Genomic DNA, 141,770 nt, shown 5'->3' on the forward strand with positions numbered 1-141,770 from the left:
CCCCAAGCCCTCCAGCTGATCATGCAGTCCCAACTCCACCTTTGTGCCCTGATGCTTGTTGGACCCTCCTAAATTAACTAACTGAAACAAATGACTAACTGAACTAATTTGACAGAAAGCTATGTATTTTTCTGCCTGGTTATGTCTCTGCTGGGCTAATGAGTTGACTCAGTCATTGAGGACTGGGACAAAATCATCAAATACTGCACAAAATCAGGGACTGGAAGGCAGAATTGGAAATGAAGAGACTGTCTTTGCAGCAGCAAGCTGTGAAACTCAAGCACCACCTCCTCTGAAATCTCTTTCTCATTTGCAGGCTTTAGTCCATGCTCATATCCATTTGGTTCATAGGAAAAGACTTAGTTTGCATGGCTGTTTATCGATGTCTATGTTCTGCCAGATTACATCATGGTTATTATAAAGAACAGTATCTCTGCTTTTTACCATTTGATTGAATTGCCAGAGTGGATTCTGGATCTAAGCTTTTATACTAAATTTTCCAGGAAGCAATACCTCAGGACTGAAGGGTAATGACTCATAACAGCAACCAATAATGGCTGTTGATCAGTCTCCTCAGCCTTTTAAAACAACCTTCTATTACTTTACCACCGCTTGGTAAATGTCATTCTCATTGTTTATGTACATTTTTGTGTGTGTGTGTATATATGAAAGCGTACAAAATTTCTAACAGTCACCTCTTTGTGCCAGAACATGACAACTGACATCTTCCTTATTTAATTACAAATTATTGAACTTGAAGCCTTGGAATCTGCATTTGTAAAAACATATTTTAATCTTCTTCCTTTTTCGTAGTCCCACCTGAGGAAGAGAACAATCTTTTGCACAAGAACCTTCCATAACTCCAGCTATCTCAGTACGCTCATCTTCTCATTTTTCCCTCCAGGACTTCTTCTTCTGTCTCTGGTATTCCAGGGCACTCTTCCATTTTTATAAATCCACACTATGTTCTGGGATAACAGCATTAAATCTTACTTGGGACTTACAGCCATGAGTATTCTTCAGTGTTAACACAGGAGTATGAATAACAACTGCCAACAGCTTACAGCGGGAAACAGGTCTTTTATGCGATTCATACTGCCAACACCTTCTCCAACAACAGGCAGCCTAAGCAAAAATGTTCAGGGGAGGGAAATTGGTTGCATTATATTTCAGCCCAAGGCCCTTGAAGGCTTCTTGGTATATAGAGAACACTAGCAAAGCAAGGCATAAGCTCAGCCCTTCCCACAAAGCACGCATACATTCAGATGTAAATGCAGATGGGCCTAAAAAAGGTCACACATGATCAACACAGGTGAAACTTTCTTTTCAAGTAGCTTTTACTCAGCATTTTTAACCCTTTTTCTCTTCAGGTCATATTTCATGAAGATGGAAAAATATAACCCTGAAACTAAAGCAATTGACATGCCAAATTCAAAAGCTGTTTTTCCAGACTAGAGAGACGCTAGGGGCTGTTCCAGGGAAATGGTTGTTTATAATGGACAAAACCGTGTATTCTCCCCTAAAATTCATCCTTGTAGTTGGCTAGATTGTTGCAAATGGAACTTTCCAAAAACAAAGCAAACAAATCATACTACTAAACAAAACAACGAAAACAAGCTAAAATAAAACAGCTGGAAGCAGATACCCAGCAGGGGAAATTTTAGCTGAAACTGGCAGTTATGAACAACTGAAAACTAGAATAGAAAGTGCTTAGCAACACTACTGTTAGTTTTATTGCTATCTTTACTATACCTCACTGTTAGGACTGAGTGGTTTGATTTATCATGCTGCCAGCGAGGCAATTTAATGAAAAGTCCTCTCATTAAAAACCTCCCATAAAAGACTACCTGTGCTATAAAATAAAACAACCATTTCACATCAGACAATAGTTTAAGTAACAGCTTAGGGAAAGAAATACCAAATTCTTTTTTTAATTGAAAATTGAAGGGAACATAACAAGCAGCATATAATTACGCGAATTCAAGTTTAGCCCAGACTTCAGGGTTATCCAGTCTTCTTTAGAGAGGAGTATTATTGAATCACTAACCACAACTGGTTATTATCCCAGAGGTGCCAAAAGATACCGTATTTGTTTCACTTTGGAGTCCACTCATAGAATTCCATGGGTTTGCTCCATTTAATCCACTGTTTATTTTACTGTGCTTTTGAGAGCCACAAGTCTCAGAATACTGCATGAAGAAATCCAAGATTTCTGGATTTCAGCTTATAAATCTGCTTTTGGTTTGTATTTTGGAGTTTTCCTGCCCTCAAGTGTCCTATGTTTGTTTTCAAAAGTTGCTGCACCTTCAGTCTTCCTTCCCATACACACCGGTGAGATAAGGAGAGTGGTTCTGTTTTCCACCGACCAGACAGACTTGGACACAGCTGATATGGAGCGGGTTTGTGTCACAGCAGTTAAATGCCAACAGAAAAAAAAACAAATGGAACTTTAGGAGTGGAAATTAAATACATTAACACTAATGAGAATACTGATTTGCTTTCCAGCAAGCTCTTTGAGGCGGAAAACTCCCACACCTTTAAGCAAAGAAATCTAAAGGAAGCACAAGATTTTGGCAGCGATTTTCAAGTGACCCTTGAAGAAGGCAGGTATCCAAGTCCCATCACATGACATTGTGTGTCTCTCCCTGTTGTGGCCATATTTATGCTCAGTCTGTTCATGGAAACAATAGAAGCGTGAGGAATGTCACAGGCAGGCATCCCTCAACTGCTGCTGAAGGACACGTTCCGCACCAGTCAAGAATAGCTCACTTGAGAGAAAGCTGAAGAAACACTAAGGAGGGAAACAAAATAGAGATAAAAATAGGTTGTAGTGGATGAGCTCCAGCAAACTGGGCTAGCAGATGCAAGTTAACGTGCTAAAACAACCACATCAAGTAGATACATAAATTGGCTATGCGTGTAGTATCTATGAGTCTTGAGGTTTGGGCCTGCTTTGAGAAACAAATAACATCATGTTTATTTGTCTACGTGTCTGCTTGCCTGACTTCATGCAGGAAACACTCAAAGCGTCAAAGACAAAGGGGGAAACAAAGAGGAGAAGGAGAATAAACTGCCCCATGTGACAGGCAGTGGGCAGAGGGGAGAAGGAGAAGAAACCACCCTAGGTGATGGGCCGTGGGCAGAGGGGTGCTGGGCACAGCACCAAGCGCCTGTTGCTGGGTCACGGGATGCCTCTAGGGTGGGACAGGCAGGAGACTCTCACCCCAACCCCTGCCCAGATCTCTGCAGGTGACAAGCATCTCTGCAGACACCATGCCTCCTCAGGAATTCTTCCATCCCCAACATGGTGGGGCAGACATTTTCAGGCTTAAGGGGCTGCATCTGGGACACGGCAACCCTGGATATACAGACTCGGGGGGGAGAGCAGCCCTGTGGAAAGGGGTCTGGGGGTTCTGGTTGGTGGCAAGTTGAACATGAGCCAACAGCGTGCCCTGGCAGCCAAGATGGCAACAGTGTCCTGGGGGGCATCAAGCACAGCATTGCTGGCCAGTCAAGGGAGGTCGTTGTCCTGCTCTACTACGCACTGGTGTAGCCCCATCTTGAGCACTGTATGCAGTTTTGGGTGCTGCAGTATAAAAAGTTATCGAGGTACTGGAGAATGTCCAGAGGAGGCCACAAACTTGGTGAAGGGTTTAGAGGGGAAGCCATATGAGGAGCGGCCAAAGTCACTTGGTCTGTTCAGGCCAGAGGAGATAGAGGGCAGACCTATTGCAGTTTGCTGATTCCTCACAAGGGAAGGAGGAGGAGGAGCAGGCACTGATCTCTCCTCTCTGGTGACCAACGATAGGACCCGAGGGAATGGCAGGAAGATGTGCCGGGGGGAGGGTTAGGTTGAATATTAGGAAAAAGCTTTTCACCCAGAGGGTGGCGGAGCACTGGAACTGCTCCCCAGGGAAGCGGTAATTGTGCCGAGCCTGACAATGCTCCAGAAGCATTTGGACAATGCACTCAGACACATAATGTAAATGTTGGGGCTGTCTTATGCAGGGACAGGAGTTATCACACACAGTACAATGTTTTGGGTTGGAAGGGCCCTTCACGATCATCTAGTTCCAAACCCCCTGTCATGGGCAGGGATGCCATGAACAGTTCATGAACTGCAAAGGTCTTTCAGCACTTTTAAGACACTACCTAAAGGTTTAAATAAAGAAATCCTAATACTCATCCATCTCAGTGAGATCCCAACTAACAGTTCATACCACTACAGACACATTTATTCTTGCTTAGTGTAAACAGCAGTAAAGACCAGTTGGACTGATGATCGAGTTGGACTCGATGATCTTTGTGGATCCCTTCCAACTCAGGACATTCTATGATTCCATGTTAAGATAAAGCCACGTCTCATTCTGCTGCCATGGAATGTGGGCAGATGAACCACCCAAAGGCAGGACCAGGAGCCTCACGAGACACCAACACCAGAGCTGAGTGCTGATGCTGAGGGGCCCCAACAGACACAGTGTAAAGCCCTGCTGCCCCTATGGTGATCTGGACCTGGATCTCCCCATCACCCGATACAAACAGTTACTGTTACAAAAAGTAGGATATTTATTATTTAAGCTAAAATAAGAGTTCAGTTTCATCCAAAGAATTGTATTATTTTGAAAGCTAGACAGAATGTCCCTCTTATAGTATGGTTTTTCTTTCAAACACTTTTTTCAGATTTTTCAAACTTTTTTCCAGATGCAGTTCATTCTTTGGAGATGATGATGTCATGTATTCAGTGTGATCTGTGCTCAACGGATGTGTCTTCTTCTATAACCTCCTCTGTTTAAGGTCTTTCCCTATAAACACCTCTGTCTGCAGCCTTTCCCCATCTCAAATGGAAGGTCAGGCAGATCTGGCTCCAAAAACTCCAAATTAGCAAGTTTTGGCTGTTACAAAGTTTATAATAACACAGGATCACAGATTGCCCTGAGCTGGGAGGGACTCACAGGGGTAGAATCATAGAATCACAGAATAGTTTGGATTGGAAGGGACCTTACAGATCATCCAGTTGCAACTCCTTTGTGATAGGCAGGGAACAGATTCATAGAACAGTTTGTATTATTAGAGTATCATAGTATAGTTTGGGTTGGGAGGGACCTTAAAGACCATCCAGTTCCAACCCCCCTGCCATGAGCAGGGACATCCCACTGGATGAGGCTGCCCAAGGCCCATCCAACCTGGCCTTGAACACCTCCAGGGATGGGGCAGCCACAGCTTCTCTTGGCAACCCGTGCCAGTGTCTCACCACTCTCATGGTGAAGAAATTCTTCCTAATGTCCAGTCTAAATCTGCCCCTCTCCAGTTCATATCCATTCCTCCTGATCCTATCCCCACAAGCCTTTGGAAGCAGCCCCTCCTCAGCTTTCCAGTAGCCCCTTCAGGTACCGGAGGGTCGCTATAAGGTCTCCTCAGAGCCTTCTCTTCTTCAGGATGAATAACCCCAACTCTCTCAGCCTGTCCTCATAGGGAAGGTGCTCCACCTCTCGCATCATCTTTGTAGCGTCCTCTGGACCTGTTTCAACAGCTCTGATACCTTCATGCAGTTACTTCCTGGCTGCTCTAACAAGGTTCACCAGGACTTGTCTATCAAAACCATGTGGAAATTCTCAGACAGAACACCCCAGCTTTCCTGTAGGCCCTTCAGGTACTGAAGTGTTGGGTTCATCGAGCACAACTCCTGTCCCTGCACAGGAGAACCCCAACATCTACCCCGTGTGTCTGAGAGAACTGGCCAAACGCTTCAGGAATATTGTTAGGCTTGAATATTGCTAATGTATAACATTAAAATGAGTCCTTGGGAAGTAAAGGAATATGCATAAGATTTCTGGGAACATGAATCTATGTGGATGTGAGTGGGACACCTGTACTGTGCCAGCCCTGAGCTGCACAGGATGGATGCAGCCGCTGCCCCGCCCACAGCGCCGGCTCTAACCCCGCAGCGACAGCCCTGGGCCGCGCCCCCCCCTCCGCCCCGCCCAGCCTCGCTGGCTCCGCCCCGGCACAGGCGGGGCCGCCGGGTCGGAGGGCGCAGGGGCGGCGGGAGCAGGTACGGGGGGGAGGGGGAGAGGGGGAGCAGGAGGGGCTGGGGGTGGGGGACACAGGGACACCTGCCATCAGACCAGGCTGCCCAAAGCTCCATCCAACCTGGCCTTGAAAACGTCCAGGGATGGGGCAGCCATAGCTTCCCTGGGCAGCCTGGGCCAGTGTCTCACCACTCTCATAGTGAAGAATTTCTTTCTAATGTTTCGTCTAAATCTTTCCCCTTTCCAATTTAAAGCCATTCCCTCTCGTCCTATCACTCCAGGCCTTTGTAAACGGTTCCCCACCCCTCCCCCCGCTCCAGCTTTCTTATAGCCCCTATAAGAAAGGTCTACTCTGAGCCTTCTCTTCTCCAGGCTGAACAACCCCAACTCTCTCAGCCTCTCCTCATAGCAGAGGTGCTCCAGCCCTCGGATCATCCTTGTAGCCTCCTCTGGACCTCTTCCAACAGCTCCATATCCTTATTATGTTGAAGATTCCAGAACTGGACACAATACTCCAGATGAGGTCTCACAAGAGAGGAACAGAGGGGCAGAATCCCATCCCTCACCCTGCTGGTCACGCTGCTTTGGATGCAGCCCAGGACATGTTTGGCCTTCTGGGCACTGAGCGCACATTGCCGGCTCATGTCGAGCTTCTCATCGAGCAGCACCCCCAAGTCCTTCTCTGCAGGGCTGCTCTCAATCACATCATCCCACATCCTGTACTGAAATCGGGGATTGCTCCAATCCAGGTGTAGGGCCTTGTACTTGGCCTTGTTGAACCTCATGAGGGTTACACAGCCCCACTTCTCCAGCCTGTCCAGGTCCCTCTGGATGACATCCCGTGCTTCTGGTGTGGCAACTGCACCACCCAGCTTGCTGTCATCTGCAAACTTGCTGAGAGTGCACTCGATCTTACTGTCTACATCAGTGATGAAGATACATAACAGCACTGGTCCCAGTATGGACCCCTGAGGGACACCACTTGTCACAGATCTCAATCTACACGTCAAGCCATTGACAACTGCTCTCTGAGTGCAAACATCCAGACAATTCCTTATTCACTGAGCAGCCCACCCATCAAATCCATATCTCTTCACTTAACAGAAGAGGATGTTTTAGGGGACTGTGACAAAGTGATGAGTGTGTGCTTTCTCCTACCACCCCTTTAACACTGTGACCAAGGACACACCCACTGAGGTGAAGAGAAGGATGCATTTAATGAAGAATGCACTTAATGAAGTGTACACTTAGTCTGGAATGGAGGGACGCGAGCGCTGCTGAGGCTGTTGGGCTGCAGACCACAGCTACTCGTGCCTTTACAAAGCATAGTCAGGGAAGGGTATACTTTTTAAAATAAGAAAGGGTAGCTTTAAACTGGATATAAGGAAGACATCTTTTACAATTAGGGTGGTGAAAGACTGAAATGGGTTGCCAGGGAGGTGGTGGAGGCCCTGTCCCTGGAAATGTTTAAGGTCAGGTTGGATAGGGCTCTGAAAAGCCTGGTCTGGTTAAAGATATCCCTGTTGCTCCAGGGGTGTTGGACTAGATGACTGATCCAACTCAAAACAATTTATGATTCTAAGTAGGGCTTGGAATTCCAACAGTAACTTAGATGCTTTTGAGGGGATAGAAGCCTAACTTTGGAGAATGCGTCAAAATCAAAAGGTGAAACAAGAGAGGCATAAACAGAGATAGGATTAAGCTGAAGGATTAAGCTGAAAAGCTTCCTGAAGACAGCCTAGGCTTCTGTCTGGAAACGTCGAGTAGACTCTGAAAATTCCTATTTTTGGCTAGCGCTGCAGGGTATATGGCGTTCCACCTAAAGTACACCAGGTGCAGCCTGCTTGAAAGGGCATTAAGCTGTGTGCTCAGAAGAGCTGTGTGTACCAGTAATGTACGTCCAGATCAGCCATATGGGACGAGTGCAGCAAAACTGATGCTTTGGGTGGTGTCAAGCTTTTTGCTTGCATGCATATATTTTCTGCTGTTTTCCATGCCCCACACATCCAAAAAATGCCTGTTTTCCATAATGGAAATATGTTATACCTAGATACTGGCATGTAAAGAAGGGCAGCAGTTAGTGAAAACGTGGTATAATAGTGAATAGACATGCCTTCACCTTTTGAATGTTTTGACACAGTAGTCAAACACATCTTAAGAGAGTGTAGTGGTATCTAGAACACTAAGCAGTGATTATTTTTTACCAGGAGGAGGGGACTTGTTTGTCTTCAATTGCAATGTGTTTTCTTCTCCAGATCTGGAACCATGGCTATTGACTGGGTTGGTTTTGCGTATGCTGCAATGCTGGCTGTTGGAGGTGTTGTAGGATACACTCGTAAAGGTAAACGCTGGAACAGCAGGATTTGGAAGTGAAGCATTTGGGTTTCCTCTCTCTGCTGAGCTTTATCAAAAAAGAATTGATGCAAGACATGAAAACTTTGCTATAATGAACACAACTGCACCTTAAATGCATCCTACACGGCTATAAGTGAGCTGAGTCTCAAAGGATTTGATTGGGTCAACTTAAGCATTTAAAGTGGTAACTTCTTTCTGTTAATCTAACTGACGAGTTTGTTTTCAGGGCAGAAAGGGTCTGTCATGTTATATTTGACTTCAGTGTATTTGGGGCCTCTGGTTTCCTTTAATCGTTCCTGTGTTGAGCACAGTGGATGATCTTTGATTAAAGCTTAGTTTCTGTGGAGGAATCCTGGCTTAATTCTGAGAATTCCAGATGCACGCTGGAAAGAAAAGCCTTTTCTTGCATGTTTTGATCAGGTGCTTAATTATCTCATACTGTGAGAATTGTGCATTTTCAGTCTAAGATAATCACACAGGTTTTAGGCTATTGTGTTCAAGAGAGCTCATTTTCCCTATTTCACTCGTTTCGGAGTCCTTTCCAGCTACCGCAGCATCCCAGCAGAGGTCGCAGTGGTACAGAGGGTGGACAGCCGTTATCCATCGGGCTTTTTGTGATTCAGGATAATGACTTACCCTGCATGGCTTACACGTGCTTTACTCTTGGACGCATGGCTATACATCTAACTTTCTGAAATCACTTGCTGTATATTTTTTGTTTGCACAGAGCTGCACTCACTGACTGTCCCACTCGTTTGCTCTTTTTGCTGGTCAGTCTTTGTGGCAACTCTCGATTATTATTTTTTTTTCGTTGTTAAGTTCTGTTTTCTTGCAAATTCTTGATTAAAAATATTCAGTATAACAGGATTGTGAGCTAAATAACATCTGGGGATCGGGATTCTTCATTATAAATATTTTGGGATCAGCTTAATCCAAATAATGCCTGCTGCAGTGATTCTATGCTTTTATTATATGGCCAAATATAGCATATATTTGTATGGTATATGTGTATAAATGCCTATTCAGAAACCTAGGTATATTACTGAATCACTGGGCTTTATGAACCAGTTTTGTAATAGTGCTGAAAGGAGATAATAAGTTACTTTTAAAATCCATATTTTCATCTTCATTGTCATCTAATTAGAATCATAGAATAGTTTGAGTTGGAAGGGACCTTAAAGGTCATCTAGTTCCAACCCCCCTGCCATGGGAAGGGACGTCCCACTAGATCAGGCTGCCCAAAGCCCAAGGTTGGTGTAACCATTTTAAAATTCTTTATTAATATGATGTTAATGATACCATTTCTTTCTCCAGGACTGATGTTGGACTGAAAGGCTTATGTCTACAATTGTGTTGTCCAATTTACTGTTTATAGATATTGATACATTTCTATAATACCATTTTGAAGACTCCCAAGTGCTGTAAGATACAGTTAAAATCAGCAGATAATCCAGAGAAATTACAAAATTGTTTCTAAAGGTATGCATGGGAGTGAAAATACTTTAGGTCTGTGTTTCAAAAATCATTTTTCCCAAATTGCGAGTATTATTAGATCTTTATCACTTCCCTCGAATGTAGTCAGCTGTGACCCTAATGCCATGCAAGAGAGCAGCCCAGTTACAGAAATGTTACCTCTCTATTCACAGAGCGTGGGCTAGCTGCGCTGTGGAAAAATTGGTTATATTTCTAAAATATTTGGATGATACTGTGTAGAGGGAGAACTATTGTGTAAAGATCAAGCTGAAAAGCATTGTATTGAGAAATAACACTTGGGTGATTTCTTGCAGGTAGTAAAATCTCTTTAGCTGCTGGTCTCACCTTTGGTTCTGTGGCTGGTTATGGAGCTTACTGCGTAACACGTGATCCAAGAAATGTGAAGATATCATTATGTAAGTGTTTTAGTATAATAAACAGAAAAAATCCCCCAAAACCAACAACAAAACCAAGCACTTTCCAGAATTGCATTTAAAAGTCTCTCTTATATTAAAGTGTGTGCATTGCTTTGGTTTAAATATTTTGTAAATACTATTAGACAGTTCAACTTAGCTTGCAAAATTCAAGATATTAAATGCAGAACCATTGGCAAGATAAGGCAGATTGTTCATGCAAAGCCAGCAGGTGTGTGTTACTCATCTGGCAGTGTCTCCTGTTATTAAATGGTTACCTAACACTGCAAATATTGTGAAATCCAGCTGAGAAACATGGGAGACTGTTGGAATAAAATCATTAGAGCCACAGATTAGGATGTAATTTGAGAAGTAAAGCAGGTGTGGGATCCAGTCTTGCATAATGGCATGTATCCTTAGCTCCCAGTGAAACAAATAGTTTGTGCTTTTTCTTTGCTGCTGGGAAACACAGAATAGGAACTATGCAATAACTGTCATGTTAGCTAGTTTGCCATGAAACCCTCATTGAGGTAAGGAACTACAGTCCCTAAGTGGGATGTTGTCAACTCATTTGCTGTAGGAGCTGTTGGGAGCTTGTCTCACTCGTCGTTTTAGCAAAGGTGGCTTACATTGTGGGTTCACATGCAGAAATGCATTTAAAATACATTAAATCCAGATTGTGTGAGGACACGCTTTTTCTCAGCTTAGTTAGAATCCATGGTACGGTGTTCATGCTGGCTTTGTGCTTTACACCAGCCACAGCTGTAAAAACTTTAATTTCAAAAAAATGTGGAATAGCATTGTTAGCAAAGTGTGTTTGCACCAGCTGGGTTTTTTAGTTAAAGTGGTAATGGTATACCTATTGGTATGGCATACATATCTAGGAGGATACCTGGTCTCCTCCTAGATGGCCTAAAATTGGATATTCCAGCTTTGCTACAATGACCTTGCTTAGATTAAGTTAACCCCACTGGTAAAAAAACCCTCTTTTGGAATAAAGACACAGCCTTAAGTACGTGTAAGTTTGTAATCATTCAGCATGAGGTGCTTTTAAATAGCATATGGTATTGTACTTTATAGATCAATTAAATCACTAATTTGGATACAGAATTTGTGGAAGAAAAGACTAATTACAACTTAGTAAATGTTGTCTGCTTCCTAATTCACTGGTTTGAAAGGACTAACAAAATTTCCACTAATCTGCTTGTTGACATCAGCTGTACTAAAATATTGTAGGTGTTTTCATGTAGCTGTAGGCATGTGAGGGCTTTCTCTCAAATGGAGAAATATATATTACTAATTTAGTAGAAATTAACGCAATACAAACGAGGTATGGTTCACTACACCTACTTTAGAAAGTTCTGAATAGGTAGAGTAAAAAGTAAAAAGAGTAAACAGATAGGGTAAAAAGAGCAGTCTTATTTCAGAATGTTTACAAAGTGATGTTCTGATTGCTTAAATCCTAAACATGGATGTAACAGCTATGAGTGGGTGGCCTCTTCAATATCCACCTGTGCTCAATGAAACAAAGAAGGTGGTCTGAACTAACCACGGTATTTTTTGCCTGAGGTGAGTTAGAAAGTAGTCATGCAATATCCTCTGCCTGGGCCAACCGTTCAGGCTTGTTTGTAATCTCTTCCAGGCTGATGTATCTCAGTCTGGAAGAGGGTGTCTTCTGGCTTCTCTATACGTACACATCTCAAATAATAAAAAACTCAATAGGAAGACCAGAGGAGGGGAGAGTTAGACACACTCAGAAACATCTACAGGCCCACACCTTAAAAATCTTTGATGGCTGCTGTAGCTGCTACTTCCAGAATAATAAGAGCTGTCTGTAATAAATGTGTGTTGCTTTTGTAGAAAATCAGACTAGTTTCACTCATGCCGAAGCTCCCAACGTGCCAAGAGCAATTAGAGCACAAATGAAAGGAGGAAATAAAGTGACCTATCTGAACTTAGACCCTAGTAAATTGCAGTGTAACATGAAGCAAGTGCCAATCTTTTAAAAGATTAAGATTCATTAAAAAAATATACATATCCTCCTCCAAAGTCATAATTATATGCAATTGTCACGTGTGCAAGAATCTTCTACAATAATGTAGCTATTATTTTAGTACACGACCTTGATAGTAGGGCTCTTGTAACTTGTCCTACATACAAAAAATATGTAGCATACAGATAGGGCAGGCAAATTTCCTTAGTTGTTTTATAAATTTTTCTTTTGGGCATTTTCCCAGTCCCCCTGAAATTAACTCTGCACGTTCTGAATACTTTAATGCAATTTTATGCATCAGACTTCAGTATGCAACAGTTAGGGCTATCCAGAGTGCGAGTTGATGCACTTGATTTATTAAATTTCTCGTCTGAATCTGGTTTACTGAATTGAATTTGTCTTGATCTATTGGATTTCCTTGATTGATTTAAGGTGAAATAGTGAATATCTAGCATTCTTGAAAATCAGATAAAAAAGCTGAGTGTCTTAAAAACTCCCTGGCACATGTGAAAAGCCGGATATTATTAACTGGAGAAAAGAACACTGCAGAGTGAACATGCTTTGTAGCTTGTAATTAATCATAAATATACTCAGGGTTCTGGCAAGACGCATACTGTGGAATACTCCACTGTTCAGACATTCCTGAGAGGATCAAGGCTATGGGACCAGAAAATAAGAGTAATGGATAATGGAGCATAATACGTTTTTTGCAGGGTGTCTTTAATGAGTGCACATGCGTAGCTGGTAGAGTTTTGTAAGGTGCTTGTAACTGTCAGAGCTTGTTTTGTAATGCTAGAGTGAGTTTCAAGCTAATTCTTGATACCTCTGAGCACAAGACCGTCCACAGGAGTAGACAGAGGAGTTTGAAGAGAATTAGCCAGGTGGTTTAACTGCTTCATAAAAAAGGGAAGAGATTTGTGTAACTGCCATTACTTTGACTGCAAGAATGATAAAGTCCAGCTGTCCAGAAGAAGTTCTGCCTGTCTTCCTGCTTCTAGGAAACATTTTAGGTGACAGGACTTCAACAAAGCCAGCTATTTTTGCAGAGGTTTTTTTGTACACTCGGTAATCTTCTCATTTCTGTAGTGCTCTGCAGCTATAATTCATTATGAAATTTCCATGCCTGATCAGGTCAGTGCTGCCTGCATTTTTAGGTAAAACTGCTCCAGGAAAAAGATGCAGTTTCTTTCATGATGTTTGTTCTCTGCTTCTTGCACTGCAATTGAGCTTCCCACCTCTTGTCGCAGACAAGGATAGTTCCCTCGTAGTAAAACAAAGCTTGTGGTCACAGTGAAGGAGATGTTGATAACCATGTTCTGTAGCGAAAACTAGTGGCAATCGTTCCAATCTAGTTTTTAAGGCTCAGCAAATAAAAAGCTAGCATTCTAAAAAGAAAACATGTAAAGTTGGATGCTCTGGCTTCTTGAATAGTTAGAAAACAGCTGCCGTGGTCAACTGTGGTGGGATTTATGAGGCGCTTTTCCTGTAATTCAGCAAACACATCACCGTTATGATGAAGAATCTTCCTACTTTATTTGTATTCCCATGAAAGTAGATACGGGGAAGTAGAATTCACTCTGACAAACTTAGTATCTGTGGAACAAGATTCAATATTCTCCTGTACCTGGAAACTTAACTTGTAGCTGGAAGAAATCATGGCAGTGTATTTTGGAAAAGCACGAATGTTTTTATAGACCTTGTCTCTGATCTGATGTTTTATTAAATTGCAGTTCATAGCAAAACATAGCAATGACCTTTGATAACTCTCCATGTTCCTGAATGGTCCACTGGGAGAAGTGAGAACATAAATATATTGAATTGTCTTTTACAGTTTCAGCTTTTCTTTTGACCATTATAATGGGAATGAGGTTCAAGAGGTCCAAGAAATTAATGCCAGCCGGACTAGTAGCATGCCTGAGGTAAACACATATTGAGGATATTTGGGACACATTTTTTAGCAGGGCCTGTTGTGATAAGACAAGTGCTGATGTTTTTAAACTAAAAGATGGTAGATACAAGGAAGAAATTTTTTACAGTGAGGGTGGTGAAACGCTGGAACAGGTTACCCAGAGAGGTGGTCAATACCCCATTCCTGGAAACGAGTCAGGTTGGATGGAACTCTTAGCAATGTGTTCTGATTGAAGATGTCCCTGCTCACTGCATGTGGGGTTGGACTAGATGACCCTTAAAGACTTCTTACAACCCAAAGCGTTCTATGATTCTGTGATCTTAAGGTAAAGATTTCACTAATTTTCAACTAGTTTGCATTTGACATCAGATTCAAAGCAGTAGCAGTGGAAGTTACTACCATCCACTGATGACAAGGGGAGGCTCTGGGGAGGCCTTATAGCGGCCTTCCAGTACCTGAAGGGAGAGTACAAGAAAGCTGGGGAGGGACATTTTACGAGGGCATGGAGTGATAGGATGAAAGGGAATGGCTCTACATTGGAAGGGGAAAGATTTAGGTTAGACATTAGGAAGAAATTCTTCGATTAGGGTGGTGAGACACTGGCACAGGCTACCCAGGGAAGTTGTGGCTGCTCCATCCCTGGAGGTGTTCAAGGCCAGGTCGGATGGGGCCTTGGGCAGTCCAGTGGGAGGTGTCCCTGCACAGGACATGACAGGGTGGAACTGGATGGGCTTCAAGGTCCTTTCCAACCCAAACCATCCTTTATTTCTGTGATCCAGCAACTGTGCAATTTAAGTGCAACTAGTATGGAGGTCATAGTCCTGTTTACAGTGAACAGCTTTTTCATCTTGCTAGGCAGATAAATCTTATATAGATTGACATTTTTCAACAAAGAAAGGAGATAAATACAATTAAATATTAATGCGTATTGATAAGGCTCTTGAAAGAACCTGAGGTAGGCCTCAGTTTTTCACACGTGCACATAAAATTAGATTAGTCATCTAATTTTAGATAACACAGTCATCTTTAAAAAGATTAACATTTTGGTTTAGAAGTGCTGCATTCAATGCTGCTGTAATATCAGCACCTTTGAAAACTAGGACATTTTTGACCTGACCTAAGAACTTCAGTCAGTATTACTGCAAATTATGATGTTTCTAATCATTCTGACTGCTTTATTGCTGCTGTTTATTTTGGCACTCTGGTAAACATTATTTTCTGTACTTATTATTTTGAAATTAAATCATGGAGTAAGTCAAAACTTTATTTTACCAGTAAGTCTGTTACTCAAAAAATTTTTCAACTGTAAGTCAGAATCTCCGTCTTCTGAAGGGATAATAATTGCTGCTTTGTTTTTACCATATTTAACATAACACCAATAGCTGTTTTAATGCAATTCTATATAGGGAGGAGAAAATGGGATGCAGATTGTCAAGATGCAAAATTTAAGTATAAGGACTTAAACAGGAAAATGTTGTTTTCCATTGCGGATCACTTTTCAGACCTAAGTGGCCTGCGCGTTTTTCGGCAGACACTAGGCTGTAGATTTAGACACTTTGAAAGTTTTCCTACTGGAGGCTGTAGGGTCAGGTATTTGTGAAAGTGCTCTTAGGTAATGATGACTTTTACTGGGTTTGTTCAGGCACAGCAATATTTACGTTCCTTGTTCTGGGTTTTTTTTGCAGCCTTTTGATGATTTTGAGGCTTGTTTTTATGCTACTGTAGAAGATTTCAGCAGCTGAGGAACCAAAGTATGACTGCCCTGCCCACTGAACAAACAGGCAAGCTCTCCGTACTTGAAAGACAAGTTTGAACACAAGTCTTACATTGCATTTATCTTTTCTGTAGAAGATCTGTACCTGTAATTTGGTTATTGACATTTGCTGATATTTTTCAGTCTTTTGTAAAAAAACTATAACAAATGTTTTGTTGAGACGATAGTTTGATCTACTTCAGTTTAAGCAGTCTGCTAATTTGAGGGATCTTTCTTTGTAAGTCTGATCTCTCTCAGGGGTGCTGAGCACCCCAAGAAATTGAGTTAGTCTTGCACTGTATCTCTGAGACAAGAATATATATAAATATATGTTAATGCTGATAATGCTGTCAGGTACTAATTAATGAAGGTACGGGCCTGTACTGCATTGGACTAGAAAACCTACCTTTCTTTCAGACACACGTGTCTTGTTCTACTGTTCTAAATGTAAAAACTGTTATCAGTATTCAAATAAAATGGAAAATGTTGAAAGCTTCTCTCGTTTTTTTATGGAGACTGGTGAGCCATTTTGTCAATGGAAGAGTCTAGGGATCTGCTTTGTACTCACTACAGGTTCGAAACAGGTGCCATGCTGTAAATTCCCACTGACATGAACCACAGCTGAGGAAGGTTCACCATCTTCCACAAATAGGTTCTAAATTCTCAGTCTCAACAGGTTTACCGTTGTGGTCTTACACAAGTTTCCCTGCTGAAGTCCTCCTCAGAGCCTGTTCAGGGGTTGAGGTTGCTTTGGTTAGATATATAGATATAGATATAGATATAGATATAGATATAGATATAGATATAGATATAGATATAGATATAGATATAGATATAGATATAGATATAGATATAGATATAGATATAGATATATTCCCTGTGTCTCAAAGCGTGGCATCTTCTGGTGCACAGGAAAATGCAGCCACATCATCAGGAAATTGAATAGGGGTGAGTGCACTATTGAAAGCAAAGTGAAATTTTCCTTCATTATTCTCATGCAGAGCTTGCTTATAAAGGCTATCATATCTTAGATCTCAGTGCTGTGCAAATCCATCAGCAGAACACCAAGCTTATTATTCTTGGCAGGGACTTATGTGGTGAAGAGGTGGTGTGAGCAACTCAGATGTCTAAAGCATAATTGACAAAAAAAAAAACAAGCAAGGAGGGCAAAACAACCCCCCACCAACCCCAAACCACAGCCTCCAGCTCTGCAATCTTTTGCCAGCAAATGTTGGTATCGGTCACCTCCAGGTGTTGCCAAACTTATTTACAGGTAATTGAGCTAGTGTGTTATGTTACGTTATCATCAGATGGAGATGACAGCTGGACACAAAGTATGTGGTTCGTTTCATCCTGAAGTAGAACTTCAAGGTACATCAGAGGAATTGAACTTTCATGTACCATAGCAGGTTTCGGTGACCAATGCCAATCTGGGCATTTGCAGTGCAGACAAGGTGAATCCTGTCTTAGATTAAGCTCCAATTAAAACTTCAGGCAACCTAGTGCTGAAATGCACAAGCCATCCTACAGCTGCTGCTACCCCAGATCCTAAATGCAGTGAAGATTTTATACTTCTGAGCATGTCTAGAGTTGAACCTTCTCTGAATTATCCCATGGGGGAAGGGAACCTCCAAGCCCAGGTGTAATCCAGAAGCTTTTGCTGAAATTCCTGAGCAACCTGAACAAGTTGCATTCTCAGCAAATCCAACTTATCCCTATAGGACTGACACAGACTCACAGAATGCAAAGATTGTGTCCTGTGCCAGTCTCTGTGTTGGCTCAGCAATCATAGAACTTATAGAACCATAGAATCATAGAATCACTTGATTGGAAAAGACCTTTGAGATCATCTAGTCCAACCATACCTGTACACTACTAAGTCATATCCCTAAGTACTTAATCTATCTGTGTTTTAAATATCTCCAGAGATGGAGACTCCACCACCTCCCTGGGCAGCCTCTGCCAGTGCCCGAGAACCCTTTCAGTGAAGACATTTTTCCAAATGTCCAATATGAACCTTCCCTGGTGCAGCTTGAGGCCATTCCCTCTCATCCTATCACTTGGGAGAAGAGACCAACACCCACCTCTCTACAACCTCCTTTCAGGCAGTTGTAGACAGCAATAAGGTCTCCCCTCAGCCTCCTCTTCCCAAGGCTAAACAATCCCAGTTCCCTCAGCCGCTCGTCATAAGACTTGCTCTTCAGCCCCTTCAGTAGCTCTGTTGCCCTTCTCTGGACACACTCCAGCACCTCAATGTCTTTCTTCTAATGGGAGGCCCAAAACTGAACGCAGGATTCGATGTGTGGCCTCACCAGTGCAAAGTACAAGGGGACAATCACTTCCCTGGTCCTGCTGGCTGCACTGTTTCTGATACAAGCCAAGATGCTATTGGCCTTCTTGGCTACCTGGGCTGCTGCTGGCTCATGTTCAGCTGCTGTCAACCAACACTCCCAGGTCCTTCCCTGCCAGGCAGTTTTCCAGCCACTCTTCCCCAAGCCTGTAGCACTGCATGGCGTTGCTATGTCCAGGTGCAGGACTTGACACTTGGCCTTGTTAAATTTCATCCCATTGGTCTAAGCCCATGGATCCCAGCCTGTTCAGATCCCTCTGCAGAGCCTCCCTACTCTCAAGGAGATCAACACTTCTGCTCAGCTTTGTGTCATTCACAAACTTACTAAGGGTACACTCAATCCCTTCATCCAAATCATCGATAAAGATATTGAACGGAACTGGACCCAGCACTGAGTCCTGGGGACACCACTTGTTTGGCCTCCTTGTTTGGAACAGAAGTATAGCTCAATGAAATGGGAGTACTGCAGTGGGCCTTGCAAACCACTGCTTCCAGCTATCTACATCATTTTAATGTAAAACTCTTGGGAGCTCATCTGGGCAGTGCCTCGGTGATTGGGGCGTTTGTGATTTCTACCAAAGAGATACATCATGTGGTTCTTCTATGCATAAGTCGGGAAAGGAGTTAATTTTTCTGGGCAGCAGTTCTGTGTGTACACTAGTTGACTGTTTTCTCTGCATAATCAGTTCGAGTCCTGCTGAGAAAATAAACTAACTGCAAGGAAGAATAGTTCATGGCACTGGTCTTAAAGAGAACAGTGATGAAATTATTCTTTACCCTATGAAATTAGGGTAAAGAATCTAAAATAGTAGTGAATGCTTTAAGCGCTCCTGAGATAAAAACTCTTTTCCTGAAAAGGGAAGCAGCCAGAGCAGTTCTCTTTGTGCCTACTTGGTAAGTGATTGGAGAAGGGAAAAAGTCTGAGAAAAAGTCAATCAAATGGCATTCTCCTCACTGTGACCAAGCAAGCAAGATGAAGAGCAAGGGAATAGATTAGTTCAGTGGATGAAAACCATGTCTGACTAATTAAACATAGGTACTTTGATTTCTTAGTGAACAAAGTGTCTTGTAAGAGATTCATATGGGGATTAAACAAGTTTCCTACTTTTGCCCATAAACTTCTGACAGTCACGAGTTTCAATTTTTTACATGTTTTAAATAGCTACTTGTCTTTTAAACTGCAGCTCTGAAAGTACAGAGACAGCAGTGAAATACAACAGGAGGGCAGTGAACTTTGATCTAGCAAACCACTTAGAGAGCAAAACCAAAAGATTCTAAGCCTGATTTTAAATGACTTTTCCTTTTTTATGGAGAGGCTCTTCTCTCCTGCAGTTTGTAAGGGCAGGGGTGCTTTCTGCAGCACTCTGAAAGCTACAGTCGAAACATTTTTCCCTACTAGGCATGTACTGTAATTAAACAAACACAAAGTGTCAGCATATTTTATTTCATGTCATTGTTCCATGAAACTTTCTGGACTCAAATCAGCCTTTTATACTGATGTAAAAGTGTATTCTGTTTCAGTGATTACCACGTGACTGGCTATATGATCCAAGCTATAGAATACATCTATGCAGTTTACAGTGATAAGGCACAGCTCTTGGAATACTCTACAGCTGTGTCATCTTCAGAAGCCACATGATTAGAAATGATTAGAAATTGAATATTTTCCTCATCTCGGCAATATACTTCTCATCTGGTCGTGGCTTCCTCTTGCTGCCAGGCTGCAAGAATTTTTTGATTGTAGGAACGTTGCTTATTCTTCCTTTAAAAGCCTGTAAAAAGCAGCAGTAAAGCCAATGAGTCAGGAAATTATAATTCCACCCTTTATAGCTTAAAAATCAGGTGACTTGGACTGTTTCTTCTCAGAAATACTTATTAAACAGAGAAAGGTAGTTGCTTTGTATAGCCAGCTCAGCACTCAGCATTTTTCCATTAAATAAAAGGAAAAAAAACACATCTACAACATCTTAATCTTTTTAGAATATGCAGGTGTGAATATTCTGCCCTGGTGCTATAAAGTTTACCTTAGTTTCCCATATGGAGATGGGAGAAATTAGTATTGAAGAGTTAAGATTCATCTGGTAAGAGCTAGAAGAAAAAAGAAAAAGCAAAACCCACAGCCTGAATCCAAATTCTGCAGATTTATTTGGGGAAAAGAAAGAGGCAAGGACAGGAATACCTCAGTGCAAAGCACCATGGATGACAAGCCATAAGAAACTCAACAGCTCTTGTAATATGTTTTCTTCAAAATAAAATTTTGCTAGCAAGAGGAGGACAGAAACAGACACAACAAGCCACGGGCCTCCCCTCCTGATGCTCATTGCTGTCTTCAAAGACATGAGAGTAGCAGTTACAGGATCAAACTGGTAGCAGTAGAGAGTTCCTGCCAGTTGAGAATACCTGGGAAAAGCAGAGCTGGAGAAAGGTAAGCCCCCAGCAGCTGTGGGGGCAAGGCAGTGCGTGTGTGTTCAGGTTGTAGTCACCGGAAGTAGACCAGAGAACTGTCAGCAAGGTACAGTGGTTCAAAAGATTTAAGCATCAATTAGCTTCCAGAAGCTGGCAGGGAAATTCGTATGTTACATTCCCTATTGAGGTCAGGTGATTACTCACCTGTAGCTGAGGGAACGCAGACAGTATATCAGCCTTACATTCTTCTGCCATTAAAATCGCTTCCAGCAGTTGGATGTCTGCCCAGCTCAATTTGTTTCCAACAAGATAATCTTGCCCATGGGTTTTTAAGGCCTACAAAATATGAACAAATAATGATTAAAAAGAAGTCACATAGGGTGTAACAATTTTATCTGTATATATTTCATTACAGATAGATTTCTACAAAGATACACAGCAGAGTAAATCCATGCAAGAACCTATGAAGTTAGAATGTGATAGGTATTCTCAGGGCAAAAAATTAAATCAGAACTCCTGCTTCAGTACACGTGAACTGTCGCTCACTCTATTGCACCACGTAGCTGTAGCAAGTCCAGTCCCATAAGAAAGGTTTAAATCACAGAAAAGAACCAATACAAAAGTAATTGCAAGAGGCAGTCAGGAGAGTTTACCTGTAGTATACTTTGATTTTATATTTTTTTTTTTAAATCAGGTGAATTCACAGATGTTTCAGCAAGATTTGAGATTGCTGCTTATAGTTTGAAATAGAACAAGAATGAAGGAACGCAGCCCTTCCACCCTCCATCCTGTATGGAAGGTTTTTTTCATGGCAAACTGCTGGTGCAAGAATCACATCAGCTACCAGCACAGCAGCTACCAGCACAGCAGCTACCAGCTCTCCAGCCTCGCCTTTTCCTGAAGGCTACCACCCTCATAGCAGGAGAGAGAGAAGAAAATATGTCTGTAACGAAGCTACTCTAATGCTGCACTTAAACAACTAACAAATGTGCACTAAAACTAGGATGGGTATAAACTGGAGTGGGGCAGCTTTAGACTAGACATAAGGAAGAATTTCTTCACCATGAGAGTGGTGAGACACTGGCACAGGTTGCCCAGGAAAGTTGTGGCTGCCCCATCCCTGGAGGTGTCCAAGGCCAGGTTGGATGGGGCCTTGGGCAGCCTGATCTAGTGGGATATCCCTGCCCACGACAGGGGGGTTGGAACTGGATGGGCTTTAAGGTCCCTTCCAACCCTAACTATACTATGATTCTATGATTTTATGATTCTATGATACTATGATTCTATGATATCAGTCTATGACTTTGGAGGCCAATCCCTTCTTGAGTCCCATCTGCCAATTTTACTACAAAAGAGGTGGTAACCACTGACAAAGGAATCATAGAATCATAGAGTCATAGAATGCCTGCAGCGCTTTACGGCTCTAGCTGGCTGCTGAGTGTTTAAAGTAAACACTTACAGCCAAGGATATTTTCTGCCAGGATTGCATAATACATGGACTGCAAACCCTGCTAAGCTGAATCAATGGATAACTAAAGGAGCATAAGAAGAGTTATTAATCATTCTAACAAAATTAACTACGCTTAAAATCATTAAAAAGTTCAGCTGTGTCTACCGTAAGGAACAAAGGTTATGTTAGAGATATCCCTCCAGTGAGTGTACAGAATAAAAGCTATCATAACTGGTTTGTACCACCAAGGCACAAATTGGGAGGAGAGCATTGTCTAAATTTGCTTTTTTGTTATTTAATAACCTAAATACTGACTTTATCAGACTTCAAATATTTGACAGATCAACATGTGCAATCAATCTCTCTGAGCACTGCCTTATATTGGTGTGGCAGCGGATCAGTATGAACTCTGACTACAGGAGTGTTGGCTTATGCAATTTTTTTTTCACAGGGCAGCCTCTGTGTGTTTTCCTTGTACAATTTAAGGTGCTGATAAAGAGGCACATCAAATTACATCATGTATTTTTTTAATAGACTTCAGCTGCCTCTGAACCAAAGATTCAAGCTAGAAATCCGGCTCAGCTCTGAAACAACACGGCTTTGTACCCTTGGCACAGACTTCGAAGGAGAATGCTACACTGAAAAAGTGCTGTGAGAAAGTCTGTGTAGTCCAGCAATACAAGGGACAAAAGGTAAAGTTACAAATAGAAGTAGGATAGTGAGATGAGAATCACAGCTGGCTCAACTCAAACAGGAAAATGTTAACACCAAAAAAAAATTAGAATGTCCCAAAAGGAAAAACAAAACAACAGAACAAACAACAAGTTTGTAGAAAATGGCAACTCAGTAACATCCAGGCTATGTTCCAAGGAGTAGGAAAAACAACTGGTCCCCTCCTGACCAGCTCTTCTCCCAGCCAAGAAAGACTCTTCACATGCTCTGTTGGAGTGGCAAGCATAGCAATGCTTTACTTCGTAGCCCATTAGGGGATAATTCTTCAGTATGTGCTAGCCAGAAAATAATTGCTTTATGCCTTTAAGCTAGATATAATACATTCTGTATGGAGAGCTTCTATGTATATGCCTAAGGATGTCCAAATCCAAACAGTGATTCAGAAAAGACAGTAGTAGTCTGTAAGTATGGCACAGGTATATAAATGGTGCATTTATACAAAATGCTAGGAGCTATCAGCCGCCAAGCTAGGTTTAAAAAGTAGGATCTGCCCTTTAAAGATGATAGTAAAGCTACTCAATATTGAAACCAGCCCAATATTATTTTGTGGCCCTCCTTTCACACTGCTGAATGCTTGCTCCATCATACAGTTCCAGAGTTGTACTGTCACCTCCCTTCTGGAAAGTAGGTGTATGTACCCCACCTTATTGTCTGTGTAAATTACTGGTGATTTATCGCTTACCTTTTCATAAACAGGAAAGTACCTGGTTGTAGCTCTTTCAATGATTAAGGCAAGATGTTTATCTTTTGTTTCAGCAGCTTGCAAAGGGAGAGACATGATCATTCCCATCAGGTCTGTTGTCCCCTCCACATACATATCAATCCTGAAACAAACATTTTTATTTAACATTTATTATTTGAACATTCCATTTGGTTATTTTCATGAAATACAATGCTGAAGTGATCACTGAGTAAAATGGTAATTAAGTAAACGTAGCATTTATTTTCTTGTTCTTCCACATCGATTACAGATCAGTTTTTTTCAAAGCACAGATCTTCATGAACCAGTGCACAGTGTCTGCAACAAGCAAGGTATTAATAACTGTCTGCAACTAATGTATTTTAAGTGGAGTTCACATTGATAACCTATTCATCTATGCTGTGGGATAAAAGACCACATATGCAAACCACTCCAGAGTTAAAAAAAATAGTTTTGAGGTCTAATCATGAAAGAATCCAGGAAATAAACGGCTGCCAATTGCCAGTTCAGACATGCCAGTGAAGAGTAATCTCCACAGCCCCTCCATTATCACAGATTAAATGCTTTACAGTAAGTTGTAGTCAGGTTAAGAATTTAATTGAATTTGTGCATGACTTTAAAAAAAACAGAAAGAGTAAATAAGTATTTTTACTTTTGCATTGACAATGGAAAGTATCTACACTTTACACAATAAAGAAATAGCAGAAAAATAATGGTTAATCAATCAGTAGCATTAGCCTTATCATTGTATTGCAGTTGCTCAGGAACTTAATGCGTTTCTGGTCTCTGTAAAATCGCATGAGTCTGAAGGTGGCCATAACATTCTTATTGTGTTAACAGTCAACAATCATTTACCAATCATTAAGTTCATTCACCCAGTCCCTCGATCAGAGGAGACAAAGCATTGGCAGGTGTGTATGTACCACATTTACAGGCACATATTTCAAAGCAATATTCTTCTCATAAAAAAGCATAAATTAATGGAAAAGAGTACTATTAATGATATTAATGATGATATGTACTGTTACCATACCAGGCTCTCTCCTTCAGGTCCTTGCCGTAGAGGTTGTATTTCGCTGCGATGTAGCTGAGGATGGCTCTGGTCTGCACCATCTTCATCCCATCAATCTCCACCATGGGCACTTGCTGGAACAGCAGGGAACCATCTTGGGAAGAAAAGAATTATCAGACTGCTGCAGTACTACACTGAATCTGAGAAAGAGAGCTGGTAAATGTGGAGGGACTTTTTACAAGGGCATGTAGTGATAGGACGAGGCAATGCTCCATCCCTGGAGGTGTTCAAGGCCAGGGTGGATCGAGCTTTGAGCAACCTGATCTAGTGGAAGGTGTCCCTGCCCATGCCAGGGGAGGGGGGGTGGGGATAGAACTAGATGATCTTTAAGGTCCCTTCCAACCCAAACCACTGTATGAACACACCAAGGTGTTTCCAGTTCTGAGGGATGAAAGCATTCACAAGCAAGCAGGTCTCTCAAATCTTCTCTTTACATTTCACATCATATTGAAGGTCGTACAAAAATATCACCTGTTGTCCTTTTGTTATATTAGTGTGAATTTATGTTTAGGGTACAGTTTACAGACTCACCATTGCGTATTTTTTCCAGATCTTCCTTTTTTTCTATGAATTGTTCATCAAACTGAAAAGCAAAGATCAAAACAACACTGTGTCACTCCAGAGGCAATGGGGAAGTGGAAGGGAGTCTGGAAGTTAGATTCCACCTCTCCACGATACTCCCTATACCGCTCATGATTGTGCGGACCCTCTACTTCTATTCTTCATCTATGCTCCAGCGAATAACCCAGGACTATAGTGTCCCCAACCCCACAGTCATGTATAATGCTTTACACTTCAAAACCACTTCCTCACTAGAAGGGCCAGTCTTCACTTAAAACCAGCTGATGCCACATGAAATATTGAGAAATTTTTCATGAATTATGTCTCTGTTACACAGAGCATTTTCACCCTCTTCCCTTTGCCCTTTTTTTTCTTTTTTTTTTTTTTTAAATTAGGACATTTGAATGAGGCCAAGATCTTTGTTTCCTTGGCACTCGTGCTCTGCAGCTTCTCTGTGGGCAACACCCACAACTGAGTACCATTAAAAAAAGGCTATTATTTCCACTGCAGTATAAGTAGTTTCTAACAAAATAATTACAAAGCATCATTCAAGCAAAAATTGCATGTAGAAATTAAGATGCCTTAGGGTGGTTTTCACCTGATGTGAGTCTAGATAACTCCCCCCAATGCCTTCAGGGCAGATTTGCCGACTTATCCTACTTCGGTCCTGACCCAAAGCATGAAAAGTACTTTGTTTCCGGGTGACGTTTTTCATGTGGTGTGCGTGGCCTTTCCGTAGAGATTATGAGACACAGCGAAGTAATGAGCATTCAGAAAATGTCAGAGATGCACAGCTTTGGTCTGTAGCAACAATTTAAGATCTTCTCAGCTTAAAAGCACATTTCAAAAATGACACAGCAATTCTCTTTGTAGGTTAAAATCCTTTTACTGGGAAACCATTGCTCAAGGAACACAGCCAATAAATACAACATGAGAGACCTTATCACTGATTCTAAGTATTCTGCATCACAACATGTGATGTGCATATCTCTAAGCATAGATGTAACTGGGAAATCTTCCCAAAGAACACTTATTTTAATCACAGATTAATCTGATCACCGTATTTAAAAAAGAAGATACAAACCTCAACCCCGGCTGCTGCTAACAGCCATCGGATTGACTCCATCTTCCCCCTTCCCTTGGGGTAGTGCAGCTTGGGTTTCGCTGCCATGATTTCAGAGTTCTTGATTCCTGAAAAATTCAAGTATGTTTTAAATTAGCATTTAAAGTATTCCACTCCAAACTACTAAGTGCAGTTGGATGAATGTGAAAGTAGAAGGGCAAAAGGGACTTGGATACTTGGTCTTGATGCAACCATGTGTCCTGTAGGTTAGTGAAAAAAAGAAATAGTACACACTACCAGGAGAACATGCGACAATTAAAAAAACAATCATGACAGAATATATAAGCATCTACTAAATTATATACATATCTTTAAAAATATTGGAGCTCATGAGAGTTTTACAACCAAGCCAGAACTGTAGGGTGTTCCTGAATAAATACAATTTTAACCCAGTAGTGATGCAGTCTCTTCAGCAGGTCTTGGGTTTTGCGAGAGCATCCATGTCATACCAGGCTTGAAAATGTACTATGTCAAATGAGTTGCTTTTCAAGAAGACCAACGCAGAGACACCAGCATTATTTTTGCTTCTCTCATTATGACATTTCAGAGCCCTGTGCTGTTGTGCCTTTAGAAATATGAGCTTACAACAGCAATAGATATTCCAGCAGATAATTCACCAGGCCTGCTGACTTCCACATTTGCTAGTTCTGTTTTGATCATTGACCAAATCACAATATGACCACTATAGGAAATGCAGAGCGACTTCAAGACCCATTCCAGTTTTAAGAACAACAGTTAAACTGTTAACAGGGATTTATATCCTATTGGCTCTAAAAATTTAATTTTAAAATCAATACTAAACAAACGAGACCGTGACCTCTGCTGGGCAGATAAAGGCCCGGTCAGTGCCCCCAGCAGCAGGAGGTTGAAGTCAGCCCACACCAGATGATGGCACTGGGATGAAACACTTGGTCCTCTCAAATTGCACTAACACTGAGAGCAGTCACATGCCATTTTATGAGCCTGATAGCTGATATGAGCTTGCCTGGCACTGGAAACAAAGCCAACACTGTACTCTTACCACTAACGGGTCCCAGAAGAATGAAGCAGATTTAATAAGGTAACAAAGTCACAGACTAACAGAGTGCTTCATCATTAGGCCAGGGTTTTATCTGTTTACAAGCAGGCTTATTTGTTCTTGCACAGACGTCACAGTATGCAATCGAGCCAAAAAGTGAAAACTTTGGCCATAATCCCAAAGGAATCAATGCAGAGGCACAACCAACCAGTAAAAGAGTGAGAGGGGAGACCACATCCTTGGCCTTCTCTACTGCAGTCCTTTGTGTGGGGTGGTATCTTCAACAGGTCCTATTGCAAACAGCCATTGCTCTACTGGGGGCTGGACTCACAGGAGAAACCTGGTGCCCCAATCCAAAATACAGCAAAACCACTCCTCAGCTTCAACCTAGCCTTTGCATTGCCTACTTGCCCAGACACCTCAGTCTCTGGCAACAAAGTTCTCCTGATACATGAATACAAGGTCGGACACAAAAAAATGAAACTGTGTCTGTAACTCTCTTCGTTTAGTAAATTAAGAAAATCAACTGTGATCACCTTCAAAATTCTGAGTTGACACACAGATGCATACAATGCTGCAATGTTCAAAGCAATTGTGCAGATCATTTTCTGAAAGGCTGTTGAGGATCTCCCGTTGGTTTTGCTGTCAAACCTTCTACCGACAAAAAATCAACTTTGAGTTAATTTGGAACCCAACAAGTTTGAGTTCCTTTGAGCACTGACTTGATTGTTGGGAAGAGGGAGCCAAAACTGCTAAACAGGGTGGGTGCTGAAGCACAGTAATATTCTTAGCTAAAAACTGCTTCACAGACAGTGTGGTGGGCTGGCCCGTTGTCTTGATGTTAATTCCCTGTTCATTCTTGCACACTCACATTTTCTGACCACATGTAAGAAAACGTCTGTATTTGAACGTGTATGCACTCATACTGAGTGAAGTGATCAAGCTGAGCCCTGTCTCCCTGTGACAGTTTAGAACATGTTCTATAACTCTCTCTTTGTCTCTTCCCCTCCCACTTTTGGTTCCCAAGCTATAGGGTTAGTCTCAGGGTTTTTGTGCCTGACAATAAAGGCTTGATTACATCTCGATGGTTCAGAGATGGCATCTAGTCTAGAGCTGCTGGATGCCTGGCTAGTTTCCTAATACCTGAATAATGACTAGGCACAATAATAAGGTATTTAGAGAAGTGCCTTATCACAGCTACCTTACCAGGCCCTACAGATCATAGAATCATAGAATGGCTTGGATTGGAAGGGACCTTAAAGATCATCCAGTTCCAACCCCCCTGCCATGGGCAGGGACATCCCACTGGATCAGGCTGCCCAAGGCCCCATCCAACCTGGCCTTGAACACCTCCAGGGATGGGGCAGCCACAGCTTCCCTGGGCAACCCGTCCCAGTGTCTCACCACTCTCATGGGGAAGAAATTCTTTCTAATGTCCAGTCTATATCTGTCCCTCTCCAGTTTATACCCATTCCCCCTCGTCCTATCACCACAAGCCTTTATGAATAGCCCCTCTCCAGCTTTCCTGTAGCCCCTTCAGGTACTGGAAGGTCACTATAAGGTCTCCTCTGAGCCTTCTCTTCTCCAGGCTGAACAACCCCAACTCTCTCAGCCTGTCCTCCAGAAAGAGGACCATGACCCGCACTCCATTTCTAGGTTCCCGTAAGTGTGTGAGTTATCCTGTACCAAGCTCTTGACCCTCCAAACTTCAAAAATACTTTATTCCCTGGTGCTCAGGAAGTAGGCAACCATTTCAACTCCACTCCATCACAGAAGAAACTGCACTTGTCACAGACTGGACAAGCACTCTAACCTCCAGCATGTAGGATGAAGACTGGAAAATGCACTACAATGACAGGCTGCCATAGGCAGAAAGAGCAAACTCCCCTGACATCTCACAGAAGCAGAGTAGAGCTGATAAAAATAGCCCAACTAGAGCCCTGTTTGTTAGCACCAGCTCAGTGCTCCACTCCAAACATCTGGGAAAGCTGAAGAGCAGAGCAAGTGTCTGTGGAAAAAAGTCCAAGTATCAACATAACCTGCACTTGTTTCTCACAACTCCTTGTGGGGACTGGCCAAGGGATGAGTCTTTTTGTGCAGATAACAAAAACCTGACATTTTCCTGGAACTGTGCCCCTGAAGGACTAACTTTGGGATTTAGGCTTAAGGCTTACAGTGTTACAAAGTACTTTGGTGACTCTTACTGCTCTGCAATGAATGTCCCTTTGTAAAGCAGAGTCATGAAACAGTAGCAGAGCTGGTAAATTATCTCTCTTAAATAGCAATAACAAGCCTGAAAAGAAATCACAAACTTTCTTGATGTTCGGGTGCATCGGACCTTCCTTAGACAGCAGCCAGGCAGTTGTCAGAGTGACAGCTCCGACTGCAAGGATTGTATTTCAAAGTCAGTCTGTTTTGCCCAAAACAACTAAAAAACAAGTAAGTGAAATTAACAGCAAGCTCATAAGCGGCTGCAATATCTTAAATTTTCTTCCTAATTGGAAGAAGTAATTCCTGACAACACTTTGTTCCTCGAACGCAGCTCGCACATTCTGCTAAGCAGAATGACCTGAGAGCACAGGACCTGTACCATATTGAGCCCAGCTCAGTATCCAGACTATCTTAAGGCTGTAATTAGAATCATAGAATCACAGATTCGCTAGGTTGGAAAAGACCTTCGCGATCTTTAACTCCAAACAGTAATTCCCCTCCAGCTTCCCTGCTGACGCAACTCAGAGCCAGACGCAAACCCCATTCTTTGCACACTCACCTGCTGGACGCAGGTCCCTGCTGTAGGGAGGGAGCTGAGGGAAGCCCTGGACAGACACCTTTGGACAGACAACCTCAGGCAGATGCCCTGGACAGACACCCTGGACAGATGCCCTCAGACAGACACCTACAGACAGATGTCCATGGACAGCCTGCAGCCCTAGACAGAGTCCCTTGGACAGATGTTCTCAGGCAGATACCCACAGACAGACGCCCTGGGACAGATGTTCTCAGACAGATGCCCATGGACAGACAACCTCAGCCAAATGCCCACAGACAGACACCCAAGGACAGGTAGACTTGGACAGACACTGTGGACAGATGCCCACGGACAGATGCCCAGGACAGATGCCCTGGGGCAGCTCGCAGCTCCGGACAGACACCCATGGACAAATGCCTGTGGACAGATGGGCAGGTGCCCATGGATAGGTGCTCTCAGGCAGCTCGCAGCTCTGGACAGTCACCATAGACAAATGCCCATGGACAGATGCCCTCAGACAGATGCCATGGACAGACACCCACGGACAGATGCCCCGAGGCAGCCAGCAGCCCTGGGCAGACACCCTGGACATATGCCCAGGACAGACGCCCTCAGACAGACACCCACGAACAGACCCCTTTGGAGAGATGGCCACAGACAGACATCCACAGACAGATGCCCATGGACAGATGCCCTCACACAGGCGCCCATGGAAAGACAGCCAGGAGAGACACTCAGGACAGATGCCCTGAGGCAGCTTGCAGCCCAGGACAGACACTCTGGACAGACGCCCACGGACAGACACCCACGGACAGATTCTCTTGGGCAGCCTGCAACCCAGGACAGATGCCCTGGGGCAGCTGTCAGCTCCGGACAGACATCCATGGACAAATGCCCTTGGACAGATGCCCACGGGCAGGTGCCCATGGATAGGTGCTCTCAAGCAGCTCACGCTCTGGACAGTCGCCCTAGACAAATGCCCATGGACAGACGCCCTCAGACAGATGCCATGGACAGATGCCCCGAGGCAGCCAGCAGCCCTGGACAGACACCCTGGACAGATGCCCATGGACAGATGCCTATGGACAGATGCCCATGGTAAGACAGCCAGGACAGATGCCCTCAGACAGACATCCACAGACAGATGCCCATGGACAGACGCCCTCAGACAGACGCCCATGGAAAGACAGCCAGGAGAGACACTCAGGACAGCTGCCCTGAGGCAGCTTGCAGCCCAGGACAGACATCCATGAACAGACGCCCAGACAGATGCCCACAGACAGATGCCAGGACTGACACCCAGGACAGATACCCAGGAGAGATGCCCTGGGGCAGCTCGCAGTGCTTCACAGACGCCCTCAGACAGATGTCCATGGACAGACAACCGGACAGACGCCCCCAGACAGCTGCCAACCCCCCCGGCCCCGTACCTCGCTCGGCGCGCGCCGCCTTTCCTCGCCCGGAGCCGCTCGCGCCGCTTTAGTCCCCGCGGCCGAGCCCGGCCCCGCCCCGCCCCCGCCCCGGCCCCGCCCCGAGGGGACATCGGCCCCGGGCACAGGGGCAGGGCTGGGGGGGGCAAAGTGACAGAACCGCAGGGACTGACAATAACGGCATCGCAGAGGCACAGCCTCATAGAGTCACAAAGCCACAGAGAATAACAGAATCACAGAGTCACAGAATGGCCCAAGTTGGAAGGTACCCACAAGGATCATCATGTCCAACCCTTGTCCTTGCACCGGACAACTGCAACATTCACACCATATGTCTGAGTGCCTTGACCAAATGCTTCTGGAATATTCTCAAGCTTCGTGCCATGACAACTTCCCTGGGGATCTATTCCAGTGCTCCACCACCCTCTGAGTGAAGAACGTTTTCCTAACATCCAGCCTAACCCTCCCCCGGCACATCTTCCTGCCATTCAGGTCCTATCCTTGGTCACCAGAGAGAAGAGATCAGCGCCTGCTCCTCCTCCTCCTCCCCTTGTGAGGAAGCACCAAACTGTAATTATTTCCCCCCCCCATTATTCTCCTCTTGTCCAGGTTAAACAAACCAAGTGGCTTTGGCCGCTCCTCATATGGTTTCCCCTCTAAACCCTTCACCAAGTTTGTGGCCTCCTCTGGACACTCTCCAGTACCTCGATAACCTTTTTATACTGCAGCACCCAAAACTGCACACAGTGCTTGAGGTGGGGCCACACCTGTGCGTAGTAGAGCAGGACAACGACCTCCCCTGACTGGGACACTGTTGCCCTCTTGGCTGCCAGGGCACGCTGTTGGCCCATGTTCAACTTGTCATCAACCAGAACCCCCAGATCCCTTTCCGCAGGGCTGCTCTCCAGCCTCTCACCCCCAGTCTGTATGTCCAGGGTTGCTGTGTCCCAAGTGCAAAACCCGACACTTGCTCTTCTTAAACTTCATGTGTCTGGCGATTGCCCAGCTCTCCAATTTGTCTATGTCCCTCTGCAGGGCCTCTTTGCCCTCAAGAGTGTCAACAGCTCCCCCCAGTTTCATGTCATCAGCAAACTTGGTTAATAAACCTTGGAGTCCTGCCTCCAGGTCATTTATGAAGATATTAAAGAGTACTGGTCCTAAGACGCATCCCTGCAGAACCCCGCTAGTGACTGGTTACCAGCCTGATGTAACCCCATTCACCATGACCCTTTGAGCCCAACCCATCGCTCAGCTGTTCACCCACTGCATTATGTGTTTATCCAGCTGTACGCTGAACATTTTGTTTAGAAAGATACTGTGAGGGACACTGGGACCTGGCTTCCCACAGTTAGACCCCAAGCCCTACGAGCACAGCTGAGGGCAAAAGCCACCTTGGCATTGTCCCTCAAGGCTCTGAAGGGGCTTCTTCCACTGGGCTGGCTTTGAGGGTGGAAGGAAGCTGCAGTTACACTGCAAATGGATGAGACGGCAGGCTTTGAGGATACTGAGGCGTCTGTGGGGTCACAGCAAGGGGTGCTGAGCTGTCAGTGTGCCAGGGGCTCTGGCTCCACGTGGCTGAAGGCCGGGCATGCGTGCAGGCTCCTAAAATCACCAGGCTATGGAAGGGAGGGTGCACAGCAGAGAGTCAGCAGCCATGGCCAAGGTTGCCCAGCTGGGGTTTCTGACAGCGGTCAGCAGCTGCAGGTGCTGCCTAAATTCTCCCATGAGGCAGAAGGAAAACGGCTCTTGCCTATGAACAGCGACTCTAATTAGTACAGGCACTGCTGCTGGAAAATGTTTGGGTTTTTTCCTTTCTTGTTTCTATAAGCTTTGGCATTTCTTATAAAGAAGTCGGTGTTAGCAAGAGTTTTAGTGCCCCAAATTTGCCCAGTTTAAAACTGCCAGTGCCTAGACCATTAACTGCAAACGGCTGTTGCATTTTGCTATGTGGTTGATTTGGTGTTTAAATAATGTATACATTTATGCGTTCAACGTTCTTGCTGGTCTCTCCGTAGTCAAGCTTGGTTTAAGTGAAGATAACGTACAACTTATATAGCATTTATATTTAACTGAGTTTAATATAAAGTGAGTCAGCCAACATGAACTCCAACATTTCAAAGTCTCACTAGAACCTGATACGGGTCTGATTCCTCCTCCCTTAACAGTGAGTTTTACAACTTTGCAGTTGGTGGTAAGCATTTATCTCTCAGGTCAAGCCTGTGAAGTGCTTTTAGCTGCTACAATAGACCTTTTGTTAAAGGAAACACTGGTAAAGCTACCAGAGTTTAAATGTCTAGTGACAAAACAGAGGTGCGGTAGGACATCCGGTCCCAGCTTGTTCCAAGTTAAGTTCAGAGGAAAGCTGAATCCAAACCTGTCATCACCACCAAACCACAACCTGCAGGCTTTTCCCAAAACAGATATGTTGGGCTGAGCTCTCTTGTTTTTTCCAGCATCTGTTGGGAATGCTAGGAAGATGGAACCAGAAAGCCCTTAGGTATGTAAGTAGCAGTAAGAAGTCACTGAATAAACTGGGTTTGAGTGTCAGTAGTAAAACTTTATTTCAAGTATTCTCTTAAGTTATTTAAGACATCTTGTGTTGTCCAATGCACCGCCCAATTCAGAGAACAGTTTCATTTGCTGGTATGCTCATGTAGATCAACCTTGCAAGTGTTTGCAATAAGCTAAAACCAATCCTGCAGCTAAGGAAAGAGAGATCAAAACCTTTTCACTATCTATCTTCCTTAAGTTCGCTTGGCCACTACTAGAAAACACAAAGACAAGGAAGTAGAGTTTCTGTGTGTTCAGGTTGCTGCTCAGTGGAAAATTTTCATCACTTTCTCCACATCTTTTTCTTGCAGTGGTGGTTTCCTCTGGCTGCCAGGCTGCAGGAATTTCTTTATTGTGGGGATATTGCTTGTTCTTGCTTTAAAACTCTACAAAACAAAACCAAAACACCACTGTGGTTAAGAAACATGGTAAGTTCCAGACATTCAGATGTTTTCTGTGCTCTAAAAGTAATGTCATGGGTTGATACTGCAGAAGAACCTAAATGCTTTATCCTATTATGCTTTTGTGGCTAAAGTGGCAGAAGGCAGCAATAACCATCCGTGTTTGAGGCTGGCTAAAAAGATATTTGACTTTGATTTTGGTTTTCACTTCTTTCCTCGTCCTCCCACTCTCCCATTTTCTCGCCAATTTATATTAGTGGTCTTGCTTTGATTCACTGCCTATTAAAACTGACAGTTCAATTACCTGCAAGAGGGGAAATTTGGCAAGTATATCAGGCTTGAATTCTTCTGCCGTTAGAAGGGTCTCCAATAACTGCACATCGGCCCTGCTAAACTGGTTGCCAACAAGAAAATCTTGTCCGTGGTCTTTTAAAACCTAAAAACAGAGAACAAGAAACAGATGTGATTTTTTTTTTTTTTCTGGTATCTTCAAAGCAAGGCCATACATTGCATGGAGTTATCCTTGAAAGAAGGAAACACAGTAAGAACATCTATAGTAAAAACCAATGATGTGACCACAATGTCATCCTAGACATAATTTGTCGGTCTGTTCTCATCTCAATTTCTTTCTTGCAGCTCTGTTGTACCCCTCTTGCCTTCACTTCTGTAGCTCATGTAACCAGTGCTGCTGTGTTGAAGGCTAAGTTTTATGGGACACAACCATCACTGCAAATACCTGTAAAAAATTTACAAGAGGCTTAAGTTCAGCCCAACGCATAGTAAAAGTATCTTGGATTCTTTCAAATTATGGGCAGCTGCATTACTTCTTATTTGTTTCCTCTTCACATTGGGGAATATTGCATTGGGAGCTCTCCATATGTAACCTGTGCCTCATGGTGTTGACATCCAGCTAATCCATCCTCCCTTTTGTTATGGAAGGAGCTGTAATGCTTTACATAGTGTGTAGGGTACAGGGGGTTCTGCACTTCAGGAGAAAACTACATAAAAGTTGATGCTGTTGCGTCTTTTTTCTGAAACAACATACAGACTGAAACATGGACATTTGGGGAGCTTAGTGTGTCCTGGGGTTTTGCAGCTTTATATCTTTCCCACATTCTTAGTGCCTTCTGTCCTTTTTGCAGTGTCCTGTCACCATCTTTATTCCAGCCCCAAACAAAACCATAGCACTTATATTTAAGTGGTAATCTTCTTCTTTGTTTTCCTCAATAAAAATTGTTTGTGTATATACACGATGGCGTTTCAGGAAAATAATGTCAATTAAGCTACTACATCTTTGCAACATACCTTCTCAAAGACTGGGAAGTATCTGTTTGTGGCCTTGTCCACAAGAGTGGCAAAATGTTGCTCCTTTTTTTCGGCTGGTTGGAAAGTATGGACCATGAGTAACTCATTCAAATCTATCATTCCTTCCACATACATATCAATTCTGAAAGGAAAAGATGCAGTTGGTCAAGTCAAACACAGTAGATCTGAATAGCATGATAGCTACTGGCATAACCCTACTGAGATACTGGGAACTCTCTGCCCCTTCTATCCAATAATCATAGGTTGGAGCAGTTCCCCCCACAGTGCAGCAGCTTCAGGTGATGTGGGGATGGGGAAGCATGGATGAAAGATAAGTGCGAAGTGCCTCACCAAAATCTAACAGGCTGTACCCTTTCCATCTTTCACTAGGGCAGATATTTCTCTGTATTAAGCTTTTTTGAACTTGAGTAGAAAATTAGCGCATATGTCATCCAAACTAGTGTTAAAAAACCCAATCCGACATGGTAAGTTAAATTGTGGGTTTAATTCAATTCCTAATAAATATCTTGACGTGTGTTTACCAGTGCTAATTAACTTCAAGCATTTAAAAATACTGAAGGTCAAACCATATCTGTGCTCTGCCCTTCTGAATGCTTTCTTCTGATAACTCTATTGACCTTTGATCTTCATGAACTCCCTTGTACCCTGCTGGCTGTTTAATCTAGCTGGTTATTACTGTTGTAAACGTGACCTGCAGTCAGTCAGCACGTGTGACATAAAAAGCTGATGTATCACCCTGAATCTAACAACGAGCTGGGATATTCTTGTGTAATTCAGAGAGGTTGTATGAACTAAGTCTAACAAACAAGGGCGGTACTGTTACAGTACAGGGCTCTCTCCTTCAGGTCCTTCCCGTAGAGGTTGTATTTCCCTGCTATGTAGCTGAGGATGGCTTTGGTCTGCACCATCTTCATCCCATCGATCTCCACCATTGGCACTTGCTGAAACAGCAGGGATCCATCTAGGGAAAACCGGACAAGGCAAGAACACATTCAGTCTCTGAATGAGAATCGTTAATGGGTGTTTGGCAAAGTAACCACATGTATTATTTTTATTTAGTATCATAGAACCATAGAATAATTCAGTTTGGAAAAGATCCTTGAGATCATCATGTCCAACCGTAAACCTAACACTGCCAGTCCACCACTAAAACATGTCACTAAGCACCACATCTACACATCTTTTAAATACTTCATGGGATAGTGACTCAGCTACTTCCCTGGGCAGCCTGTTCCATTGCTTGGCAACCCTTTAGGTGGCAGTCTTCCTTATTCTCCTAACGTGGTGTGGAAAAAAAACATGAAACCAAAACCCATTTCTTAGTGACTTGTTAATAACTTAATAGTATAGCAATCATGTTCTTGAAATTTCTTCAAATCTGAGGAAGCACTCAAATGCAGAACTTTTAGCGGTCACACACTGAAAAAGACAAGTCCTTGCACTTCATGACCCTAAATCAGATGATTTTCATGGAGGTTAATATAGATGAGAAGGGCTGAAGGATCTGACCCATAATGAGCCAGTTTCTGCCATGCTTTGGTAAGTATTATTCAAACCTGGACTCTCTAAGTGCTTGTCAACATATAATGTGAATATAAGTGCATATTACATTATTTTTGTGACTACTGTATTGACTTTACACAATGGCATACATCTGTATGAGCACGAAGCAGGGAATAAGGAGTGGGTTTCATGAGATTCCTGCAAAAGCCAAGTATCGCTTAGTGTCAGACTATAGCCATGTAGATCCCTTACTAGTCTGTTGAAGCCTTATTCTATCAAAGAAGTCAAAATACCTTCAGGAACTGATCAGAGAAGCAAGTCAGAATATCGGCTTTATGCAATCATATTTCGTGACTCAAACAAGTGATCAGCTACATCTGTCCTTGTAACCCCTCTAAGGCAATCACGGAGAGAAACGGTCTGCTATTAAGGGTGCATTTTCATTTATGCATTTGTCTCAAGGTACGTTTTGAAACCTGTCATTGTTCAGAAAGGAGAAAAGGATTACAAATGCCAACCCTAGCTCAGACTTCTTTGAAAGCCCAAGTGAACTGGAAGAGCGCAGTCATGTAATTTAATTTGGATGAAATGTGAATATTCCCACAAAGATGGAAGCTAAAGGTAGCAAGGGGAGTAGTTGCCTTGGAAAATAGGAATGCATCAGAGGTAGAGGTTAAACTCAGAAATCTAGAACTCTGGTTTCGTACAGATTATAAAACAACAACTTTGTAGGCTACTTAAAATGCTAACGAAATTCAAGATGATCCGATGACAGAAACCTATATAGTGGCAGGACAGGAGGCAATCTGAACTTAAGGAAAGGCTTTTTTATGGTGAGAGTGACTGAACACTGGCACTGGTTGCCAAGAAAGGCTGTGGAGTCTCAAAACCCTGCTGGACACTGTCCTGAGCAACTGGCTGTAGGTGGCCTTGCTTGGAGGGGTGAGTTGGAGCAGATGGTCTTGAGACATGCCTTGTGATCTCAGCCCTTCTGTGATTCAGTAAAGACTGAAGCAGCTGTGTGAATGATACCACCTAACAAACTGCAGTGTGCTGCTGTGATACCTCATGTACAACCCTGTCTATATGGTTTTTAAAAGACATAAGATTTCTTAGGTGTTCTTAATATGGTGTTCTAAGACAAACAATTCTAATTAGTAGTATTGTTATCTAATTATTAAAAAGTGAAGGAAACTTACCCTTCTGTAACTTTACCAGATCATCCTTTGCTTCCAGAAAACATTCTTCAAACTGCAGGAAACAAAAGAAAATTTGTGTTGGTACTGCATGTTTCAGCTTCTGCTTCGCATGAGACAACGTGTGAACAAAGAGCTGCATTTTGAGTTTTATTTTTTTAAAAATAAATCAGATTTCTAAGTGGTATCTTTAAAATTTTATTTTGTCTCTGTCACATCCTCTGCTCTTCCCTCTCACAAGTGATACATATTTTGTTCGGGTAAGGTTTTGGCTAAAGCTGAGGGGAATGCAAGGCACAAAACCCCTGTCTGCTGTGCAAACAATGACCATGCTGCTTCTGTTGATAGTGCTGGCAAGAGGTGGTGCAGGGAGAAAGAAGGATAGGGAAATTCACACAGCAGAACTGTGGAATAGCTCCTTTGCCACAAGGTGGCAAAAGGAGGGATGAAGGGAAGGGAAGGAGAGAGGAGGGGCACATTTTACCATTAGAAGTAAAAACAATTACTTTGTGTTTTATAATATACAGTACATTCAGGAGTAAGCTACATTATAGTAGGCATAATAATCTTTTGGCTGTTTTAGACATCGGGATTTAACTGAAGGTCTTCAGAATTGAAAGTGCTTGACTCCTGTGATCAGAAGATAAGAAGACAGGTTCTGCTGCTATGGTTTTAAATGTTTTCTTTCACTAGCTACACGGCAGAGGCATTTGCAGTGCTGTCAGCAGGCCTGGTACATGGTGCTTGGGAGTGAAACGGGAACTTGCCCCCTGTTTAAGGGTAAGGTAGTGGTCATTGCTGGCTTAGTCAGCAATGCATTAAATGCAGAGCTTGAAACTGCTGGTCAGTCACATTTTGTATAAGGAACAGTAAAAATACATAGTTGTCACACGCTCTTAGTATAGAAAACAGAGGCAAACCTCAACGCCAGCTGCTGCTAGTAGCCACCGTATTGATTCCATTCGGCCTCGTCCATTGAAGTAGTGCAGCTTGGGTTTCCCAGACATGTTTCCACGTGCCTGATTTTCTACTATCTGGAATAAAGAAGTATTGCAAATTAAAGATTCAGAATGCTGGGTTTGAGTCTCTAACTGGTTCTTAAGCATTGTTCATTGTCTTGTTTGAAACCAACTTTTTATGGGCCGAGACTCTCATCAAATTAGTGGAGGAGGTGAAAGACTATATTGAGAGACTGCATTGTATATTTTGCCTGAAGATGCCTGTCATATGTGCAAGTCCGTTAAGCAGAACTCTGCACTGAAAGCAATTCACCCATGTTAAGCAAATCAAAACCCTTTAGCATCCCAAAATGTTCTGCTCTGACCTCAAAGTACCGTGTGCAGGATACACTGCTCTGTGTATTTTGGCATTATCTTAGGGTATAGTTTACTGATTAATCTGATACACAGTATAAACTCAGCAACTGCTGTGCTTTCTCTAGCAGCCGTATGTTCCCTTATAAAGTGACAAGTAGTATTTCCCCCCCATCCCCCACCCCGGTTGTAAGTATTCAATCTCATTTACAACATTCCCCACTCATTTCTTTAGGCAAGCACCCGAAGACATAGAATTTAATTTTGTCGCTAATAACATTAGATTTACCTTTACCACAGACAGGGCTGAAGTGCAATACCTGCTTAGTCTAATTCTATTTCTGATGGAATTTTAAATCAACAAGTTTCTAGACAGACTGTCACCCACCCCATTCAGAACCAGTGCATATACATCAGCAGTAAACATGTAGACAGTGCCCAGTTTATCCTAGCTTTATGGTTATTAACACCATGTCAACAATAAAGCTGAAGTGTTAAGAGCAGCAAAAAGAAAATAGCTAAAAAACAACATTTCCCCCTTTTAAATCCTATGTCATCCCCTCTACAACAGGAGCAAGGGCGTGAGAGGAAGAACTCCACACGTGAGATCTTCATTTTTCTTAAATCTGTACACCTAGAAAGCTGTTGGTTAATAATTTAACATTTGATGCACATGTTAGTAAAAAAAGTACATACTAGTATTTAATCCATAAAACCCATTCACCGAGTTCCAAGTACACTAATTCCCTGTGCCTGTCCAAAATCCGCAAGGCTTACCTTTTACACACTAAAACTCACTCTAAGCTCTCAGTAGCTTTGCCTTGAGATTATATAGGTCTGTAGCTCCTCCTACCAAGAGAACAGCAATCAGATCTCTTCCAATGGAAAACTGCCATTTCTTAAACAAATAAAACCATCTGGGCCTGTTTAGTCACTTCTCACCTACAGAACACAAACTCCTGACTAATGCTGACTGTGTACAAAGATTCATGACAAGTCACAATGACATGGAACATTTGTGCCAGCAGAAAATTTTGTGCTTCCTATTTTCACTGTTTGGCAACTCACTAGTTAAAAATAATCACAATGACTGAAAAACTCCTACAGTTTTGAAAAAAACTGTGATAGCAATCAAAATTTTGGTGTAGTATTTTATGGTTTTTTTTACTTTTAACAGATCACCTCTTTAACATAGGTCACATTAACTAATTAATCTTGAATCCTTCATAAGCTTCCTTCCCTTCCTGACTGATGGGTGGTATTCCTTCAGGACATTTTTTTCTGCTGAATTCATTCCTGGACATAGGTTTCTTTTTGTTTCTGTCAAGAACGTTTTCCTGAATTTGACCTGCTGAAAATGCACGCCGAAGACACGTGTAGGAAACGGTGAATGAAGAACTGCGTCAGAAGACAAAAGTGCCCTCTGCACTCCTGACCGCCTTCTTCTGATAACTCTATCGACTTCAGAGAGTAAAATACAGCATTTAAACTCCCATGCACCATCCTGCTTGTCTAATCTCTCTGGTTAATACTGTTGTAGACATCACCTGCAGGCAAGGTCAGTGCACTACATAAAGATTTGCTGAATCATCCTGAATGGAACTGTGAGCTGGAATATTCTCGTATTACACAGGGAGCCTATGTGAACTGCAGTCTATCAAACAAAAAAACAAGTTGTTACAGTATAGGGGGCTCTTTCCTTCAGGTCCTTCCTGTAAACTTACTTCGCTGCTTTGTAACTGAAAATTATCCTCATCCTATCAGTCTCCACCACTGGTGCCTGTTAGACCAATGTATTCCATGTTTGACAATTAAATAAGCGTAATTATTTATTTAGAACCACAGAAGGATAAGGCATCAAAACCTCACCCCTGCAGTATCATGTCTTTTCGGAGGTGTCCAGTCCCCATGTGGAACAAAGTACCCTATATAGCACATGAGGAGAGCCAGGCTTCACAGAAGGGGACTCCTCACTGACAGCACATCCTATAGCCTCCACCTTCTGGTTCTGGCTCTTTTCTTTCTTATTTCCCTCTGTTCCCTTCATACATTTTGGTTGGGTCTTCTCTCCAGCTTCTGAAGGCCAGAAGCAGGGCTTGGTCACCTATGCAGAGGTGTCTGGGATACTGGTGTTTCCGTTCCAGTGCATCCACTGGCCTGCAGCTGCTGGTCTAGGGAGCTCAAATCTGCAGCACGGGCTGTGACACGATGATCAGCCCTCCGGAGGGGTCATGGAGAGCCCCAAGCATCTGTGCTAAAGGCAGCAGAAGCCCACTCTTGGTATCACTGAAAAACAAGTTGCTCATATTTTGTTTTCTGTCAACATCCAGCTTGAAATAATGTTTGTATTTTATAATGAAACAGAACTCTGCATAAGAATGTTTTATTTGCTTGCTTGAAAAGTGACCACTTTCCTCTTTAGGCTTCTGGGAGTGCTGACTTCTGCTGTTAGCACCGGTTTTCTTAAAAGATTGAACTACACTGCTGGAAACTGTTCCTGGCACTGTGGGACAGACAAAACTTGTGGCCCAGAATCTAAGATGATGTGGGAGACTGAAGCTTCTGGTAGTGTTTCACAAATCCAAACTGACTCGGCTGGATTAATCGTTTGTAGGCCTGGTAATGATAAACTCTAGGAGGTATCCTGAGTCTAGTGACCACTGCCACAGGGGCATGACACCTACTGTGTCAAAGGACTGCGAGGTAAGAAAACATAAGTTCAAGCATGAAAGTTAATCATAATGTAGGCAACTTGAGAAAACACATCTCACCTAACTTTGTAGACTTCTATATCTAGTCTAGCTGCTTAGTCTCCTTTAAGTAAGTCTAAATACAGGAGGAATCCCTTACCTTTGCGATTGAGCTACGGCTGATTACCGGACTACTAGAAAGAATGCTGTCTCAGCTGAGGCAGTTCAAAGTTTAGATTAAGCCAATCCGTTCAGCCTTCCCTTCGGGGTAGGAGGGAGAAGTCTTCAGAGGCTGATTGATTCCAACTCTGATATTTTTTGCCCTGTCAGAGGTAGTCATCAGGATTTCAGGCAAGTCCACAGGCACTAGCCTAAGTAAAAGTGAAAAATACAATACAGTCCCTCTCCTTACTTAACACAACTTTTGGAAATGTCACCTCACAGAGCTTGTCAAGTAATGCTATAAAGACGTCATTTGTATCTTGCATGCCTGAAGTCATTTGATCTCTTAAGAATGTCTAGATTTAGGTTAACTATCAAGGAGATAGAGCTAGGGGAAATGTCAATGATACCCTTATAACTCTGGAGTGAATATTCATCCCAGCTGCTCCTGGTGCCCACCAGCTTGTTTCCATTTATTCTCTTCCTTTAAAACAAGAATAGTTGGGGTTTTTTTCAGACATGATATTGATTTCTTGACAAAACGTTGGAAAATATTTGGTGTCACCAGGCTTTGAGAACTTTCCTCTCCATATAAAACAGGTCAGAATTACGCTGGAGATGTTGGATCAGATTTTGGGTTCGAGCTGTGTTCAAAATTCTGAGCTAATATTTAAGAAGTTTTGCAAGAGAAATAGGTTCTCACAAAACTGTTGTGCTGTGTTGTGTTAGCAGAGAGAATAGAGACTGTAGAGAAGGAGCTTCTTCTGTGGCTAATGAGATCTATTGGGATATACCCAGCCCTTCCTTGCTGCAGAAACAAAGTGCAACTCTGCTGTTTCTTATTATTTAAAATGAAGGTCCCATTTGTTGTTGTTGTTGTTTTTCCAAACTGGCACTGCCTGAACAGTGCAGCTCACATATTATGTCCCATAAAACATTTATCCACACTGAATTCCACCCTCCTTACCCGGCAGAGCAACCGTGCAATAAACCATCTTATAAACCCAAGAACATGTTTACAAAAGATAGCCTTGCAGAGGGAAGAGAGAAATTAAAAGAAAGATGGTGGCTTTTTCCCCAGTGGTCCTCATGCTGATTTAACACTTGGCTTCAGGTGTGTGAAGGGCATTAGGTGTTTTCCCAAACGTTTTGAAGAGCAAGTGTGTTACTTAGCAGCTGGCAGGCTTTCTCAATGAATATTTTTACCACAATATATGGAATATTCTTACCACAATATATGCAAAATCAAAACCATGCTGTGATATTCCATGAAAATTAGTGACCATCTTTCTTTGGTGAACATCAGCAGCTTCTGCCACCTCCACGCAAGGCAGAGGAAGAGAAGCTTGTGAATGGGGTATGACCCTGCTAGCCTTTCTTTTAGAAACATATAACATTTATAGAAATTCAAAGGTTTCCTAGATCACTCCTAGTAATGGTTTCATGCTCCTCCTCTCTGAAACCAGGGCGAAAGGGATTAACTTCCTCAACAAATGTATCTCCAAGCCCACTCAAGAAATAACATGATACAAAGCACAGCCACTCCACTCTAAGGTCACTTACTGATGTGCAGGTGCATTGACCATTTCAACACGCGAGCCGCAGGCCCTTACAGTCCTGGAGTGAGACATGCCCACCACTTAACTCTGCTAGCTGTTCCTCCAGCGGCTGTTGGGAATTGAAGAGTGAAAAACTGATGGGAAATACAACTTCTGTTTTGAAACCCAAGGTGGGCATGGAAAGGAAGATGTGCACACCAAGTACCAGAAGTCCGTATTTATCTGCCTTCTCCTGACACTGATCTTCAGCTCTCCTGCTCCATGGAACCTGGAATGTGCCATATGGCTTGTTAAACTGCTTGTGCTCTCTGCTGCTACAGTTCAAGCCAATATATGTCCTATGGCAGTGGGAAATATAATTGTTTTTAACAGGTTTTTGTACCTCTTACAAGGTTAAGTTGCAAATAGATCATGCTAGCATTTTTCCAGCACCCTTATTTTGTGAAGATTTGCTCTCTTGTTTAGTTTGTCTGAAGGCTTGTCAACACTAAGGGACAGTTCTTTTTAAAGAAAAAATCCTGGGTACAAAAGTAATAAAATTTTACAGCAGGGCCCTACTTTATACACACTTGTGAATAGCCCATGTAAGGATATTTTCTACTTCAGTTCTATTTGTGCTTAGAGCACAAAGGTGTACCTGAGTACACAGTTGAGGAGCATTCACTATTCAAGTTGCAGCTGTACTTAAGCACACACTTGGCTTCAGATGAACAAAGATGAGTTTTGGTGTTTGCAGATCATAGCCAAAAAGCTACACAATTGTATCACATACAATAGTAAAAGATAGGTTGTCTCTGACAAAATACGGAGGATGTTCAGTTAAAGACTCCATTTCATTTCGTTGCACCCTAGCAGAAATAATGAATTGCCCATCTGCAGTCTACTGCAGGGGAGAGGCATCGGTGACAGGGGAGGAATCTGGAAGAGTGGACAATCCAAAAGGGAAATTCAGTCTTCTGTTTTTTCTCTACCAAGTTAATTTTTCATTTATTTAATCTAATTTTCTTTTTTCCTACACTTTTGTCATGGCAATATGAAGTATCATATTTGATTATCTGCTGGAACAGAGTTTCCTTCTATGCAGATGCTGCTGTGCTGCATCAGGCCCTTTCACAAAGCAGGTTTTGCCTGCTGTAGATGTAGATAAGCCTCAACGTTTCTGGTTTATAATCAGCAGAGGATGAACTTCTCTTGTTTTGTCCTACAGGTGTAGAAATAAGCAACTTCTGCGTGATCTGAGTCTGCAAAACAGATTGCGTGTTTCTTCCACTACGCTCCATTCCCAAGAGATATTTGTAACCTTCATGTGAAGTGCTGGCGAGATCACAGAGTCATGGAATCGCTAGGTTAGAAAAGACCTTTGAGAACATCGAGTGCAACCATACCCTTCCAGTACCAAATCATATCCCCAAGTACTTCATCTACCTGTCTTTTATATACCTCCAGAGATGGTGACTGAACCACCTCCCTGGGCAGCCTGTTCCAGGATGATACACAAGGTTTGAGATAATTGATTTATGAAGAAAGATAGTCAATTTTGTAAGGAAAAGTTTGCAGAGATCTTAAAAAAATCGAACAGCATTTGTTGAAAGGTGGTAACTTTGACTACATTGTGACCTTTTGCAAGTGTGTAAGCAAGAAGCAAGTGTTGTATCAACCAGCTTAGGGAAATCCACTTTCATTCACATCCAAAGCCCACCCTGTTGCTCAGTGTGGAGAGGCAGCAGCCACGTGGGTTGTGTGATGTACATCACTGCAGTAGCAGCTCCGAGGGATGTGGCACCCCTGAGCAGGCAGGTTTGCCGTGGCATTCTTCTCGGGACAGAGGTGCCTGGTGACACCAAGTGTCAGGATGCACCTCAGCGTCGCAGCCACACAAGCAGTTCACCTATGGCATTGCAAACTGTTAACAAATAAGCTCAGGTACTTTTTCTGTCAAATCTGTATTTGACCAGAAAAGCATCTTCTTCCAGCAACTGCATGAGACCTGCTGCTTTCACTTACTGGGGAACCTGAAGGAGACCAACAACGAGGGTGACACAGGAAACCTGGTGTCACAAAACTGAGCACTTGGGTGGCTTGGGAATCATGGCTCAGAGTCCCTGGAGAGGGTGAGGCAGGCCAGCAGAAATACTGTGTTCTGGCATGGCCACTAAGTCTGGAGTTATCTCCAGAGGACATCTTTCCAAGACCTCCTGTGACTCCCAGAGGGTTAGGTAGTCACCACCCAATAGGATAGACATTCCTGTGGGGTAAGATACCAATGCCAGCCACAACGGCTGCTGCTGCAGTGCCCAGTGCTTCAGTAGTTGGAGCAGAGATCCAGGGTGAAAGCAATGCAGGTCCACTCTTCCCTTCAGCCTGAGTTCACTCTGACATCAGACCTGGGGGTCTTTTGCATAACACATTCTTCATTGCTCACGTTGGACCAAAGCAACTTTCCAAGAAACCTTAGATAGGGTTTTTTTTAGGATATAGATAATGAGCATAACTCACTAAATGATTAGTGAACTCGCCTGCAGGAGGAAAGACTGGTAAGAGAAGTTTAGGCAACTTTATTACACATTTAATGCACCTGAGCTGTCCTAGCCCCAAAAGCAGCACTGCTGTGACCCTGCTCCTCCCTTCCTCCTGATATTCAGCCTGGATATCACGAAAAATTTTTCACGGAAAGGGTCATTGGGCACTGGCAGAGGCTGCCCAGGGAGGGGGTGGAGTCACCTTCCCTGGAGGTGTTTAAGGGACGAGTGGATTTGGTGCTGAGGGGCATGGGTTAGGGAGTGTTAGGAGTGGTTGGACTCGATGATCCAGTGGGTCCTTTCCAGCCTAGTGATTCTATGATTCCCCCTTGCCTCTGCCATCGCAAACAGGCTTCACTGGGAGGAACTGTGGCCACTTTGGCATCACTGGTCCCACCACATTGTCACAAGTGTGAGGTGTGCCCTACAGTGCCATCAAAGCAGCAGCACCCCTGAACTGCCCACATTTCACTCGTGCAAAGTGGCAGCTCAAGCTCAGATTCTGCTCTCTGGAGTTCTCCGAAGATTGCATCAGGCACAAGGCAGTACCAGGGCACAGACACTGGAAGATGCCATCTGTGTTCCCAAATTAACAGTGGCTCACTCAAAGGTCATTGTTCTGTGCCCACTGCTCTCGTACAGGTGGCTCCCAGCCACAACAGGACATTTGGATGTGGTTATACTTTGGGTGATAAGAGAGTTTAATAGTGTGTGTATGGCCTCAAAGCCAGGGAATGGAGCCTGGTGCTTCTTGTTCTGCGTTGACAGAAACACGCACAGAAAGAAACATGAACAAATACTGAACCTGAGCACTTGTCCATTTGGGAATGTGGTTCTGTCCTGCCCATCCTTTGGAGAGGTTCATCACGTGAATGATTTAGGGATCTGAACAGGCTGGACTGCTGGGCCGAGACCAATGGGATGAGGTTTAACAAGACCAAATGCCGGGTCCTGCACTTGGGGCACAACAACCCTATGCAGCGCTACAGACTGGGGGAAGAATGGCTGGAGAGCTGCACAGAAGAGAAGGACCTGGGGGTGCTGGTTGACAGCCGACTGAACATGAGCCAGCAGTGTGCCCAGGTGGCCAAGAAGGCCAATGGCATCTTGGCTTGTATCAGAAATGGGGTCACCAGCAGGTCCAGGGAGGTTATTCTCCCTCTGTACTCGGCACTGGTGAGACCGCACCTTGAGTACTGTGTTCAGTTCTGGGCCCCTCACCACAAGAAGGATGTTGAGGCTCTGGAGCGTGTCCAGAGAAGAGCAACGAAGCTGGTGAGGGGGCTGGAGAACAAGTCTTATGAGGAGCGGCTGAGAGAGCTGGGGTTGTTTAGCCTTGAGAAGAGGAGGCTGAGGGGAGACCTTATTACTCTCTACAACTACCTGAAAGGAGGTTGTGGAGAGGAGGGAGCTGGGCTCTTCTCCCAAGTGACAGGGGACAGGACTAGAGGGAATGGCCTGAAGCTCCGTCAGGGGAGGTTCAGGTTGGATATCAGAAAAAAATTCTTCACAGTAAGAGTCATTGGGTACTGGAACAGGCTGCCCAGGGAGGTGGTCAAGTCGCCTTCCCTGGAGGTGTTTAAGGAACGGGTGGATGAAGTACTTAGGGACATGGTTTAGGGAGTGTTAGGAACGGTTGGACTCGATGATCCAATGGGTCCTTTCCAACCTTGTGATTCTGTGATTCTGTGATTCTGTGAAGAGATGCACAGATGCTGGTGGGCTGTGGATAAGAAACTGGTTGGATGGTCGTATTCAAAGAGTAGTGGTCAATGGCTCAAAGTCCAGATGGAGATCTGTGATGAGTGGTGTCCCTCAGGGGTCCATATGGGACCAGTGCTGTTCAATATCTTTATCAATTACATTGACAGTGAGATTGAGTGCACCTTCAGCAAGTTTGCAGACAACACCAAGCTGAGTGGTGCAGTTGCCACACTGGAAGGACAGGATATCATCCAGAGGGACCTGGACGAAGTGGGGCTGTGAGAACATCATGAGGTTCAACAAGGCCAAGTGTAAGGTCCTACACTGGGTACACTGGGTCGGGGCAATCCCCGATTTCAGTACATGATGGGGGATGACGTGCTTGAGAGCAGCCCTGCAGAGAAGGACTCGGGAGTGCTGGTCGATGAGAAACTAAAGAGGAGCTGCCAGTGTGCACTCACAGCCCAGAAGGCCAACCGTGTCCCGGGCTGCAACAAAAGCAGCGTGGCCAGCAGGGCGAGGGAGGGGATTCTGCCCCTCTATTCCTCTCATGTGAGACCTCATCTGGAGTATTGTGTCCAGTTCTGGAATCCTCAACGTGAGAAGGAGCTGTTGGAACGAGTCCAGAGGAGGCTACAAAGATGATCGGAGGGCTGGAGCACCTTCCATATGAGGACAGACTGAGAGAGTTGGGGTTGTTCAGCCTGGAGAAGAGAAGGCTCAGAGGAGATCTTATAGCAACCTCCCAGTACCCAAAGGGGCTACAGGAAAGCTGGAGAGGGGCTGTTCATAAAGACTTGTGGTGACAGGACAAGGGGGAACAGGTACAAATCAGAGAGGGGTAGATTTGGACTGGACATTAGGAAGAATTTCTTCACCATGAGAGTGGTGAGACACTGGCACAGGTTGCCCAGGGAAGTTGTGGCTGCCCCATCCCTGGAGGTGTTCAAGGCCAGGTTGGATGGGGCTTCGGGCAGCCTGATCCAGTGGCAGGAGGGTTGGAACTGGATGTTCTTTAAGGTTCCTTCCAACCCAAAGTATTCTATGATTGGGAAGGATGAACTGAGGTGCCTGGAAGAATCATATTAAAAAGGCAGAAGAAGAAAATAATGGAACATTATCAGAGCTGGTTCCCAGGCAAGACCTGGGAACTGTGAGAAGCCAAAGAGATTTGGCTTTAGTAGCAACAGATGAAACTAATACCAAATTTGAAGTTTTACTCACACAGTGCTGTAAAAACAATGCAACATAAGTACTTCATCACCAAAACTGCTTTTGAAACAAGTCTACTTCTTTAAAGGATAAGTGATTCAGTAAGCTGTCTTCTCTTTCTTCTCTTATAGCTCTTCCTCTCATAGCTCTTCTGAAGCCTGTTTTCCATCAGAAAATACCTTCCTCAATAGGTTACATTCTGACAATATTAATACTGTATTGGTCTTTTTCCAAATGAAAAAATTCCTTACTCTACGAGTAGTTCTTTGCTTCCATACTGCTTATTTTTATGCTTTACCAAGCATTTGATATCAATAAAGACAAATATGCAGTCACCTTGTCGGACTAATCAGAATGCTTTATTTTGGTTTTGGTCTTTTTTTACCACTGGTTTTAACTACAGTGATACTAATTTACTGAGCTTCCTATTTCTTTTGGTTTGGGCAAATTTTTTTTTTCAGTATTTTGGGTCTCAAAGGTAGAAAGGCATTCACACCTTCAAAATCTTCTTCACAGTTTGTACATAATGCTCATCTGGTGGGGGTTTCCTTGGGCTGCCAGGCTGCAGGAACTTCTTAATTGTAGGCATATTGCTCATTCTTGTTTTAAAAGCCTAAAAAATAAAACCAACAGAGTAAGAGAGAAATTGCAGCTACATCAGTAGCTCACAGTGCTCCTTGCACAGAACAGCTGCTTCCCCCTGCTGCTAGAAGAGATCCTAACACTCGTTCAGATCTTGTGCCATTTACATCGTCTCCTTCTGGCCAACAGAAGAAGGACTCAGTTGCTGCAAAAAAAAGACTGTCAGGGCTGGAGCAGAGAATATTTAAATCTCTGCTGCATGAAAGAAACTAAAGGCAAAAATTCAATATCCAGGAGCACCAGCTGATAGCTTTGAAGGTACAGATACACAATCCAGCTGATAACCCTTTTTCTTTTCATTGCTGTTTCTGATGATGCTGGCTCCATGTGAGCAAACCATTTTATGTGTTAACAGGAATTCCATTTTTACTACACTATGCAAGTATCTGAGCTCTGTTTGTACCTTCCATGGCCACTGCTGTCCCACTGTCCCAGCATCTCTAGGATTGCACACGTGAAGGCAAAGTGGTTAGAGGTGTCCTCGACTCAACCCAGTTGTTCAGCAGAAGCTCCTTGTACTGTGTTGTAGCCTAGGGTAGGTAGGGCTGGCAGATATAACACAGCCTCTTGCCCTTCTACAGCAGGGACTGGAGGCCAGGGCTAGGATTAGGGAAGATTTGGGCACCTCACCAATTTTAGTAACTACCCATTTTAGAAAATTCCCTTTCTGGCAGTGAAGGAATCCCTCCATAATTCAAGGTTTGGTTTTAACGGAACTGCACGCATGCCTAGTGGCTAAGTCATCATGCTAGAAGATGGGAGCTAGAGGCAAGAATTACCAGAGACTGAAAAACTACATATGGGATAAAATCTGACACATGTGACTGCCTTCTTTGTGGCTGAAGTGCCTCATCCTGTTACCAGTCATACTAAATTCAAGCTTAAATTGTTGGGGTTGAGATCTAAAAATTAAAAGAATATTTAAAAACAAGAACAAAAAAAAATCTTAAGTCCTTTTTCTCATCAGTTCCAAGCAGAAAACCTATGCTGTCATAGTCTCATGCTGAACTGTTTCTTTTGTTAAGGTGAATAAAGCCAAAGTCTTTGAGTGCACCCCTCAAATTAATAGTTTATAAGCACAAGGAAACATGACCTCAAACCTTGCGACTTCAACCCAAATTTGCCCTACCTATACTGCTTTATTAACATGATTACAAGCACATTGGAGCACTACTGAACACTTTTCTTGTAACTAGTCAGTTACAGACTATTTGGATCCACTGTATCTCAGAATCACAGAATCACCAGGTTGGAAAGGACCCACTGGATCATCGAGTCCAACCATTCCTAACACTCCCTAAACCACCTAAACCTAAATCTCAACTCTTAGTGACTCCTGCAGGTCACGCCCCAGGTTTGCCCATGCACTGTGGTCTTCTATAGCACAGCTGCATGCCTGGAAGCTTCTGATTTCTGGTCAAGTCTCACAGCAGAAGTGCCCAACTTCTGCTTGGTTTCATGGCACAAAGGCAGAGGATTCATCCTTAGTTGTATTTGGGTTGATTATTGAAACAAAACTGTGCCTTAATGCTAAGGCTTGAGTTTCTAGTAATACTGTAGAAAGCAGAAGGGAAGTGAGGTTACTGGGATTCCAAAGTTGTAGCATCAGACACACTCTACCTTATTCTAACATGTCAACCTTTTTTTATTTGGTATTAGATAGCATCTACTGGCAGGAAGCAGGAAAGTGAAAAAAGGGCAGCTTAGATCAGTGGTTCCCTTGGCATGACATTAATGTATGTCTGTTGAGGAGGCGTATACCACTCAGAGGGATACGAACACCTGAACGGGGTTAATCAAGAGCAGAAACTTGCAACAAAATAAAGCAATTCCCTCTTGTGCTTGATGTTAAGCAAACCTGCAATAGTGACAGTTCCTTGAAAAGCCGGCATTCCCATTACACAGCATGGAGAAGGGATCACTTCAGGATTGCCCTCTACCTCCTGAATTACACACTTAATTACAAAATTACCTGCAACTGGGGAAATACTGACAGCACAGCAGGTATTTTCTCCTCCACTGCTAAAATGGCTTCAGTTAGCTGAACATCTGCCCAGCTGAATCTGTTGCCCACAAGAAAGTCTTGGCCGTGCTGTTTCAGAGCCTGCAGAATACAAGAGAATGTGGGTTTTAGGTGAGAATGGGACCTATAATGCTTGGCAGCTAAGCCTCACAGCACAGCTGTAGAGCTGAACAACAATTATATCTGAAATTTCTGGGTGGAGTTTTCAGCTGGAAGCTGTGAGCCTGAACCACTTCATTATTGCTGGGAAAAAATCTGAACTCTTGTAGTATGCAGTCTATAAACTTGGGTGATTCGGTAATGATGAATGATGACAGACACTGGGAACATGGACAAAACCACGCACTTAGACTAGTAACAGGCATCAAATTAGAAACAGGGATAATGGAGAAACTAGAGTAACTTGAAGAATTTAAATTAAATATCTAAATGGCAAATTTATAAAGTTATGTCCAATGTTGACCCCAGGAAGCAAACTTAGAAATGCAGAATTACAACAGCCAACCAAAGAAAATCCCTGCCTTTGGGAATAAGTTATAGTCATATTATATGACTGTATGACTATTATTATGACTATTATAGTCATAAGAACCTCTAAAATGCTTGACTTTTATTATTGTTTTTCATCAAAACTGGATGAACGTTAAAAAAAATGAGAAATGTTGCCAGATGACTGAGTCAGATGGGTTTGGTTTGTCGTTTTCAAAAGTGGGATGTGCAGAAATCTGACTGTTGTTTTACTAAAGTAGTCCTCTCTACTTGATTTTTTTTTTTTTGCAAGGGATTTTTGCATTCTTATAATGAAAATGTTTCAGCTGAAATTAAGTATAGCAGAGAGGAATGCTCTAAACAAATATAAGTGTGGAACTATCTCCTACAGGAGAAAAGAAATTATATGTGTTTGCTTTTACTTTAGCAAAGAGTTCTGCTGTATAGGTAGGACCGTATTACATTGTTTGCTTTGTAGATGTTCAAACACCACAGCCCTGACAACCTAAGCCAAGAAACTGAAAATTTGCCAATGTGTTTCCCCTTCTTTGAGAGAGTGAAAAAAAAAAAAACCTGAGAATTTGGAACTGATCTGCAGTACAAACGTTCTTATTTTGGAGAAACTTTTTGATCACTGTAAATACAAGTTTTATAGACACATCCTCATCGTCACTTACCTTTTCAAAGACTGGGAAGTACCTGTTAGTTGCCTTCTCCTTAATCAACTCAATATTTTTCTCCTTTGCCTCAGATGGCGAGAAAGGAAACACCAAAATCATATGCATCAAATCTGTTATTCCTTCCACATACATGTCAATCCTAATGGTTGGGGTAAGAGAGTAGAAAAGAGCACGGAAGTTATTTCGTGTTTGCCAATTAACTAAGGCAATTTATAGGAATTTTATATCACCACCACAGTGTCAATTTTCACAGCCAAAACTAAATAGCTAAATATTTTTTAAAAGGACTAAAAGCCCGGTTTTGTTCAGCAGCATTTCAGAAGCAGTGGTTAATACCTAAGCAAAGGCTAGAGTTGATGCTTTTTATTGTGTTAGCCTTCCTCATGCCTTTCTACTGGATTTAAAGGGTTTAATTTGTCATATATAATGCAGCTATCAAGTAAAAGATCACTCATGAAATGAAAGGAGGTGTTACAGTACAGGGCTCTCTCCTTCAGGTCTTTTCCATAGAGATTGTATCTCCCTGCTATGTAGCTGAGGATGGCTCTGGTCTGCACCAGCTTCAGCCCGTCGATCTCAACCAGAGGCACTTGCTGGAACATCAGTTCTCCATCTAGGGAGTAAAGTTGAGGGAAAGCTTGTTAGTTCCACCTACACTGCTAGTTTTACAGCAGAGCAAGAGACTGAGCGCGTTTCTTCTGCAGTATAAGAGATGATTCATGTCTTAACCTAACTGTAAACCTCCCTACAGTAAACCAACACTGAGGGAAAGATCAAATATTGACAAGTCTGCATCACGCTTTTGTAGCTGGGTCGTCACAACGGAATGGGGCCCCTTGCTTTACAGCACTGCCAAGCGGGAGCTGGCACCACCAGCTCCTTTGCACTTCTGGACCCTGCTTTATGCTGGCAGGAAAAGCCTGAACCAGCACTTTTTTCTCTTCTGATCCCTTAGGTTCAAAGATCTGTGTTAAATCTGAACTTAAAAAAAAAAAAATCAAATTATTTTGAATGCAGCTGAGTTCCCTGTTGGGAATGGGTACACGTGAGTAGAAAGAATGAGAAGGGTAGTACCACAGCGACATTGAGCTGCTGGGATAAAGGAACAGGTCAGGTCACTTTAAACATGATAAAGCTACAGAGGTAGAGGCAGGGACTGCGGCAGCGGTTGCCGTTTAAGTTTTACACAATTACTCCAGGGACAATAGTTTGAGTCCCCATAGTTTTTCATTACAGGCCTCTCCTCAGTGTCATTGTGCAACAATTTAAGCCTATTTAGATAGGTCTTTGTAGTCCCATTTTCTCCTGGTGCTGGTAGGAACGTTTGTCTGAGTCTTCAGTGGTGAGAGCCAGACTGGCACAGAGACTCAGCCTAGCAAAGTCAGTGTTTCCTAGACTAGTTTTCTGCTGGATTAATTCACTGTCTTTGGAGATAGTCATTTACACATTAAAGGCATCCAGAGAACTAGCCTCCTCTGCTAAAATCACAGCAAAATTCCAAATCCATCTAGGCAGCCGTCACTTTGCATTGCTCAAAGTTAATGATTTAATTGCTTGGTTTTAATCCATTCAGTGCAGCCTTCTTTCAGGTATAAGAATTGATTTTAACAGGCATATCTGTTTGCTTTTTCCTCCACAGAGTTAATAAAATACTTTGCTAGTCTAGAATTAATAAACGTTCTTCATTTATTCTAAATTATTAATTTACTGTTAATTCAAGGAGTCATTTTCTCTATAGTTGCCTGTGTTTGTTTCTTGTAACCATTCACAGAAAGATACTGTGTCTTCATGTCTTTCCAGAACACACCTCTGCAGTTTAAGGAAGAAATATGACTTGATATCTATCTATCCAGCAGAAACACGGTAGAATGGGAAAATTAACAGCTCTGTAACAATTATTTTTCAGCAGAAAGAAGTGAAGTGAAAACTAAAATCTGGCTTTCCAGCCCCTGACAAAGAGTGATGCAGCAAATGTGATCAAACTGAATACCCGGTTTGTTTCTTATCTACAGAAAAGACAGACTTCTTTCTTATGACTTGTAGCATCCTGCTCCTCCTTGCTTTGCAGCGAGAGCCACTTCACTGCTGCCGTAGAATACATATGCAGGTTTAAAAGCAGCTTGCCGGTCATTTTGCAGATTGGAGTGTGCTGTTGCAAGGTGGTCTGTGGAGCATGCATTAAAAACAACCATCTAGTTCTATTATTTGTGACCAACGAGCAAAGCTTGTTGATCCCCAGGTGGCAACCTGGGCAACCTGTGGCTGTGCAGCCTGAGACAAATCATTTCTCAGGCCAGCTGGCACACATCTGACCAGGCTGATGCTATTTAACTCTCTCAACTTCCAAAAGAGCTGTCTGCAAGCCTCCTGTTTTTAGAACAGCCCCTGGTCCAGGCTTCATCCTGGACCCCACTGGGGCATTGCTTAGAAGACCATCAGCTGGCACAGGCCAAAGTCATGCCTGGACTGTTCTAACAGTGTGATGACGTCTAAACACAGAATACCCTGGTAAAAAAAGTATGTTGGTAGGAAGAGAAAAAAAATAGAAGGATAGGTAATGTAGGATTATTCATGTTTAGTCCTGCCCTGAATGACTGGCAGCATTCCAGAGGTCCCTTTATTAGGATGACTAACTAATTTGTCTCTTCAAGCCTCCGAATTATACCCCACCTTTTTCTTTGCGTTCTCACCTTCTTAAGCTGAATATATATACATAAAAGTCCTTGATCTTCTTCATTAAAATTCCCTATCATTTTCATCAACCTTTAGATCTTCTCCTGTATATGAATAAGCTCAGATGCTATATTCAGGACTGTACCACTCTCTCTGGATTAATTAGTCCTGTGAAGCAGATTCAGATTCGGGCTTTCAGTACCTGAGCTATCATATTTAGAGCTATAGCTGATGTCTTTACACTGTGTTGCCATTTCAAGTTGTCAGATTCCAGCCAGCTGGACCCACAGATTTAATTCTGATCTTCTTGATACCACTTTTTTTTATTACTATTTTTGTTCATTTTAGTTTTCCTGTCAGAATTTCTTTAAACACAGCTTTTCCTTTCTGAGCAAGCAGCCAGAATGCAGCCGAGTCCCCTTCCAAGTCTCCCAATATGTCTTGGCAAGCTCAGCCTCCTGTGAGGTTTCTCATCTTGGAAACAGTCCTTGGCCTGGGACAACTCCCATTTGATGCCCAGGAATTGCCTCCGGGAATGTTATTTACCCTGGAACAAAAATATACCAGGAGCCACGCTAACACTTTGATATTGTAGACAATTAAGTTGCATTAAATTGGAAAGTTCGCCACTGCTACTTAATATACTACAATAACCAGTTACAGAAGCTGTGGCTTTTAGCTTATAGGGGTTGTTTGGCACTGGACAGAATAGATTACTCAAAACTACTATTTCAGCGTTCTGGATGTACACCTAGAAATTTGCACTGCTTTAAATAAACTAATTTTAAGTCACAACTGTAGCTAAACCGGAGCAATGTTTTTGGGGGACTAAGCCTCAAGTCTTATTTCTTACCTTTTATCAGCTTTTCATACTGTTCTCTTGTTTCCAGAAATTTTTCTTCAAACTGGAAAAGGGGAGAGAATAGCATCACGCTGCTGCATTTAAGCATCTTTCTTCTCTAAGTGACTGCACATAACCTTGCACAGAACAAATGAACCGAGCAAAAGGTCTTCAGCTGTGTTGTTGGGTCCCAGATGTCCTGAGGGTCCCCACACATCCTCACAGCTGCGGTGGAGCAGAAGCACTGATTCAGAAATAACCTAAGCGCAGGTAGAAACAAGCTACAGACTGGAGGAAGAGAAGCCACAGCTGGTGCCAAAGGAAGCACAAGGTAAATTAACAATTTCTAATCCCACCCCAGGGCACATAAACCAACAACACTCTTTTGTTTATACACCTTGTAACTGCAAACTAAATAAGACTGGGTTAATGTGGTTTTTGCACATTAAAACTCACATTAATGAAGGGTCGTTAAAAGAATCCCCACTTTGACCCATTATTTGTTACTTCTGATGCTACTATTAGTTGCTACTGATACTAGCTCTAATGAACTCCAAGCTCCACTGAGTTTGCATCCCAAATCCTAACCACCAAACAGGGTAGTTACAAATATGCAGTGTCACTTGAAAAGTTAACCTAGTCACTTTCTTGCAGCCATTTATCCTTCATGTGCATGTTTAATTGTTCCTTGCTGAGTCCAGTTGAAGACACCCATCTGGAACACTGTACCAAGTGTCAACAGACCTCCACACCAGCTGCTGCCAACAGCCATCGTACGGGCTCCATTCGCCCCCTTCCATCAAAGTAGGTAAGCCTGGGCTTCCCCGACATGCTTCCAAGTGCCTGGCTCCTGAAAAATATTCAATAGGAAACAGCATCTCATAAAATTGGTGTATGCATCATTATTTTGAGGGGAGAGAGAGTCTTTCAAGGTTAAACTTTATCTGGTATAAAATACAAAGTAGAAGACGGACCGGTGACACCACACAGCCTGTTCTGGAAAAGGAAAGCTGGGCCAATCTGTAAAGCCTTCCCCAGTGCTACTAGAGAGGTTTGTTATGATAAGGAAGAACAGACATGTTTCAACAAGTGTTGCAGGTCCTGAGATTCAGAGGGATCCTTACTGCATTTTAAGACAATTACACAAAGCCACTGAAAACCCTACCACATTCTCAGGGAAGTTACTCACCGTCACTGTCATCATCCTCATTGCAAACGTGGAAAGAGGGAAAGGAAAACATGCTTTACTGACAGGCTGAAATTTGTCTGGCTTTGTTTGCCACATGTTGGAGTGCATTTTGCTGCTTCTCTTGCCACCTACTTCTTCCCTCAAGTAGGGGAGAATGATTAATCTTCCCTTTATTCTATGAAACAGTTCCCTTCATTTCTGAGCTTCCTTGGTGGTCCTATTGAATGGCTACAGCCTGCTTCCTTGCTGCTTATGGCCTTGAGGTATCCCTGAAAACCAGACCTGGAACCTCCAAAAGTATCCTCCAAGGCAGCAGGGACCTACATGCCCAAAGGATTGGCACATTGGAGGCAGCTTGAATCTTGCTGCAACAGCCCCTCTCGCTGCACCATGAGCCATGGGGAGTGCAGCAGAGTCAGCACGTCTGTATTGAGCTGTTTCCTATGCAGGGACAACCAGCGGGACTGTCTGTGCTGACACAGATATAAGTGCTTGCAAATCCTGACCTTAATTTCTCTGTGCTTCGTTGCCCTAATTAGTAAGAAAACGAGATTTTCATTCCCCCTTCACAAAGATGTTATTATCATACATTAATGACTGGGAGAAATAAAGCTTAAAAATGGGCAACCGAATCGCTTCCTAAACCAGAGTAGCGTGCCTGCTCTAAAAAAATAATTTTACAGATGACCCGTTTTCTTTAGAGCTAAAAGCCAAAGCTACAACATTACATCTGTCACGTTTTGCATCCACGTGACATTTCCCATTCGAAGCACACTCATTCTGCTCCAGTGATATGTTTTCTTCCAGTCGCAGTGCTCTGTAAATGTTCTTAAAGTAGATTTGAAACATATTTTGCCAAAACTTGATTTTAAGGAATAATTAGAGTTTTCGCTTGAGCAACTCTGGTAAGAAACAAGTCACGTTACTACAATTAGTAGAGATATTTTGGGTAATTTAGATACTATAATCCAAATACACATAAAGAAAAAAAAACACCAATCACTTTAAAACTGAAAGTGCAAATAGCTACGGCTAATTACAATGTTTTGCCTCTAAGACAGTCTTTTTATTTCTGCATGTTGTGTGACTGCCTTTCACTATAAGGAAGCGCAGTTTATCTACATAGTTCACAACAGCTAACTGGTGCCTCTTCCATTATCATACTTCTCGCATTCATATCTTTTCAATACACGTTGCCTCAACTTGTAATGTGCAGAAACTTAGAGTGAACAAGACTTTTAACTAAAAAAAAGCCAAAGACTTCAATACCAAAAAGATGAAACTTAATCCTCTTGGAAAAATATATTGTTTCCAGAATAAAAGTAGAGAGAATAAGAACGCTTAGGTATCATTTTATCATTTCACCTGAACAAGAAATTCTATATGGCATTAAATAATGTGAGAAGAATAATAACAAATGGAGAATAAAACCCTGTCATTGGCTTCATTTTACTTTTAATTAAGAATTGCTCTGCCAGTTGTAGGGGGATTTTAATTGCCTTAAGATTCTAACAGAGAAGAAGCTTTTGTTTTTCAGTTAAGTCTCCTCAATCTCTAGATCCACAGAACATATCTCCATTGACCATGCAGGGACCAGACACACGTAACTCATGTACAGCTGCATTTTGGTGTCTAGTTCTGGCCCCAAGTCTTGCTCCGACGGCTCAGATTAGATGCAAAGGTGAGCTGGCCAAAAGACTAAATATTCATGCTGATTCTCAATATGCATCTGGAGTATGCCATGCTACTGGGCAGTTGTGGAAGCTGCATGGAGATTATAACTTCTCATGGAAGTAAAATATCAAACACTCCACAAATTACTGAACTGTTAAAAGCTATACAATTGCCAGAGAATCTTACTGTCATTCACCAGGCAGCCCATACCGGTGGAAGGCAAAGGAAGAGATAAGAAATACTCTAAAAGATATTGCCACTAAAGCCACTACACAACAGCTGCACGCGTGGTCTGACCTGCTGTTGCTCACTCCTAACAGATTTGTTTGGCCGTTCCTGCTGAAGAGATTGACTCTTGCAAAAGGTACAAGCGACCAAAGGCTCCCAGGGAATATGGAGAGCCGATATGGAAAGCCTTCCTATTTTACCTGAGCAATACCCAATTTCCATAGCAAAAATGCATCACCATCCAGGGCATTTGGGGATTGCTGAACCAGCCTACGCTGCTGGTAGAATTGTTTCATACCAGGAATTCATGCTTGCAGCCAAATAATTAACCGTCTTGCATGCACTACCTTTAGCCTTAGTTAATATTTAGCGAAGACCTCGACTCAATATTTGTCTATATATATATTCTATAAATGGTTGCACTGCTCTTGTCTCAGGTCCATATTTCCATCCTATTTCCTTGGACTTAATGACATGGTTGTCTTGTATTTCTGTGAGGATGCTTCTCAGTGATTCAAGAACCATTTAAGAGGGGATGGTCTTTCAGAAACAACGTTATATGGATTCAGCGTGCAGTGCCCTTTAGCCAAGGACTTGTAAGCAGAGTCCAGCAAACCAAATGGGCCGGCGTTCCTGATCAAACTCAGAAGAAACCATCACAGTGCTAAAGGCTTGCACTATGTTCTCCCATCCACCTTTGCCTTCATACATGTTGTCCTCTCAGCAGTTTCACCACTGCCTTGCTTGAGCTCAGAACTGCACCACAGGATTCATTTTCCGGTTGAAATAAATGGCTCTCTCTCTCCTGCAGCTTCCAGCTGCCAAGTAGCTATCAAGCCATGCTTAGTCTACCTGGCACACAAACTAAAGAGGACAGAGAATTTACGTTACCCCAGCAGGCGCCCTCGTAAATTTGGAAGTACCCTCACTAGAAATAGTTGCTCAAACTCTTCTAAAAAAAAAAATAGAATTTCCATGTAAGTCAGTACTTACCTTCTGAGCTGAACTCAGCCTCCACCTAGCACAGATAGGTTCCCTGGGGGTGTTTAAACTTTCAGGCTGGGAGGAGTTTCCAACTATACCCAATTAGAGAGAAAATCGTTGTGGCACCGCCCAACTTAAAGACATATATCTCTGAAACTTGCCATCCAATGCAAAGACTGGCTTTCAGCTTGCTGATTGAACAGTACCATGGGGGTAGCTTCATAGTTTCTGTGGTAGCCACCTATTCAACTGCTTTCTTGGAATTAATGGGATGTTTCACCAAAAGACAAAGGTGAGATACTTTAAAACACCAAAAAAATTACAGATTTTTCTGGGTCATATTTAGGGTAATAGTAACCCTTTAAGGACCAACCACTGAAGTTTCTAAGCCTGTTTCACTATTTAATAGAAATCCATGTTTTTATTTAAGGGCACAGAGAAGATACCCAAAGTATGGGGTAGCAATGCTCACGTACTTTGAAACACAGTTTGCCAGCATCAAACCTACTTATTGATAATTTGGTGTAAAAATGTGATGAACAGTTTGTCACAATTCATCCAGTGTCTTCAAGCAATAGCATTAATTTAGGAAATTGAGTGTACATAGCTATTACTCAGTTAGAGATGAAATAAACTATGATTTTTCTACCCTGTTCCCGTGGGAAGTAGCTGGTTCAGCTTTGCTGTCTACATTTCAGGTGAAACTACTAAACCTGAAAGTAGATGTGAACAGACACAATGATGACATAGCAGATGGGAAATGGGATTTGGATGTCAAAGATCAGGTTCTGTCCTCTAGCATAGACCCATATGGGATGTTGGGCATCACTTTATGCTCCTACAGCAGATGTCAGTACAGCTAAACTGAATATTTGTTAAAAGAACCCATGCTGTTATCAAAATTGTACTTACTACTCTAAAGCTATGACTGTAGTAGCACAGCACCTCAAGATAGAAAATATCAGGACAAAAAATCTCTATGTAACTACCTTGAGGAAATCCCTCCAAACCTGCCACTTTTTTTTTTCTTTGCAGTTGGAGTTTTGTTAAGGTTTCTCTGTCTCTCAGTTACTGGCAGTCCCTTCTAGAGGATGCATTCCCACTAGAGGCTTTTTACAAATTTGTAGTTTATGTGCTTCAAAGACTGACGGTGTCAGCAAAAAACAACAGTATAATGCATTCTTACACTTCTCCTGATTCAAGCTCTCTCTAGGTTCATCGTTTAGTGAATAAAATACAGCATTAAAGATCTGCTCTCTGTTGTTTTTATGTCAAACCCCGTTACCAACACCCAGAAAATTCCCAGGAATGTGTTGGAAGTCCTGCATAGCCTCACAACTGTTCCCAGTTGGTATGACACTCTATTTTGGAGGCTAGGAGTGAGATGTAAATGCATGGCATTGCCAGCCAGGGGTCTCTGTATGCCCAAACTTCTTATGTAGATGTGGCACATGTAGGAAGGGAGGTTTTGAGTAAGAAAGGAGGTTTTGTTTCATCCCTATTCGTGACGGCAGCCTTGAATCAAGATTAATCTGTTCCTGCTTTTAAGGTTTTGGTATCAATATGTACCTGAGTAGAAGAGTTGGTTCTAGAACAGTGACCGAAGGAGAGCACGCAAGTAACTATTGTCTCCTTGTCCTTTCTACAGTCTCAAATGCTGCCAGTGGCAGAGACAGGCTTGATGGTAAAGAATCTTCGAATCATAGAATTACTAGGTTGGAAAAGACCTGTTGGATCATCGAGTCCAACCAAAACAAGAAGGGAAGGAAGAGGTCTCTGACACAAGGCTCGGGGATTAGTGGTCAAGCAATGTTTTGGTGCTTTTTGGATTTGCTGAACACGGCCACATCAATTTTGACTGTTGTTCCCTTCCACACGTTCCTGTTAGTCAGAAAGATGTTCCCCATTGTTCTCTTTTTATTTTACTTCCAGCACAGCCTTTCCTAATGTAATTATAAGGCTCCTTTTACATCTAAAGGTATTGTATCAATGAGGTTACTGTTACCTATAATTTGAATATCTGTTACCTATAATTTGAATATCTGTTCTGTAAATCTCTAGAGTAGAAAAGAAAATAAGTTTCTTTTATAAATAATTTGTTAAGCCACACCTGTAAGTATTGAAGCAGCTGGCGTGAAGCCCAGGTACCACTTCAGTGATCTTGGGTTGGCCTTACGCAGATTTCAAACAGTGTACGTACCGTGCCCTGGCATGCCAAGTTCCCACTGTGCTCTGTGGACACACTTCATTGTGCTGTATGTTAGATAAGTCCAAAATCTTCTCAAAACATACCCGCCTGCCGTCCTCACAAACCACTAGAGAACTAAATGAGTTGGGTTAGGAATATTCTCCCTATGCTGCTTATCCTAGGCTGAAGCACACCACCACTGTGATAAAAAATTAGAGTGCACATGAATAGTTACACCAAGTCATGCATCACTCAAGCTTAGACTTGCTACACACCTTCAGCAACTGTTTTGGTTCTGTGCTGGAAGCTTTACCGACCGCCCAAGCAGAAGGTTAACCAAGACTGTACTCACTCTCACGGGTATTTCTGTAAGCTATTTGGCACTTATCTGGACCACCAACACAGAAAAACCTGAAAACAGTAATCCTGACTCTGATTTACACCCATTCTGCTGCTGGCGAGGAGAGCTGAAGTGGATCGTTTAGTCTTTATTGGTCTAAGAATCTCAACATGGTCAAAAGGCTGATATATATAGGCCCAAGATAGGCAAGATCAAGTCTTCAAAGTGAACTGAAAAATAACCATAGTAGTACAAATTTAATTGTGAAATATTTATCTTAAATATGTCATGCATTATAATTATGACTCCGTATTTTGATAAGAACTCATCTATGTTTTCTCTATTAGGTCTCTGCTGTGTGCTGTGAAACCTTCCAGGACTCTCAGTTTATGTGCATTGTTATAACTAAAACAAATCCTAATCTAAGCTTATGTTAAAAGAATCTTTTTCGTTTCAAAGAGGGGTGTAAAGAAGTAAAACAGAAATTTCAATCCTATTTTTATCAGATGTTGACCAGTTATAAGGCAAGGGAAAAAATCAGGGAGTTTTTTTTCCCATAGAAGGGGGAGGTTTGCAATAAAAGAAAAATAAAAATTGAAGACTTGAAACAAAAATTAAAATCAGCTGTTTGTTTTGGTCCTTTTTTAAATAGAACCAGACTTTATATACTTCTCAGGCAAGGAGAAATAGGTTTTACTGACCACAAGTCTATTTCTTCTCTTATGAAACAGTTTTGTTTTCACTGAAATTTGTGTTTCTCTGGAATTCATCAGAATTTTCATAAGACCCCATAACCCTAATACAGATTTCAGCATTAATTTATCTTCAAAGGCAAATAACTTTCCCTTAAACCCACTTACACAGATCAGTCAGCATAAAAACATTCAATGAAAGAAGATCAGTGACACAATATTTGTTATAATTGAGAACTATTCCACTTTTTAGAGACTTTCCATTCACTATTTGTTAACATGTTCGAAATTATAAAATATATGGGGTTTGATGACAGTTATGAGTAACATCTAACTCTGCATTTTCCTTTCTTGCAGATAACATGGAGCAGTTTGTGAAATATAACTTGGCTTGCTCTCTAATGATGTTTCCAGCGCGAGATTCATTTGTTCGTGCTGCGTGTGCAAGATTGTACAAATCTAGAAGAATAAAAAATCAAGGTTTAAGTAGAAAAGGGGATTGAAAAATGACAGCAGATGGAATCTGGCTTCATTTCCTGGTAGAAAAATCTGTTTGTTATTGCTACAGCTTCTTCATCTGGTAGTGGCTTTTGTTGTCTGCCAGACTGGAGGAACTTCTTTTGTTCTGTTGCTCTCAAGAAAAGATTTTCAATACAAGTTTGATGATGGAGTAGGAATCTGGTTTATCTCGCTCAGCTGTTTAGCTGCACTATAGACCTCAGTGCTCGCGTCACATGGCAACATCTTCCTTACATGTACATAAGCCTCTTGCATAAGCAAACTCTTGCTTTAAAAGCCTACAATTGAAAACAATACAACTGCTAAGAGGAGTGGTGGGAAAAGTTCTAATGAGAAGCCAACACGAGCCTATGAAATCAACTTCTTTTGATGCAGGCCAGCATACCGTTGACTTTCTGGGCTGCAAGCACACGCTGTACACCTATGTCAAGCTTTTCATCCACCAGCACACCCAGGTCCTTCTCTGCAGGGCTGCTCTCGATTCCTTCATCTCCCACACTGTGTTAATACCGTGGATTGCCCCGGCCCATGTGCAGGATCTTGCACTTAACCTTGTGGAACTTCATGATGTTTGCACAGGCCCAATTCTCAAGCCTGTCAAGGTCCCTCTGGATGGCATCCCTTCCCTACAGAGAGTTGAGTGCACCGCTCCGCTTGGTGTCATCAGCAAACTTGCTGAGGGTGCCTTCACCCCCACTGTCCACTCCACCAACAAAGAGGTTAAACAGCACCAGTCCTAATGCCAGCCACGGTGTTATGCCATTCATCACCAGTCTTCACTTGGACATTGAGCTGTTGACCACAACTCTTTGATTGTGACCATCCAGCCAATTCCTCATCCGCTGAGTGTTCCATCTGCCAGATTCATGTCTTTTCAATTTAGAGACAAGAATGTCATACAGGACAGCATTGAATGCTTTGCACAAGTCCTGGTAGATGACATCAGTTGCTCTTCCCTTATCTACCAATGCCGTACCCCATTGTAGAAGAACACCAAATTTGTCAGGCATGATTTGCCCTTAGTGAAGTGATCTTGGCTGTCATCAGTCACATCCTTATTTTCCATGTGCCTCAGCAAAGTTTCCAGGAGGATCTGCTCCATGATCTTGCCAGGCACAGAAGTGAGACTGCCTGGCCTGTAGTTCCCTGAGTCATTCTTTGTTCCCTTTTTAAAAATGAGGGCTGTTTCCCCTTTTCCAGTGACTGGGAACTTCACTGGACTACCACAACTTCTCAAATATGGTGGATAGTGGCTTAACAATTTCATCTACCAGTTCTCTCAGGATCTGTGGATGCATCTCATCAAGTGCCACGGACTTGTGCACTTTCAGGTTCCTTAGATGGTCTCAAACCTGATCTTCTCCAGTAGTGGGCAGTGCCTTTGCCTGCTGCACTTGGGCAGTGTGCCTCGAGCCCTTGCCCGTGAAGACTGAGGCAAAAAAAGTCACCGAGTACCTCAGCCTTCTCCATATCTTCACTGCCTCCTCTGTGACTCAGAGAATGAAGTTATCATAAGTTTTAATTTTACCAAATGTCTTATTCCACTTCTATTATAAGATAAGGGAGCACATCTAGTGCTCAGAGGTTTAAAGATACTGTACCAGGCCCTATCCTTCAGGTCCTTCCCATAGAGGTTGTACTTTTCCAGCTGTATGGTTGAGGATGGTCAGGGGAGGTTCAGGCTGGATATAAGAAAAAAAATTTCATGGAAAGAGTCATCGGGCAGTGGCAGAGGCTGCCCAGGGAGGGGGTTGAGTCGCCTTCCCTGGAGGTGTTTTAAGGAACGGGTGGATGAAGTGCTTAGAGGCATGGTTTAGGGAGTGTTAGGAATGGTTGGACTCGATGATCTGGTGGGTCATAGAATCATAGAATCACCAGGTTGGAAAGGACCCACTGGGTTCTATGGTTCTGGGCTGCACCATCTTCATCCCACCAGTCCCCACCATGGGCATTTTCTGAAAGAACAGAGCTCCACCTGCGGACACAAAAAAGTAACAGCAGTCTAACTGAATGCCCATGGCTCCCGCATTGTGGAAATGGAGCTGAAAGGCATGTCCAGTGGTTGCCTACAGCTGAAACTCCCCACCTCAGCAAACAAGATATAGAAGAGCCTTTCCTAGGAGCAAGACTGGGGTTTAACACAACTCTGAACTTCAGGGGCCAAGTGCAGCCTCCCGGCAGCCCTCTGAGGGCTCCTCTGAACCAGCAATGCCCACACATGGACCTGATGCCCATCTCCTACATGCTGCCTCTTAAATGTGAACCTCTCCCTCTTGAACCTCAAAGCAATGGCCAATACACAACTTCTAGCTCCAAGGCGATCCCTACAACCAGCTTGGAAACTAGCTGAGGGGCAAGCTTATTTGTACCACAGAAGAACATATAATGATGTATTGGGTGCAGGTGTCCAGGCGTTGGCAGCGAGGACTGCAAGGCAGCCTCTGTGAGGAGAAGCTGTGGCTGCCCCATGCCGGAACACCTGGTTCCAGCCAGCTCCAACCAAGCCCTCCTGGGCACAGCTGAGCCCCACAGCCACAGTGGCACCTGCTTGGGGGAAATATATTTAAGAAGGGGCAAAACACTGCGTGCGAGATCATGAGGGAAAAGCAGTGTGAGAAACGACCCTGTGAATACCAGGAGAGGAAGGAGGGGAGAAGTTAGAGGAGTCAAGAATGAAGGAGGGAAGTTGAACAAAGGAAGCAGCGAGAGGAAGGTGTTTAAGTGTTTGTCTCTGTTTTTTACCATCCTACTCTATATTAATGTGCAATAAAATGAAATTAATTTTCCCCAAATCAAGTCTATATCCCTATGATGGTAAGTGGCGATTGCCCTGTTCAGATCTCAACCCATGAGCTTTTTCATCTTTTCTCTTCCTGTTGAGGAGGGGCAGTGAAAGAGCGGCTGAGTGGGCATGACCGTTGGCTGCAAGGCTTAACATCAACAAGTACTGACAGTCACCTCCTCCACATTCTGCCACTTTGCTCGCAGAACATTTGTTTGAACAGCATTACACCACAACTTTCCTCATATTCTGGAGAAAAAGTTGACTTAGCAAAGCAATTAATATCAACAACTATAGGAGTTTTCGAACTTCCATATTAAACTATTCTGAGATGAAACCAAGAACTAAAATCTAATTCCTAATCTAATTAGGAAGGCAGGCGACAGATAAGCCAGTGTAGGTGAATGTAAGCACTGTATTCCTGGAAATGAGGAAAAAGTATTCATAGTGCTGAGAACTTCAGTCGCGCTGAAGCCAGGGAGACTGATGAGCTCTCACGTGGGCAACTCATTCATCAGATATCAGACAAGTGTATTCACTGCATTCTAAGGTCCAGCAGCATCTTACTTCTCAACCCACAGCTAACACAGGAATTAAAGAATGCCATTAGGGACTCAGCACAAGCCTTTGCTTGTAAACTGTATCATTAATATAGAACTATAAATAACAGATATGAAACCCCATGGTAACACCCTACAGAACAGCTTCTCAAAGCAGAACTGTCATTTATCAAAGTGATTAAAAACATTTAGAATTCCTTTGTGAAGTCATCTGCTGAAACCATAGATTATTTTAATATAAAAAGAAAAGAGAGAGGAAAAGAAGTAACATTTTAAGTTCAACAGGTATTAGACCTTGGACAGGAACTCCACCAGGTCCGTGCGATAGTATACTACCTCTCCTTTACATGCCCTTCTCTGGTTTATACATGTAAATGAAATGCCTTTGCACAAGGCATGAAGGATCCCCTTCATTATCAGTCCAAAGGATTTACCCTCCAAGAAAAGCAAAAATGAAATTTGCAAGCCCCAACTTTTATTCATGATACAACATGACATGACCACATAAAAATAGAAAGTTTATTTGATTAGAACAGATCCTCTAATTACAGCAGTTACACAAAAATGCCATTTGTCAGTCAACTTGTTTCCTAACTCAGTAATTAAAGTGCAGCTTAGTTATAAAGGCACAATGCTGACTTTTCAGACAAGTCACTGGTGTTGCATAGAACTGGCAAGAGAAACATCTCCCTCCTACTTTCTTTAAAAAAACACCCATTTCATTTGCCTACCGTGATATTAAAAGCAATAAAGGCCTGAACTGGAAGCAAATCATCTACAAAAATCTGATCTGGATCTCAAAAGAAAATCCTCAGAAGCAGCAGAACGTGCTGAAGCTGTCAGGCAGCAACTCACACTTCCTTCTTCTTTGCTCTTTAAAAGAGTCCTAGGGAAGACAGCACGCTTGCTGCTACCTCACTTGCTTAATATTATAAGAAAAATCTCAAGAAGAATGAAGGAAAAAAAAAGGATAGTAGTAAAGAATTATAAAAGATGCCTGCCTACTGTATTTTGTATGAGACAACACGAGATACTGCCCACTGAAACTCCTTTTGAACACCTCTTCATCTTCGCTCTCAATTAGTACGTGTTTTTGCTAGGCACACTAATTTGCTTTTACGTCATAATACATGCGGAGAACTCTCCTCACAGTCTCCACGTAATTATCATCAGGAAGAGGTTTTCTCTGGCTTCCCGGCTCTAGAAATTTCTTGATTGTGGGGATACTGCTTATCCTTGCTTTAAATGCCTAAAAAGTAAACAAGAAATATATGGTATTTAAAGAACAGAAAGTAACAGAAGAAAAAAGCCATTTTACTCATTTGTGTAACATCCTTTAACGAGTTGTATGTGGAGGCAAGAAAAAAAATACGGTTTTAGCCATAAATGAATTTTACTCCCCCTCACCCCAGCCTTGTTATTTTAAACAGCAATAAAACAGCTCTCTGTCTTGTACTGATACAGGGCGAAGTGGAAACAGTTATCTGCGGTTTCAGATGTGTACTCTACTCAAATCACTTCTTGTGATCCGGAAAATTTCTGCTTAAAGCTATCACAGAACTGGTGAGGGAAGGGGAAAAAAAGGGAGGTGAAATTCTTCAGATCTGTACAGGAACTACTCCAGAAAATAAGAGATTCGCTATATTAAACATATTACAAGGTTCTTTTCGGCCTGGAGAAGGCTCCAGGATGACCTTTTGGCAACCTTCCAGTACCCAAAGGGTCTACAGGAAAGCTGGGGAGGGACTTTTACAAGGGCATGTAGTGATAGGACAAGAGGGAATGGCTTTAAATTGGAAGGAGGAAGATGTAGATTAGGCAATGGGAAGAAATTCTTCACAACAAGGGTGGTGAGGCCCTGGCACAGGTTGCCCAGGGAAGCTGTGGCTGCCCCATCCCTGGAGGTGTTCAAAGCCAGGTTGGATGGGGCCTTGAGCAGCCTGCTCTGGTGGAAGGTGTCAGTGCCCATGGCATGGGGGGTTGAAATTAGATGATCTTTAAGGTCCCTTCCAACCCAAATCATTCTACGATTCTTCCTAAAGCAAGCTAAGCAAGGCTACAACGACAGAGGAGTGACAAATGCTCTTGTTTTGTGGAGTTATCTACACACAATAAACTCTGAAATATCATTTATTGTATATCTGGCCTTAGGAGTGTATTGTTAGTGTAAGTACCTGTAACTGAGGAAAGCCAGAGAGCACGTCTGACTTCTTCTCTTCTACCATTAAAATAGCTTCAAGAAGATGAACATCTGCCCAGCTAAAACTGCCGCCAACAAGAAAGTTCTGCCCATGGTCTTTCAAAATCTAGAAGTGTCATAAAGAAAAATGGTCAGATGCGGATAGCCAGCCAGGGTTGATGTTTTCAAAATGCACAGGCACACCATCTTTGACGATACTTATTACTTCATTTTTATCTGTCTCTCCCATGCAACTAAGGATATAGCTAGTGTAGGGAAAGTGGGCCCTGTGCTTGCAGTCACTGATTGTTTTATGGGATATCTGAGCAGTACTTACAGAGGCAGTCTAGAAACCAGGTGTTTCTCTTACCCATCAGTCTTCAAGGCCAGGTTGGATGGGGCCTTGAGCAGCCTGGTCTGATGTGAGATGTCCCTGCCCACGGCACGGGGGTTTGAACTGGATGGTCTTTAAGGTCCCTTCCAACCCAAACCAGTCTATGATTCTGTGATTCTATGATCCCTCCTTCCTATAGCCCGAGGAGACCACGCATGTTGGGCTACTGGGTTAGATACTTCCTTGCTATCCACTCCCTTCCAGCCTAAAAATTTTTGAATTTTTATGTAGTCACAGCTTCAATGGGAAAATAGAAAATGTAAAAGAGAGGTGATAAGCCCAAAACATTGGGGCTAGGATGCAGTCTAGGGTAAAATGAACTCTGGCAGCCATCTGTAGGACAGCTGATATTTAAGTCAGAAACTGTCTCTCCTTTAGTCTTTACTACAGAAAAGCAACTAATTCTGACAGATCATCCTGTCTGTGAATATAAGTGGTGAATAAAACTAGATTCAACACCTGCTGGGTCCTGTCTCTCAAAGGATCAATTAGAAAAACATCAAGATTCCAGTACGGCTTAAGCAGCAGATCACTCAGACTAGAAGATAGCAGGGATAGTTGTGTATTACTGCAGTCAAAACACTTTTGAAATGTTAAACAAAGCTGGCAATTAGCTAGTCTAAAACCGTATTGCCTTTGCAATGCAAGTCACGGTCCATTTCTGCTAAAAACAGGAAGTTGCCATTTTAACTGCACATGGCTATGCTTATACATTCATCGGATTGTAACAGGTTTAGGCCAAAGGGGATACTTGCAGCCTTCAGTCTGAATGTTAAGACTGCCCAGACCATGAAAACTCGCTCAGGGATTTCTGCACTTAACCCAGCCCCAGTTGTCTCATACTGCTCTGACCTCCCTATCATCTCTCCCTGCTGCAGAGAGTATGACGTCCCGGTTTAAAGTCCTGCGCTGACACCTTTCTGTTTTTTCTGCTTTTAGTAAAATACTCAGTGTTCTCATTGTTATTCTTTCAGAACAATGGAAGGAAATGATCCTCCTACATACCTTTTCATATGCTGGGAAATATCTGCTTGTTGCCTTTTGAACTATAGTAGCACGTTGTTTCTCTTTATCCTCAGCTGATAAGAATGGGAACATCATAATGAAGCCCATAAGGTCATCAGTTCCTCCAACATACATATCAATCCTTGAAACCAAAGCAAACAAGAACCTTAAATAAGAAGGCACCTTCTCAAGCAGAGTTTACTTAGATTTGTGTCGTGATTGTAAAGTTGAATTTCCCACCCTCCCCATGAAAATTATTTTTGCAGTTTAAAAAACATATGTCACAGTCTGAGTCTCACTTGTAGTGTTGTTGGCACTTCACTAGTCTCATTGTGTGGGATTAAACATGATTTTACAGAGGTGTACTTTGGTGTCATTGTCTACTTCAGAATCACCACAGAAACACACAGCACCATGAGAAGATTTCTCCTCAACTGGCTTAGCCTCCTGGATGTATCACACTTTCAGGGTTTCCTCCAAAGTCTAAGTGGTGATAAACAGATTAATAATTAGATTGGAAACCTGAGTATTTACCAGGTTCTGCATCTAGCTAAACTTTTAGCACATAAATTCTTCAGATCATCTTTTTTATCCAGTCTTCCAGAGCTCTGACAGCAGGTTTAGTACCACAGACAAGACTCAAGCTTAAATTAAGCCCTCATGCATATGAATAAAATACCTGGTAAAATAGTCTAACAAAGTCCTCTAACCATCCTGTGTCACAAGAGATTTGAGTTCCTAGTGTGTAATAAGACTAACTGCAGTTTTTGTTGTCAGGCAACAGTTTCTTGGAAAAGCCTGTGTAAGTATTAAACATGTTATGTGTAATAAGAAGCTATCTATTGCAGAATATTATAAATTATTATATTATAGTTTATAAATATATATAGAAGCTAGATATTCCCGCTACCATAAATGTATGCCACCTTCTCACCTGCATCTATCTGGTCTTCCAAAACAGTACTTCCACACTGTACGAGACCCAGTCATCCAAAGTACTTAAACCTCGTGCTAATCGCAGTAAGGCTTCCTCAGAACACTGATGCTTCCACCCCCCTGCCCAACAACAAATCAACAAATATACTTCAGTTATATTTGCTGGTAAGACAGCAGGAATAGGCTCCAGGCTAAACCTAAAACTTGATGGAAGATTATTCTATCTGAAGGAAGAGGTATGCAAGGAATGCAAGCTACAGGAAATTATGGCTTATTAGCTACAGTCTCCTGTCTGAACATATAGTCTTTTTCCTGCTTCCCTGAACCTGCTTCAGCCAATTTTTCCAACCATTTCCACTGTTTAATGACAGTTTATTGCAAAGTATCTATTAAAGTTACACGCTTTATTAGTTGGCTTCTAGTTTCCCTTCTTTTCAAAAACAACAGAAAATTGAAATTTAAAGGCTACCTTTTTAGATAGCCAAATTGTATTTTTTCCCCTTCATACAGGCACAACACCAAGACCGGGATATAATATCAGGTGAAACCAGAATTCTTTTCAACAGCTTGCTCTCTCTGCAACTCCCAAAGACCCCACGCACTTTTCAAATGATGTGTAACATCATGCAATTGAAGATAAAACCAATGACAGATCTCATTTTACAGCCAAAAGTTAAAAACTAACCATTGCTTTGTAGTTCAATATTTACATGCCAGTCACCTCTCAAATACCTGTGTCGAGCCATGTTAATCTTTTACCAAAGTACGATAAACTCCTGCCTCAAATATTGTTACGTAAAAATAATCGAATCAGAACAAATCAGTTGGCTTGCATCTAACCCGTCAGGCTCGCCACAAGTCGCCACCGAGGCACACAGGTGATCCTCTGGGTGTGCAACTATGCAATTAATTTGATATGTATTTAAGCTACTAAAACAATTTAAAGAAGAGTACTGTTACAGTACAGGGCTCTCTCCTTCAGGTCCTTCCCGTAGAGGTTGTATTTTGCAGCTATGTAGCTGAGGATGGCTCTGGTCTGCACCATCTTCATCCCATCGATCTCCACCATGGGCACTTGCTGAAACAGCAGGGATCCACCTAAAGGGAAAGCCACGCATTATTCTACTGGATCTAGTAACTCCATGTCAGATTTCTTGCCGTCTTCAAAAGTTCATTACTTTTATGGTGAGCTTGCTGTGGGTATTCTTTATATTAAACTGAGGTTCTTCCATGAAAACAATAAATTACAGCGGTGCAGAAAAATTAAACTGCAAAGCACAATTATTGTGGATTAATACCTTTGCATTAACAAAATTTCACTGCAGTTGCAGTCAGGGTTGTGTATGACAGCTTTTAGGCCGACACCAAAACATAGCGGACATAATCACATTAAACGTGTAAACTGCTAAAAAGTGTCTAATTCTAAATACATTAAAAAAACCCATTTTCATTATTTAAAATACAGTTGATGCAGATGTCAGATTACCAAATACTTCCCTTATAACCAGTATCTTAAACTACATCAGGACATTCAATGAAGTTTTAGGATAAGGTTTTGCAAGTTACTGAAGTCCAGGGTAAGTTTGTGGGACCAGGTAGGACATGTAGACAAAGAGAGAACAGAACAACCCAGAAGCCAAGGAAACTTTCCAGGCTGGAAAGACATTCATTTTTCAGTTCCATCTGTCTACATATGGTGGAAAAAAAAAAAAATCAGCCTCTGCAGCTGTTCACAGCTCTCCGTTTTATTCCTGTTCCCTGCTGTGTGGAAAGAACAGTCCCACATAATCTTCAGAGTCTTCTCTTCACATGTCTTCTCTGAGACTGAGTCTAGTCACAACTTTCTTGAAGTTCCCGTGGACTGGACTCACCTTGCAGGAGCTTTTCATACTGCTCTTGGGTTTCCAAAAACTCTTCTTCAAACTGACAAAAGAGAATGAGGAAAAAGAGGAAATGTGCATCTTTCCACACTTCTAAAACAGCTAAACTTTTAAAGCATCATAAAAGGAAGACAATATACATCACAGTTCCTTCCGTTCCAGATATGGCTCTATGGGAGAAAATACCAAGGGCAGAAGCATTGGCAACACCTCTCAGACTGCCATACTTGAGAAATGCTCCTAAAGGCAGAAAAATAGGCAACGAGGACTGGAGTGAGGATAGTTTGATTGGTATTGAACAGGCAATTTCATGTGAGAAAGTCAACAATACAGAGTAGACTGTCGGGAAGTTTAGTACGGAAGCATGTTTAAGACACCTAAAGATGAATTATTGTCTAGATGAGAAACAAAAAGATATAAAATTGATCAGAACAATGTAGTTACATTCAATATGGCTGAGAATGGCTGGTCCAATTGGTGCTATTTACACAGGAATTCAGTTCCAGACACCATTGAGATGTCTGTGTGTATGTGTTTGCCTGTGCCATGCACGTCTGTAGTCCATGGAGACTAGAAAATGATTAAGCTTACTAGTCCCTAGATGCCAAGCTCTGGGCTCCCAGGGCTCCTTCCTCAGACAACTTCTCTCAGAATACCTGTGCAACTTGTGTTAATAATTAAGACTTGCTGTACTGGGGAAACCCCAGAAGATGAGGCAAGAAGAGGAGGACGAGGAGAAGAGGAAGACAAGGAAAGGAAAAGAGAAATAAAAAAGGAAAAGGAAAAAGAGGAAATTAAAACACAGGAACAAATGATACAAGAAAGCAGTCTGCTGTGTCTTCTGTAAGGCCTTCAAATAAAGACTGGTGTTCTTTTTGATAAACTCGGGTTCCTTGCCTTGGTACAGGGGTAACCGTAAGAAGCGTAGCAGCCTACTATATAAAACAGAACACTCGGACCAACCACTAGTCCTCTCTGACCTCCAACTGAACTATCAGTTTAGCACTAAGACAGATCACAAATTAATAAGCAAATTATATCTATAAAAAAATAATATCTTAAAGTGGTGGCTTGCTTCTCTAGTTTACTCAAATATTTTTCCTTCTGCTCTGAGATGTCTAACTTCCCTGCACATGTAGGTCAGTTTGCTCACCTAACCCTGTTAAACCTCATCTAAACGATGCAAATAAGACAAAACATATTTTGTTCTATAGCTTATTGTGGAGGATGCAGCCAGTGGAGTGAAAAATGACATAAAACCAGTGTATGAGCATCCAGCTGAAAACAGAATGACTAGAGAAAACAGTCTTTGTTGTTTTAGTTGGCAAAGATAATACTTGTTATGCTAGGAACACCTCTACCATTCAGCTCAGCAGCTCTGGGTCAGTAATTGAACGCTTAATTAAGCATTATGCATTCTTGCATTAACTAGTCTACAGTGTCATTGCTCAGAAGACATGCAACTTGAAGCCATACTTTCGTGTGCCTCAAGAAAGAGAGTTTAAAACACTAAAAACAAACCTCAACACCAGCTGCAGCTAACAACCAGCGAACTGATTCCATCTTGCCTCTTCCATTAAAGTAGTAAAGTTTCGGTTTTCCAGCCATGATTTCAAACTTCTCATTACCTAAAAGAGTTATAAAAGTTAATAAAGATATCAAAATTAGATGGCAGCTGGAATAATTGCTCACAGGTCACTCACATGACAAAAATTTAAGTTAGTTTTAAACAAAACATTTCAGTAAAGTTTGTCTAAACTGGTTAGGTTTTACTGCCGCACAGTCAAGACACGATATTTCATTGCCTTTTCATTCCCCTGCAATTCAGGAAAAGTAAGCATGAAGTTCCTAAGTAGGAGACAACAGAAAAAAAAGATAAAGTTACTGATAAAGTAATCCCTAAAAATTCAGAAAATGTAAGTTTTAGCACTAGAGTTCCTCAATGACCACTGAAAGCCAAGTTTCAATCAAAGGCGAGAAAGAAATGCCCAAGATATCTAATTCTAAGCATACTTGGGAAAAGTGTGGAAACATATTTTCAAAGCCTCTCACTTTTCCTTTAAGCTGTGGTGATCCAGGGTAAGTATGTGATCTGGAATCAGCAGAAACTTTGAAAGAATAACCAGTTTCTTCTGTAATAATTCTGATTAAAATACAAAGATGGACTGTTACACTACTTCTGCTGCTTGTATTTTTTGCTAAATCAAATAATTGATCAAATATACCATGCTTTGCAAGCAGCACTTAGTTCTTGAATGGCTTCAAAACCAAGGCTATTAATTGTTATTTTTTTTTAATAGACTAGCATTAAGGTCTCAGCAAGAACTGGATTCCACTGTAGAGCCAGAAGCCAAGGAAACACCAAATTTCATCAAACTGGTATTTCATATGCAGAACTCTGTAACAGCAACTCTTTGCTGCAACTGTGAGCTGTTTTCACTCTTCAGGGAGATTTCTTGTCGCTCCAGTCCACAGTTCAACTCATCCTGGAAAAGAGCCTGTTGGCAAGTGAACAATAACCTCCAGTTCCCAGTGTTGCAAATGCTCCTTCATAAGCGGAGGAGAAAACAATGACCTTTGAAAGACCTCGAGCACACAGGAGGCAAGCAATGTGCTTGTTAGCCAACAAGCACAGAAACAGGACACAAAATACAAGAGTGCATTTGACCACAGGAATTCAAATGAGTCAGGCTGTTCACCACTTTATGCCTGCTTACAGGTCTCCACTTCTTCCTAGGTAAGTCACTGGAAATGAAACTGTAGCATCTATACTCCTAATAACTATAACTGTGCGTGAGAAACAGAAGAGAAGACTGTTGTGGTTTAGCCCCAGCCAGCAACAAACCCAACCCATCAGGCTGCTTGCTCAGTCCTCCCCGTGGCCCTGGTGGGGTGGGGAGAATAATCAAGAAGAAAGGGTAAAAATTGTGGGTTGGGATAAAAACCATTTAGCAGAACAGCAAAGGAAGTGAAAAATAACAACAATTCCAATAGAGGACTATGCGAAGTGAATAAACACAGCATAAGCGCTTACCACCTGGAAAACCAACATCCACCCTGGCAGCAATCCCTGCCTCTCCGTGGCCAGCTTCTCCAGTTAAATATCAAGCATGAAGTCATATGGTATCAAATACCCCTTTGGCCTCTTTGGGCCAGCTATCCTGGCTGTGCCCCCTCCCAGCTAAACGTGCACTTCCCACCTTACTAGGAAGAAAACCACCTCAAACCCCACCAAAACCAGCACAAAGAGAACAGAAAAGTATCAATGTGAACTGCATGAGAGAACAGAATGAAACAGAAGGTGCTTGTAATATAGCTAAAGTCACAGAAAAAGAAGAAAAGAAAAATAAAAGAGAAAAAAAGCCAAAGGTGATTGTTAACTTGAGGTTCAAAAAAGTAAAGACGCAGAAGAGTTGCTTTTCTTCAGCGCACCTTCCCAAGACATGCCCCTACGGCATCTCACCGCACATAAGAAAATCACTGTTGCTAAGGACACAGCAAAGGCAAATAGAAGGTAAAGACCTGGTGGATGCTTGTCTTGTAGGTACAGAGAGATCAGAAAGCTTTGAAACAAGATGTAGCATTCTGGTACCAAAGACTGAGCCTGCCATGGAAAAGTCCAACTTATGGTCTGAAATCTGATGGAAAGAGAACACCTTGTGGACAGGCAAAGAGCTTTGCCCACCCATGCTCTTCTCGCCTAAAATAAAGAATGGAAAATGGCAATTTGCAGGTAGGTTGCTGGCCCTCAGCCTGATAGCTCAAGAGCAAAAGGGGCTTGGGGAAAAAAGGATCTGAATTCATTCCCTTGCTGTGATTTACGAAGGCCACTGCACCTAACAGGGAGGAAGAGGGAACGTAAATATCTGTGCCACAAGCCATTGCTCCCACATTAGCCGCTTCAGACCAGAAGAACATTGCTGAGGAGGGCCAGGAGACCAGCTGCACCTGGCACATCCTGCAGATCCAAGCCTCCAGGATCTGATTTTCACTGCCTGCACTCAGCATCCCTCAGCCCAACAACACCACTCTTCTCCACCCTGCACCATGTAACACCAGCCTGGGGGGAAAGTCCCCTACTCAACTATGACAGGTAGCACCCTCCCAGGCCATCAACTCCAACCTCTTCCATTCATGATGATTTCTTCATAGACAAAAGATGTAGAGCGATTCGCCTTATTCTGGGGTTGTTTAGCCTGAGTAAAAGGAGGCTCAGGGGAAACCTTATCGCGCTCTACAGCTGCCCGAAAGAAGGTTGTAGCAAGGAGGGTGTTGGCCTCTTCTCCTAAGTAAGAAGAGACAGGACAAGAGGAAGTGGCCTTAAGGTACACCAGGGAAGGTTTAGATTGGATATTCTGAAAAATTCCTTCACCAAAGCAGTTGTCAAGCATTGGAACAGGCTGCCCAGGGAAGCGGCCGAGTGACCAACCCTAGAGGTATTTAAAAGATGTGTAGATGTGGTGGATATGGTTTAGTGGTGGAGTTGGCAGTGCTAGGATAAGGGTTGGACTTGGTGATCCTAAAGGTCTCTTCCATCCTAAATGACTCTATGATTACATGGGGAGCCATAATGCTAACAGTTGGTACTATTGGGAGGACTTGGAGGCAAAGAGTAGACCACAGCAAGCTCTCACGTAAAAGATAAGAAATGCTGGAGTACGCATTCCTTCTACAAACATTTAAGTCTGGGATGAGCAGCCCAAGAATGTTATCTCCTGACCCGAGACCCGAATGGCAAAACCGAACCCATCCCTGCACCCACCTTCTCCGCCTGGAGAGCCAAGCAAGCCAGGGGACATCAGGGTGGTGATGGGGAAAGAGAAATCATGGAAACCCACATTATTCACATAGAGAACACAGTAAGTAATACACAAAGAAACAAGCAGGGCTTTTAACCAGCGAGGCAGCGGTGCCTCCCCTCACAGACCCCACAGGCCACTGCGGGTCCACAGCGGGCTCCCACCTCACGAGGAAAGCAGTCAAGCCGAGCTAAGCTGAGCTGAGCTGAGCCGAGCCAAGCCAAGCCAAGATGAGCCGAATCAACCCAGCAAATCGAGTTGAGCCAGCAAGCTGAGCCAAGCCAAACCAAGCTAAGCCGGCAAGTCGAACCAAGCCACACTGAGCCAAGCTAAGCCAAGCTGAGCCAAGCCGAACTGAGCCAGGCCAAGCCAAGCTGGCAAGCCAAGCCAAGGTGAGCCAGTGAGCCAAGCCAAGGTGAACCAAGCTGAGCCAGTGAGTTGCATCAAGATAAACCGATCTGAGTTGAGCCGAGCTGAGCTAAGCTGAGCTGGAGTTGAGCTGAAGTGAGCTGAGCTGAAGCAAGCCAGCAAGCTGAGCCGAAATAGTGAGCTGAGCTGAGCCAAGCTGAGCCAGCAAACCGAGCTGAGCCAGCAAGCTGAGCTGAGCCGAGCTGAATGGAGCTGAGCCAACGTGCCAAACTGAGCTGAGCCGAGTTGAGCCAAAGTGAGCTGAGTTATACTGAGCCAAAGTGAGCTGAGTCGAACCAAGCCAAGCTAAGCCAAGCCAAGCCCAGCCAAGCTGCGCCGAGTCAAACCGGGCTGAGCTGAACAGAACCAGGCTGAGCAGAACCAAACTGAGCTGAACTGAGCCTAGCAGAACTGAGTTGAATCGAGCTGATCTGAGCTGAGCCAGCAAACTGAGCTGAGCCCGCAAACCGAGCTGAGCTGAACTGAACTAAGCTGAGACAGTTAGCCAAATTGAGCTGAGCCGAGTTGAGCCAAACTGAGCTGAGTTGAACCGAGCCAAGTTAGGCCAAGCCGAGCCCAGCCAAGCTGAGCCAAGCCGAACCGAGCTGAGCCGAACCGAGCCGAGCCAGCACGCTGAGCTGAACTGAGCTGAACCAGTGAGCCAAACTGAGCTGAGCTGAGTCGAGCTGAACTGCGCTGTGGAACTGAGCCCAGCCAAGCCAAGCCCAGCCCAGCCACGCTGAGCCATACTGCACCAAGCCGAACCGAGCTAAGCCAAACAGAACTGAGCAGAACCAAGTTGAGCAAAACCAAGTCGAGCTGAACTAAGTCAAGCAGAACGGAGCTGAACCGAACCAAACTGAGCAGAACTCAGCTGAGCCAAACCGAGCCGAGCCGAAATAGCGAGCCGAAATAGCGAGCCGAGCCGAGCTGAGCCAGCAAACCGAGCTGAGCCAGCAAGCTGAGCTGAGCTTAGCCAAACTGAGCTGAGCGGAGCCAAACCGAGCTAAGGGGAGCATAGCCAAGCCGAGCGGACCAAGCCGAGCTGAGCCAAACCAAGCCGAGCCGAGTGGGCCGAGCCGAGCTGAGCCGAGCCGACCGAGCTGAGCTGAGCCAAACCGAGCCGAGCTGAGCCAAACCGAGCCGAGCTGAGCCAAACCGAGCCAAGCCGAGCCGAGCCGACCGAGCTGAGCCAAACCGAGCCAAGCCGAGCCGAGCCGACCGAGCTGAGCTGAGCCGACCCGACCGAGCTGAGCTGAGCCGAGCCGACCGAGCCGAGCCGACCGAGCCGAGCTGAGCCGGCAGAGCCGAGGCGACCAAGCCGAGCCGACCCGAGCCGACCGAGTTGAGCCGAGCCGGGCCGGGCCGGGCCGAGCGGAGCGGAGCGGAGCGCGCACCCACCTTCCCGCTCTCCCCGCTGTCCCTGAGGCCGCCCCGAGGCGCAGCGCACTCAGGCGGCGGGAGCGGCGCAGCCCGCCAATAGCAAACAGCTTATCTGCATATAGAGCGAAGGCTCCTGGGAAGGAGAAACAACGCGAAAAGACGGCTAAATCCTTTGAAATATTTCTGTCTCGAACATTTACCGCTCCAAAGAGCTAATTTTCTTCCCCGAATCACTGAATTTCCAGCTGCAGTCACCTCGCCGTGACGTGAAAATGTTTAGAGTTTTGAGCTTTATATAGCTGCGCGGTTACAGTATAGCTCTGGATGTGAGGGCGATCTGGCTGCGACATCTGTCACCCCATTGATCGCCAGGGTTGATTCGGCTGATCTGGCTGGCTAGGCGGGTGTCCCCTTCCTCCCTCACCGCTCCATGTGCGTCCCTCCCGAAGCTGCGCGCTCGGTCGAAGAGGACGACCTTCCCCGATAGAGGCGAACCGTTCATCGGTCCAAGGGTATACGGTAGCTGCGCTCCCCTGCTAGAACCTCCAAACAAGCTCAAGGTCCATTTGTAGGAGAACGTAGGGTAGTCAAGCTTCCAAGTCTGCAGACACATCCAAGTGAGGCACTGCATGGGGCAGTCTGCCATTGTTTTCCTCTCGAAAACACTATCAATCTTATACAGAGAATCACCAGGGAAAAGACCTTTTGGATCAGCGAATCCAACCAATCATATCTGCCACTAAACCACATCCCTTAGCACCTCACCTACCTGTCTTTTAAATACCTCCAGGGATGAGGACTCCGCCACCTCCCTGGGCAGCCTCTGACAGTGCCTGAGAGCCCTTTTGGTGAAGAAATTTTTCCTGATGTCCAACCTAAATCTCCCCTGGAACAGCTTGAGGCCATTTCTTCTCATCCTGTCACTTGGGACAAGAGATCAACCCCAATTCCCTCAGCCGCTCCTCGTTAAGACTCGCTCTTCAGACCCTTCACCAGTTTTGTCGCTCTTCTCTGGACACGTTCCAGCACCTCAGTGTCTTTCTTGGAGTAAAACTAAACAGGAAGAGGAGGTTAGGGATTAGGAGAGGTGGGAGAGGGAAGGGAGGAAAAGGAGGAGAGAAAGGTGTGGGAGGGGAAGAGAGAAGGGGAGAGGTGAGAGACGGACAGGGAGGAAGAAGGGAGAGAGGTGGGAGAGGGAGAGTGGGGAGAGAGAAGGAAAAGGGATGGGGAGAGGTGGGAGAGGGAGAGGGAAGAAAGTGAGGAGAAGAGGGAAAGGGAGTGGGAGGACAGTGAGAGAAGGGAGAGGGAAGGAGAGAGGAGGGAAAAGGAGAAGCAGAGGTTGGAAGGGACCTGCAATGATCATCAGTCCAACTGCCTGTCCTTCCAAGGTGTTCTGCAACTTCCAGAGGTGGTGGAGTCACTTTCTCTGGAGATATTCCAAACTCACGTAAATGCGCTCCTGTGCAACCTGCTGTAAGTGAATCTGTTTTCCAGGGTTGGACTAAATGACCTCCAGAGGCCCCTAACATCCCCTACTGTTCTGCAATTCTGTTTCGATTCCGCTCTGCAGTTCATTTCAGGAGAAAGAGTTGACATCCAAGGACTACGCCATTGGCTTTACAGGGAGCTCAGAGCAAACCGCAGAAATTACCTGCTTAGACTCCAACCGCGCGGCCAAGGAACCTGCAGAAAGAGCAGGGCCGGCAGGAGCGAGGGCCCCACCGAGAAGGCACCAGATGTGAGGCTTATTAAAAACAAACCAACCAACCCACAACTAAAAAACCCAAACAAAACAACGGCTTTTATTAAAAACTGAACAGAAGACCAAGGCTCAGTGGGTATTTCTTCAAGAGTAACTTTATTCTGGGCAGGAAACTCGACACAGAAGGCTTGAAATGACCATTTATAACCGTTTTGAACAAAAAACACTCAGCAAACAAGAACTGTTACTTCTTTACTCTGACAATTCCACCCTCTCTCCTTCCACGTGAATGCAAAAATGGTCCTTCAATATACATTTTCCTCCCCACGTTATGGAACATCCTACTCACACCAACAGCCTCATTAGATACAGAAATACCATGAAGGTGGGTTTTTTTCTGGCTTGGGGTTTTCGTTTGCTGACATCATGGCACTTAGACAATATTTTTGCAACCAAAATCTGGATTACAGAGGTGAAGGAGTCTCCCATCAGGCTCCTTTATTTCCAACATTCATCATTGCATGTTATACACAAGCCTGAGAAAACGTAAACGGTAGAATTCTGAAAAGAACTTTTGCATAAAGATGCTGCTAAATATTAAAAGACAAAGTAGTAGGTTACGTATGACAAACTCTCAGATATGCTGCTTGTCCGGATTTCGGTATAATAAAAACCTCCATCTTCTCAATATCTATATTGCACACGGAGACACTGCAGTGAAATACACAGCTCAGTCAACTCAGTTCATACCCTTTCCAACTCCAGTAGGAATTTTTTTGAGTGAAGGGCTGCAAGTGCTGCCTTTATATATAGCTAATTTTATGTGTCACTAAGTTAAAATAAGCAGCAGTGATTCTGAATATCAAGACTATTAGCTTTTTTTTTTTTTTTTCTCCAAAAGAAAGGCTTTAATTAGGGAAAAGAGGAGATACGCCAAAATAAGCACTATTTCTTTTTCCGTCCTCTTTTGCTGGGCTGCCCAAAACCTGAATGCAAGAGTCAAGAAAATCTGCAAGGCTGATAATGGCTCAGAGATTACAGGCCAGGTTCAGATTCATCCTATATGACTTTAAATACGTGGAGTAGACCCCATCCTTAGTGGAGAGACCCAGGAATCTCCAGAGGACTACCAGATTCTCAGGTGAGCTGAATTTCTCTTGACATGATTCTTGCTCCCCACTGGTTTGAACAGTCTGCTCACAGCCAAGGAGCTCACGCTTACATGCCTGTGGTTAGGGAGGATGAGTCCAAGCCTCAGCAGCTTGTTCCCGTGACTTGTTCATCTCCTGCTTCCTCTAGCAGGAATGAAGTGTATGGAACAGACTAATTAAACTGCTTACTGAGGTCCAGGGATACTTAGGACAGGTTCAGGGTGTTGTCTCTTCAGAGCAATTAATCAATGATAAAATAAATTAAATGATATCTAGGCATAAATACAGATATTTATTTCCATCAAGAGAAACAACTATCTTTCCAGTTCTAACACAAATATAAATATTTCCCTTTCCACTTACCCAAAGACACCATCAGTGTGTGCTTTAGAAATCAAATGGCTGCTTTATTTCACTGCTATGCATTGGCATCTCTGTTTTGGAAGCAGTTAGGTATGGTTTGGAGTTAGTATTTGCTATGAGTAAATAACAGAGTAGCCGGACACGTAACATGTCCTTGGCATATGTAAGTCTTAGACGCATGGGTTTTTTTTAAACACATGGACCCTTTTGGTCCCTTTTTGCCTCATACTGCCTCGCTGTGGACTAAGCAGTGACCACAGCTCCTCACAGCTCTCTCCTGTAGCACTGAGCCAGCAGCCTACTATAGGGGAGAGTTTCTGCCAAGTCCCACATTTCTCCATGGGAAGGAGTTAAAAAGGCCAGCACACGCAGTGCCACCCCCGATGGGTGCCGGCCGATCCCACAGAGAGGATCTCACCCACACCCTTGCCATTCAGCTCCTTCAGAATGGCCCAATGCTACGAACAATACCCGCTCTGATCCCTTTAGATGGGATTTAAGTCTCATAAATATCCCAGTTGCCTGCTCCGTTCATAAAACGAGCTCGGATGAGGTTTCCTGAAATGGGAGCATTTCTGGACGCTTCTGCAGGAAGCTGCCTTTCCCAGCACACTTCAGCTCTGGTGGTGCTGTTCCACAACACAGCCACAAAAGATGCTCTTCCACACACCGTTCCATCTCCCTTCTGCGCAAGTTGGTGCAGGAACAGCCAAATGCTGCCTATGGTCTTAGTGAACCTCTTGCTGATGGCTGGACTCCAGCATTCCTTTCCAATGGAGGCTTACACAAGATTATGGGGCTATTTTCTTTTCTCTATAACTCAATAACTCATTTTCTCTTATAAACTGAGTTCAACTGCTGTTCAAAGAGCTGCATCAGCTTCTGTGGAATCAACCACAATTTCAGAACATTTTTAGCAGATTCAGGCAAGGTCCCGTTTTCCCCAGTAGAGCCCAGGGACCTAAACTACAGAAGTTGACATATTCCTCACATTTTGAGTAAGTGAAGATGTATTGAAGTGAATGACTGAAGTAAGCTTGAACTGACTTATTTCCTTCAGATATTTTTTCAATAAATGACTTTAAAAAGTTGTAAAAACCAAGTCAGCTGCATAAATATTGTTTTCTTAAACTCTGCTGCTAGCAGATCGCTAATACTTTGTTCCTCTGCAATCAGCTTTACAATTGTTAATACTGTCTTAACTATGCCTTCAGATCTTATATTCCCAACATCAATAAAAAAGGGAAGAAGCAGGATCTGATTCTTCTCCTTAGAAATCATTGGAACACTTTAACAGAGGTAGGTCTACCTTCTGTTCCGTAGTGAACAATGCCAAGAAGCAACTTTGACGGAGGACAACCGAGCACTGTGTCAGAAAACAGATCTACAGAAGGGGATTCACCCTTTACCAAGCACACAGATTCCCCAAATTTGGTAAAAGCAAAGGAATGGAACTGGAAAGCCAGGCAGCAGTCCAACAAAAACCTTTTAAAGGCAAAAATAAATGAAAACAAAGCATCTCCCACTCCCTTTCAGCAGTCCCAGTGACTGCAAAGGAGCCTTTAGGCTGGTCGTCACTCATTTGTTTGATGCCAGTACAAAGCAAATGATTGCAGGACAACAGACGCATGGCATCAAGACGTGGCATCACTGAAATTATGCAGCCTCATTTAGCACATCAGCTTCAGAAAAAGTCTAATGAATGCCCCTTCCTCAGCACTTCTCTTCCACTGCAGTATTGCACCACTTGGCTTTCTTTATCTACTTTTATAAAAAATTTGAATTTAATAAAGGAAAAGTTAAATTTTAAAAAAGTCCATTATAAAAATTTATTGTATAAAACTGCCAAATGCCCTACACCATATATACAAAATGTGTCAGATTTATGAAAATAACTGGACCCAATTATATAACAAAACAATTTTATACAAAAAGGTACAAGATTGCATTGAAATTAATACAAAAAAAAAGTAAAAAAAAAAGGTAATAAAATCCTTGGAAATGTCTTGTTCATAGAAGATCTGTTTCTTTTAAATTTACAGGTATATAAAACAGTATCAAATTGTCTCACATTAGTCACCATTTCATGGGAAACACACACTGGTTCAGCGAGTATTTCCCTGCGTCACCGGTGAGCACCATACTTTGCAGACCAGTCAACACGGCCATGGATGGGCTGAGCTGGTGGTGGCAGAGGCATCAACCTTGGGGTGCTTTTTGTAGGTGAATTGAATGACGGCCGTCCAGGATGGGGTCTTGCTGACTTCAGAGAAGCATAATCTAAGGGAGAAAAGAAAACGCCATGAGATAATGAGATAAAAGGTTCAGTGAGTAGCTGTGCACACTGAACAGCAATTGGATGAAGGTTTATATCCTTATTTCTTCAAGAAATAAGCCTCCTTTTTTAATATGATTTGCTGTTGTGAAACAACAGTGGATCCAACCCCTAAAACCTTTTCAAAAAGGTAGTATTCATATTATTGATTTGACAAGTGTGGATTCTGTGCCACATCTCACAACAATCTCTAAGTCCACCGAAATACCTATAGACAAAACCACATATTTCACACACAACGTAAAAGTAAACCAAGTCCTTCTCCGTATGAAGTTCTGCAGGGTTCTGACAGTAGTTCATAGAATCACGGAATCATAGAATGGTTTGGGTTGGAAGGGACCTTAAAGCCCATCCAGTTCCAACCCCCCTGTCAAAGACAGGGACACCTCCCACAAGACCAGGCTGCCAAAGGCCCTATCCAGCCTGGCCTTGAACTCATTCCCAGGGAGAGGGCAGCCACAACGTCCCTGGGCAGCCTGTGCCAGTGTCTCACCACCCTCACCGTGAAGAATTTTTTCCTAATGTCTAATCTAAATCTTCACCCTTCCAAATTAAAGCCATTCCCCCTTATCCTATCACTCCATGCCCTTGAAAAAAGTCCCTTTCCAGCTTTCTTGTAGCCTCTTCAGGTACTGGAAGGTCGCTATAAGATCTCAGAGCCTTCTCTTCTCCAGGCTGAACAAGCCCAACTCTGTCAGCCTGTCCTCATAGCGGAGGTGCTCCAGGCCTCGGACCATCTTTGACTTGACAAGAGTAAGTTCTGTGCCAGCTCTCACAACAACCTCTAGGTCCCACAGAAACACCTGTGGACAAATCCACATATTTCACACACAACATAAAAATAAACCAAGTCCTTTTCCATACGAAGTTCTGCCACGTTCTAACTGTAGTTCCAGTCAGACAAGCATTTACAAATAAAGTAAAGCAAAGATGTGCAGCTCAGCGCTGCACGTATACAGCATCACCACAGGAACGAGCAAGTGACCAAGACAACTTTGGTACTATACTTACCAGAAGATGGATCCACAACTGGTGCTAACTGAACCCTCTGCCCAGCAGAGCCTACTTCCTTCTTCAGAAATGAAGGGATACAACCACTAGTTAGAACGCTTGATCCTATGGGCCCTGAAAGAAATAGCAAGGAACGCTTGAGCTCAGCACAGTGGATCTCCCACACAAAGGTGTGCACTCATATTCAAGGCCAAGCCTGATGATGGACCGATGAAAACAAGAACTTCACTGAAGACACTAGAAATCCACAGATCCTACGTAAACCTGTGTTCAGGAGACTGTCGGCATCAGACTGCATCCAAGATGAATGCAAGACAGGCATAAATTGCTCTGCTAGAAGGGTAATTTCTGCATCTCCCTGACAGCTCAGCTTTTTTCAAAGGTTTCTCAAAGCTTTCAAAACTTAGAATTTCGTCTGGGATTATTTTGTTTGACTTTCAGCAACTGTGTCCTATGAGTATACTCACTTTTCATATAATCATAGAATGGTTTGGGTTGGAAGAGACTTTAAAGCCCATCCAGTCCCACCCCATGCCACGGGCAGGGACACCTCCCACTGGATCAGGCTGCTCAAGGCTCCATCCAACCTGGCCTTGAACACTTCCAGGGATGGGGCAGCCACAACTTCCCTGGGCAACCTGTGCCAGATCCTCACCACCCTCATTGTGAAGAAACTTGGTTTCTTCATTGTGAAGAAACTCTTGATTTCTGTGCAGTGAATCTGGGGCTCTGATGCTACTCAAAGCTCTTACTGAAGCCAGTAAGAGTGCAACTTAATAAACTGGGACAGATCTATGTCCCACGTTTGGAAAGTCAGCTACAAAACTTCTCCTTAAGACAAGCAGGAGCGGATCTGGCTGACCTGAAGGATAGGCCATAGAAAATGGAACAAAAATAGCTGTAAACCAAACAGTCAAGAGTCATAGAACACCAGGTCACTCAACAAGTCAGCATGCACAGGTCAGATCCATTGCACGTATGTCACTGGAGCAGCAGAGCACTGGCAAAGCATATCATGAGAAATGACGTTAGTAAACAAAAAATGGAAAGATCCAATGATTTCCTACGCAGCTACAAAGCAGCAAAAGCTTGTAGAAAAGCCAGGAAGGAGATGTGTGCTATATATAAAGGTTCTCATGTTGTTCAGCAATTTACAACATCCTTCCATCTTGAATCTTTAAAGACCAAGTTTCTGATTAAATTACATCCAAAATCTTCTATTTTTTTTTAAACTGGAGTTTCTAAAGGCTGAAAACGCTTGTTTGGGCCAAGATTCCATAAATTTTCTCAAAATGATTTCATACAATGTATGCAAGACAAATACTGCACTGCACAACTGTAACATCACATGAAAACCTGAAGCCAAGGAAGTTTTAGAGAGGGAATGCATAGACACAATCTAGAAACATCTACATGTTTAAGTGTATCTGGTAAAATCTAATATAAAAATCTACAAATTATCAAATCAAACAATAGGGATTAAATACCTGAAATACCAAATGCCCCCAAAACCTGAAGAAGAAAAATCAAAGAGTTCTGCTTTTTGTTTGAAATTTTTAAAGCTACAATTATTCCACTATTTTAAACAGCATCAATTAAAAGATGTGATGACAGATGATAGATTTTAATTACTTTATTGACATAAAAAGAGCATAAAAAAGTTACTTCAATTCAGACCAGCTTCCTCCTCTATCACCGTTTACGTACCAGCTGGGCTAGAAGAATTTGGAAACCTGAAAATATGATTTATTAGAACTGATGAGGGAAACCGAAGGTGAGATAAAGCATTTTGGGTGTCCAACCTTCTATGCATGTGGTACTTCAAACCAGACTTTTGGGGATTCATTAGAAGACATTTCATTTTAAGGTAGTTTCAAATCCAAGGAACAGTGCTCACAACTGATTCCAACAGAAAGAACACACATAGTAGCAAATGTCTTCAGAGCTGACAATGTCTTAGCAATGGGTGACCCTAAAATACAGCTATCTGGAACTGCAAAGACATCACCTTTTATCTTTTTTCAGAGTGTTAAGCACAGCTTCTTACCTGAATTCATCCTGCTAATACTTCCTCTCAAACTGGACGCTTTTCCAGACAAACCAGAACTGGGCCAGGGATTAGACAGAGCCGACTCTTTGTTTGACGTGGAGACTATGCTATTCCTTGTGCTTATTCCTATTGCAAAAATGCAAAAATTACCACACTGAAATCTCTGTTGTTACACAGGGTTCCTTTCATTCTGTCCAATGCACAATCTTAGAGCAGCTGTCCTGTTGAGTGAACTAAAACCTCTTCACTCTAGGCCCCTCACTACAAGGACATTGAGGTCCTGAAGCGCATCCAGAGAAGGGCAACGGCAAAGAGGCTGGAGAAGCATTATGAGAAGCGGCTGAGGGACCTGTGACTGTTTAGTCTGGAGAAAAGGAGGCTGAGGGGAGATCTTGTCACTGGCTACAAGTGCCTGAAAGGAGGTTGTAGAAAGGTGGGTGTTGGTCTCTTCTCCCAAGTGACAGGCGATAGGATGAGAGGGAATGGCCTCAAGTTGCAACAGGGGAGGTTCAGATTAGACATCAGGAAAAATTGCTTTACCAAAAGGGTTATCAGGCACTGGCAGAAGCTGCCCAGGGAGGTGGGCGCCATCTGGGCTGGAGTCACCATCTCTGGAGGTATTTAAAAGACAGGTAGATGAGGTGCTCAGGGATAGGGTTTAGTAGTGGACTGGTACGGTTGAACTTGATGATCTCTTCCAACCAAATAATTCTATGATTCTATGCCTCTAGGTTATTTCCCATCCTCTCATACAGGAATGCTATGACTCGCCATAGGCCCTATTCCTGCAAGACAATAGTCTGTCGTCCCACAAGCATCAATGGCTGCTTATGTCAAGGGACACAATCCTTACATCAAGGCCACAAACACTCTCAAGTCTCAGAAAGTGAACCTTGCTTTGTAATGAAACTTAAGCTTTGTATCAAACACAGCATTTTACAGCTTTTACCCTAACAGTGACAAGATAACCTGAGAGTAAATACTGGTGGATTACATTTCTCATACTACGGTACTCTTCTTTGGTTTATCTACTGAAACCTCAGATGGTGCAAACAGTTGGCTGTGGAGTTCCTATGTCACATATTATTTGTATTTAATATACATCCATCCCATATATAAGCATCCCATATCTATCTAACGTGCAAGGATGCGCTTACCACTTACCCCGAAGCAAAAGCAGGCTCAGGATCAATGTGTTTTACAACTTCTTCTAACAACACATCTTTTAGCTACCAAAACTCCACTTAAGTGATCCCATTTGAAAGTCATTGAAACTCATTGTTTGAGGAAAAAAGAGACTGGATTTACCATCACAATACCTTCTAATTAATTTTGAAGCATTTGGATTACAAGTTAATGAACAGCTAATAGTGCCTTTATCAACAGAAATTACAAAAGAGGATGCAGGTATGTTCAGTTTATTTTAAAGTACAGGCAGCCATGCTGTCCACCACTTGCACTTTTATCCTGCCCCAGTCTTGGTCTTAGTATAGCAGAGGTTAACATGAAGACAGGCATGGAATTCTTCTACAGAGACAGGGATTTGGATTCTATTTAACCCCAAGCTACAGCAAACCACATTTCCACCACTAGTTAGCTTCTGTTGTTCATGACATTACATACTCATGAGGTAAACTTAAGGTATTTTAGTTTCCAGTCGAGAAGACCAGTCTTATCCTTTTTAGGGTAACAGGGAATAGCTTGGCACATCGACAGACATTTTTGAACACACTTCAACGTATAAACTATGCAGAAGGAAGAAGTACCGACAATCCTGTCCCTGTTTTGTAAGCAGGATTCATCAAGCACTAGACTGCTAGAATGGAGTTTATATTATATCACGCCATCTACATTAGCAAAGCTCTTTCCCTCTTCATTTTCTTTAAGCAGTAGCCCTATTTGACAAGCTCAAAGGATAAAGCCCAATGTACCAATGACTATTTCATACTGCTGTTGGAATTACAGGAAGAAAAAGAAACAAATATTTTCTACTAACCAGGTAGATACCTAGAATGTCTCAAGTAGTGTTGCTTTGCTGCAGAAACTCGCAATGTGGGAGCATCCTGCTGCGGAAAGGTCATGTGGGAAGGTGCACTGCTGCCAGAGCCTACAGGATCTGAAGGCTTCAGGTCCAAAATACTTTCAAATCTGTAACACAAAAATTCCACACTTAGTCCAATTCTTATAGCACATGTTTATCCACAGTTAGTCTTCTCATGCCTATCCCATCTCCAGAAATCATTTCCTTAAATTGTGTTTTCTACAGCATAAACACACAGACAACACGGAATATTTTCAGCCTGAAGCCATAAAAATGCCCCAGAAAATCAGATTTGTGCTTCTAGTTCCCTTATATAGTGCTTTTAAAGTCTTCATAAATCGCTTGTAAATCTCTACTGTGGATGATCCATGGAAACTGCAGCTTAGAGTCACCTAAAAGAGTTTATACGTGTGAGATATGTCAAAATGGTTCCTACGTGAAATAGAATAGTCAAAGATTAACTTGGGAAGACTTAAGCTAAGCATCATTTTCAGTGGGGAAAAATGAACATGAAATTGTACAGATGGGTGCAGTGTCCATTAAAAATGGTGCTGCCATTCGAAGGTCAGCATTCAGCAAGCAGCCAAGGCAAAGCAGGGGATAGACAAGCTGCTTGTTCTTCACTACCCTGGATATACATTTCTAGATGCACAGAATGCATAAAAAGCAACATTATGAAAAAAGAGGCAAAGCCTAAGGAAATAAGACCAAATAGCAAACAAACATAAAATAAACCAACATACCTACAAAGAGTTTCATCACTTTGCCTCTTCTTGTTTTTCAAGTCTGTCCTTGTGATGGAAGAGCTGAAATCAAGGTCTTCCAAGCCATCCCAGTCTTCAGAGCTCTTCACTGTCCTAGCAAGATGACCCCATCTTCGCCTAGTTTTTGGTTTAAGTTCACCATTTATATTCTCAGTCCCAGCAGATGTTTTCTGTTACAAACATTGAAAAGAAATAAATCCATGCACTTTATATAACAAACCCGGTAACAGGAACAAAGACAACTTTTTTCCCTGTCTCAAAGAGTAATAGCAGTAGTAGGGCTGTAACAACAGAATCCTAATCTCTTACTAAACATGCCGAAACCACAACCTTTAGCTTCTAGACATTATTATGTGTTTTCTGCATTTCATCCTGTAATACAGCATCTTGCACTAACAGAAGAAAATATTTCATAGAATCATAGAATGGTTTGGGTTGGAAGGGATCTAAAGATCATCTAACTCCACTCCCCCTGCCATGGGCAGGGACACCTCCCACCAGACCAGGCTGCTCAAGGCCCCATCCAACCTGGCCTTGAACACTTCCAGGGATGGAGCAATAAATTTCTTAGGTTTCAATTTCAACTCTATTTATGTTTCATTATACATCTTCCAAACAATTAGCTCGCACTCAGTTTTTATTTCTTGACTCATCCTGGGAGTACAAAACTGCAGGCACATTCATCTTTCCACAAGCCTGTGCTAGACATTTAGAAAACATACTTTTCCTGTGGGACAACACAGGTACAAATTTGTGTCTCTTCAGTCACTTAAGCTCATCAGCGCATTTCAACCTTGTGCAACTCTGTAGACGGCCAGTACAGACCCTGCTTAAGGCTGATCTCTTAGCAGCAGTCTGCACACTGTCTGTTTTCATCATCTCATGACTGCAGTCTCCTTGCACAATCAACAGAAATTATAGGTTCGTATGCTGAAAGAAGAATCTGTTATCTCCCAAGGCCAGTATAGAAACCCAAAAGGACTATTATTCACAGTCACATAAACTGGATGTCTTAAATGAATGAGAGCCACAGCCTCCCTCCCCCACATTTCAATACTATTTAGCTTAATACTTTTCTCTTTGGCATCAGTGTATTAATATTCTGGCCACTGCACACCATTTTTATTTGTGTGAAATCACAGTGTCATCCTTTAGACAGTGCTATCCAACAAAGGGAGGCATAAAATGGGCTCGAAATGAGAAATCAGCTTGCTTGTTTTGTAGCGATTTGATTTAGATTTCAACAGAGTAACTTCAAGTTTCTAGCAGAAAGTTATAACTATTCTTTATTCCCATCCCCTGTCCTTTTAGTGAAGTATAAGAAACTTATAAAAGAGAACAAGAAAAAGAAACATAATTAACGAAAAAACAGGCCATATATCAGGAAGCGTATCTTATGTTACATGGACCTTTACCTGCTGAGGAACCTTATTGTGAATTGCAGGCAGAAGAACCTGTTTAGACTTGTCTTCCTGTAAGTAGTTATCGTGTTCAGCCCCAGAGTTGTCTGTCTTATAAGGGTACAGCAAGTGCTGAGAAGACTGGCTTTGTTGAAAAGGCCTTGATGAAATGCGAGCATGAGGTTTCGGAGGCGGTTGTGCTGGAGGGACAGGCTTAACGTGCAGAGATGACTTATTATGCAGTTCCTTTTGTTTCCCCAGTTCCTGAACGCCCAGGGCATGCCCAACCTGGAAGTACGGATATCGAAGCGCCTAAAACATAATGAAGATGTTAGGATTCAACTTAGGAAAGCAAAGTTTTTCACTAACCCTATCCCTACATGACAGTACAAATCGAATTTCTTTTTTTCTGGGGTGGGAAACAGCAGAAGACCCATTTCTCAGCACTAAATTCTAGTTGGCACAGTCCCCTTCAGAATAAAGCTGCAACAGCAGAAAAGTTTCAGGAGAGATACCAGGATGCCAAATCCTCTGTGGACCTGCACAAAAGGAAAAGGTTCTGCAGAAGTAAGATACTTAACCAGGCAGATGGCATCTAGAGGCATGTCCCATTATGTGTTGCCTCTTCCTAGGTGTGGGTGCATGCTCACGTGCAAATGCATGCACAGTTGTCATCACAGATGCAGCCATCAAGACTTGAATGACCCCAGAGACATCCCAGCTCTTACATTCTCCAGTTCCAAGACTGAATCAAGTGGAAGAAAAATAACCCTTAGGAAAACTATCCTCTATTTTTAGGAAGAATCCTGGTAAAAATATCTTTATCCTGCCTTACAAGTAATTAAGGAGTTATCGGCAAAGGCAATTTAGCTCTGCCCGTCTTGCTGTTTCAGGTATACGCATCTTCCCTTTCCGAAGACTTCACATTGCAGAAAGCTTCTAAAAGCTCAGATTCCTCACCATATTTGTTCCTGTAAAACATTTTCAATGGCTCAATACCAAGTCATAGTCATTTTTTTGCTTTCCATTACCTTTGCGATTTCTTCATCAATTTTACTTCTTAACTTCTTCAATTACTTATAACCTTTATATTTACAGTTTGTACTACTAGTTTGATACAATCACAGAGGTTCTGCTATGGTCCTACTAAAGTCAAGTCAGATCTGAACCCAGAATCACATCTGTTTTTCAAACGGTGTCCTGTCCGTTTCACTAGTTGGGTACTACCACTACGGTACTGATATTTGACATCAGAAGCTACTGTCAACATCAACTGGACCATTTCATGTGCCACACTGGTGACTTGGGCCATGCTGATGCACGGGATGTTGTGTTGAGACACACCTACAGTGCAACCTTGCATAAGGCAGCTTTATTCAGGTAACACTGGGCTGGATGAGCAGACAGTAAGGTGGATGGAAAGCTGGCTGAACAGCCAGGCCCAGAGGGTGGTGATGAGTGGAATAAAGTCTGGTTGGAGACCAGCAGGTATTGGTGTACCCCCAGAGGTCAATACTGGGGGTAAACATTGTTAAACACCTCCATTAATGATGTTGGTATTGGTGCTCGGTGCACCCTCAGCAAGTTGCTGACACAGAACTGGAAGGAATGGCTGACACACCAGAGGGTCGTGCTGCCATCTACAGGGACCTGGAAAGGCTGGAGAAACGGGCTTACAGGAACTTCATCAAGTTCAACAAGGGGAAATACCAAGTCCCGCACCTGGAGAGAAGCAACCCCATGCACCAGTACGTGCTAAGGTTAACCAACTGGAAAGCAGTTTTGCAGAAAAGGACCTGGTAGACACCAAGTCAAACACGAGCTACCAATATGTCCTTGCTGCAAACATGGCTAATGGTATCCAGCCGCTGGCCTGGACAGGCGCACACTCTCCTGGGTTGAAAACTGGTTGGATGGCCGGGCCCAGAGAGTGGTGGTCAATGGCGTTAACTCCAGCTGGAGGCCAGTCACAAGTGGGGTTCCTCAGGGCTCGGTACTGGGTCCAGCTCTGTTCAATGTCTTTATCAATGCCCTGGATGAAGGCATTGAGTGCACCCTCAGCAAGTTTGCGGATGACACTAAGCTGGGTGGAAGCGTGGATCTGCTGGAGGGTAGGGAGGCTCTGCAAAGGGATCTGAACAGGCTGGATCACTGGGCTGAGGCCAATGGCATGAGGTTTAACAAGGCCAAATGCCGGGTCCTGCACTTGGGGCACAACAACCCTATGCAGTGCTACAGACTAGGAGACGTCTAGCTAGAAAGCTGCCTAGAGGAGAAGGACCTGAGGGTGTTGGTTGACAGCCGACTGAACATGAGCCAGCAGTGTGCCCAGGTGGCCAAGAAGGCCAATGGCATCTTGGCTTGGATCAGAAATGGCGTGACCAGCAGGTCCAGGGAGGTTATTCTCCCTCTGTACTCAGCACTGGTGAGACCGCACCTTGAGTACTGTGTTCAGTTCTGGGCCCCTCACCACAAGAAGGATGTTGAGGCTCTGGAGCGTGTCCAGAGAAGAGCAACGAAGCTGGTGAGGGGGCTGGAGAACAAGTCTTACGAGGAGCGGCTGAGAGAGCTGGGGTTGTTTAGCCTGGAGAAGAGGAGGCTGAGGGGAGACCTTACTGCTCTCTACAACTACCTGAAAGGAGGTTGTGGAGAGGAGGGAGCTGGCTTTTTCTCCCAAGTGACAGGGGACAGGACAAAGGGGAATGGCCTGAAGCTCCGCCAGGGGAGGTTCAGGCTGGACATCAGGAAAAAATTTTTCACTGAAAGGGTCATCTGGCACTGGCAGAGGCTGCCCAGGGAGGGGTTAGAGTCACCTTCCCTGGAGGTGTTTAAGGGACAGGTGGACGAGGTGCTGAGGGTCATGGTTTAGGGACTGTTAGGAATGGTTGGACTTGATGACCCAGTGGGTCCCTTCCAGCCTAGTGATTCTACGAGTCTATGATCCCGGGCTGCATGAGCAGGATTGCTGCCAGCAGGTCAAGGGCACTGATCCTTCCCCTGTGCTCAACACTGTTGAGGCCACCCCTGGAATGCTGTGTCCAGTTTGGGGCTACCCAGCAGAAGGGAGAGATGGACGTAACGGAGAGAGTTCAGTGAAGGGCCACAAAGATCATTAATTGATCAGAGCATCTCACATATGAGGAAAGACTAAGAGAGCTGGGACCATTCAGCCTGGAGAAGAAAAGGTCCAGGGGGGTCTTATCAAAGTAGGTAAATACCTGAAGGGAAGGTGCAAAGAGGATGGAGCAAGGCTCTTTTCAGTGGTGCTCAATTACAGGACAAGAGGCAACAGGGACAAACTGAAACACAGGTTCCCTATGAATATCAGGAAACACTTCTTTATGTGACAGTGACTGAGCATTGGCACATTTTGCCTAGGGCAATGGAGCTGGACCAATGACCCCCAGAGGCCTCTTCCAACCTCACCATTCCATGATTCTGTGGTGCATATCAATAGCAATGAAAGAATAGCATCAGAGCCTTCAGCCATACATCCTACCTGCACTCTGCTACTTAATGTAGTTAATGCCGATTACCCTCGTTTAATTGCTCCTATTTGTCTTGCAAATCGTTCTCGGCTTCTGCTCTTCTTCCTTCTGAAAACTGCACCCCTGAGCAACTGCTAAATGACTGTCTAGAAGAGGTGTCTGACAATGAAAGGAGTGTCATATGCAGATTGAAGAAAAACAAAACCGAACCAAACCTGACTAGCTGTTGGTCGCTTTTTGGGGTCCCACTGCAGCATGTCTCTCATGAGCTGCACCGCTTCACTGCTTGCATTAGGTATGAGGGTTTTCAGGTTGTTAGGTACACACTGAGGCCAGCGAAAATTCATGGAGGCTGAAAGTTGGTAGCCTTCAGGCCAGTCGTTCTGGAAGAATGAGATTTCCAATTACAAAGGAAGTTCAGTTGTAAAATATCATAGTGCTCGAGTACATTAGCATATATTGGCTTTCAATATAATATAGCATAATAATAAGCATATATAATAAGTAAATTATATATGCTAATAATATAAGCCATACAAGAAGCATACAATGGCTTTAAATTGGAGGGGGGAAGATTTACATTAGAGATTAGGAAACAATTCCTCACGATGATGATGGTGAGACACTGGCACAGGTCATCCAGAGAAGTTGTGGGTGCTCCCTCCCTGGAGGTGTTCAAGGACAGGTTGGATGGGGCCTTGGGCAGCCTGGTCTGTGGGAAGATGTCCCTGTCCATGGCAGGGGGGTTGGAACTGGATGGGCTTTAAGGTCCCTTCCAACCCAAACCATTCTATGATTCTATATTGTCCTATCAGTAAAAGACTGTGTCCAGCTTACTTTAGACTATTTTAGAGATTTCACTATAAATTTTCACCACAAACCTCTGGTGAGAGGTAAGTCTTGCTTTAACTTTAACATGCAGTCAAATCAAAGGCATAAATCGAATTGGAAGATAAGAGTGAAGTGACAGGGCCTGATCGACAGCCCTAAAACAATACAGGTGACCAATGGATGATTCCTATTGCATTGCTACATGTGCTGTTTAATCTGTAATTTCTCACGTTGCTACAATCAGTAGAACCCTGCGGTGCTATTTTTGTTGCAGAGAGCATGAGAAAGAGGCAGTAAGAAGCTGGGGACAGAGATTCCGCGTTTGGAATGATCTAATTTATTTATCCAATATAAAAGCTCGACCCCTTGCAGCGATGGTTGGAAACCTCACCTAGCAGTGGAGGCACTGTGTAGGACCCCCAATTGTCTGGGATAAGACTCTCCAAATCCACGCTACAAGAAAGAGGCTCCCCAGCAACTGTGGGTCTGGATGATGACAATAAGGCAATTGGTGAAGTATCTTTCTTAATTACTAATTCTCTCATAGTAATGACTAGATGTATTGCCTTTAAAGCTGTTAATTGTTAACTCGTTGTCACTCACTACTAATAATTTGTTACCTTTCTTGTAATAAGTTGAGTAAAACTTATTTTCACAGATTATTTGAGAGTTTGGGCTCTAATGCTGATTGCACTTTGTGCTTAGCACCTCTATGGTAAAACAAGGAAGTCTTGCCATGATTCCAATTACTAACCTCTTAAATCATTGGGATTAGAACCATTGGTTTAAGAAACCATTCCCATTTCTAATTTCTTAAACCACAGGTTTAAGAAATAAGAAAATATGGAAATAAGTTCTACTTTAGCTTACTATATTTGAGATTAATGCCATACAATGGTAAGCATGAAAATTACTTTTATGCTTACTGATATTGTGCCATTCTGTATTGTAGAACACCTCTAGTAGTACTGCTGTGTGGAATGTCACAGTAATTACCTTCTTTGGCGTCCCCAGGACTTGGCAAATCTTGAATATAGTATCGATTTCACTGGCACCTGGGAAGAGAGGCCTTAGTGTGTAAACTTCTGCCATTATACAACCAACAGCCCAAATATCTATTGGAGAACTATAGCTGGTGGACCTCAGAAGAACTTCAGGAGCTCTGTACCTGTATGAGAGGAAAAAAAAAAAGAAACAAACCCTAGCAATCCACACAATTCAAACAGATCTACATGAAACCATTCAGCTCTTCATTCTTCACTGTTAAGAACATGACTTTAAAAGCTCCCATCCTCTCCTATCCTATACATAAGACTTCATTATTTTACAGAAGGAAGAATTAAAACACACACAAGCTCTTGTAAGCTCTCTGATGCTTTCCTGACATGTAGCAATCCCAGCATGTCCGTCTTGCTTTATCAGGCCCCCTTCTTTGTCCTGTGTTCCTGCCATCTATAACCTGTCTTTCAGAAACTGAAGCAGGCGAATATAAGCACTTACCATCTTGTGGATACATAATCAGTGTAAGGAGGTCTAGATCGGATTTCTCGGGCTAAGCCAAAGTCTGCTATTTTCACGAGTTCTGGTCCCATGCAAAGGAGATTTTCGGGTTTCAAGTCTCTGTGAAAGAACCCTACAATTCAAATGAGATATGGATGTGTATTGCAAAGCCACGTTCAGCTGTAGCCTTTATTTTCCACCTGGATTGTTTTGCTTTAGTTCTGTGTTGGTTTTGACTGGGGTAGAGTTCATTTTCTTCCTAGTAGCTAGGATGGGGCTATGTTTTGGATTCACACTGGAATCAGTGTTGATAATACTGGGGTGATTTAGTTACAGCTGAGCAGTGCTTACATGGAGTCAAGGCCTTTTCTGCTTCTCCCCCCACCAGCGAGTAGGCTGGGGGTGCACAAGAAGTGGGGAGGGGATGCAGCTGGGACAGCCGACCCTAAGTGACCAAAGGGATGTTCCATACCCTATGATGTCATGCTCAGCAATAAAAGCTGGGGAAGGAGGAGGAAGGGATGATGCTTGGAGTGATACATTTGTCTTCTGAAGTTACTGTTACGCTTGATGAAGCCCTGGAGATGGCCTGTCAATGGGAAGCAGTGAATGAATTCCTTGTTTTGCTTGCTTGTGCACTTGGCTTTTGCTTTTGCTACTGTCTTTATCTCAACCCATGAGCTCACTCACTTTTACTCTACCAGTTCTTTCCTCCATGCCACTGGGGGCGGGTAAACGAGTGAGCGGCTGTGTGGTTTAAGAGCGGCTGTGTGGTTTAACACCAGCTGGCAACAAAACATCATACAGGCTTGCCATGAATTTCCAGATCTTTGCAACTATGAATTTACAATGTCTTGGCAGAACTATCAGCCTAGTGCATAGCAGGTCCTTGAACAAGATACACATTTTTGACACAAAATTATTCACTCTTCATAGCTATAGTAAGCTAAATAGCAGTAACACGTATTCTGAAAGGTTGAGATCAATCTGATAATTTACTAAAAACAAAAAAAAAAAAGTGGCTTAGATTTTTGCAAATAAGTCATATTATTTTTCTGTTTTCAATATTTTGTACCTCACTGGAACAGATTACAATTTCTAGTTTGGTTTCAAAAGTGTATCCAAGTCCCATTAGAACAGAGAAGAAAGCCATTAGCTAGAAAATGTTTTGCAAAACAAAAGTTAAATGTGTTCTTTAAGTGAAACAAAATGCTGCTCCAAGTCTTTCACTTACAGGACTTTGGTCACTGATGTTCTCTTCTTATAACCCTGAAAGCTGACCAGTAACATACACTACAATGTATTTAGCAGGCAGGATGGCAGAGGGCAACAAAATATGGTGAGGAAGTTATCATTAAAATGTCTTTTTTTTTCATTAGTAGTAACAAATGGGTCTTGTTAGTGGTACCCTCGCTCTAGCTTTTATTATTATTGTAATAATTAGTTGGAGGGCCAGGCAATGACAGCTGTTTGTTACTCAGACTTTAATACTGCAAGTGTATCTTACACCTCATTCAGGTATCTGTGTTTTATTCAAGTATTTGTGTGTAATTTGAGAAAAAGAGTAATTTTTCCTTTATTCTCAATCTCAGGGGACCCCTAAATCTATCAAGAAACATGCCCATTAAGACCAGATGAGTTTTGGAAAGTGGCCAGCTGCTAGTTTGAGAAAGTAGAAATCTACCAAAAAGGAACTGAACAAGCTTCCAGACTAAAACATCAGGTAAGTATAAAATATGGATATTTTCAGTAATCTGAATCTCTTGTATAGCAACATTCTTTTGATTACTCCCATTACTAAAGTTAGTAATGTCATTGCTAGTGTGCTCATTAAAAAACTTACACAGACACTATCTTGCTTTAATTCAAAATGTTTACAGCTAAAATATAACCTACCATGCTTATGGATAAATGCAAGCCCTTGCAGGATCTGATACATAATATTTCTAACAGTAGACTCAGGAAACAGTTTGTTTCTGTGGGATAAAAGAAAAGGGAAGAAGTAAATATTAATGATTAAGTTACGGTATCTCAGAAACCAGAGATGAAAGGTAACAATGACAGTAAAACTGCTAGATATATTTTAAGTGCTCCCATGTAGTTTATTTCTCCAATAAAATACACACAGTACTTACAGAACTGCTATATTACAGGACACTAGGACTAGGAGACATCATGTTAAGACTACGTGGGAGAGTGAATCAAAAAAAAAAAAAAAGGGAAAGAAAACAAAAAGACCAAAAAAGGAAAGACAAAAGATGGTCAAACAGAACAAACACATACGGGTCACCAGTCATGCTCCTCAAGACAGCAAAGGTTCATGGTAATTTAGTGCTTTTCATGCAGTTTCTTCTAGCCTCTCTTCTAAAGCATATGTAAGTCATCCTTATGACTTTACCCATTATTATCTAACAGCTGATGTTCTACTTCTTGCTCTTCCTTTATCTGAAAAAAACCAGTCTCATCCGCTAACCCTGAAAACAAGAGGTTCTTTCCAGAAGCATTTGGCCAATACCCTCAGACACGCAGTGTGAATGTTGGGGTTGTCCTGTGCATGGACAGGAGTTGGACTCGATGATCCCTGTGGGTCTCTTCCAACAGAGGATATTCTATGGCTCTTCTAATATTCAGGTGAGAAGATCAGCCACAGCAGGCAGTTTAACGACAGCCTCCATTACCAAGAGATGATTCCAATCAAACAGCTCCACGCCAGCTGCCTCCAAGCACACTAAACCACAATAAAGATGGGCTGGAGTGGAAATCCATGACAATTTCGCTCAGAGAGAACCTAACAGTGAATAAAGAAAACAGCTTGGGCCTTATTCAATTTCCCAAGCTTGATTCCTCTCGAAAACACTGACCATCACATATTTCAGAAGTGAGATCAGCTACTAGAGTCAGCTTTTCCTATTTGCTTGCTTATTTTTTAAATTACAGCAGAAAGAGAGTTCTATTTCCTCTACAGTCCCTTCCAGCAAGACTGGCAATTTTAACTAAGACTTAAGCAAATAAGTCACATTCTTAAAGGTTTGATTTATGCAATGTCTAACCCGTCCAAGACCTAGCTAGACTGTAGAGAACATCATGTGTAGCACACTCTAACAGACATCTGCCCTTTTTGTTTTCATAAGGAGGTAGGATATATCAAGCACTTCTAAGAAATTCCTATAGATAATTGGTTTGTGTGTTATGCACTTGAATGATTTTCTCAGCATTCAGCGTTTTGTAATTAAAAATCAGCATTCATACAGACGTGCACGATTTAGTTAAAGTTGTTCTATACCTGTGCACACATAATAGGTATTTTTATGCTTAAAAAGGTATTTTATGTAGCATTCACAGAGATATACTCTAACAATAACCTTACTGTGTTAAATCAAGGGCCACAAAGATGATCTGAGGGCTGGAGCACCTCTGCTATGAGGACAGGCTAAAAGAGTTGGAATTGATCAGCCTGGAGAAGAGAAGGCTCCGGGCAGACCTTATAGCGACCTTCCAGTACCTGAAGGGGCTACAAGAAAGCTGAGGAGGGACTTTTTTCCAAGGGCCTGGAGTGATAGGATGATGGGGAATTGGAAAGGGGAAGATTTACATTAGACATTAAGAAGAAATTCTTCACGATGAGGGTGGTGAGGCCCTGACACAGGTTGCCCAGGGAAGCTGTGGCTGCCCCACCCCTGGAGGTGTTCAAAGCCAGGTTGGATGGGGCAGGTTGAACCTGGAGGTGTTCAAAGCCAGGTTGGATGGCAGCCTGGTCTGGTGGGACGTGTCCCTGCCCTTGGCACGGGGGTTTGGAACTGTATGGGCTTTAAGGTCCCTTCCAACCCAAACCATTCTACGATTGCTGTCTCTTCGGTCCATAGAGATAAAATGGCCTTCTCAGAGAACAACTAAAAGCAGGGAGCTATTTTGCCCCAAATTATCCTCTGGAGGATGCTACCATGGTCCAAAGGGTAAAATAATGACTTTACTAATGCTCCAGCAAATATCAAGAAGCTAGACTTTTATTGAGCAAGCTGACAAAATATCCAGTCTTTGGATATGTCAGTTCAAACTGCAAGGAAAAAAATTCCTAGAACCAATCCTGAATTTGACCGCTCACAATTATCATTGCAACCACATTTTATTCATTCATTTATTTGAGGAAGCTATAACAGAAGGGGGTGCTGATACCACCTTGCATTAGAAAAAGCATTGCTGCTTTGAGTACTTACCCAGAAACCAAAAGTTCAATGCCTCAGTGTGAGAGCTGTTCACAGTTCTAACTCCCAAAAGAGTGCCCTACTTACGTGCCAGGCTCACCTGAGAAGAGACACTGGATACTGTCACTAAACTGCCTGTTTTCTCTTCGAAGGACACAGCCACAGCTCCTACTGCAGCACACAGCTTTAACCCATAGTGACCCAAGCATAAATAAATGATCCAAAGTCCTCTGATGTTGAAAGCACATTACACAAGTCATTAATTTATATCAAGAATGCATGATGCTGTTACATACCTTTCTTTCATTAACTGATACAGATTTTCCTTCATGTATTCAAACACAAAATACAGGTGATCATTCTCCCTGATAACTTCTTTCAGCTTTACTACATTGGCATGGTTTAATTTCTTCAAAGACTAGAAGCAGAAAACACAAACAGGACTTTACAAGGGTCTTACTTTCATGAAAAAGAAAGAACTATTACACTAACACAGAAGACTTGACTTCTAAAATTCAATATTTGAAATAATCAGACAGCTTTGTGAACAAAGACCAGATCTCCAAGTACTACCTGATACATCTACAGTGTACACATCAATTCAGTGTTCTGGTCATTCAAACACCAGGTGTCTGGCATGACAGCAGGCACCAAAACAACTGTGTTCTCTCTGTAACTAACTTCTGACTGGCAGAATTCACACTCTTCTTGCACTGAAAACAGTCCTAAGACTCAGGACTAAATAGAACGCTGGAAATTCTTCCCTGGTATCGTGAATTAACCCCGGTGTGCAGCTGAGCTCACTCATCCCCATCAGTGGGAATTGGAAGTGCAGAAGTGAGAAAACTCATGGGTTGAGATAAAGGCAATTTAATAGGTGAAGCAAAAGCTGTGCACGCAAGCAAAGCAAATTAAAGAATCCATTCACTGCTTCCCACTGGCAGGCAGGTGTTCAGCTTTCTCCAGGAAAGCAGGGCTCCTTCATGTGTACTGGTCACTCGGGAAGATAAATGCCATAACTCTGAACACAACCCCCCCATTCTGCTCCTTCCCCCAGCTTCTACTGCCAAGCACAACGTTGTCTGTGATGTCCCTTAGGTCAGTTGGGGTCAGCTGTCCTGGCTGTGTCCCCTCCCAGTCTCTTGCCCAGCCTCAACCTACTCTCTGGTAGGGAAGCCTAAGAAACAAAAAATGCCTTGAGCTGTGTAAGCACTGCTCAGCAGTATCTAAAACATCCCTGTTTTGGTCACAAACTTAAAACATAGACCCATACAAGCATCTATGAAGGCAATTAATTCTATTCCAGCCAAAACCAGCATACTTCTCCCTTCCTTTTAGATTTTCAGTGTATTCTACCCTCAATCTTGCTGTAGCAACTCAGTACCAATACATGGTACTGTAAAAAGGTGACCTAGGTGTTCTGCATGTTTGCAATAATCACAAGAACTAGAAATTAAGGGAGGTCCTTAGAACACACCCCTAAAGCCTTGCTGGTGTCAGAATTTCATGTTAAATGCCTGCCCCAGACCGACTATCCAGAAACAACTGCATGTACAAAGGTTACTGCTGTGCGAAGTGTACGCATTCTCAAGCTCTGAAAAACAAAACACCATCAGCTCCATCCAGGCTTTGTGATAGGAAAGGCCTCTCACTCACTCACCACTCACTGCAAGGAGGAAGCAAACCTTCATCTCTGCAACCAAACGATTTTCTGTAATACTACAGAATTTTAACAAGAATTTTTATAACACTACAGACGCCCCGTTCAAATGCAGAGCCAAGAAAACTGAAATGCCATACGCCACAGCTGAAGTTGGATGGAATTTCTGATAAAAGGTGTGGAAAGAATTTGAAGTTACCCCATAACGTGACAGGGATCATCTAATTTGAAGTCAACCATTCAATAAAATAAGTACCTTAACTTCTCGAAGGTTCATACATTCCTCCCAGGAATAAAACTTTCTCTTCATTCTGAAATAGCAGAGGTGGAAAATTATCAATACATCATCAACATCAGGTGGTCTTAGACCTATAAATCTCATTATATCTTAACAATTCAGTTACTTCATCAAAACATAAAGTGTTCTCCCCTTTGTCAAAAAACTTTACATCTCTAGACAAGGTACATTCTAATAGAATTTAAAAGCATTACTATTACACAGGATTGCCTTTTTTTTTGGTATATCTATCTTTCTGGAGAAATTTCAGACCCTTGAATAAGCCAGGCCGTGCTATTTTTCTTTCCAGTATACAATGTATAGGGTCTAACTGTAAAAAGGACAAGGGATACAAGATTTACGAACAACTCAGACTAAATTTTGAAGCAAATTTAATGAAGACCAAATTAAATCACTTCACTGGGTCTTCAATTTTATCATATTCTTCTTGCTCCTCTCCTCTATATTTGATGTCTTTGTAATTTCAATATCTTTCCCCTCTAAGTTGTATTTCTTCATTTTTCAGTGTCCATTGCTCCCTATTTTTCTCTCTCTTTTGCAAGTTGCATCTATCACACCAACTGCTCTTTGAATTTTGCCTTTCCTTTAAAACTTATAAGCAACTCGGCTCTAACAGAAACAACCTGCAGGGTAGACCTGTTTTCTCCTAAGCCAGTATATCATTCGAACACAGTACTTGTGTACAACATATGGTGCTATTTGTGCATACACTTTTTATTATTACTCAGTTCTTTTGCACATAACTTTAGGACTAACAGGATGAAGGATCACATGTACACACAGATGTACACACACACACACACAGAAAAGAGCACAGGTTAACTTTACAAAAAATACCTGGTTGCTTAGAGTCTGGATTTCAGAGGGAGTGAGGCACCCTTTGAAGATCCGAGTCTTTGTTAAACTTAAATAATAATTCAGTATTACTCATTAAGTGATTGAAAGCAGCCCTGCAGAGAAGGACTTGGGGGTGCTGGTTGATGAGAAGCTCGACATGAGCCGGCAGCGTGCACTTGCAGCCCAGAAGGCCAACCGTGTCCTGGGCTGCATCAAAAGAAGTGTGGCCAGCAGGGCGAGGGAGAGGATTCTGCCCCTCTATTCCTCTCTTGGGAGACCTCATCTGGAACACTGTGTCCAGTTCTGGAATCTCCAATGTAAGAAGGAGACGGAACTGTTGGAACAGGTCCAGAGGGGGCCACGAAGATGATCTGAGGGCTGGAGCACCTCTGCTATGAGGACAGGCTGAGAGAGTTGGGGTTGTTCAGCCTGGAGAAGAGAAGGCTTCGAGGAGACCTTATAGTGACCTTCCAGTACCTGAAGGGGCTACAGGAAAGCAGAGAAGGGTCTTTTTGCAAGGGCACGGGGTGACAGGACAAGGAGGAATGGCTTTAAATTGGAGTGGGAAAGATTTAGATTAGACATTAGGAAGAAATTCTTTGTGATGAGGGTGGTGAGGCCCTGGCACAGGTTGCCCAGGGACGTTGTGGATGCCCCATCCCTGAAGGTATTCGAGGCCAGGTTGGACAGGGCCTTGAGCAGCCCGGTCTGGTGGGAGGTGTCCCTGCCCATGGCAGGGAGGTTGGAACTGGATGGACTTTAAGGTCCCTTCCAACACAAACCATTCTATGATTCTATGATTATTGTAGTAACTCATAGAATTACAGAACGATTTAGGTTGGAAAAGATCTTTGAGATCATCAGAGCGCAACCCTTAACCTAGCACCAGCTCCACAACTAAATCACATCCTTAACAGAAGTTTCCAGGTTGAAATCAGCTCTTAGTATAGTTGAAGAACTACAAGCCCTCCATTTCGTGAAGAGGTCTGCATTATTTTTGTTGTTTAAGTAGTGGTTTTGCGCTTACCATCTTGTGCATTCAGCCACCAGGCCATTTCTATTCTTAATAAGGGGTTGGTATTAACGTGTAAACTAAGAGAGTACCATCCTCTCAAAATTTTGAGTTTCCACCATGTTGCAAAATGAAAATTAAAAGGCGTCTCTGGCAAGTTTGAACACAGGAAAAATACACTCAGCACAGAGGATTCGGAAAGTTGCTAATGCTGGCTAGTGACGGTTCAAAATAGCATTTTACTGAAAGCCCTTCTGGCAAGCATGTCCCTGAGTCATGGTCAGTATTTCAGGAAGGTGCCCACAATGATTTACAGATATCCCTTACCACAGCTAGGACAAATAAGCCATTTACAAAATGAGGCCACTGCTGAAGTGGCAGAGAAAAATCAAGTGGAATTTTCAAGTAATTTTAAAAAAATCTTACTCAACGCATAATAGCGTATAAAGATACAGATAATGAACAATGAGATCCATTGTGTTAATTATCATTGCAGTATTAGCAGTACACTGCCAGTTAGACCATGAAATACATGTTCCATGTAAGCAACAGAAGGGGCTGCAGACTCCAAAGCAGCACTGGAGAATACTCTTAAATAACAGACATAATACGTGTCTGACAGCACGTAGTAGCAGAGCACTGTTACAATAAGCGTATATATCTCACACACTTTACGTTCTTTGGAGGACACAAAGGACCTGAGCTTTGCATGCTGCCCCAATACAGCTACAAACACATGTGAGCTACAAATAAACGTGAAGTACTCAAACCAGCACGACCAAATGATGGGGACTACAGAATGGAAAAACCTGGACCATCTGCTGTTAATTAACAAACGCAAGCACTTACTTTTTAATGGCTATTAGCTCTCCAGATTCAATGCTTCTCCCTAGGAGGACAGAGCCGTAGGTTCCATCACCAAGTTGTCTGATAGTTGTATACCTATTCATGATGAGGATTCTTTAGCTGCAAGCGCATTTCAGTCCTTCGTGTTTCTTATGTTTCTCCTCTGAGTGTAACCAATTCTTTCTGTGGCAGCATAAATACAGAGCACTCAGGACAGTGTGAACAGTTGCAGGAATCATGTTTTCAAGACTTAGCTTTTCATCTGAAAGCACAGAACATAATCAGTTTGATTTCTGCACCCTTCCAAGATTGCCTATTTCCAGACTCCATCCTTCTCCAAAAGATATTCCTTGCAAGCTATACACAAACACTCATCTTGGTCTCTCACGAGAAAGGCCAGCCTGCATGTCGACATAACTGGGTATGTTCCCCAAATCTACTCTTACACTAAAGACAGAGGCAATTTACAGCAAGCTCGTAGGCAGAACTAATGGGAGAAACTAGTACTGAAAGCAGAGGATAAAGTCTCAGAGCTTGGAGAAAATAGTTTGCTATCAGAAAAACATGAAGCATCCTAGTAAGACAGGGGGACATCCGCTCTTGCTGAATTATCAGACACGATCATTTTCACAGGTCATACTGTCATCAATTAAACCAAACCAATATCCTGACTTTCCATAAGGTGCAATGTTAGAGAGACAGCCAGATGTATTCCCTTAAACAGTCTTTAGAAGAATATTGTATTCATACCAGATAAGACCATACGTATTTCACTACAGTAGCTCTAAGCATGAATCACTCTCTAGGAGCAGTAGATACATTGGATTTTCTATCCGACCTTCTGTCCTGACACTGCGTGAACAATGGAATACTGACAGTAAAGAAAATACCTCTTATTCCCTCATTTAATCTAATTGCTGATGATATTTCCTACACGTTAGTTTAGAAGAAATGGGATCTATTCTATGTAAATGAACCATACATTTGGAATAAAATAGAACTCCTCTGCCACGAGAGTTTGGTGCCTGCAGCCTGTCTCTCTCCCACTCTAACAGGACACCAACTCTCACCTTTTCAGCTTGCATTTCAGCTGCATTTCGACATTTTTTTGTAGCAGCCTTAAATCTCTCCTGTATTTTAACTTATTTCACAAAGACAGGTTACAATTTTAAACATTATAGGATTATGTTGTTTGAACTCTGAATTGACATCAATGCAAAGCCACAACCCTGTAGGTGCAAGATGTTGCAAACATCCTTTGTTTTCAGCCTTCTAAGCCTATAATTCCCACTAACACTGATACAGGAACAAACAAAAATGAGGAAAAACCATGTTAATACACCTTTTGTCAATTTTACACATCATGTATGAAAAATAGCAGTGTTAATAGTCTATAATAGTGTTAATAGGTACTGCCTCAGACAGGCAGGAGGAATTGCCCTCTAGCAGTACCAGTTTCTCTCTACACAGTACAGAGAACCACAAGTGATCAGCCCAAATTAGAGACCTAATCCCACATTCTGCACTATTTGCCAAGGAAAACAGAGACTGTCCATAAGAACAGCACTTTGGAGGAACAGTTTCTTTTTGGCTGGTTTTCAGGCTCTGCAACTCCACAGCATAAAACTATGCTTAGAGAACGTTCTGCATCCAGGTCAAAAAGCTTTGATTACTTCAGCAGGTCAATCATAGAATCATAGAAGCACTAGGTTGGAAAAGACCTTTGAGGCCATCAAGTCCAAACATACCTGTCCACTACTAAACCATATCCCTAAGCACTTCATCTACCTATCTTTTAAACACCTCCAGGGATGGGGACTCAACCACCTCCCCGGGCAGCCTCTGCCAGTGCCTCCAGTGACTGGATAGCAACTCCAAAGCCTTGGCTCCCAGGCCTTTATCCAGATTCTTGGGGCAAATTTCAAACGATGATGAAGCCTTGCGTGGTCTCCTAGTCTGAAAATGTAATACTAGTATCCAGACAGCTAGTTTTATATAGAAGCTTCAAATCCAAATGGGTGGGACTTGTGGATTTTTCAGCACACACTCTCCTAATGACAGAATTTGTCTGATATGTTACGAATAGATAAAATTGGGAATATGACTGTCTATTCCTTACTGAGGATAGTAATTTAAGCCCTACTCTTTTCCATAGCAACTGATTTTCACAGAACTTGTAACAAATAATCTTTGTGATTCCAGCTCTGCTGAACAAAACAGACAAATTAATTGAAATACTTTTGAGGCATTAAGGAGAAGCAAAGAACCTAGAAAGGAAAAAGCAGTCAGAAAACAGATTTCGGTAAGGAATGCATCCAAAAAAAATATGCTGGGATGCACAGAAGTTAACATGGCTCCTATGGAAGCACAAGTCCACCTGTATGAAAATCCACTGAACAAAACCAAAATAAAGTCTCCTTTGGTTAATTACATCAGTACCATTTCTTGTTGAGCCTAACAGCGAAGCAGGTTTTGAAAATCTATTTTGCTTTGCAAGATATATGTTCTGTCCTTATCACCATCTGCTATCTCTCACCTTCAGCTCTGGGAATAAACTAAACCTTGGCCTGCAGGATGTTTCTACCGCAGCAGAGCCCCACCAATATCACTGAAAAGAGCACATAAGTCTCTGACAAGCGGTTTGCAGAGCTAGAAAACATATAACCTAGTCTCGAATCTCGAATAACTACCTACTAGATAGGTAGTTATCTATCTAGCCTAGATAACTACAAGCTAGGCAAATTCACATTGTTAGAGGATGTAAACACAAACTGCAAAACTGTCTTGCAAAACTTGTCTGAAGGGTGTGTTGATACTAAACAGGAAAAAGCTGGATTTTTACCATAATATCACACTGTGTTCAGACCTATTGATACTGAAAATGCCAGTAAATAGGCTCTCTAAAACTCATTTTGGACTTTTAGAAAGCAAGCATCCCTTATCACACCTGGGTAACATGATGGAGTGATCTCCACAAATCCTGTGCAAGACAAAAGCTGGTTACCGAAAGTATTTCCCACTTACATGTATACATATAAAATCTCCCAGAAATCTTATGCATATTCTATTACTTTCCATGGACTAATTTTAATGTTGTTATAAACTTCACAGCAAAGTTCTTGCTAGTTTGGAGCTGGCTCCAGCTCTCTGCTTCACCTTACCTTTGAGACAGGGAGAAACTCCAAACAGAGATGATTACAGAAGAAGACACATCTGTTCAGCAAAGATCATACTGAACACAAGATGTTTTTATCATCAAAGAATGAACAGTGCCTGAAAAAACAGTCTAAAAGAAAACATGTTATCAGAGGGACATTCTGTCTAACTTTCAAAAACCACAACTGCTTAGACGGAACTTTAGCTTAAATCAAAATATTCCACTTTTTTGTAATAGTAACTACTTCTTGTATCACTATAAACAGGATATTTTCCACAGAAACCAATCAGCAAAGCCCCTTTAAAAGCAGGCCTCATTTAATGTAGGAGGAATACTTTCTGACTCTAACTCAAACTCGCTATTTCGCTTACAGATGCTTCAAATGTGCATCCTCTCCCATCTGAAGGGCTGCAGCGTGGAGAACTGAAAGTGAAACTGGCTCACGCTGCCAAAGCTGAGAAACACGAACAGTAAAAAACCTGCAAGTGCCTTTTAAAACGTGTTCCACGCTTTGGCAATAACACAGAATCGCAGAAGGGACCCACAAGGATCACCAAGTCCAACTCTTACCTCTGCACAGGACAATCCCAGCATTCACACCATGTGTCTGAGTGCATTGTCCAAATGCTTCTTGAATATTGTCAGGCTCAGTGGCATCACTGCTTCCCTGGGAAAGCCGTTCCAGTGCTCCACCACCCTCTGGGTGAAGAACCTTTCCCTAACATGATACAAGAAGTAGTTGCTGTTACAAAAAAAATGCAATATTTTGATTTAAGCTGAAGTAAAGTTTCATCTAAGTAATTGTACTTTTTTTGAAAGTTAGATGAAGCGTCCCTCTGATAGAATGTTCTCTTTCAAATGGTGTTCTTCCAGACATTGTTCATTCTTTGGAGATGATAACATCTTGTGTTCAGTGTGATCTGTGCTGAACAGATGTCTCTTCTGTAATCACCTCTGTTTGCAATCTCTCCCCATCTCAAATGCAAGCTCAGATAAAGCTGGCTCCAAAAGCTCCAATTAGCCAGAGACTTGACTGTGGTGAAGTTCATAAGATTAAAATTAGACTTTGGAAAGTAATAGAATATGCACAGGATTTCTGGGAAAACTTACCCATCTGTATGTAAGTGGGAAATCTATTCTGTCTCCAGCTTTTGTCTTGCTGCACGGGATCGATGGAGATCACTGCCTTGTGTTGCCTAGGCCTGATACAGGGTGCTTGCTTTCTAAAACTCTTTTTGGTATCAATGTCCAACCTAACCTTCCCCTGGCACATCTTCCTGCTATTCTCTTGGGTCCTATCATTGGCTACCAGAGAGAAGAGATCAGCACCCACTCCTTCTCCTTCCATTGTATGGAGGCAGCAAACAGCAATGAGGTCTTCCCTCAGTCTTCTCTTCTTCAGGCTGCATAGACCAAGTGATTTCAGCTGCTCTTTATACAACTTCCCCTCTAAACCCTTCACCAACTTCTTAGCCCTCACCTGAAGGTGTTACCAGCTGAATGCACAGAGAAAGGCGCAGTTTAAACCCACGCTGTGCCAGCAGCTGCTGTTTGTGTTTGCCAGTGACAGCGTCAGGGGTGCTCCGAGGGCTGAAAACCCGGGTGCTGGGGGAGGCACCAGCCCTTGGGCAACAGCTGGAGCCAGGGCACTGGGGAGATGGGGGGAGGCGACCCACAGACCTCTGCCTCTCCACCACTGTGGCCAGGTCATAGAATCATAGAATTACTAGGCTGGAAAAGACCTTTGAGATCATAGACTCCAAATGTCCACTACTAAACCATATCCCTAAGCACTTCATCTATCCGTCTTTTAAACATCTCCAGGGATTGGGACTCCACCACCTCTCTGGGCAGCCTCTGTCAGTGCCCGAGAACCCTTTCAGTGAAGAAGTTTTTCCTAATGTCCAATCTGAATCTCCCCTGGTGCAACTTGAGGCCATTCCCTCTCAACCTATCACCTGTTACTTGAGAGAAGACCAACACCACCTTGCTACAACCTCCTTTCAGGCAGTTGTAGACAGTGATAAGGGAGGAGAAGGACTTGAGGGTGTTGATTGACAGCTGACTGCACATGAGCCAGCAGTGTGCCCAGGTGGCCAAGAAGGCCAATGGCATCTTGGCTTGTATCAGAAACGGTGTGACCAGCAGGTCCCGGGAGGTTATTCTCCCTCCGTACTCGGCACTGGTGAGACCGCACCTTGAGTACTGTGTTCAGTTCTGGACTCCTCACCACAAGAAGGATGTTGAGGCTCTGGAGCGTATCCAGGGAAGAGCAACGAAGCTGGTGAGGAGACTGGAGAACAAGTCTCATGAGGAGCAGCTGAGGGAACTGGGATTGTTTAGCCTGGAGAAGAGGCTGAGGGGAGACCTTATTGCTCTCTACAACTACCTGAAAGGAGGTTGTGGAGAGGAGGGAGCTGGCTTTTTCTCCCAAGTGACAGGGGACAGGACAAGGGGGAATGGCCTCAAGCTCCACCAGGGGAGGTTCAGGCTGGACATCAAGAAAAACTTCACGGAAGGGGTCATTGGGCACTGGCAGAGGCTGCCCAGGGAGGGGTTGGAGTCACATTCCCTGGAGGTGTTTAAGGAACGGGTAGATGAGGTACTGAGGGGCATGGTTGAGGGACTGTTAGGAATGTTTGGACTCAATGATCCAGTGGGTCCTTTCCAGCCTAGTGATTCTATGATTCTATGATTCTAAGGTCTCCCCTCAGCTTCCTCTTCTCCAGGATAAACAACCCCAGTTCCCTCAGCCGCTCCTCATAATCCTTGTTCTCCAGCCCCTTTACCAGGTCCATTGCTCTTCTCTGGACACACTTCAGGACTCCATGCAGCGAGACCAGAGCTGGGACAGAACAGATTTCCCAGTTACATCCATTTGAATAAATTTTCCTAGAAATCTTATGCATATTCCTCTACTTCCCAAGTATTCATTTTAATGTTACACATCAACAATATTCAAGCATAACAATATGCCTAACAATATCCATGAATTTGGACAATGCCCTCAGACACATGTGGTAAATTTTGGGGTTGTTCTATGCAAGGACAGGAGTTGGACTTGATCCCTGTGGGTCTCTCCCAGCTCAGGGCATTCTGTGATCCTGTATTATTATAAACTTCGCAACAGTCAGATCTCTTGGTAATTTGGAGCTTTTGGAGCCAGCTCCGCCTGACCTTGCATTTGAGATGGGGAGAGGCTGCAAACAGAGGTGATTATAGGGAAAGATCGTAAACAGAGGAGATTATAGAAGAAGACACATCTGTTCAGCACAGACCATACATAACACAAGACGCTATCATTTCCAAAAGAACAAGCACTGTAACTGTGTCTGGAAAAGCACTATTTGAAAAAAAAGCATACTATCAGAGGGACACGCTGTCCACCTTTAAAAAAAACCCAGTTGCTCGGATGAACTTTAGTTTAAATCAAAATATTCCACTTTTGTAATAGTAACCAGTCCTTGTATCACACAGAATGAACAGGTTCTGGAAAAACACTGCTATCAGAGGGACGTTCTGTCTAACCTCCAAGGAGTACGATTACTTGGATGAACACTTAAGTCTACTCTACCTTCAATCAAAATAGTCCACCTTTTGTAATAGTAACCACTTTTTGTATCACAAAGAATGAACAGGTTCTGGAAAAACACTGAAAAAAACCCAACACAGGCTATCAGAGGGACGTTCTAACATTAAAAATATACATCTACTCAGATGAAAACTTAAGTCCACCTTAGCTTAAATCAAAATATTCCACTTTTTGTTGTAGTACCACTTCTGGTAATAGTAACCACTTCTTGTATCACAAAGAATGACCGAGTTCTGGAAAAAAATTGAAAAAAACAATCCACGCTATCAGAGAGATGTTCTAACTTTAAAAATACGCAGTTACTCAGAGGAAAACTTAACTCTACCTTAGCATAAAACAAAATATTCCACTTCTTGTGATAGTGACTACTGCTTGTATCACAAAGAATGATCAAGTTTTGGAAAAACACATTAAAAAGAACAACACGTACTATCAGATGGACGTTCCAGCTTTTAAATATGCAGTTAATTGGACGAAAACTTAAGTCTACTTTAGCTTAAATCAAAATACTCCACTTTTTCTAATAGTGACCACTGCTTGTAACACGAAGAATAATCAGATTTTGGAAAAACATGGAAAAAAGAACAACTCAGGCTATCAGAGGGACATTCTAATTTTAAAAATGCGCAGTTACTCGGATGAAAATTTAACCCTACCTTAGCTTAAAGCAAAATATTCCACTTTCTGTGACTACTTCCTGTATCAGGAAGATTGATCAGGTTTTGGAAAAACACTGATAAAACCCACCCATGGTGTCCGAGGGGCATTCTATCTTTAAAAATATACGGTTACTCGGATGAAAACGTAAGTTTACCTTCGCTTAAATCAAAATATCCCACTTTTTGCAAGAGGAAGCCGTTCTCCTCCCAGCGCAGCCTCCCCAGCGCCAAGAAGAGGGGCAGATCTCCTCGGCCGGGATGCTGCGGCCGCTCTCCCGTCGCTGTCCCCCGGTGCCCCGCAGCATCCCCGGTGCCCACCCCCCCCCCCGAACCCCGGTACTCACGGCGGGCGCTGCCCGCTCCGCGCCGCCGCGGCTCCTCCCGGCGCTGCCGTCCGGTGGGGCCCCGCGGGGGGATCGCGAGCCCCGGCACACGGGGAGGGAGGCAGCGACGGGCGGGGATGAGCCACGGGCAGCGGGGTTGGGAAGGTAGCGCTGATAGCATCCTAGAATCATCAAATCATAGCATCACAGAGTCACTGAATCATAGAATCGTAGCATCACAGAATCACAGCGTCGTAACACCGTAGAGTCATTGGATCCTTTAGTCATTGCATGATAGAATCACTGGATCGTAGAAACAAGCATTAGAGAATCATTGAATCATTTAATTGTAGCACCACAGAATCATCACATCATTGAATCATAGAATCATAGCATCGTAGAATCGACCATTATAGTATCATCAGAACACAGAATCATTGAATCATTGCATCGTAGCATCACAGAATCACATGATCATAGAATCATAGAATCATAGAATCATAGAATCATAGAATCATAGAATCATAGAATCATAGAATAGTTTGGGTTAGTAGGGACTTTAAAGATCATCCAGTTCCAACCCCCCTGCCATGGGCAGGGATACCTCCCACTGGATCAGGCTGCCCAAGGCCCCATCCAACCTGACCTTGAACACCTCCAGGGATGGGGCAGCCACAGCTTCCCTGGGCAACCTGTGCCAGTGCCTCACCACTCTCATGGTGAAGAAATTCCTCCTTATGTCTAGTCTAAAGCTGCTCCTCTCCAGTTTATACCCGTTCCTTCTTGTCCTACCCCCACAAGCCTTTATGAATAGCCCCTCTCCAGCTTTCCTGTAGCCCCTTCAGGTACTGGAAGGCCACTGTAAGATCTCCTCTGAGCCTTCTCTTCTCCAGGCTGAACAACCCCAAGCCTCTCAGCCTGTCCTCATAGCAGAGGTGCTCCAGCCCTCAGATCATCTTTGTAGCCTCCTCTGGACCTGTTCCAACAGCTCCATCTCCTTCTTACATAGAGGATTCCAGAACTCAACACAGTATACCAGATGAGGAGTCACAAGAGAGGAACAGAGGGGCAGAATCCCCTCCCTCCCTGCTGGCCACGCTGCTTTGGATGCAGCCCAGGACACGGTTGGCCTTCTGGGCTCTGAGCGCACATTACCGGCTCATGTCGAGCTTCTCATCGACCAGCACCCCCAAGCCCTTCTCTGCAGGGCTGCTCTCAATCACATCATCTCCCATCATGTACTGAATCATAGAATCAAGCATTTTACTATCATTTAATCATAGAATCATTGCATCATAGCATCACAGAATTATAGTGTCATAACACCATAGAATCATTGAATCATAGAATCAAATATTATAGAATCATTGAATTGTTGAATCATCGAATCATAGAATTGTAGCATCATAGATCCATAGAATCATTGAATCATAGAATCAAACATAGAATCATAGAATCGTTTAATCATTTACTCATAGCATCATAGCATCTTAGCATCATAGCATCATAGAATGGTTTTGATACCGAAAATGCTGGCAAATAAACTTCCTAAGACTCATTTACGAGTTTTAGAAAGCAGGCACCCTTATCAAGCCTGGGCAATGTGAGGCAGTAATCTCCATCAACCCTATACAGTGAGACCAGAGCTGGAGACAGAATAGATTTCCCACTTACATGCATATGGATAATTTTTCCCAGAAATCTTATGCATATTCTATTCCTTTCCAAGGACTCATCTTAATGTTATTGTGCACTTCACAAAAGTCAAATCTCTTGCTAATCGGAGCTTTGGAGCCAGTTTTGTCTGACCTTGCATTTGAGATGGAGAGAGACTGCAAACAGAGGTGATTACAGAAGAAGAGACATCTGCTCCGTGCAGATCATACTTAACACGAGACATTATCATCTCCAAAAGAACAAACAGTGTAACAGTGTCTGGAAAAAAAGAAAAACAAAACTGTTTGAAAAGGATATGCTGTAAAAAATCCATGCTGTCAGAGGGACTTTCAGGCTAACTTTCAAAAAAATGTGGTTACTTGGATGAAAATGTAACTTTAGCTTAAAACAAAATATTTCACCTTTTGTAATAGTAACCACTTTTGGTATCACCAGGCAGTGGTTAAAATCTCCACATTCTTGCCATTTCTTTGCAATTTGGTATTTTTGTGTGCCTGTTTTATTATTTAAATTCCTATAGGAAAGCTGGAGAGGGACTTTTTGAGTGTGATAGGGTGAGAGGGAATGGGCTTAAATTGGAAGAGGGAAGATTTAGATTAGACATTAGGAAGAATTTCTTCACAATGAGGGTGGTGAGGCACCGGCACAAGTTGCCCAGGGAGTTTTGTGGATGCCCCATCCCTGGAGGTGTTCAAGATCAGGCTGGATGGGGCTTTGAGCCTCCTGGTCTGGTAGGAAGTCTCCCTGCCCTTGGCAGTGGGTTTGGAACTGGAGGAGCTTTGAGTTCCCTTCCAAGCCAAACCACTTTATGACTCTATGGCGGTGCGTCTCTATGATTCTGGCACCGCGGTGCACGCTGGGACGGGAGCTCCGCCCGGAGAGGACTACACCTCCCGACAGGCAGGCTGCACGGATCTGGGAAAGCCCTGCTTCCCTGCCGGCACCGCCCGGGGACTACATTTCCCAGCAGGCAGCGCGCCGCGCTGCTGCCCATAGGTCCGTCGCTGGGTGGCCGCGGTGCATACTGGGAGGCGTAGTCCGCAAGGGGGCGTGGCTTGAGGACTTCATTTCCCAGCAGGCTGCGCGGCGCGGTGCCGCAGGCAGGAGTCTCTGTGGGGGCGCGCAGTGTGCGCTGGGATTTGTAGTCCGAGCCGCCGGCGCTCGCGCGTCGCAGCGGCCCGTGCGTGAGGCGGCGCTCTGACCTTGCGGGCTCGGCTGTCCGGCTGCCCCCGCCGGGCCCTCCACTCGCCGGGAACATGGCTGCCGTACGTAGGGCCCGCAGTGACTCCCGCTGCGTGGTGCGCTTCTCCGACCGAGAACTCTGCTAGATTTACCCCCCCGGCGGGGGGAGGACACACGGAACGAACCGGGGACGGCGCAGGGCAGAGACCCCCCACCCGGGACCGGACACAGCGCCGCTCCGAGCGCGGGGGCAGCATGGTGAGGGGAGGGGCACAGGGAGCCATGGGGGGAGGGGGGGGCACTGGGAGCCCGAGGGAAGGGGGGTGAGAGGGGGGAAGCACTGGGAGTCCGGGGGAAGGGGGGGCGAGAGGAAGAGGAGGCGGGGAGCTTCGGAGGGGGGTAGTAGGAGCCCCGAGAGGGAGAGCAGTGGGAGCCCCCAGGGGAGGAGGCGAGAGGAGGAGGAGGGGGGAGCCATGGGGGGGTAGTGGGACCCCCGAGGTGGGAGCCACTGGGAACCGAGGGAGAGGTGGCGGTGGCACTGGAAATCATGAGAGGAGGGGAGGGGGTATGCACTGCTAAGCTCAAAAGGAAGGAGGAGTGGGAGGTAGTGGGAGCCACAAAGGGAGGGAGGTACGAGAGAAGGAGGGGGGAGCCGGGGGGGGTTGGAGTTGGAGCCCCGGGGGGACGGGGGAGGTTGGGGGTAGCACAGCTACCCTCAGGTAGGGAGGCTGCGGGGAGGGGCACTGTGGGGACAAGGAGCCCTGAGTGGCGGAGGCACTGGGAGCCTCGAGGAGAAGAGGGACAAGAGGAGGCGGGGGGCGGGGGGGGGAAGGCACTGAGAGTCCCGGGGCGGGGATTGACGGGGACTGTGGGGACAGGGAGCCCCGAGGGGAGAGGTACTGGAAGCCCCGTGAGGAAGGAGGAGGTGGGAGGGGGACTGGGAACCATGACGGGCGGGGGGAGTAGGGGGGGGGCACTGTGACCCCCTAGGGGAGGAGGGGATGAGAGGAGGAGGGCGCCGTGGGGGTGTAGTGGGAGCCTCGGGGCGGGGAGGCACTGGGAATCATGAGGGGCGAACTGGTAGGGAAGGGCAGGGGGGCAAGGATACGTGGGAGCCCCGATAGGAGGGGTGGGGGCACTGTGGGGGCAAAGAGCCCGAGTTGGGGAGGTACTAGGAACCTCGAGGGAAGAGGAGGAGAGGAGCGGAGCCATGGGGGGATAGTGGGAGCCCCGAAGGCGGAGGCACAGGAAGCCCCAGGGGGAAGGGGGTGGTGAGGGCTGCACTGGGAGCTGGGGAGGGAGGGAGGGACATTGGGAGTCCCGAGAGGAAGGAGGAGTGGAAGGCACTGGGAGCCCCGGGATGGGGGACACTGTGAGGGTGGGGAACCCTAGTCGGGGAGGCACTGAAAGTCCCCGGGGAAGGTGGACAGGGGGACACTGGGATCCATGAGGGGTGGGGGGTGGAAGGCACTGGGAGCCCCTAGGGGAGGGGGGGAACAAGAGCAGGTGGAGGAGGGAGCTGTGTGGGTGTGGTGGGAGCCCCGATGGGGGGGCACTGTGAATCATGAGGGGTGAACTGGAGCCCCACGGGAAGGATGGGGGTTGAGGGCGGGGGGGGGCACTGGGAGCCCTGCAGGGAAGGGGGTGAGGAGGGTGAAGGGAGGATGGGCACTGGGAACCATGACAGGGCACTGGGAGCCCCACTGGGGGAGTGGGAGTCGGTTGGGGGGGAGGGGTCGGGGCACGGGAGCCCTGAGGGGAATGGGGGGGGGGGGGGGCAAGGAAAAGGGGGAACACTGGGAGAGGGGCAGGGGAGACGGAGAGGTGGGGGAATGAGAGGAGGGTGGGCACTGGGAACCCGAGGATGGCACTGGGAGGCCTAGGGACTGGGAGAAGGAGCAAGGGAAGGGCAGGACATTGGGAGCCCTGCAGAGAAGGACTTTTGGGTCCTGGTTGATGAGAAGTTCAACATGAGCTGGCAATGTACGCTTGCAGCCCGGAAGGCCAATAGTGTCCTGGGCTATATCAAAAGAACCATGGCCAGCAGGGTAATGGAGGGAATTCTGCTCCTCTACCCCACTCTTGTGAGACCCTACCTGGAGCCCTGTGTCCAGTTCTGGAAACTCCGACATAAGAAGGGCATGGAACTGTTAGAACAGCTCATAAAGATGGGCTGGAACACCTCTGCTGTGAGGACAGGCTGAGAGAGTTGGGCTTGTTCAGCCTGGAGAAGAGAAGGCTCCAGGGAGACCTTACAGTGGCCTTCCAGTACCTGAAGGGGCTCCAGGAAAACTGAGAAGGGACTTTTTCCAAAGGCCTGTAGTGATTGGATGAGGGGACAATGGCTTTAAATTGGAAGAGGGAAGATTTAGATTAGACATTAGGAAGAAATTCTTCTCTATGAGGGTGGTGCAGTGCTGGCACGGGTTGCCCAGGGAAGCTGTGGCTGCCCCATCCCTGAAGGTGTTCAAGGCCAGGTTGGATGGGGCCTTGGGCAGCCTGAGCCAGTGGGAGGTGTCCCTGCCCATGGGGTTGGAACTGGGTGGGGTTTGAGCTCCCTTCCAACCCAAACCATTCTATGATTCCACCCTGGACAACTAGTGCTTCAAAGAAGCACACTCACAGGGGATTTTAGGGGAGCTGCTTGATTGAGGACCCATCTCGCTCTCCATAGAAACACCTGAACATGACATTACAGATGAGCTCTGGCTTTCTCCTTTCCTCACAAAAACAGGTGGTGTAAAGTCAATTGGTAATTTCAAGGGCTGTCTGGGCCAGGCTCTACTTACTTGGATTTGTGATTTTTCATATCAGAAATATCATTTTCAGTATTGCTTTTCTGACTGCACCTCATTTTGAATTCAGGTACCCATGATGAGAACTTGATCATTCAAAGTTAAACAGTCTTTTGTCATTCAGGAGCTCTTAAAACTCCTCACCACCCCGATTAAAGCTCTTACTTTTGAATGTATTGTTGCTTCTACCACATTGACAGAAAAATGGAGCAACTTCCTTATTTACTTATAAAACCAAGAACAATGGTAGCCATCAGTCACTGTTTCACTACATCGTGCTTGTTTCTTCTTTAGTTCTATACAGCCCTGTTGAGCTGGTGACAGTCACCTTTGAACTGTTTCTGATCTTGGCTTTTGTTTGCTGAAACAAAGATCTGCAACTGTTAAAGGACTTGACGTTACGGACAGTCAAGTAAGAGGTTGTGTTGTGAGGAAAGCAGCATGCAATTTGTGATTGCAAAACAGTTAAAACTAAGCTGTGCAAGTAAATTAGTTTTGCTTTTGGCATACGATTTCTAAAGCTTCGCAAACAAATCAGAATTGGATTGACTCAGCTGACTTCTTTCTACAGGTCTTAGTCTGATTCAAATATTTACTTTTGACGTGTTGACCTTTGGTGGCTTGAATGGCTACCACTTTCTCACGGAGAATTATTTGAGCTGATCAGTGTACACTAAGAATGTCTGTCTTTCGGGCAGAATGTAGTCACTGTTTTGTATGGCAGCTGACTTGTAGTGGGAGGAAGGCCAATGGCATAAGGATGAACTAGCTAGATTTCATAAAATCGCTGGTTTGGAAAAGACCTTTGAGATCATTAAACCCAACTTACCTGTCCAGTACTAAACCCTATCCCTAAGCACTTCATCTCCCCATCTTCTAAATACCTCCAGGGATGGGGGCTCCAGCACCTCCCTGGGCAGCCTCTGTCAGTTCCCGAGAACCCTTTCAGAGAAGAAATTTCTCCTAATGTCCAATATGAACCTCTCCTGGTGCAACCTGAGGTCATTTTCTCCTGTCCGATCCTCTGTCACCTGGGAGAAGAAACCAACACCCACCTCACTACAACCTCCTTTCAGGCAGTTGTAGACAGTGACAAGGTCTCCCCTCAGCCTTTTCCAGGCTAAACAAATAAACAACCCCAGTTCTCCCGGGCACTCCTCACTTGTTCTCCAGCCCCTTCACCAGCTTCATTGCCCTTCTCTGGATGTGCTCCAAGACTTCGATGTCTTGTAATTTATCCACTAAGTAGTGGCTATAGTGCAGTGCTTTGTGACATTCAGAAACTACAACTGTAATTTGACTGTTGATGTTGATAGCAATGACGAGTCACAGTCTGCTTTGGGTGTGGTCTAAGCTATCTGCTAGTGAAGATCCTTGCTTCAGTGATACCTGTGTTTACTTATTTGTTCTGGCAAAACCATAGGGTCTCAGGAGATCAAATAAGTAGCAGGAAGGTTGTTGATAGAGATCAGTTTTCCAGGCCAGTCAGCCATGCAGTAGCAATCTGAATTAATTGCTTTACTGGTGATATAGGGAGATAGTCACTTATGCTGCTACTGCTGCCAGAAGAGAAACCTTTGATAGGAGAGGTGTCAGATCACGCATACACTCTGTATGGAGGAAGTAATGCTGAAAGTCAAAATTTTCATTGTAATCAACTTCATGATGTTTTTTGACAGCTTTTAGGCTGTGGACTAGGTCTTCATAATATGGTGTAATTTTTGTTTGGATTGAGAGAACATTTTAAGTTTTAAAGAGCACTGAATGACGTTTTGGAAGCATTTGGTCCAGGACCATGACTGACTGTGACTCAGAAATAAAGAAGTAGGACAGTTGAATAGAGACAAGGGGAGGAAAATCAAGGCACTTTAAGAGGTTACTAAACCAAAAAGTTCTTTAATGTGAGGTAAACTTCAGCAAGCTTCATAACCTTCTAAATAAATTTAACTCTTAAATTAGTTTATTTACAGACTTCATGAGGTAAAGGTTTTAATGGGCGTGCCTTTATTGCACAAGTAGATAGTGTGTTGGTTTAGTTTCGGAATAACTTTACTAGTTTCTGCATTTTGCAGATTAAACCAGGCTTATTCAGCCCAGACTGAGAGCTGACTGGACATAATTCAGCTGCAAACCAGAAGCTTTGCACCCTGTGCAGGCACTGGTAGCCTTATATGGGACAGCCCAGTGCCATAATCATAGACTGGTTTGGATTGGAAGGGACCCTAAAGCCCATCCAGTCCCTCCCCAGCTTTCCTGTAGCCCCTTCAGGTACTGGAAGGTCACTATAAGGTCTCCCTGGAGCCTTCTCTTCTCCAGGCTGAACAAGCCCAACTCTCTCAGCCTGTCCTCATATCAGAGGTGCTCCAGCCCTCAGATCATCTTCATGCCCTCCTCTGGATCTCAGTACCATGTCCTTATGTTTGGGATTCTAGAACTGGACACAGGACTCCAAGTGGGATCTCACAAGAGCAGATGGTGGGACAGAATCCCCTCCCACAGCCTGCTGGCCACGCTTCTTTGGTGCAGCCCGGGTTGGCTGCATCATTGCCAGCTCACATTGAGGGTCTCATCAAGCAGCACTCTCAAGTCCTTCTCTACAGGGCTGCTCTCAATTACATTGTCCCCCATCCTGTATTGAAACCATGGGTTGCTGTGACCCAGGTGTAGGACCTTGCACTTGGCCTTGTTGAACCTCATGAGGTTCCTGTAGGTCCACTTCTCCTACATCCAGAGGGACCTCCTCGAGGTCCCTCTGGATGACATAATAGCATACTCAGAAAGATATCCATTTCAGTGCTAACTGTCTCTCCTAGTCTCTCTCTTTGACCACTGTAGATGTAATCCCTAGATGCTAAAATAATATGATAGGAGTGCTGTAACTCATAGGACGTTAACTGCCTGCAGTCAAATTCTGGAATCGACATGAAATTTCTAAATTATTTACTCCTTGCTCAGATTTAACCCTGCTTGTGCTTTGGAGTATTCTGGCTTACCTGTTTTCTCCACGAAGAAATTCAAAATGTACAGCCTTTAAATCAGAGTGTAGAAATAGATGCAGTATCTGTTTACTTTAACAAACCAACATTGCCTGCTTTGTGAAATGCAAAAGATAAATTGACCGAGACATCAGTGAAAGCATATTTAGAGATGACAAGTTTTTGGTCGTTTGGGAAACTGATGACAAGTGCTACAGCTGAACTCCAGGGAGGCGCTTGTCACCAGATAAAGACATGAAACATTGCTTTCCTGTGAGGTTTGCCAGTATTCTGTAGTTTGATCATGAGCTTCCAGGTGCTATAAAAGTTTTATAAATTTTCTGAATACAAGAATACTTTGATTCCTGCACTTTCATTGTGCAGGAGATGGAGATTTCTTTACAGGAACTGTGAAGAATCTCACTGAGAGAATGTCACTTGAAGCCTTTTGAGTGCTATCTAGTATAGGAAGGAGTGGGAAACAAAGCATCTGTAAATAGTTGAAGTAACCTTAATGCCAGGTTTACCTTCTTATAACCTCACTTTGCATTATCTGCTTGCTGAACTATAGTTGTGAATTTCAGTGCAGAATTACAGAAAAACTGGGGGATCCTTCTGCTGCAGGAAGAGCTTGCAAAAAAGTCCTCTTTTTTGAGCCTTTTTTCCCTCTTACAGGCATCTTGCTATGGTTGTCACTGGAATGGCTTATCACTGATGCTCAGATTTAGGGTTTTTTTCTTCAATAGAGATTCTGTAAATCTCGGTGTATTTCACAATGAGAACATATTTGCTTCCTTTTAAGTTTTGCTTGTGAACTAGCTGTGTAACTCCTATGCAGAGCCCCGTTAGGTTTAGTTAAAGGTCTTAATTAAGGTCTTGTTTAACCTGTCTCACAGCAGTACAATAAATAAAAACAGCTGCAGAGCTCTCATGCTAGCTTTTCTTTTTCTTTTACAATAAACTTATTTTTTAGTTTGACATGAGTTTTTGAAATTGCTGGTATTGTCCCATAATTTTCATAAAGTATGTATTGTTACTCAAAATGTTAGTCCTGCTTTTGTAAATATTAAACAACCAAAACTACTGGTTATCTTTAGAATGAGAAGGTAGTGATTAAATTCTAATTTCTTATATGGAGCACATGGCTGTTTAATACTGAGGCTTTGGTTCTATTTGTTGCCTTTGATACTTAGTGTATTTACTCAGGTATCACAGCAGTGCAGTGATGCACAGAAGCCTTCAGGTGATACATAAATAATCTGTTGAATTTGTGTGCTTGAAACGCAAACCTCAGCTCCATTAATAGGAAAGTACAAACAATGCTAGTAATTTTAAGATTAATTTTTATCATTAATTAAGATTGATCTGTGGGGTAGGCAGCTAGGATGGGGAAAAGGGGAGTACACTTGAGTGGTTTTTAGTGAGTGTCTGTGACAGTTGAGCTTTGTGAATGTGCCGTAGGGACTTAGGCAGACTGTAATGACAGCTGACTGCTCTCTACTAGGCAGAAGCTGAAGAAGATTGTCACTCTGATTTGGTAAGAACCGATGACAATGAAAGATCTGGTGAAGCAAATCTTCAGGTATGTCTCTCTTGCTAGTGTTTTTTTACAAATATAATATTGCTGTGATTTAAGCTGCATTACTTGTGTTCCTTTAGTCACCTCACTGACAAATGCTTCATGTGTCTGCCTCTCCAAAAGTGAGATCGATACATTTTGCATTGTGTTCCAAGTGTTAAATTCAGTCTTTAGTTATCTATGTCGATGAAAAGAAAGTGTGTGGCAGACTTGGAATTTCTTTGAAAAAATGTAGAAATCGGACAGGTGTTCCTGTAGGGATCATGTTCCAGTTTAAGTTGACCAAATCTGATACAAAAGCGTGTTCCCTTACAACATAGGATTTCTGTGTAGTTTCTCCCTGGAAGTTATGATGATTGCAAGAGACTTGTAAAGTATAACTTCAGAGATGCTGAAAAAAATGTATGGCAAGAATTACAACTTGTCTTGTTTCACAGAGCATAAGCCTTTCTTTTTAAAAGAGGAAGGGATATAAGGTCTTATTTGTATATTATATAAATGACTGCCTTGATTGTCATAAAGCTTAGTATACTTGTGTACAAAAAATTGCTTTTGTAAGTTCTAATTTCAATAGCTTATTGACTTCTTGCTTAAGATAGCTGCATAAACAAGAACAAACACCATGTCTGGAAAGAATATTTTCTATGGAATTCTAGGTCATAACCGTAGCACTAACAACGAGTTCTTGAAACATTAGTTTTTCTTCTGAGGTGAACAGTCCTGGTAAAAGCACTTAGATGATTTAATGAGATTGAACTCTTGCACTTCTTTGTGTTTTAAATTTAGTGTAAAACAATTGCAAACTGTGTCTAAACTTGCTGAAACCATTTAAGACTTGGAAGTGTAAAGCATGATTTTGAAATTGTTTTTTCTGTTTGTACTCTTTAATTTCTCCTCAGAAGATATACTGTCTGAGTATGTGATACTAAATCAGAATTAATTGGATTTTTTAGGCAGAGCTCCAGATGTTCAGAGCTCAGTGGATGTTTGAGCTTGCTCCAGGTATGAGTTCTAGTGGGCTGGAACCTCTGTCATGCAGAGCATCTTCAAGAGGACCTGGAGTAAAGTCTGTAGATGCCAGAGGGAAACAGGAGCTGGCAAAAGAGGAAAAGGTACAAACCCCAGATCCATCATTTTGGGATTTTTGTGTGTCTGTTAGTTTTGCAGTATAACTACCCTAAAATCCAATGCTGAATTAAATCTAGAATTATATCCATAAGAATGACTTGGGGTGCTGATTGATGGGAAGCTCGACATGAGCCGGCAATGTGTGCTCGCAGCTCAAAAGGCCAAATGTATCCTGGGCTGCATCAAAAGGATCGTGGCCAGCAGGGCAAGGGAAGTGATTCTGCCCCTCTATTCCTCTCTTGTGAGACCTTATTTGGAGTATTGTGTCCAGTTCTGGAATCCCCAGAATAAGGATACGGAGCTGTTGGAACGATTCCAGAGGAGGTTGCAAAGGTGACCATAGGGCTGCAACACCTCTGCTGTGAGAACAGGTTGAGAGAGTTGGGGTAGTTCAGCCTGGGGAAAGCTCTAAAGGGGCTACTGAAAGCTGGAGAGGGACTTTTTACAAAGGCTTGTAGTGATAAGACATCAGGGAATGGCTATAAACTGGAGAGGGGCAGATTTAGACTAGACATAAGGAGGAATTTCTTCACCATGAGGGTGGTGAGGCACCGGCACTATTTGCCCAGGAAATTGTGGCTGCCCCATGCCTGGAGGTGTTCAAAGCCAGGTTGGATGGGGCCTTGGGCAGCCTGGTCTGGTGGGATGTGTCCCTATTCTTCGCAGCGGGGTTAGAAATAGATGATCTTAGGTCTCTTCCAACCTAAACCATTCTATGATTCTATGAAAACAACAGAAATTATTTACCTGTTTTCTCCATATTGATGTCTTTCCATAATACTAGACTAATTTTTCCTGGTTTTATGCTTGGCTTTGCATCACCTTACCAGACTGCTTTCTGAAAGACTGACAGGGAGGAGCAAGCAGCAGGAGTGTGGATAGTTGGTTGATTGGGAGTTTAACCTAAGGCTTGTAGTGCATGAATGTGTTTTCTCACTCTACTTATGGACTTATTTTATTATACTCTTTCATTTGGTACAGTAGGTAAGATGAAAAATAATTCTAAGTCAAATGGCAATGTGCTTGTATTCCTAAGGAATTTTAGAAGTGATCTCTGTAATTTATTGTGCAGGCGAAAGAACTTTTCCTGAAGGCAGTGGAAGAAGAACAAAATGGGGCCCTTTACGAAGGTAATATAGAAGTCTACAATGAACACCCTTAGTGCAGACGAATCTTAACACTGATTTATGTGCAAGACTGCATGATGCCAGTGAACTTAAACTGCAGCCTAGTAGTAATTTCAGAGCTTCGTTATTTGGATAAGCAAATAATAAGGACCATCGTATTGCAATTCTAAGGTTGAGATGAAGCCAAAGTGAGATCAAGGGAAGGATTTCTAGCTTTCCAACAAAACAACAGTATTATGAAATCTAGCAATGTATTGAAGCACTGGGTTGCTTCTTCATATAACGTGCTTCTTCATGTGACCTTTGTGACAGTAATTAAACAAGGCAATATACTGTATTTCCTGTGCTTGCAATTTTCTTTGTTCCACTTCAAACAGAACTGCTTAACCTGTGTAATATTGTTTGGTTTTTGTTTTGTTGTTACTTGTTTCTTGTTGTTTTTTTTTTTTAATTTACACAGCATGCTAAAATGCTTCTTAAAGAGTCCAAGTGAATGTTTAAATCTGGTAGTCTTGTTTTGTGAGGTTTGCCTAAATATTTAAGATGCTTAGCTTGCTTGTGCTCTTGCTGTCAGCGCTAGCAAAAATGGAAATTAAATGTTTTCTTCCTCATATTTAGCTTCCAGAATATATAGAGAAAAACCCTTGTCCTAACTTCAAGTCTTGTAGGTCAGTAGTGGAAATACCAGGTAATAATCGTCAACTCAATTATGACACTGATTTTTCTATTTCTTTCAATTAAAAAACCCCACAGAACATACATGCCATCCTACACATCCACTAGAGGTTTTGGCCACCTTGTTTAAAGTGCAGGTGCAAAATATGGCAAGATATGCAAAACTCAGAGTACTCAAGAAGCTCCTGAACTCCACCACCTGTGGAATACAAAATTTTCTCTCCACCATGGGAGTTTTCCTTCTCTTGCAAGGGATTTCTGGTTATTATTCCACATCTCAAATGAACTCAAAGAAATATGAGTCCCTGGTAGGTAATAAAATTAGTTGGTTCAGTTTTAATTTACTGCATGTTTTTACAGGGCAAAATTACTTTAGGCTGAGGTATTTTGTGTGTTGGGTATAGAATTAAATGCACAGTATGAAAAAACCTATCAGAACTAAATCTGAGATGTAAGCTACCATTTAGGAAATCATGCAGAGGATTGTGGAGATTCTTTAATAACAACAGTTTCCAAGTGAATAAAAACTAAACGTGAGGAAAGCCACCTATTTAAGCATTGTGCATATAAAATGAAAGCTTTAGCTTCATCTGTGCGAGTGCACTCCTTGTATGTCAAACACAGCAGTAAAGGAGTACAAAGATCGGACAGAGTTGGATTCATAAGGGTGTTTTAAGCATCGGGATTGAATGAATAGGAATCCATTCTTTCTCAGTTGAATTTGATTTGAGACTTAAACAAAACGAAACTGGTTCTACGTATAGATCCATATGAGACCTTGGAAACATGGCCCTACACCAGACACAGATCTGTTACTGAGCACATGTTGGGACATCTGTTTTCAGACCACACTTATTTCTGCTGACCTGACCCAGGTCACCAGAATCCAAGTGACATTACAGCCTGCCTCTAAAATATGCTGATCCCTGACGTTTGCAAGACAACTATGTGGAGCAGCGTGTTCATGCTTAAATCTTGCTGCAAGATTAAATGCTAGAATTGAGACTGATCTCTGTTTAGCTGGCTGCTGGTATTCCTCATCCTCACTAGCCGAAGGATACTACTTGTCAGTCACTGGCCCTGGTAGGAACTCGAGGAAGTAGGAACGCTTCTCAGACTCAGTGTGTGAAATTCTGAGCTCCAAACTCACTCGTGGTGGGTTTTATTTTTAAGGATACAAACTGAAGGAGAGTAACACTCTGGTCTTGTTATCACTATGTGACAATACAAAGAGACATAAATACATGTGTGATCTTAATACCAGACTGAAAGTACATACAATTAACCCACTTAAATTAAGAAGGATCCACAGACTTTATTGAGAAGAAAACCGTTCTGCAGCTCAAATAACAGTTCTTTCCCACAGGCTGATTTTCCTGGGCCTGTTTCTCTGTTCAGTGTTTGTAGTGTCGTTGAGTATTAGAGGCAGAAATATTTTTTCTGAGTGCTTACAGCCCAGTCTGTCAGTTTTTAATTGATGCCCCATAGCCTTGTGCTTGCTACATAGGTTTTAAAGAAGGCTGCTTTCATCCTGTCAGGTTCCTCACCTTCAGTGTTTTGAGTGGCTTGCTTCTGTGCTTTCTGCAGTTTCCAGGGTTTTGTCACACTAAAATTTCCTTGGTTTGTGTCTATTGTGGATGTTTTAGAAGTACAATGGTATTATGTTGATCTTTTTCACCTTTTTAATGTTATGTAAGTCTAAATGACTGTGTGTACTATACTGGATACCTGCATCATCTTTCAAAGTCTCTTTCATATTCCTCATGGTTACTTATGAATATAATGCCTATTATCTTTATAGCTTGTTGGGAAAGCTTTTTAAGTGCTGAGCAGCAAGCAAAATCAGGACTTTGTATTGTTAAAATGTAAAATATGTACTCCTTAACTGAATTGTAGTGGTTAAGGTAAATCTTTAGAAGCTAAAACACATCTAAGAGAGCTTTTTATTGTGAAAGAATACATGAAGTTTTTAGCTTTGAAGATAGGTGCTTAACATGCCTCTCTTTTGTATTGAATTTAAACCTAATCAGTTTAGATTAAATAAGATTTAATAGGAAAAGGCATTTTTCCGCCTTTTTAGTGTTTTTAGCTGAAATGATCTCTCTGAAAAAAAGTCTTTGCTTTCATAGGCAAGCATAGGCGTAATGTTTGAACATTGAACTTTTGTTTTCAGCCATCAAGTTTTATCGTCTAGCCATGCAGCTTGTACCTGACATAGAGTTTAAGATCACCTATACACGGTCTCCAGATAGTGATGGAGTTGGAAAGAGGTGGTAAGTATGAAAATTTACTAATTCAGTGTATAGGAGTACTGAAACCTGAAATTTTGTTTTTAAAGCATGTGAATGCTCTACTGTGACACGCAGATGTAAGTCTCTTAAGATTTGAGAAGCTTGTCTAGTTTCTTTTGAACAAACTGCTTCATAGAAGGTTTCCAGATGCATTAGTTCAAGGAGGACTTTTCTGTACTTCAGAGGATGTAATAGGCTTATTTGGAGCTAGTTAAATTCACCCAGAAGCATTACAAATAGATATGTTGTTACTTAATGAAAAATGCATCAGTCACCATATTAATTTTGATTTCTGGACTTAAGATTTCTGAGTTATACATTTAGGATCATGTACGCGATTGTAGGTAGCAAAAAGGTAAATCAGTATAAACTTTGCACTCTGGAATAAACATTATAGTTAGGCAAGGGGATAGACTTGTTCTTGTGCTGACTTCCCCAGCCAAATGGGAACATTTCCAATAAGTAGAGCAATACATTTAGAAGCTCATAGACTGTAATCTGACTAGTCTTTTGTCATTACAAGCATCAGAATAGCCCTGGCCTCAACAATCAAATGTGTAATGGCTTAAGGTTGACCTAACTTGAGCCCGAGACTTATGTTTGAGGACAGGACTCAGGTTAGGGCTGAAACTTCTGTTACAGATCAGATAGTGTAGTGAAGACGAGCTTATGAAACACAGCTTTGAAATTCCGTGCCTACTGCTAGCAGCCATAGGTGCTGCTGATAGCTACAAGAAAACAAGGGGTTTAAAATTGAGAATAAAAGAGGAAAGTGCAGCCATGTCTGTGTAGTATTACTAGCTCAGTCTGGCTGCCCCAGGGCAGTACAATTTCAGCGCAGTGTTTGACTCAATATAAAAGAGGGTAAGATGAGCCAAGTGCTTTATTTACATCTATTACTGTAGTTTCTGAATGCATTGCTAGCATGAAATCTTCGCTGTGCAGTTGTTCACTAGGAAAAATTGTGGATAATAAACTGCAGTCACATGAATATCTTGGTTTTCTTAGGATTATTTTCTTATTTTAGCATCATTTTCTCTTTTCTCTTCATTAAGCCTCTCTGTCCATCTGCCACTTAGTGTATGAATTTTCACTCAGATTTGTAAATGTTGCTGCACTGTCTCCTGCACTACGTGACAGTGAAGAAATACTTTTAATTGTTATTTAAAAGCTGTATTTATAGTGGTCTGTCTTCTCAAGAAATTCTTCTTGTGGTGGTCTTGCTTTCTGAATTACTGTTGTAGATATTTCATGCACTCTTGGTGAGGAAAACCAGTTTTTAGCTTGGCCAGTAGGTACTGGGACTGGCCATTGTGTTCATGAAAATAAAAGAAGTGTATTCAGTGCAACATCTTACTATGGTCTTAGTTATGACAGGCCTAAACATATTTGTCTTTTCTGTAACACTTTTAAATCAATTAATAGGTCCGCTAGCTGCTTGCTTGTATTCTCAGCTCACTCTATTAAGCTCGTTTAGAATAGAATTGAATAATAAAAAGCAATTGGAGGATCTCTTAGGTAGCTTGTATACTAAGTCAGGGGAAATAGTGTTTTGTGATGAGATGAAGGAGAGTTGTGCAGTTTGTGGTTACTTGGTGCACCTATGGTGCGCCTTGGTTCTTATTATGACATACAACTTAAATTTAGATTATTTTGGTTTTGAATGTGGTAATGTTCTTTATCACTTACTAATCCTCAAAGTTTACTGACGAACGGCAAGCCTATTGCTTCTCTTCTGCCATTATGTTATTACTCCTGAAATATACAGAATTTAATAATAATAATCTGTCTGCTTATTTACAGAATTGGTAAAAAGTATTTTTCCTAAAGGAAAGTTTTGCCTTCAGTGAATAATGCAAGAGTGAAAAAAAAATAAAAATCAAACCTTAGTTGTTTTCGGTGTCTTCCATTGTGACAAGGATTACAAAATATAACTTTCAAGCAATGTTAGTAACTTATATCCTGCATACAGCTTGTCTCAAAGTACAAGATCAGATTTGTCTTTTCATGGGATCAAGCAATTCTTTAGTTGCTTCACTAAAACCGGTGAACAGTCAGCTCTCAAATCCAAAAAAAACCCCTGGAATCGGAATTAAAAGAAAAAAGTTGTTACTGTCAGATGAGTTCAATTAAAATCTAAATGAACTTGATAGGATTGCAGAAGCTGTTCTATTGTATGGTGGGATGAGATTGCTTTAAAAACCTACAGGAAACAACACTTTTGAATGAGCGTGAGACAGTAGATTGATGCCAAGGTAAGGACATCTGTTGGTATGTTTTGTCCAATATCACAGTGTCGACATTCCTCCTTTTCTAGTGTTGAGGATAACAAAGAGGATGACAAAATGGCTGATCTACTGTCGGATTTCCAGCAGCAGTTAACTCTGCAGGAATCTTCAGTCAAACTTTGTCAGCCTGAAGTTGATGTCAGCCAGACCCATATCTCAGGTATGATATAAAGAGTTCAGAGGCAGAATTTATAGAGATGTTTGACTTTATTAATACATTTGTCTCCTTCATTTTTAAAGCCAGCTTTAAAGAAGTGTGCACAGTACCTCTATTTACTTTTATAGTTAGGCGTAAAGGAGAGAAGGTAATCAGTGAGCTAAACAGATCTTTTCTTGATAACTGGTTTTGCCTTTATTGCTCAAGCTTTTCCATGTAGTACTACTAAGTAGAAATTTTCAGGATCAGAGTCTATACTTAAAAGTAGCAGCTGCTAGAATTGACTTGCTGAAGTAAGTGTATTCCAGTTTTCCATCCAGTTAGTGTTTGAAAAAGGGAAATGTGTGGTCTTTTGTTTTAGTTTGCATAGATTCATTACAATTCTTTAAGTGTGATTGAGAGACAGTTGTTCTGTGAAGAATATGCATGGTTTTATCTGATTTTGTATCAGATTTTTACAACAAATGAGTGCGGGCTCAGAAGGGCTGTATAACTAGGACTGTGCTAGAAAGGCTTTTGAAGGTTAGTGATTTTCAGAGCTTCGGTTCGTGATTTTCAGAGCTTCGGTTCTAGGATAGTCATCCTAAGATTTCTGTATGAGATCTAAATTGTGCAGTGTATACATGCTATGAAGTTGTAAAATCAGTTGCCTCTAAATTGTGTGTGTGTTTTGCATCCCAAACTATCAGCTGCTCTTGGAAATCTTGCCCTGATCTGCTGTTTTCTGCTCACCGAAGGAAAATAAAGTAAATGTAGCAATCTGTTCAAGTGCTGTGTGATACTGTTTTCAATCACTGGACCTGTACTGCAAAATACAGAACGATATCTTAACAATTTCATGGTGGATAGGTTGTTCTTAGGGCCTCCTATCCAATACTGTACCTGACCTGAGGTTATTTAGCTTGTCATGCAAAAGTAGAATGCTTTGAAGTAATGCTACACAGTAGGGCAGTTTGAAGAAAATACTGCTTAGCAGGCACTGTGGATGTCCAATGGGTATGTGGGATTTTTAGGACAACACCTTAAAGTTTGGGATGTTTGTAGCCTGAAACTATGTTTTATCCTGTCATGGTACTATAGTGCTAAGATGTAGTGACTTTTTTCTAAAATAAAGCATCTTTTTTAATTAGAGGTGGGGTTTTTTTTATTAGATATTTTTTTCATAGCTGGCTACAGTGTGAAAAAGTAGAATTTTTTAGGGGGAGTCAGACCTTCAGAAATTATCAAAACTGAAATTATAGGCAAGCTATTTATTTACAGGTTGCCATCTACTAAGAAGGATTTCTTTTCTCTTTGCAGCATTACCTATGGAAGTACTAATGTACATTTTCAGATGGGTGGTTTCAAGTGACTTGGACCTAAGATCATTAGAGCAATTATCTCTTGTTTGTCGAGGATTTTACATTTGTGCCAGGTATTATAGATAAGTTATATAGAATGAAGTTTCTCTCTCCTCTAATGGAAAAAAAAAGAGCTTTTTTTTTTATACTCAAGCATGTGTAAACAGTATGTACAGGTGGGTAATAAATCCATAGAGCAAAATTGCCTGTGTTGGAAAGGTGAGTTTGGGTCTGTGGGTTTTTTTTCAATTTTAGTGTGCTAAGTTGTACATATAGGACTATGTCTTGCTTTTTCCCCCCTCATGGCAGTTTTCATGTTGTGCTCCTCACAGTGCTAATCAGCTTTTGAATATGCCACTAAAGAGTTTGTTAGATAGATGACTTCACTGTATTAAAAAATGTTGCTAAAAATCTTACTTGCTCTATCTTGTTTGAAGGTCAGTCTCCAAAATAATCTCTCTTGTGTTGTCATCCTGCTACGGCCACACAGAGAAGTGCCACGCTGCTGCAATGTTGTTATTCTCTGCTTTGCTAAAAACGCCATTGTGGTGTTGAATTTCACTGGGAGGGGGAAGTGGCTTTCAAACCCTCTAGGATTAAGTAATTTAGTCAATGATTTTAAATTATGACCTATTGTTGTTCAAGCAAGTTCCTTTCAGTTGCATCCAAACTAAATAATGGAGTGTGTTCCTTTGATATACAAAAGCTAAACAAGGTTTGCAGGAAAGTTAAGGGATTTAATTTCTTCTCATTTTCACTAGAGATCCTGAAATCTGGCATCAAGTCTGCTTGAAAATATGGGGCAGGAGCTGCAATAAACTTGTTCCGTACACCTCTTGGAGGGAAATGTTTTTGGAAAGGCCTCGTGTTCGATTTGATGGTAAGGTATACTTTTTCGAAGCAGTTTTTTTACTGCATGTAACTGTGACACAAGGAATCAGGTGGTATTGATGTTTATGATGTTGTTGGACCTAATCTGAATTTGTTTGGGCTTTTGAATCTGTAGAACAGCTGTGAAGAGAAGGGAAGGGTGCAAGGGATGAAAATAAAAACTTTCATGTATTTAAGTAACAAAAGTAAACTCAAAAGTTTTAGATTGGTTTTTTCATCTTAAATATTTTATGTATTTAATTTTTATTTCTATGTTTATATCTTCCTTTCCTGTAGGTGTATATATCAGCAAGACAAAATACATACGTCAAGGGGAACAATCTCTGGATGGTTTCTATAGAGCGTGGCACCAAGTGGAATATTACAGGTAGAACTGTAGTACAATGAGTGAGTGAAATGTTTCTCTCTCCTAAATTCTTTAAACCCAGCCCTTGATACCACAAATGTTTATCATTCTGTTAAACTCAATGGAACTACTATAGTGTGTGAAGCTATTTTTTTTTTTTGAGAATAAGTCTTAAGAAATAGGATTTATTATGATAATTGGAGATGAGCTTAGAAATGTGTTTTGTCCGCAGTTATAGTATTTCATGTAGATAAACAGTAACAACACCAATGCTCATCCACAGATTCTTTTCCTGAAATCCCTTCTGCTTTATATTTCTGATACAGTAATTGTTTTCAGTCTTTTAACTTATTTATAGCCAGTTGTAAACAATCAAGAGGCCGGGCTTTCTCAACTTGCTGTAAATACCTTGTTATTTGTTTCCTTAGCCTGTTTTTCTGCTGTCCCTCATCTTGCTGTTCCCAGAATTTATTGTTCCATTCTTCTGGAAACTGTTAATAGAAATCATTGAATTTCATAGCTATTTCTGTAGTCTCACAAACATCAGCACAGAATCTGAGTACTGCATAAATTGATCAAATCCCAGAACCTGAAAAGTCCATGTGACATTGTCCATTCTGTACTGATACTGTAATTAAGACTTTGTTGTATTTGTCTCAGTTGATGCTAGAAATGGAGAAACATTTTTGATATCATGGTAGCCTTCTTGGTTTGATTAGAGGTGACAAAACTCATGAACTTCTGCCCTCTTCCATAACTCTTCACAACTTGATCTTTTAATCTTCAAAACTCTCTTTTGATTTTTTTTTCCATTATATTGTGTGAAGAATACTTTCAAATACTACTGTCTCTTAAGTAAAAGGATATATTTTCTAGGTTTATTTTGCGTAATTATATTTTTGCAGGTATTTGAGATTCTTTCCAGATGGTCAAGTTATGATGCTAACAACTCCTGAAGATCCTCCATCTATAGTTCCTCGCTTACGGACTAAAAATACAAGGTTATTGAATTAAAATATTTTCATCTTTGTTTTACCTGGCAATCTCTGTTTACTTTTGTCTCAGATTCTATATCCTGGCTTAGCATAACAGGAGCAAAAATAGGATTTTATGTTGTGTTATTGATGTTTATAGTTCTCTTCTGAGAAATACAAAAGATGTTGGTCTTTGTGCAAAGCTATCTTTCATTTTAAGGTCCTGATATTGTAATTAGGTTTCCTTTGTGGGTTATGTGATTTTAAGCTTTTAAAGGAAGTAGGTGGAAGAATGCATGCTATTAGCTTTTGATGGTTTTAGAAACCTTTTAAAGATACTATTTTGTTGACTGCCTTCTCACGTTTCATTGACTATTTGAAGGAAAGTGAAGGTTTCAGTGAGATATAACTGAGTTATTGCTTCATTTCTTTTTGATGTTTGCACAAACTTATTAAAAACATAGAAAATTATTTGAAACTTCAGGATAGGTTAGAGCTGTTCACCAGAAGTCTGAAAATATTTAGCAGTAGGCTAGGTAGAACTGACCAACTTATCTTTCCTATCCTATCTGGGAAAATTAAAAGCAACCTTCCCAAATGTTTTCATTGTTTTGTCGCCTGGTGCTTTGCTAAATGGAAATAAAATATAGTTTCTTTGATTATGATATGCAGTCAGTCAGTTTTTCATTGCTGGTGTTTATATTAAAAGTACATCACCTTTTTGAGACAGATAGTATTCTTATGTGCTTGACATGATTCTCCCCTTAACCTTCCAGAACGGATGCAATCTTGCTTGGCCATTATCGCCTTTCCCAGGAAACAGACAATCAAACCAAAGTATTTGCTGTAATAATGAAGAAAAAAGAGGAGGTAGGTAGTAAAATAGAATACAGGAAAAATAGTTTGAGGAGGGGTTTTTTAATTTTTTTTTTTTCTCAGACTGTCTATTTTGAAGTGTCTGCAGTTTGACATTACACTGGAGGATGACAAAATGTATTTCATTTTTTAAATTGTTTAAAAAAAATGTAAATGGACATGGTTATTTATCTTGCCTTTTTTCCCCAAATCTGTAATAATCTTTTTATTAAGACAGATAAATATCTGGCTCACATTTGAGCAGCAGTTCTTCTCCTCAGGCTTAGTTGCCATATGTGGTGCTATTAGGAAGCTTGTTAACACTGTTAACAAACAGAAGGGAAGGATGTAGAGGTCATTTTCCACTATCAGTTATGACTGTGTGCAGTTATGTTCCACAGTATTAAAAAAAACTAAATAAGCAGTATTCATTAATTGAACTCTGAATGTTTTGGTCAACTAATTTACATCACAAATTTTTCTGATTAACGAAACGTTCGTGAAGGGAAACTTGTGAAGAGTTAGAAGTGCATAGGATCATGGAATGGTTTGGGTTGGAAGGGATCTTAAAGCCCATCCAGTTCCAAGGCCTGTGCATGGGCAGGGACACCTCCCACCAGACCAGGCTGCTCAAAGCCCCACCTAACCTGGCCTTGAACACTCCCAGGGATGGAGTAGCCACAGCTTCCTTGGGCAACCTATGCTGATGCCTCACCACCTTCATTGTGAAGAATTTTTTCCTAATGTCTAATCTAAATCTTCCCCCTCCAATTTAAAGCTGCCCCCTTATCTTATCACTCCAGGCCCTTGAAAAAAGCCCCTCCTCAGCTTTCCTGTAGCCCCTTCAGGTACTGGGAGGCCGCTATAAGGTCTCCCCGTAGAGAAGAGGAGCCTCCTCTTCTCCAGGCTGAACAATCCAAATTCTCTCAGCCTGTCTTCACAGCAGAGATGCTCCAGCCTTCCGATTATTTTTTGTGGCCCTTGATGTATTTTCAAGGAACACCAGCACTTGCTTTTAAAGTATGAGAGTTTAATGATCTGTCCTCTCAGTTACTTAGTCTTCAGGATAGGTAGTTGCACGATGAGCTCTTTGTAGAGCATGACGTTTCTTTTCTGTTTGTACAGAAACCAATCGACTACCACAAGTTCAGGTATTTCCGCCGCGTTCCTGCACAAGAAACAGATCACAGTTTCCATGTAGGACTACAGTTGTGCTCCAGTGGGCGCCAGAGGTTCAACAAACTTGTCTGGGTACATCATTCTTGTCACATAACTTACAGGTAAGTGAAGGGAGAATAAGATCAAAGGATACTTAACTATAGAAATGCAGGTGACGCTAATTTGTCCAACCTTAAGTACAGAAGATGTAAAGACTCTGAGACTTATGGAGGCTTTAACAAAATGTCCTTGAAACAGTAACTGGTCCTGATTTGATATATCCTATATTGATATATTCCTATATATCCTATATTGATATATAGGAAATACCAAGACTTTAGTAACTTTTAGGAATGATGTGGGAAGTTTCTTAAGTGAAGCAACTGCAGGATTTATGTACAATGTTTGAATGATTTCAGAACTGAATCAGGGTTGAATAACTTAGTGCAGTGATAGTAAAGTGAAAACATATTTGCATGTTCATTAAGGTGTATTTCTTCTCTTCTATGCAATTGCAAGCTAAAAATGTCTGCACCCATCATGCGAGAACTATAACGCTTACAAGCTCTATAATTCAGCAGTACAAAATAGAGGCATATGACTGCTCTGATCAGTAATTAAGCAAGGGCCATGGCCACTGTTTTTGTGCTTGACACTCTAAATTACTGGCAAGTTGGCTGTCCAGATGTTTGATGTTGGCATTTAGAGTAGATTTAGGCCTTGTTTTCCAGTCCTATTCTCTATATGTTTTTATAGTCACGTAGCTCAACTATTGAGCTGTAAGTATATAGAATCTAGGAAGTAAATTACTGGTGGTTGGGAGCAGGAGTAATTTCCATAAACAGAAAAATTGCTTTTATAAAAGCTAATGTTTTCATATTTAATTTATGAACAAGTGGCAATATCACAGACATTCTTTTCAGCATGTAGTTTCTGTACTGCTCAGGTTCTGCTGTACCTCTCTGCATGCTGGTGTCCTTTTGAAATGAGAATAAAGATGAGTATAAAACACAGCCAGGAGGATATATGCTTTTTGTCACTCATGTGCAGAAATACTTTGATTTCTTTTAAAATTTTGAAAAAAACTTTTTTCTGTCAATCTGTAGTCGGAATTCTGAGTTCTTAGTGGAAAAGGTACAGGGGGATTTTTTTTTTACACTTCAGTATTAATATGGTGACTTGAGTGACATCCTGCGCTATTTTATTTCTTGGAGCTAATATTAAGACTGGAAAGGGAAACCAGGTTTGGGGTTTTTTTTATATTAAAATAGAGGTGTATTCTATATAATGTGATTTGGCCACCACTCGTTTGCTTTCAGAAGGATGCAGCACAAAAGACACTGCATTCCAGCTGTAGTTTGCTGCACACACTGTACTGTGGAACATGAATGCGTTATTGAGGAGCTTAAGCAGCAACTTGTGTCTAATTTACCTTTTTTACAATACTCTTTGCAGGTCGACTGGTGAGACAGCTGTTACTACTTTTGACATTGACAAAATGTACACCCCTTTGTTCTTTGCACGAGTGAAGAGTTTTACTGCATATTCAGAAAAGCCGCTCTAGGAAACACCTTTTCCTCTCACAACTCCTGCATGAATAAAAAAAGGTTGTAGTTAAGGAGCACTTAAGCTATAAATGTGTATATATTTGGAACATTTTAAAATTCTAGGGAGTTTTTTGAAGGCAGTGTGTTCTGTTTGGTTATGAATGGCTGGGGTTTTGTATTGAGGTCAAGCTTACGAGTTTTAAACAGCTTTACATTGTGACAAGGATTTAATAACAAAGTTTTGTTGTTTGTTTTGTTTTGTTTGATTTTGTTTTGTTATAAATTGATTTTTTTAAATCAATCTGCTTAAAATATGAGTCTTCATCTGCCTGGGCACTGGTTTGTCCAAAAGGAGTTGTTATAGGAAAGTCTCACTGTCCATGGGGATAGTGTGTGTGTGGTCTCTGGCCAAGGCTTGAAATGT

General features: G+C 42.8%; 7 protein-coding genes across 8 annotated transcripts; 2 read left to right on the forward strand and 5 right to left on the reverse strand.

Annotated features, from left to right (window-relative positions):
• Window positions 1-5,982: 5,982 nt before the first annotated feature.
• On the forward strand, window positions 5,983-16,411 carry TMEM14A (transmembrane protein 14A). The gene is made up of 5 exons (XM_054063867.1): window positions 5,983-6,052; window positions 8,285-8,370; window positions 10,172-10,273; window positions 14,095-14,182; window positions 15,858-16,411. Exons 2-5 carry the CDS (start codon window positions 8,295-8,297, stop codon window positions 15,895-15,897), a joined length of 306 nt encoding a protein of 101 aa, XP_053919842.1. The 5' UTR covers window positions 5,983-6,052; window positions 8,285-8,294; the 3' UTR covers window positions 15,898-16,411.
• Window positions 16,412-19,698: 3,287 nt separating this feature from the next.
• Window positions 19,699-31,577, reverse strand: LOC104065333 (glutathione S-transferase). Its single transcript, XM_054063209.1, has 7 exons — window positions 31,517-31,577; window positions 26,281-26,387; window positions 25,167-25,218; window positions 24,597-24,729; window positions 23,546-23,687; window positions 20,886-21,017; window positions 19,699-20,047 (listed from the first exon to the last, which is right to left on the reverse strand). Exons 2-7 carry the CDS (start codon window positions 26,365-26,367, stop codon window positions 19,925-19,927), a joined length of 669 nt encoding a protein of 222 aa, XP_053919184.1. The 5' UTR covers window positions 26,368-26,387; window positions 31,517-31,577; the 3' UTR covers window positions 19,699-19,924.
• A 2,116-nt stretch (window positions 31,578-33,693) lies between these two features.
• On the reverse strand, window positions 33,694-40,602 carry LOC104065332 (glutathione S-transferase). The gene is made up of 7 exons (XM_009567789.2): window positions 40,583-40,602; window positions 39,413-39,526; window positions 38,496-38,547; window positions 36,622-36,754; window positions 35,773-35,914; window positions 34,772-34,903; window positions 33,694-34,452 (listed from the first exon to the last, which is right to left on the reverse strand). Exons 2-7 carry the CDS (start codon window positions 39,497-39,499, stop codon window positions 34,333-34,335), a joined length of 666 nt encoding a protein of 221 aa, XP_009566084.1. The 5' UTR covers window positions 39,500-39,526; window positions 40,583-40,602; the 3' UTR covers window positions 33,694-34,332.
• A 9,390-nt stretch (window positions 40,603-49,992) lies between these two features.
• Window positions 49,993-61,159, reverse strand: LOC104065329 (glutathione S-transferase). Its single transcript, XM_009567787.2, has 7 exons — window positions 61,084-61,159; window positions 57,744-57,849; window positions 57,012-57,063; window positions 53,966-54,098; window positions 53,483-53,624; window positions 52,266-52,397; window positions 49,993-50,264 (listed from the first exon to the last, which is right to left on the reverse strand). The coding sequence occupies exons 2-7, from the start codon at window positions 57,828-57,830 to the stop codon at window positions 50,142-50,144; spliced, it is 669 nt and encodes a 222-aa protein (XP_009566082.1). The 5' UTR covers window positions 57,831-57,849; window positions 61,084-61,159; the 3' UTR covers window positions 49,993-50,141.
• Window positions 61,160-68,660: 7,501 nt separating this feature from the next.
• Window positions 68,661-81,203, reverse strand: LOC104065331 (glutathione S-transferase 3). The gene is made up of 7 exons (XM_009567788.2): window positions 81,158-81,203; window positions 76,071-76,177; window positions 74,541-74,592; window positions 73,635-73,767; window positions 71,734-71,875; window positions 70,330-70,461; window positions 68,661-69,404 (listed from the first exon to the last, which is right to left on the reverse strand). The coding sequence occupies exons 2-7, from the start codon at window positions 76,155-76,157 to the stop codon at window positions 69,261-69,263; spliced, it is 690 nt and encodes a 229-aa protein (XP_009566083.2). The 5' UTR covers window positions 76,158-76,177; window positions 81,158-81,203; the 3' UTR covers window positions 68,661-69,260.
• Window positions 81,204-83,799: 2,596 nt separating this feature from the next.
• CILK1 (ciliogenesis associated kinase 1) lies at window positions 83,800-116,348 on the reverse strand. The gene is made up of 16 exons (XM_009567786.2): window positions 116,194-116,348; window positions 112,358-112,505; window positions 111,792-111,916; window positions 108,634-108,892; window positions 105,894-105,948; window positions 104,274-104,395; window positions 101,672-101,751; window positions 99,776-99,908; window positions 99,272-99,443; window positions 97,660-97,827; window positions 93,972-94,268; window positions 92,536-92,726; window positions 91,748-91,899; window positions 89,749-89,877; window positions 87,702-87,815; window positions 83,800-86,635 (listed from the first exon to the last, which is right to left on the reverse strand). Exons 4-16 carry the CDS (start codon window positions 108,732-108,734, stop codon window positions 86,481-86,483), a joined length of 1,869 nt encoding a protein of 622 aa, XP_009566081.2. The 5' UTR covers window positions 108,735-108,892; window positions 111,792-111,916; window positions 112,358-112,505; window positions 116,194-116,348; the 3' UTR covers window positions 83,800-86,480.
• A 2,855-nt stretch (window positions 116,349-119,203) lies between these two features.
• On the forward strand, window positions 119,204-141,440 carry FBXO9 (F-box protein 9). 2 transcript variants are annotated; one of them, XM_054062908.1, is made up of 13 exons: window positions 119,204-119,478; window positions 126,495-126,572; window positions 127,523-127,681; window positions 128,770-128,827; window positions 131,673-131,772; window positions 134,108-134,238; window positions 135,535-135,649; window positions 136,337-136,455; window positions 136,743-136,833; window positions 137,718-137,813; window positions 138,563-138,656; window positions 139,767-139,921; window positions 141,255-141,440. In XM_054062908.1, exons 1-13 carry the CDS (start codon window positions 119,476-119,478, stop codon window positions 141,361-141,363), a joined length of 1,308 nt encoding a protein of 435 aa, XP_053918883.1. In that variant the 5' UTR covers window positions 119,204-119,475; the 3' UTR covers window positions 141,364-141,440. The 2 variants fall into 2 exon arrangements, with proteins under 2 accessions (XP_053918883.1, XP_053918884.1); XM_054062909.1 differs by having other exon boundaries at window positions 126,499-126,572.
• Window positions 141,441-141,770: the final 330 nt, after the last annotated feature.

The sequence above is a fragment of the Cuculus canorus genome, chromosome 3 (assembly GCF_017976375.1).
Source record: "Cuculus canorus isolate bCucCan1 chromosome 3, bCucCan1.pri, whole genome shotgun sequence".
Taxonomy (NCBI): Eukaryota; Metazoa; Chordata; class Aves; order Cuculiformes; family Cuculidae; genus Cuculus; species Cuculus canorus.

Excerpts from the sequence above, each read along its gene's own strand:
- TMEM14A (XM_054063867.1), top strand. The coding sequence starts at position 8,295 with ATGGCTATTGACTGGGTTGGTTTTGCGTATGCTGCAATGCTGGCTGTT. Across the intron at positions 8,371-10,171 it reads TGTAGGATACACTCGTAAAG|GTAGTAAAATCTCTTTAGCT; the intron begins GTAAACGCTGGA and ends GATTTCTTGCAG. Across the intron at positions 10,274-14,094 it reads AAATGTGAAGATATCATTAT|TTTCAGCTTTTCTTTTGACC; the intron begins GTAAGTGTTTTA and ends TGTCTTTTACAG.
- LOC104065333 (XM_054063209.1), bottom strand. The coding sequence starts at position 26,367 with ATGGCAGCGAAACCCAAGCTGCACTACCCCAAGGGAAGGGGGAAGATG. Across the intron at positions 24,730-25,166 it reads TCTGGAAAAAATACGCAATG|ATGGTTCCCTGCTGTTCCAG; the intron begins GTGAGTCTGTAA and ends TTTCTTCCCAAG. Across the intron at positions 23,688-24,596 it reads GACCTGAAGGAGAGAGCCTG|GATTGATATGTATGTGGAGG; the intron begins GTATGGTAACAG and ends TGTTTGTTTCAG.
- LOC104065332 (XM_009567789.2), bottom strand. The coding sequence starts at position 39,499 with ATGTCTGGGAAACCCAAGCTGCACTACTTCAATGGACGAGGCCGAATG. Across the intron at positions 36,755-38,495 it reads TCTGGTAAAGTTACAGAAGG|ATGGATCCCTGCTGTTTCAG; the intron begins GTAAGTTTCCTT and ends GGTTTTCCCTAG. Across the intron at positions 34,904-35,772 it reads ACTTCCCAGTCTTTGAGAAG|GTTTTAAAAGACCACGGACA; the intron begins GTATGTTGCAAA and ends CTCTGTTTTTAG.
- LOC104065329 (XM_009567787.2), bottom strand. The coding sequence starts at position 57,830 with ATGTCGGGGAAGCCCAGGCTTACCTACTTTGATGGAAGGGGGCGAATG. Across the intron at positions 57,064-57,743 it reads TGGCAGCAGCTGGTGTGGAG|TTTGAAGAAAAATTTCTGGA; the intron begins GTCTGTTGACAC and ends CCCCTTTTCCAG. Across the intron at positions 54,099-57,011 it reads GTATGAAAAGCTGATAAAAG|ATGGAGAACTGATGTTCCAG; the intron begins GTAAGAAATAAG and ends TTTACTCCCTAG.
- LOC104065331 (XM_009567788.2), bottom strand. The coding sequence starts at position 76,157 with ATGGCTGGAAAACCGAAACTTTACTACTTTAATGGAAGAGGCAAGATG. Across the intron at positions 74,593-76,070 it reads TAGCTGCAGCTGGTGTTGAG|TTTGAAGAAGAGTTTTTGGA; the intron begins GTTTGTTTTTAG and ends CTCTTTTGTCAG. Across the intron at positions 71,876-73,634 it reads GACCTGAAGGAGAGAGCCCT|GATTGATATGTATGTTGGAG; the intron begins GTACTGTAACAG and ends TTTGGTTTCAAG.
- CILK1 (XM_009567786.2), bottom strand. The coding sequence starts at position 108,734 with ATGAATAGGTATACAACTATCAGACAACTTGGTGATGGAACCTACGGC. Across the intron at positions 92,727-93,971 it reads ACAATAAGGTTCCTCAGCAG|AAAACATCTGCTGGGACTGA; the intron begins GTAAAGGTCCAT and ends TGTTTGTAACAG. Across the intron at positions 89,878-91,747 it reads ACATTCTAGGTATCTACCTG|GAATAAGCACAAGGAATAGC; the intron begins GTTAGTAGAAAA and ends TTTTTGCAATAG.
- FBXO9 (XM_054062908.1), top strand. Across the intron at positions 128,828-131,672 it reads AAATGGGGCCCTTTACGAAG|CCATCAAGTTTTATCGTCTA; the intron begins GTAATATAGAAG and ends TTTTGTTTTCAG. Across the intron at positions 138,657-139,766 it reads TAATGAAGAAAAAAGAGGAG|AAACCAATCGACTACCACAA; the intron begins GTAGGTAGTAAA and ends CTGTTTGTACAG.